The 124097-nt window shown below is 42.8% G+C and overlaps 1 protein-coding gene across 1 annotated transcript; it reads right to left on the bottom strand.

Moving 5' to 3' along the window:
* Positions 1 to 7379: 7379 nt before the first annotated feature.
* GHRHR (growth hormone releasing hormone receptor) lies at positions 7380 to 111000 on the bottom strand. Its single transcript, XM_030198219.1, has 15 exons — positions 110882 to 111000; positions 108454 to 108524; positions 77665 to 77700; positions 74996 to 75091; positions 74416 to 74523; positions 68417 to 68514; positions 52583 to 52680; positions 43945 to 44077; positions 41538 to 41691; positions 38989 to 39049; positions 30692 to 30761; positions 24466 to 24557; positions 20401 to 20530; positions 17855 to 17896; positions 7380 to 7619 (listed from the first exon to the last, which is right to left on the bottom strand). Exons 1-15 carry the CDS (start codon positions 110998 to 111000, stop codon positions 7494 to 7496), a joined length of 1434 nt encoding a protein of 477 aa, XP_030054079.1. The 3' UTR covers positions 7380 to 7493.
* Between the last annotated feature and the right edge of the window lie 13097 nt (positions 111001 to 124097).

Below are 124097 nucleotides of genomic sequence, written 5' to 3' on the forward strand. Positions count from 1 at the left end.
TGACATTTGAGGGTGAAAATAAAAAGTTGTGAAACATCATTTTTTTGTGGTGGGAGGGGGTTAGTGACCACTGGGGGAGTCAGGGGAGGTCATCCCCGACTCCCTCTGGGGGTCATCTGGTCATTTAGGGCACTTTTGGGGGCCTTATTCGTGAAAAAACAGGGTCCAGGAAAAGTGCCCTAAATTCTAGCTACAAACGCATCCATTATCGGCGAAAGGCGCCCATCTCTGTTCGGGTGATAACCACGCCCCAGTTCCGCCTTCACCACGCCTCCGACACGCCCCCGTCCACTTTGTCCGCATCCGCGACGGAGTGCAGTTGAAAGCGTCCAAAGTTCGGCTTTCGATTATACCGCTTTATTTGTTTTTGTGAGAAAGACGCCCATCTCCCGATTTAGGTCGGAACTTGGGCGTTTTTCTCGTTCGATTATAAGCAGGTTAGTTTCCCTTTTACTGAGCTGTAATATAGTAGATGACAGCAGAAAAAGACCTGCACAGTCCATCCAGTCTGCCCAACAAGATAAATTCATATGTGCTACTTTTTATTTGTACCTGTCCTCTTCAGGGCACAGACTGTATAAGTCTGGCCAGCACTATCCCCGCCTCCCAACCACCAGCCCCGCCTCCCACCACCAGCTTTGGCACAGACCGTATAAGTGTGCCCAGCACTATCCCAGCCTCCCAACTACCAACCCCGCCTCCCACCACCGGCTCTGGCACATAAGTCTGCCCAGCACTATCTGTCACGTTTGTGGCCGTGACCACCCTCATACTTACCCTGTTTCTGGGAGTCAGTGGCTGTGCTGGCTTCTGCTTGTCTCTGTCTTAGTTTCTCTCTGGCTCTGTGTGCTGATTGCCCTACTGAACCTCACCTGTGTGGGCTATGCCTCTTCCAAGATGGCTCCCGCTGTTCCTTCCTATGGAATGACTGCTTTGTGTGTCAAGCCTCTGTTTGGTTGCAAGGTGATTGCTGCAGCTGTGGCTCTGGTCTTGATGGGCTTTATTAGTCACCTGAAGACTACAGTCCTGGCCTTTGCATTGCCATTCCCTCCGCAGTGCTTTAGGTCCCGAGGTTAGTGTGCTGTTAGCACCGTTTGCTTTCCTTGTCTTTTGCTCTGTGGGTTTTCAGCCCTTCTGTGTTTATTGTTCTGTGGGCGTCCTACCCTTCTGTGTTATTTGCTCTGTGGGTCTCCTACCCTTCTGTGGGTTTTCAGCCCTTCTGTGTTTATCGCTTGTGGGTTTCCAGCCCTTCTGTGTTTATTGCTCTGTAGGTTCCCTGCCCTTCTGTGTTTATTGCGCTGTGGGTTTTCTGCCCTTCTGTGGTTATCGCTTTGTGGGTTTCCAGCCCTTCTGTATTTATTGCGCTGTGGGTTTTCTGCCCTTCTGTGTTTATCGCTTTGTGGGTTTCCAGCCCTTCTGTGTTTATTGCGCTGTGGGTTTTCAGCCCTTCTGTGTTTATCGCTTGTGGGTTTCCAGCCCTTCTGTGTTTTGCTCTGTAGGTTCCCTGCCCTTCTGTGTTTATTGCGCTGTGGGTGTTCAGCCCTTCTGTGGTTATCGCTTTGTGGGTTTCCAGCCCTTCTGTATTTATTGCGCTGTGGGTTTTCTGCCCTTCTGTGTTTATCGCTTTGTGGGTTTCCAGCCCTTCTGTGTTTATTGCGCTGTGGGTTTTCAGCCCTTCTGTGTTTATCGCTTGTGGGTTTCCAGCCCTTCTGTGTTTATTGCTCTGTAGGTTCCCTGCCCTTCTGTGTTCTTCCTCTGTGGGTTTCCAGCCCTTCTGTGACCATTGCTTTGAACCTACCTATTGCCAGAACCCGGACATTCCCTGCCTGTCTGCCTTGCCATCGCCTAGGGGCCAGGGGGCACTCCTGGACCTTCATTCCTGCGGTTCCTGTAAGTCCTACCGGCTGCCAGAACCTGAGGGCTCAACCCGAGGAGGAAGGCAGTCAAGTGTAGGTGAAGCCTAGGTCCAGTCCGGGTTCCAGTCCAGTGTGTTCCGGTCCGGTGTGTGTTCCAGTCTGGTGTGCTCCAGTCCAGTGTTCCAGTCCTGTGTCCTCCAGTCCGGGGGATTCCAGTCCAGGTGTTCCGGTTCGCTGGGCAGTGCCTGCAGTCCCTGCCGTTGTGCTTACCCAGTGTTGGTTGGTGGGTTTTGCCTGCTGCTGTCGCTCCTCGTCAGCAGCCCAAGGGCTCACGTTTGCTCCAGAGCCCGGTCCCGCGGGCTCAGAACCTGACAGAACCTGACACTATCCCCGCCTCCCAACCACCAGCCCCGCCTCCCACCACCAGCTCTGGCACAGACCGTATAAGTGTGCCCAGCACTATCCCAGCCTCCCAACTACCAACCCCGCCTCCCACCACCGGCTCTGGCACATAAGTCTGCCCAGCACTATCTCCGCCTCCCAACCACTAGCCCCGCCTCCCACCACTACCACATGCTTACTGCAGCGTAAAATGGGTTACTGTGGGACGTAGTAAAGCGTCCTGTGGTATTTTCCCAATCTGCGCACAAACTACATTCTGAATAGTTTTTTTTAATTTTTATTGTGGAGGGGGCATGTCTGGGGCAGAGAGTGGGCATTCCTGTGCTAATTAGTTAGCACATCTATATTACCACAGGCTAATTGATTGGCGCAGGATTACCACAATCTGTGTAAGGGCACACTAAGGCCACTTTTTACCACAGTTTATTAAAAGTACCCCTTAAAGAGTAATACCAAAAAAACTTACAATAAAGAATTCATCTGAAATGGTATGCTCACACTGTTACACAAAGGGAACAGCAAAGGTGACTCAAAAAGGAAGACTGGACAATACTCTTGAATGCAGTGTTTATTGAACAATCTACAGACCCGACACGGCCAATGGGCCTGCCTCAGGAGTCTAGATACAGGAAGCAATATAAAAACAATCACATAAAAAATATCTAAATGATAAATGCATAGAAACTGTTAAAATTAACCAATACGAAGTAAAAATGAAAAGATAACAAACATGACATTAGTAAAAACACTTAAACAAACACGGGTAAGACAACTAGTATGTCATATTAATAACTCAAGCATAAGTACTGTGAAACAAGAGCTGTTACTTGAAGATCACGGTGACTTAATCAGGACATAAATGAGGAAAAGGTGCACAAATATGATTACAATTAAATTTAAATAATTATATAAACACATAGAAGAAACAATAAAATACAAATTTTGGTACAATGATATGAGATAAATAACATATATAACAAAATGCAAATGTTGATTTTTTTTTTTTTTTATGTTTGTACCCTGCACTTTCCCACTCATGGCGGGCTCAATGTGGCTTACATGGGGCAATGGAAGGTTAAGTGACTTGCCCAGAGTCACAAGGAGCTGCCTGTGCCTGAAGTAGAAATTGAACTCAGTTCCTCAGGACCAAAGTCCACCACCCTAACCACTAGGCTACTCCTCCACTAGCAACATTCCATGTAGAAGCCTGCCCTTGCAGCCGCGCAGGCTTCTGCTTCTGTGAGTCTGATGTCCTGCACGTACGTGCAGGACGTCAGACTCACAGAAACAGAAGCCTGCGCGGCTGCAAGGGCAGGCTTCTACATGGAATGTTGCTAGTGGAATAGCAACATTAACATTCCATGTAGAATCTCAATAGTAGCAACATTCCATCTAGAATCTCCAATAGTAGCAACATTCCATGTAGAATCTCCAATAGTATCTATTTTATTTTTGTTACATTTGTACCCTGCGCTTTCCCACTCATGGCAGGCTCAATGTGGCTTACATGGGGCAATGGAGGGTTAAGTGACTTGCCCAGAGTCACAAGGAGCTGCCTGTGCCTGAAATGGGAATCGAACTCAGTTCCGAAGTTCACCACCCTAACCACTAGGCCACTCCTCCACTATAAGGATATACAAAAATGTACCTCTCAATGCTGTTATTGTGGCCATTTTTGATATGACGTCTAAGTCCGACTTTGGACGATTTGCAAAAACCATTCAAAATCTAAATAGGAAAGAAGGTCATTTTCGAAAAAGAACAACATCTATCTTATTTTTTTTTTTTTTAAATACTGTTTTGTGATTTAGATGTTTTCTTTTTTGGACGTTTTGTGATTTGAACTTTTTTTTTTGGTCCATTTTAGAAAAAAAGCGTCCAAGTGTAAAACTCACAAAATCAAGCTATTGGGATGTAGGAGGAGCCATCATTTTTAGTAGACTGGTCCCCCTGACATCCCAAGACAGCAATAGGGCACCCTAGGGGGCACTGCAGTGGACTTCATAGAAAGCTCCCAGGTACACATCTCACCATTGCTTCCTTGCCTTGGCTGCTGAGCCCCCCCAAAACCCACATAAAACCCACTACCCCCAACTGTACACCACTACTATAGCCCTTACAGGTGAAGGGGACACCTATATGTGGGTACAATGGGTTTCTGGTGAGTTTTGGCGAGCTCACAGTTTCTTCCACAAGTGTAACAGGTAAGGGGAGGTAGGAGCCTGGGCTACCTATCTGCAGTGCACTGCACCACTTTTAGACTACTCCAGGGACCTGCATGATATTCTAATGGACCTGAGTATAACATCTGAGGTTGGCATAGAGGCTGGCAAGTAATGTTTTTCATCACATTTTGGGGTGGGTGGGTGGGAGGGGGTTGGTGACCACTGGGGGAATTAGGGGAGGTCACCCCTGATTCCCTTCTGTGGTCATCTGGTTATTTAGAGCACCTTTTGTGCCTTATTCGTTATAAAGAAAAGAACACAGCAAAGGTGACAAGATGGATGACACCAAACAAACTTCTACTGGACTCAGAAAAAAGTTCACAGCAAGAGTTTATTCTTAAAAAACTGAACTCGACACGAGTCATGTTTCGGCCGTTCAGGCCTGCCTCAGGAATCCCTGTATGGCAAAGTGCTATTGGTTGTCATAAGGACAGTCTTGTGAGCGTCACTCTCATCAAGAAGCTCAGACGTTTTCTTTCTCCATTTTCCTAAGGTGTTGTTAGAGTAATCCAGTGTTTGCACAAGACTCTCCTTATGAGAGCCAATAGCACTTTGCCATACAGGGACTCCTGAGGCAGGCCTGAACGGCCGAAACACGACTCATGTCAAGTCCAGTTTTTTAAGAATAAACTCTTGCTGTGAACTTTTTTCTGACTCCAGTAGAAGTTTGTTTGGCGTCCTCCATCTTGTCACCTTTGCTGTGTTCTTTTCTTGGTTTTCCCATTGCGGACGTCCGCTTTCTTCTGTGTTTGCCGTTATTCGTTATAAAAACAGATCTAGCTCAAAACATCTTAGTTTTAGTCCTGGGTGTTTTTGTTTTGTTCCATTATGGTTGAAAAGCATCTGTCATAGGAACACCCAAGTCTAGCCCTGTACATGCCCCTGACATGCCCCCTTGAGATTTGGATGTACTTCTGATGGTCTTCTTAGAAAAACGTTTAAAAATAGGTTTAAAAAATACTGATTTGGATGTTTTTGTGTTAAAAATGTCCAAATGCTGCTTTATTCCACTTTTTAGATGTTTTTCTGTTTTGAAAATGAGCCCACTAACACGTGATACTTGACCAGTGAGGTGATACTTCTTTATTATTGTTTCTCTTCAACTATATAGCTTATTCATTGTGTATATTTTTTAATCATTGTGTATCTTATACAATAATAACTTATACACTGTCCATGAAAGTGAACCTCTAATAAAAGTCTCATTTACCTAATACGAATCCAAAAGAATCCAGAGTAATTATTGAGTAGTCTGTGTCAGTGAGGCAGGCTATAAAACTAGAGCAGAACACCACCTCAGGTGAGGACTTCAATGGAGAATAGAGCAGAAAACCGACATGACTACGCTTTAAAATTGTCTTCTGTGGTGAATGGAGATAGAAGGGAACCTGCAACAGGGAGACTAAGTAGGAATTTGGCTGCTAAGAATGGGCAGCTGAAAAAAAATCATTTTGTTTCATTTCCCATGTTTTGTGCAACATTATTTGTCTTGTTTAGTTTTAGTTAGACTTCATTTTCATTTTGGGAACAATAATTAATTCAAAGTGTACACTCTTTGGAATGAATGCTTATTATTTGTGAAGAGTGCATATTGTTTGCAGAGTGCACACTTTTTCCGTGTAGACACGATAGTTTACTCATGCACAGATGATTCACACATGCAGACACTATTGAGAAAGATATTATTGGCAATCAAAAAACACAATGGGGTCGATATTCAAAGTGATTTAACTGGCCAGGAACAACTCCTGGCTGGTCAAATTGCCTGTCTGGGGCTATCCACTAACTTTCAGCACAACTTAACTGGTTATTGCTGCTGAAAATTATTGGTTAGTGCCTAAAAGGCCCTTTTACTAAGCTGTGTAGGCATCTACGTGTGCCCAATGCATATTAATTTTGAGTTACCACCCGGCTACCACGTGGCCCTTGTGGTAATTTCATTTTTGACGTGCATCCGCTACGCGAGCCAGAAAATATTTTTATATGCTGGTGCATGGGCAGTAATTGGGCGGTAATCAGCATTTTACGCGCGTAGACCATTACTGCCCAGTTACCACATGAGACCTTACTGCTAGGTCAATGGCTGGCGGTGCATAGATTTAGGTGCACTGGGCCATATTCTATAAGTTGTTGCATAAATTTTGGAATGCCCATTTCCCCACCCATAACATGCCTCTTTTTACCTGCGCGTGTTAGACGTTTGGCGCACTTAGACATACCTGTTTGCACTTGCTATTGACATGGTACAAACAGGAGTGCCAAAATGTAGTTATGTTAATGAGGACTAAGCCTAGTATTCCATTATGGCATCATGGCACCCAGATGCTATCATAGAATAAGTACTCAGTTCATGACATCAAGGCGACTACATGGTAGCACTCAGTTATCGAATTGCCCCCATGTGTGCCTAGTTTCTGATATAGTTGATCCAAAAAAAGTCCTCTCACAAGTGGTGTCTCCTTAAACAAGGTCTTTATTTCAAATCAATATTGATTTGAAATAAAGACCTTGTTTAAGGAGACACCACTTGTAGGGTCGTTGTTTCATTGATTTGAAATAAAGACCTTGTTTAAGGAGACACCACTTGTGGGGGTCATTGTTTTATTGATTTGAAATAAAGACCTTGTTTAAGGAGACACCACTTGTAGGGTCGTTGTTTTATTGATTTGAAATAAAGATCTTGTTTAAGGAGACACCACTTGTGAGAGGACTTTTTTGGATCCACTGTTTCCTTTGCTTTGCGGTTTTCCTGTTGAGAGAACACCTTCTGTGTGTGTTGCCTAGTTTCTGATATGCCATACCCTACTTGGCTTGAATACACAGGCAGCCCATAAACTCAGGTAGGAAGAATTTGAGGATACATTTGTGAATAGGTATCTCTTGAACAGATGCACATTGTTCCACATTCACAATTTGTCTGCTGAGTTGTCCAGTAACATTTCCATCATATTTATTATAGCTGCTCGATTTATAGCTTTGGAGAAATAAATTGTCTGAATGAACTGTTTTATTAACACATGGATGTGGTAATCTTTGCTGCTGAGCTTGATGGAGGTATCCACCTGGTTCTTTTTGGCCATGTTGGTCTTAGTTCATAGCTATTAGTGTGCCACCTCCGACTAATCTCTGCCTGAACCTTAACAAAGAAGAAAAAATATATTATACCAAAGAACATGCCTCATAATTACCATCAGTGTTCCATAACATTGGGTTATGGCCTATATTTGAGGTAAATTCATAAACCCTTAATCAGGGATTTATTAAACTTGATGGCTATGCAGGTAGCATAGCTGGATTTGCCTTTTAGTCAGCTTTCATAACAAGCATACCAATAACCTTACTAAAAAGAGGTATTTACAAAGGCAAAATTTAGAGAAAAATGTGCATGTAAGGATTATTTTTCAAAAATGCATGTATATAATTAATTTATATACTATGTGATCACACTGCACTTCCTGGGGCTGTCTCCTTCACTAGGCTCCAGATGCTAATCTGCATCCCATGAACCGCCTCTCCTTCCTAGAGCTCCTGGTGCCAATCCACACCCTGTGAGCCGCTGCTCTGACCCCATTCCCAAGGGCCTTCTCTGCCACTGGACCTGGGATCCACCTGGACCCCCAGGCCTTCTACCTCACCCTGAGCAATTTCCAAGGACTGATTGCCCTGAGCACCTCCCAAGAGCTGCTGATCTTCCCAAGGTGCCTCTGGGGATCCTGTTGTGGCCCAGAATACCAGGTCTTAACAGAGCTCTGTGAGAAGGATTTCCCCATAGATATTAACCTCTTCCCCACAGGTCTTCAGGAGCCCATAGGGTACATTTCCCTGCTGTGGCCCAGAATATCAGCCCTTAGCAGGGCTCTGTGACCAGCAATAACAGGGTCTCCCCAATAGAGAGCAATTTTTGTCTACTTTGCTTTCATTTGTGTGTGGAGCTGGTAAGGTTTCAGCTACTCTTCAATTGCCTTGCAGTTGATATTAATTGCAGGGGGAAAGGGCCCTCTAGTGATTCCAAAAGAATTCACAGCTGATTTAAGTATGATTTTTATTAGGGTGACTATTGTAGGTTAGTGATAGGCAAAATAAAAACATAAAAAGCAAATTTTATCAACTATTCTTCATAGTATTTTCCACTTAGTTTTAAAAACTTTGTACCACAGCATTAACAGATAGAATCTAGCAGGCACTGCAGGTTCTAGTTTAGTTTCCCCACCCCTAGGACAACTCTTCATTTAAAGTCAGTTATTGTAATTAGTGTAACAAGAAAGGAGTGCTCTTACAGAGTTTTAAATACATTTCATTACCATCTAAGAAGGAAACACTAAATAAATCATATAATATATTATATAAACTAAAAGACATTTTTATATTAGACTAATATCCTTAATACTGTAGCAAGTTTTAAATTATTGAAAAACTGAAAAACACTAAGATGGAGTCAGCAGTCCAGCAGCGAGAGGGGTGGTATCCAGTCTTTTGCATTGAGTGTCACATGTATGATTATCTCCCAGTTGGTGAGATGTCATATGCAGGGCCGGTCTTAGCAAGGGCGGGGCCCTTTGCAGACCAATTTGATGGGGCCCCATCCTAGCCCTGCCCCCATCCTAGCCCTGCTCCCACCCTAGCTCCACCCCCACCCTAGCTCCAGGGCCAGCCACCCCTCCCTCTGAGTTCCAGAGCGGTCACCTCTCCCTCCCTCCGAGCTCCCAGGCCATCCCCCTCCCTCCGAGGCCCCCTCCCTCTGAGCTCCAGGGCCCGCCTCCATCCTTCCCAGCTCCAAGGCCACCCTCCCAACTCCAGGGCCCGGCTCCCCTCCGAGCTCCAGGGCCCCTCCCTCCTTCCCAACTCCAGGGCCCGGCCCCCCTCCGAGCTCCAAGGCCCTCCCTCCTTCCCAGCTCCAAGGCTCCCCTCCTTCCGAGGCCTCCCTCCCTCCGAGGCCTCCCTCCGAGCTCTAGTCCCCCTCCCTCTGGATTTTAAAAGTTACCTCGTCGGGTTACATGCAGCGGCAGGCGGCAGCAGTGAAAAGCATGCAAGCTGCTCGGCGCTTCAGGAGCCTTCCCTTCCCTCTCTCAGCTCTGGTCCCACCCTCGTGGAAACAGGAAATGAGGGCGGGACCAGAGCTGAGAAAGAGAAAGGAAGGCTCCTGAAGCGCCGAGCAGCTCGCACTCTTTTCACTGCTGCCGCCTGCCGCTGCCTGTAACCCGACGAGGTAACTTTTAAAATTCATAGGTAGGGGGACTGGAACTCGGGCGGTCAGGGCGGAGGCGAGGTGCACTGCGCGGGGCCCCATTGAGCGTGAGGCCCTATGCAGTCGCCTCGCCCCAAGACCAGCCCTGGTCATATTTGTATGCCCGATGCAAAGAGCTCCTAGCTCTCAGAGAGCGTGTCTGTTCTCTTGAGGCTAGAGTAGCAGACTTGGTGGAGCTGAGGGAGACAGAGAGGTACATAGAGGAGACCTACAGAGATGTTGTAGAGAAGTCCCACCTCCAGTTTGGTAGCCCCTGTGCTACCTTGAAGGAGGGAGGTCTCCTAGCAGGACAGCATCACCTTGGTGAAGTAGGAAGTACTCCTGTAGCCAGGACCTGCCCACCAGGGGATGTACTATCCTCTCGCACCAAGGATATGTCTCCAAGTGCTGCCCGGGAGGGAAAGGTTAGGACAGATGTTGTAGTTGGTGATTCGATCATTAGGCATAGAGATAGCTGGGTGGCTGGCAGATGTGAGGATCACCTGGTGACTTGTCTGTCTGGTGCGAAGGTGGCGAACCTCACACTTCACCTAGATAGGATTTTAGATAGTGCTGTGGAGGAGCCGGCTGTCTTGGTACATGAGGGTACTAATGCCATAGGAAAATGTGGGAGAGAGGTTCCGTAAGCCAAATTTAGGCTCCTAGGTAGAAAGCTCAAATCCAAATCCTCGAGGGTAGCATTTTCTGAAATGCTACCCATTCCACACACAGGGCCCAAGAGACAGGCAGAGCTCCGGAGTCTCAATGCATGGATGAGATGATCGTGCAGGGAGGAGGGTTTTAGATTTGTTAGGAACTGGGCAACATTCTGGGGAAGGGGGAGCCTATTCTAAAAGGAAGGGGTCCACCTTAACCAGGGTGGGACCAGGCTGCTGGCATTGGCGTTTAAAAAGGAGATAGAGCAGCTTTTAAACTAGAAACAGGGGGAAGGCTGACAGTCACTCAAATGCGCATGCTTCAGGATAAGGTGTCTTTCAAAGATATCACCAAAACAGGGAAGATAGGGTATCCTCATGGTGAGGTTGCAAAAGAGACCGTAGTAGATCAGGTGTCCTTAAATAAAAATAAAAATCAGACAAAAGATTGCAAATTAATACTGTCAAGTACTAAGCATGATGTAAATAGGAACAAAAAACATAGTTTGAAATGTCTATATGCGAATGCCAGGAGCCTAAGAAATAAGATGGGGGAGTTAGAATATATTGCACTAAATGAAAAATTAGATGTAATAGGCATCTCTGAGACCTGGTGGAAGGAGGATAACCAGTGGGACACTGTCATACCGGGGTACAAATTATATCGTAGTGATAAGGTAGATTCGAATTGGTGGAGGGGTAGCATTGTATATTAACGAGAGCCTTGAATCAAATAGATTGAACATTCTGCCGGAAACAAACACTTCTTGGAATCACTATGGATTGAAATTCCATGTGTAAAGGGGAAAAGATTAGTGATAGGAGTATACTACCGTCCGCCTGGCCAGGATGAACAGACGGATGCAGAAATGTTAAAGGAAATTAGGGACGCAAACAAACTGGGCAACACAATAATAATGGGTGATTTCAATTACCCCGATATTGACTGGGTAAATGTAGCATCGGGGTACGCTAATGAGGTAAAATTCCTAGATGAAATCAAGGACACCTTTATGGAGCAGCTGATACAGGAGACGACGAGAGAAGGAAAAATTCTAGACCTAGTTCTTAGTGGAGCACATGATCTCGTGCGGGAGGTAATAGTGTTGAGGCCGCTTGACAACAGTGATCATAATATGATCGGATTTGATATTAGCTTTGAAGTAAGTATACATAGGAAATCAAATACGTTAGCATTTAACTTTTTAAAAGGAGACTATGATAAAATGAGAAAAATGGTGAAAAAAAACCTTAGTGGGTCAAAAATTAACATCAGGCATGGATGCTGTTGAAAAACACCATTCTGAAAGCCCAGGCCAGATATATTCCGCGTATTAAAAAAGGAGGACGGAAGACCAAATGACAGCTGGCATGGTTAAAAAGTGAGGTGAAGGAAGCTATTAGAGCTAAAAGAAAATCCTTCAGAAAATGGAAAAAGGAACCGACTGAAAATAATAAGAAGCAGCATAAGGAATGTCAAGTCAAATGCAAAGCGCTGATAAGAAAGGCTAAGAGGGACTTCGAAAAAAAAAGATTGCGTTGGGGGCAGAAACACACAGTAACAATTTTTTTTAGGTATATTAAAAGCAGGAAGCTGGCAAAAGAATTGGTTGGACCGCAAGATAACCGAGGAGTAAAAGGGGCGATTAGGGAAGACAAAGCCTTAGCGGAGAGATTAAATGAATTCTTTGCTTCGGTCTTCACCAAGGAAGATTTGGGTGGGATACCGGTACCAGAAATGGTATTCGAAGTTGACGAGTCGGAGAAACTTAATGAATTCTCTGTAAACCTGGAGGATGTAATGGGGCAGTTCTACAAACTGAAGAGTAGCAAATCTCCTGGATCAGAAGGTATTCATCCCAGAGTACTGATAGAACTGGAAAATGAGCATGCAGAGCTATTGTTAGAAATATGTAATTTATCCTTAAAATCAAGCTTGGTACCGGAAGATTGGAGGGTGGCCAATGTAACGCCGATTTTTAAAAAAGGTTCCAGAGGACATCTGGGAAATTGTATACCGGTGAGTCTGACGTCAGTGCTGGGCAAAATGGTAGAAACTATTAAGAACAAAATTACAGAGCATATTCAAAAGCATGGATTAATGAGACAAAGTCAACATGGATTTAGTGAAGGGAAATCTTGCCTCACCAATCTACTACATTTCTTTGAAGGGGTGAACAAACATGTGGATAAAGGGGAGCCGGTTGATATTGTGTATCTGGATTTTCAGAAGGCATTTGACAAAGTACCTCATGAAAGACTCGAGGAAATTGAAGAGTCATGGGATAGGAGGTAGTGTTCTATTGTGGATTAAAAACTGGTTAAAAGACAGAAATCAGAGAGTAGGGTTAAATGGTCAGTATTCTCAATGGAGAAGAGTACTTAGAGGGGTTCCCCAGGGATCTGTGCTGGGACCGCTGCTTTTTAACATATTTATAAATGACCTAGAGATGGGAATAACTAGTGTGGTAATTAAATTTGCTGATGACACAAAGTTATTCAAAGTCGTTAAATCACTGGAGGATTGTGAAAAATTACAAGAGGACCTTACGAGACTTGGAGACTGGGTGTCTAAATGGCAGATGACGTTTAATGTGCACAAGTGCAAAGTGATGCATGTAGGAAAGAGGAACCTGAATTATAGCTACGTCATGCAAGGTTCCACGTTAGGAGTCACGGACCAAGAAAGGGATCTAGGTGTCGTTGTTGATGATACGTTGAAACCTTCTGCTCAGTGTGCTGCTGTGGCTAAGAAAGCAAATAGAATGTTAGGCATTATAAGGAAAGGAATGGAAAACAAAAATGAGGATGTTATAATGCCTTTGTATCGCTCCATGGTGCAGCTGCACCTCGAATATTGTGTTCAATTCTGGTTGCCATATCTCAAAAAACATATAGTGGAATTAGAAAAGGTGCAGAGAAGGGCGACAAAAATGATAAAGGGGATGGGACGACTTCCCTATGAGGAAAGGCTAAAGTGACTAGGGCTCTTCAACTTGGAGAAAAGGCGGCTGAGGGGAGATATGATAGAGGTCTATAAAATAATGAGTGGAGTGGAACGGGTAGATGTGAAGCATCTGTTTACGCTTTCCAAAAATACTAGGGCTAGGGGGCATGCGATAAAGCTACAATGTAGTAAATTTAAAACGAATCGGAGAAAACATTTCTTCACTCCACGTGTAATCAAACTCTGGAATTCATTGCCAGAGAATGTGGTAAAGGCGGTTAGCTTAGCGGAGTTTAACAAAAGGTTTGGATGGCTTCCTAAAGGAAAAGTCTATAGGGGTAAATTCACTATTTCTGGGATAAGCAGTATAAAATGTTTTGTACTTTTCTGGGATCTTGCGAGGTATTTGTGACCTGGATTGGCCACTGTTGGAAACAGAATGCTTAGCTTGATGGACCTTTGGTCTTTCCCAGTATGGCAATACTTACGTACTTATGTAATCCTCTGACCCCCTGATTAGCTTACATTTTTTTTTTTTTGTTACATTTGTACCCCACACTTTCCCACTCATAGCAGGTTCAATGTGGCTTACATATTATATGCAGGTACTTAGTTGTACCTGGGGCAATGGAGGATTAAGTGACTTGCCCAGAGTCACAAGGAGCTGCCCATGCCTGCAGTGGGAATTGAACCCAGTTCCCCCCAGGACCAACGTCCACCACGCTAACCACTAGGCCACTCCTCCATAACTATTACTATATTAAACCCATTTTACTGTTATCCCCTTTAGTGGATTATTTCCCCCAAGGTATGTAAATGTGGCTCCATCAGTCTGCCTGTCTGTCCTTCAGTAAAAAAATATACGGTGCTGCTCACCTCCCTCTCCGCTTAACTCAGCCATGTATCTACTACAGCTCTGCTGCTCAGGAAAGATGGGGGTTAGAAACCTCTCTTATTTTCTCAATGCAATACAGAGAAACCCTGCTTTCAAAACTCACTGTGACCAAAGATCCCCTCTCTCTCTCCAGTTTCTTATTAAACCTCTTCTTTGGGTGTTCACTTGTTTCAGTCATTAAACCAGTGCTTCCAAACTAATTTCTCAAGACCCTTCATCAGACCAAGTGTTCAGGATGTCCATAATGAATATTCATTCCTTAATTATACATATATTTGCTCAAGGACTCATTTTGATCCTCCTGAAAACAAAGCCTAGCTCGGGGTCCGGAAAACTGAGATCTGAAATTTTAAGATCAAATTACACATCGCAGAGAAAAAGCATACTTAAATCAGTTGTGAATTCTTTTGGAATCACTAGAGGGCCCTTTCCCCCTGCAATTAATATCAACTGCATGGCAACTGAAGAGTAGTTGAAACCTTACCAGCTCCACACACAAAGTAGACAAAAACTATTCTTCCACATGCATCTGACTGGAAGTTAAGGGATAAAAGCATGTTCTTAATTAGCTGTCTTTGTTTTTTACTTCTTTCCTCCTCTTCAGTTTTTCTTTGTGAAAGCTAAGCGCTCTGAGCCAGGGGACAGAGGAGTATATATTCTGTGGTGTGGCGTCTGGCCACCATTTAACTTAGACATCTAACTTAAAGGAGTAGCCTAATGGTCAGAGCAGCAGGCTGGTAGTCTTATCAAACAAATCCCACGGTGGTTCCTTGTGACCTTGGGGAAGTCATGTAGGGGGGAAGTTATCAACGTGCGCTACTCAGTGGCATAGCTAGATGGGGCCACGGGGGCCTGGGCTCCCCAAATTTGTTCCGGGCTCCTGGTTGGCTGGCACAGGTCCCCAACCCCCAACAGCTGAAGACTTCGTCCAGCACTGGTCTTTGGCAGTGCTGTCGCATTGCCTGCCCTGCTCTCTCTTCCCCTCATATTGGGCACTCTCCTTTTAGTGAAATAGAGCATGCTTAGTTTCACCAAAAGGAGTATGCCGGATGTGAGGGGGAAGAAAGAGCAGGACAGGCAATGCGGCGGCGTCGGAGACCAGCGCTGGACGAAGTCTTCAGCTGTTGGGGGGTTGGGGACCCCCACCAGCCAAGGTATTTGCGGCAGCGGTGCTTCAGCTGGCGGGGCTTGGGGACCAGAATGTCACCTTGGGCTCTGGCCCCCTCCCACCTCGAGATCTGGCTACGCTCCTGGGGCTACTGTTAGATAAAGTCATTTTACCACAAGTTGGGTTATTTTAGCAGAGGGTCTCATTGAATAAAATGGGACCCTGTACTAACATAATCCAACTTATGGTAAAAATAACCTGACTTAACGGTAGCTCATGTTGTTAACTCCCCCCCCTTAATTCTCCATTGCTTCAGCTACAAACATAGGCGCCCTTTTACTAAGCTGCATTAGGAAATGGGCTTGGCACATTTTAATGTGGGTCTTTCCCATGTCCTAAGCCCATTTCTAATGCTGCATTATTTATGGCATTGTTAAATTTCTTTTCAAGTCATGCGCTAATGTTCACATTAGTACAAGTTACCTTCAAAAAGTTAACACAGGAGCACTTACTGCCTCTTATTGAGGAGGTCCTAAATGCTGCTGCGTTACTCTGCATTAACCAGTCAGTGCGCAGTAATGCAAACGCAATAGCTGGATAATACTTCCACACCCACTCTTGAAAAATTAACAACAACAAAAAATGACACTAGCGCAAATTAAAGCGTTTTGTGGTAAGCCTTTTTTCCTGCATCATCTAATCTAATCTAATCTGTAGTTTATATACTGCACAAATCCCGACATGAGGTTCTAGACAGTTTACAATGCAAGAAGCTGCACAAAAGCAGGAAACAGCAAACTAACAAGTTTAACATTTATTAAATAAAAATGTCTTCAATTTCTGACTTAACCGCTCATAGCGGTCCTTTTACTAAGGTGCACCAAAAGGTGGACTGCGCTGGTGTAGATGCATGTATTGGGTGCATGCAGGTTCATTTTTCAGGGCAAAATGAAAATTGTCACGCATACATTTTGGGACAAGACCTTACCGCCACCCATTCACTTAGCAGTAAGGTCTCACATGTTAACCGGCTGGTAATCGTCAGCATGCATACAATGCCGATTACCGCACGATTAGCACCGTGAGTCAGAAATTTTCCGGCATGCATAGTGGGCACTCGTAAAAAAATGAAATTACCACCAAGGCCATGCAGTAGCCAGGGTGGGTAGTTCTGAATTTGTACATGGGTAGGCACCTACATGTTTTTTTTTTTTGTTACATTTGTACCCTGTGCTTTCCCACTCATGGCAGGCTCAATGCAGCTTACATGGGGCAATGGAGGGTTAAGTGACTTGCCCAGAGTCACAAGGAGCTGCCTGTGCTGGGAATTGAACTCAGTTCCTCAGGATCAAAGTCCACCACCCTAACCACTAGGCCACTCCTCCGTAAAAGGGCCCCATATTTGGGTTCTAAGCAAACTAAACCAGGCAGAGAATTCCACACAATAATAGCTCAGAAAGGAAACATGTAATCAAGCTGACGTTTGAACCTTATATAGTTCATAGGTGGGCCTCCAGAAAGGAGTTACTAAGGTCTGTTTGATTCCCATGGCTAGAGCCAACAACTTAGATTGTGAGCCCTCCTGGGACAGAGAAATACCCAGTGTACCTGAATGTAACTCACCTTGAGCTACTACTGAAAAAGGTGTGAGCAAAATATAAATAAATAAATGAAAGTAGGAGCTCTGCTCATCTGAATCGTGCATAGGTGAATGCATGACCAGTTGTTTTTAAAGCAATGCGATCACTCAATGACCTTCTGTCCTTCTGGAAATCACTAAAAACCCATCTGTTCAGGCAAGCCTACCCAAAGGACCCAGATTAATTCCTATGTACCTATCTATCCATCACATATCCAGTAGACAACGATAATGACCTAGACTACATCTCCCACCACATCTCCCCTGCCTATCCCCTTTCGCCTCACCGACCCCTCCCCTAATGCTCATCCACCCTTGTTCTCACCTCTCCTACTCCCTTCACTCTTGCCCATCCCCTTCTACTACTCCCCTCATCCTTGCATCTCTACATTCTTATCTCTTCATAACTCCGATAACACCCAACTTATTTCTCTTCATCAATACTTTGTAATCCCAATTACTATGTAAGCCGCATTGAACCTGCTTTGAGTGGGAAAGCGCGGGGTACAAATGTAATAATAAATAAATAAATTTGGAACAGGCTATGTGTGGAGGAGTGGCCTAGTGGTTAGGGTGGTGGACTTTGGTCCTGAGGAACTGAGTTCAATTCCCACTTCAGGCACAGGCAGCTCCTTGTGACTCTGGTCAAGTCACTTAACCCTCCATTGCCCCATGTAAGCCGCATTGAGCCTGCCATGAGTGGGAAAGCACAGGGTACAAATGTAAAAAAAATATATATAAAAATGTTTATGCATTTCTGAAACTTTGTTATCAGACAATTATGATCCATATTTTTGAAGCTAAGATAAAAAGGGTTTTGGTCTTCCATGTGCTTTGAATTATCATCAGTAGAAGGCTTTTAATTAAAAAATAAAGACAGCACTTTTTACCTATTACCTTACCTCTTGATTAAGAAAACAGTACAACACAGCTACTATAAACCCCTGAAAAAGACAAAAATCAATCAATGAATAACAAAGGAATGTGTTGTATCTAATTTATCTGAACTGCCATTATGTCATAATCCAATCATGTGACCTGTAAGCATGAAGACATGAGATACAAGCACATATCTGTCTAACAAGTACATATATGACCTCAGAGAAGCTGCTGCTAAAATCTAATATTTATAAATAATAAGAGGTTGTGATATTCAGCCAGGCACTGCAGGCTACCTGAAGTTATCTGAATCCAACTAATATTCAGTACCTGTACCCAGATAAAAGACTGAGCATAGTTATGACAGCGCTATGGACTGGATTCAATAAATGGCGCTCAAAATTCAGGCCCCCAAAAGATCAGTGCTACGCGCAATTCTTTAAAGGGTGTGCGCACTTTATAGAATCATGCTTAGTGCCAATTCCATGCCAAACCTTTAGGTGCTGGATTTACTCCTGGTAAAGCCAGGTGAAAATGCTGGTGCTGAATTGGGTGTGCTCAGGCCATATTCTGTAAATCCATGTGTAACTTTTTGCAACGCCCCCAATGCACTTGGCCACACCCCCTTTTCAAATAAATGCTAGAAGAGTTAGGCACTGAGCCCTATAGAATAGCACACAGCCAGATGTACATGCAAATCCTAACTGAAGCCATCAGCAAATTTAATTAACTCACTAGTTACTCCCATCTCCAGGTCATTTATAAATATGTTAAAAAGCAGCGGTCCCAGCACAGACCCCTAGAGAACCCCACTAACTACCCTTCTCCATTGAGAATACTGACCATTTAACCCTACTCTCTGTTTTCTATCTTTTAACCAGTTTTTAATCCACAATAGAACACTACCTCCTATCCCATGACTCTCCAATTTCCTCTGGAGTCTTTCATGAGGTACTTTGTCAAACGCCTTTTGAAAATCCAGATACACAATATCAATCAGCTCACCTTTATCCACATGTTTGTTCACCCCGTGCTTTTGAATATGTTCTGTAATTTTGTTCTTTATAATAGTCTCTACCATTTTGCCTGACGTCAGACTCACCAGTCTATAATTTCCCGGATCTCCTCTGGAACCTTTTTTAAAAATCGGTGTTACATTGGCCACCCTCCACGCTCGATTTTAAGGATAAATTACGTAACATAATGGCAGAAAAATACCTGTACGGTCCTACCAGTCTGCCCAACAAGTTAAACTCATATGTGCTACTTGATAGGTATACCTGACCTTGATTTGTATTTGCCATTTTCAGGGCACAGACCGTAGAAGTCTGCCCAGCACTAGCCCCGCATCCCAACCACTAGCCCCACCTCCTAACCACCGGTGCTGCCACCCAATCACTGCTAAGCTTCTGAGGATTAATTTCTTCTGAACAGGATTCCTTTATGTTTATCCCACGCATTTTTGAATTCCGTTACTGATTTTATCTCCACCACCTCCCTCGGGAGGGCATTCCACGTATCCACCTCTCTCTCAGTGAAAAAATACTTCCTGACATTTTTCTTGAGTCTGCTCTCCTTCAACCTCATTTCATGTCCTCTAGTTCTACCACCTTCCCATCTCCGGAAAAGGTTAGTTTGCGGATTAATACTAACAATAGCTCCGCAAGTTCATTTTTCAGTTCTATCAATACTCTGGGATGAATACCATCCGGACCAGGAGATTTGCTACTCTTCAGTTTGTAGAACTGCCCCATTACATCTGAACCATGCGCTTTTGAGCGACTGTCGGCCTTCCCCCCATTTCTAGTTTAAAAGCTGCTCTATCTCCTTTTTAAATGCCGATGCCAGCAGCCTGGTTCCACCCTGGTTAAGGTGGAGCCCATCCTTTCGGAATAGGCTCCCCCTTCCCCAGAATGTTGCCCAGTTCCTAACAAATCTAAAACCCTCCTCCCTGCACAATTGGTGCCTACGCACACCCAACACACATCAATTTGGAGTTACCGCCCGGCTACTGTGTGGCCCATGCGGTAATTTCATTTTTGACGGGTTCCACTACGCACGCCTGAAAATAATTTTTATTTTCTGGCACGCAGCGAAAATCGGGCGGAAACGCATAGGTGACTACTGCACGGTTAATGCGAGAGACCTTACCACTAAGTCAATGACTGGCGGTAAGGTCTCAGACCCAAAATGGATGTGCGCCAATTTTTATTTTGCCACACGTCCATTTTCGGCAAAAATTTTAAAAAGGTCTTTTTTACAGTCGCGCTGAAAAATAGATCTGCGCGTGCCCAAGACACGCACCTATACTAGCGCAGGCCATTTTTCAGCGCACCTTAGTAAAAGGACTCCTAAGTGATTTTGGTACGTACTTCATAAAATATTGCCTACCAATTATGCACCTAAATGCCATTTAATGCTATCTCTGACTACATGTGAACTTGATGCCCTATAGTAGACATCAAGTTATACAATGAGACGAAAAGTGTACGTGGCAAAATACCCACAGACTTTGAGTGCTTAAAAATAAAATACAGTATCAAATTTAGATATTAGCATCTTACAGCACCTGGAAAGATCCAATGCACAGCTCCAAATAGATCCTAACTTCCATTCTGTCATATTCTGGTAGAAAGTTGAAAACGACATAATGCGTCCCGAACAGTGGAATAAGAAGCAGAGTTGACTTGGTGAGACGTCTGTTAAAGGGCAAAAAGAAGAAACTAATTTTCTTAAAATGTCAAATAACTGATCTTGGAAGACAAGTATTTTTATTTAAAAGAAATGTGTCCCTATCCCCATTCTTTTTGGGACCCTTTTAAAGTCTAGTAACAATTTGCAATTATTACACTTTAAAGGTAAAAATTAACATGAGGTAAGTGCAAAAACTGTGTGGTAAACACAGGAAGTGTGCCCAGCATCTGCCCTGCATTTACGGCTCAGGGTAGAAACATACCATCCTGCTTATAATCGAACGAGAAAAACGCCCAAGTTCCGACCTAAATCGGGAGATGGACGTTTATCTCACAAAAACGAATAACGCGGTATAATCGAAAGCCGAACTTGGACGTTTTCAACTGCACTCCATCGCGGAAGCGTACAAAGTTGACGGGGGCGTGTCGGAGGCATGGTGAAGGCGGGACTGGGGCATGGTTATCACCCGAACAGAGATGGGCGCCTTTCGCCGATAATGGAAAAAAAGTATGCGTTTGTAGCTAGAATTTAGGGCACTTTTCCTGGACCCTGTTTTTTCACGAATAAGGCCCCAAAAAGTGCCCTAAATGACCAGATTACCCCCAAAGGGAATCGGGGATGACCTCCCCTGACTCCCCCAGTGGTCACTAACCCCCTCCCACCACAAAAAATGATGTTTCACAACTTTTTATTTTCACCCTCAAATGTCATACCCACCTCCCTGGCAGCAGTATGCAGGTCCCTGGAGCAGTTCTTAGGGGGTGCAGTGGACTTCAGGCAGATGAACCCAGGCCCACCCCCCCCTACCTGTTACAATTGTGCTGCTTAATGCTTAGTCGTCCAACCCCCCCCCAAACCCACTGTACCCACATGTAGGTGCCCCCCTTCACCCCTTAGGGCTATAGTAATGGTGTAGACTTGTGGGCAGTGGGTTTTGAGGGGGATTTGGGGGGGCTCAACACACAAGGGAAGGGTGCTATGCACCTGGGAGCTCTTGTACCTTTTTTTTTTGTAAAAGTGCCCCCTAGGGTGCCCGGTTGGTGTCCTGGCATGTGAGGGGGACCAGTGCACTATGAATCCTGGCCCCTCCCACGAACAAATGCCTTGGATTTATTCGTTTTTGAGCTGGGCGCTTTCATTTTCTATTATCGCTGAAAAACAAAAACGCCCAGCTCACAAATTGTCGAATAAAACATGGACATCTATTTTTTTCGAAAATACGATTCGCTCTGCCCCTTCACGGACCCGTTCTCGGAGATAAACGCCCATGGAGATAGACGTTTTCGTTCGATTATGCCCCTCCATATGCACTGGATTACATGCAATGCCAGATAGCTCGTGCTGTGTGAAACTGCAGCTAATGCACTGCAGCTCCAAATGAAATAAGAACTCTTATTTATAACCCCTCACCTGCATCTATGTGCCCACCCTGACACTTTCCTCACTCAAGGTCCCAACCATCCAAGCCCCCAACCTCCCTGATTATAATATTCAAACTTCCCAATGCATACCCCTCCGAGCCCCCTCTTTGATATTAATGATCAAGCAATACCACTTTAACCTTATGTTGAATAGGGTCTCTCTATAGTCGATGACCTTATGTATGTTACAATCCAATCTATTACTCAGGAACCTTCATGCACTACCTTAATTTATTCTTCTTCACCATGTATGTATGTATGCACATGATGTATATATATACCATGATCTGTTCCATTTATGTTATGTTCCATGGTTGTTACCATATATGTATGCACCTTAATGCAATGCCATTTGTAATTCTGTTACCCGGAAATGGCAACCGCTATTACAGCAAATGTAAGACACATTGAGCCAGCAAATTGGTGGGAAAATGTGGGATACAGATGCTACAAAATAAATAAAATAAATAAATAAATATCCCTCCCCTCCCCCACCAAACATCATGACTCAGTTGGTCCATCCCTGGACCTAATGTCCTGCACACATGTAGCGGACCTAATGTCCTGCACACATGTAGCTTTCAGAACTGCCCACCCACCCTCCTTGGCTTCCCAGCCCCCCCCCCCCCCCCCATTATTCCAGGTTTTACCTGGAGGGGATCATTAGTGATATTGTAGGTTAGGGCAGGAGCATTATGACCCCTAGCAGTACTCTTGCACTATCACTAGGGGTTAGATAAGGAGGTATATTCCTTATATGGAAGTCTGACTCTAGCAGTAGTAAGAACCAGGATTGATGGGGGGGGGGGGGTCTGGGGGGGTTGTAGATGGTGGGGGATGGATCAGAATGCTATCTAGAGAATTCTATATATGGCATTTAACATTATGCACCATTTCCATGCCAATGTTTCAATGCAGAAAAGTGTTATAATGAAGCAAGGTGTTGAAACGGGCCAAAAATGGCAGATCCATGCGGAACTACACTTATGCCCTCAGTTACAGAATAGCACCTAAGTGATTCCGTGCGGATCTAAAAAGGGGGCATAACGATGGAAGATGCATGGGAGGGTCAGGGGCATTCCTGTAAAATGCACACAGTGTTAAAGAATTAGGGGGATCCATGCCCAGTTTGCGTGCTGGGATTTACACTTGGTTTCAGTTGGTGTACATCCTTGCGCCTTAAATTGTGCGAGGATTCCGGTGCTACACACTATTCTATAAAGGGTAGCCATCTTTAGGCACCCTTTATAGAAAGATGTTTAGCATCAGTGTTTTTGGCTATGATTTTTTGGTGCCATATACCTAATCTAGCCCTATACATATGAGCATGGTTTTGGGTTGGGGGAAAGGGCCAATTGAGTCATGATTTTCAGTAGGGAAAGTTAGGGGGATCAGAAGGATATGCATTGGGGGCAGGGATGCTGAATATTATAATTGTGTGTGGGGGGCTTGGGTGATTGGAACTTTGAGTTGGAAGGATCACCCCTACAGTTACATATGGGAAGCTTTCAAATAACGCCCCCCCCCCCCCCACAAACAAACATAGGTAGTCATAAACCTCACAAGTTTGCTATTGTTTACAATAGTGTCTGCAAATGTTTGGGGTCACACAATATGTGGCAAGCTCCGCCCACTGGCTTCAGCCCACAGAATGGGTGAGATAGGCTCATGCAGTCTCCTGTCATAAAACCTCCTTGATTCAGACCAATGCCCAGATAGCAGGCCAGTTAAAGTGAGGATGGCCTTTTTTCTGTTCTCACTTTATCCAGGCACTTACCAGCTTAGCAGTCTGAAAATAGCCACTAGGGACCAATTTCTATAAATGGCGCAGAAAAAAAGTATGCTTAGCGCTATTATATAAACCTCGCCTAAAATTAGGCGCAGTTTATAGAATATGCATAGTGCCTGTCCCCCAGAACTAAAATTTAGTTGCGATCTTTTACACCAACTAAAACCTGGTGCAAATGCCCACGTCTAATTTAGGTGCAGATTGGGTTCATTCTATAACAGTATGCGTAATTCTCAGGAATACCCGCAACCCGCCTATGTCCCTCCCATGGCCATACCCCCTTTTGTGATCCATGCATTAGAAAGTTGCTTGTGTAAATTCTAATTAGTGCCGATAATGCTTGTTAGTGGCCAGTTATCAGCACTGATTAGCTTGTTAAGCAATTAAATTGCATGTGTTCATTTGCGAGTGCAACCTTAATTGCTGTTTATAGAATCCGGGGTCAGCTGGGTAAGTCCTGGCAATAAAAGAAATTTGTATTCACTTTTCACCCATGGTCTGCTGTGTTTTTGTGAAGGCAAGTGTTGCTGCCATGGCCACACTAATCACAGTACCCCTTTATAAAATTACCCTCCATATATGGAAAAAGATTTATAAGTTTACCCCCGTCATGTACTGCTGCCCTGTAACCTTGCTCACCTTCTCTTTTTCCTAAAGTAATGGTTCCTTATAAGTGTGTCACTGATTCACCATTCAATGGTATCATGGCAGCTTATTTTGGTTATAATACCTGTATTGAGATGAGTTATTGAAATTGATTTGCCTAGGATCCAACTTTTTCAGCAAAATCCTTATGATATTGATGAAAAGTAGAAAACTGACCTGTTTAAAACAAAAAAAGAAAGAAGAGGGAAAAAAGAGAGGGATACAAAATTAATGTTACTCTTGTTCAGGTTGGATATTTTTGGGCCCGTTAAGTGTTTTGATAATTCTTTGGGCTCTCAGCTGCATCAGAATTTACCTTTGATGGAGCTTAGTCACCATGGGGGAAATTTTTAACTGTTTCCATTGCGAAAAGTACCTGCATACTTCTTTCCGGATTTTCAAATGAAGTTATGTGCGTACTTCCACTTTTAAAATGACAACAGGAAAATATTGGGGTCTTTCACCAAGCCACACTTGGGTTTTAGCTCTTGGTAGAAATCAGCTGACGGTAAATGCCGAGATGCCCATAAGAATATAATAGGCATCTCGGCATTTAGCGCCAGCTGATTTCTACTGTGAGCTAAAAATGCTAGCGCAGCTTAGTAAAAAAAACTCTATGGGTCTAATATTCATTCTGCAGTTTTTACTTGCTGACAGCTATGGGCTGATTTAAACCTGGATATTCAATGCCGGTCCATGTCCAGATTTCAGCATTGAATAACTGGCTCAGTGTGGTTACCTGGAAGTTAACCGGGCACTGTCCAACAGTTAGATCCTTCGTCATCTCCAGACCTGGGAATGCCTTGGCCTGTGTGGGTTAAAGTGTGCACACACAGGCTTTAAACACCTACTTCATAGTAACATAGTAACATAGTAAATGACGGCAGAAAAAGACCTGCATGGTCCATCCAGTCTGCCCTACAAGATAAACTCATATGTGCTACTTTTTGTGTATACCTTACCTTGATTTGTACCTGTCCTTTTCAGGGCACAGACCGTGTAAGTCTGCCCAGCACTATCCCCGCCTCCCAACCACCAGCCCCGCCTCCCACCACCGGCTCTGGCACAGACCGTATAAGTCTGCCCAGCAGTATCCCCGCCTCCCGCCACCGGCTCTGCCACCCAATCTCGGCTAAGCTCCTTAGGATCCATTCCTTCTGAACAGGATTCCTTTATGTTTATCCCACGCGTGTTTGAATTCTGTTACCGTTTTCATTTCCACCACCTCCCGCGGGAGGGCATTCCAAGCATCCACTACTCTCTCCGTGAAAAAAATACTTCCTGACATTTTTCTTGAGTCTGCCCCCCTTCAATCTCATTTCATGTCCTCTCGTTCTACCGCCTTCGCACCTCCGGAAAAAGTTCGTTTGCGGATTAATACTTTTCAAATATTTGAACGTCTGTATCATATCACCCCTGTTTCTCCTTTCTTCCAGAGTATACATGTTCAGGTCATCAAGTCTCTCCTCATATTGGGCAGGCAATTTCATAGAAGTCCATTTCTGCAAGGGATTCAGTCTTCCTTTTTAACTCATTCCTCTCCTCCATCACAGCCATCCTTTGAAACAGGGTCCGCAGATTGTAACTTTCTCTGGAATTGCTTATGTCTGAAGTCTGAGTCTGGCCCCTTGGTGTTTCAGAATTTCTCTTCCTGTGAGCTGTGAGTACAGCCCCTTTAGGAATAGGAGTCCAGGAAATGAACCCAGTTTTATCCTATAGCAACTAGAGGTAGGGAAGCTCTTTAACTCTGGGAGGGGACACAGAGGAAAACACAAGACATATTTGTGTGGAAAGGAATAAGGAGCGAGTGAAGGCGAAAGCATATAGAGGAGAAAGCAGATTATATGAGAGTTCCCTGGAGGGAAGGGGGGGGGGGAAGGAAGAGAGAAAATCTCAGCAGCCTAAAGTCACCCCTAACACACACACACTTCCCCACTTTAGCCTAGCCAAACAATGGATTCACTTACCAGCTATGCTAGCCAGCTAGGCTGTACCTGAAGTTTTTTTTTTTTAAAATCTAGGAAGCTACAGTATAACGTATAATATAGCAGCTTAAATTAAACCAGCTTTGCTCGCTCGCATGGATAGATGCAGAATTCAGTTGACTAGTATTCCAAACCAGTGCTAACTTGTTAATTCTCCACCCCCATTACCACTTCTGAGCCACAGCCACACCTCCAGAAATGTCCATATTCTGAGTAAAAAAGGTAATTTTAGAAGGACTGGATGACATTTACATGTGTAAAAGCCTACATTACACATTTAAATTGGCATACATGTCGAAGTAGTGAATTTTGAAAAGACTCTATATGTATATATCTGCCTCGCACAAAGTCTTCAAGTGCTGGTGTGGGTTGATTTTTAAAATTTGGACGTCAATATTTAGCCTGTGGTGCTAGGTAGCTGGCAAACCGCTTCTAGTCACAGGCTGAACTGCCACGGATATTCAATGCCGGAGCATGTACAACTTCCAGCATTGAATATCCGGGTATGACTGCCAACCAGGAAAGTAACTGGGCTCCGTCCAATATTCGGACCAGTGCCTGGTTAATTTGGCACATAAAGGTGTCCTTTTACAGAGCTGTGGCAAACAGTGACCTTAGCATGCCCTTACGTCATTTTTGTCTGTGCACTAAGGCCATTTTTAATGAAGCAGTAAAAATGGCCTTTTTCTATTTTCTGTATTAACGGCCATGTGGTAATATTACTCAAAAAATGTTTTAGTCATATTGCTATAAACCTTTACAATTAAAATCCACTCTCAAACTAAGGAGATGAAATGAAGGAAACTGGTGTACTAAAGATAACAGAGGACAGATTTTGACCTGTGGATTTTATTGCTGATAAAAGAAGATTTGGAGAAATCTTTATTCTTCAGAGTGTGAAAGTGGAGAGGGTGAATTCCATTATGGGGTTTTTTCATATAGCCTGATCAAGGATGTTTGCTTCTGGATATCCCTGAACAAATGATAATATTTTGGCATGCTTTAAGCCACTTTAAGAAATTGAGGGGTCCTTTTACCAAGCTGTGGGGAAAAGGGCCCTGCCCTAGCGGCAAAGGCTGTTTTCCCTTGTGCCAGGGCCCTTTCAACTGCAGCGGGTAAAAAAGCCCCCAGCACACATGGCCATGCGGTAAGAGAACTCTTACCGCATGGCCATGTGCCAGGGATCCCTCACCACCACCCACTGAGGTGGCGATAAGGGCTCCTGCGCTAACCCGGCGGTAACCGGACAGTGCACAGCAATTCCCAATTATCGTTGTGTTATCACTGCACAAGCCATTTCTGGGGGGGGGGTTCTTTTTCCCCCAGAAATGATGCCTGCTCGAGGTGGGACTACTGCCGGCGGTAGTCCTGGAAGAGCGAGCAGTAAGCCCGCGTTGGGCTTACCGCCGCTCTGTAAAAGGGCCCCAGACTTTGGAAGCATTTAAAGCTTGATCTTCACTGATTTAGGATCATATTTGTAGACTATAACATCTACTGTGGTTAGGTTTCAGGGCTTGATTAATGGGCTTATCTTTAGTGCACCAGATTCCTTAATTTCATCTCCTTAGTTTGAGAGTGGATTTTAAATGTAAACGTTTATAGCAATATGAATAAAAGTTTGTATATTCTATATATGTATTACCAGTAACAACATTTTTTTTCTGAGTTACAGTGTATGGTTCTTGCATTTCTATTTTGATTTACCCCTGTATTTCTATTTGAAACCTAATCCACATGCAATAAAGTCAAATACTCAACCAAAGTTGATATATACTGTGATAAGTAAGAGGGTGTCCTATACGGTGTAGGCCACTAGAGGGCGCTAGAAGAAGATGGAGGTCGCTAAGACCAGGGAGAGCCCGGGGAGGTCCACAGGTGCAGGCGGTTATGGGCTGGGTCCTGTGTAGCTAATTAACCACTTTATACCCCACCTGAGTGTGAAAGGAAGGGAAGTGAGCTAGCAGCAGAAAAAGAGAGAGCCCCTGAAAGATACTGGCTAACCTTATGGACTTGGGGTGGACTGGGTGTCCAAAGGAGATCAGCAGGCTGAAAATCCTGGGGTAAGAAGTCCCTAAAGCATTAGTGTTTGACTGTGTGTCCTCAGTACTGATAGGAACTGTGTGTTCAGTGGAGGGACTGTGTGTCCAAAGAAGAAAAGACTGTGTGTCCGGAACTGTGTGTTCAAAGAGGGGACTGTGTGTCCAGGACTGTGTGTCCAAAGTACTGAGAGAAGCAGGCAGCAAAGCCTGGGGTTGAGAGTCCCCAAAATATTGGTGTAGTACTGAGCCCATGTATCTGTGTGGGGAGGCTCAGTGTGAAGATCTATGAAAGTATGAAGTATTAAGCTAGAAGAAGTGTGCCCAGGGGCTGGAATAAAGAGTTGCCTGAGAAATATGCAGTTGGTGAGACCTGTTTAATTTGCTGAGTGGGAACCAGGTCACCCTGAGTGAGAAGGGGTAGGACACTAATTTGCATATGATCTGCATATTGAGAACCAGGTCACCCTGAGTGAGAAGGGGGATATCACAAATGCATATGCTCTGCATATTGAGACTAAAACAAAAAGGAGGTATATCACAATATAGATAATGAGCTTAATAAATAAATAAATAAATAAAGGGAAAAGGTCTCAGAAAATCTGTGGTAATACAACACCCTACGGACTGGTCTGTGGTGTGCTCACTCTTCAGACCACATTCTATCATTGGCCAAAAAAAGAAACCCCTTAAACATGCCAATTTCAACTTTAATTACTTCAGTAATATCAGAAAATAAACATTGTGTTCAAACTCTCATAATTTGGGAATATAGCACACTTATCTTTTCCTGACCCATTTTACCACGAGGTTTCATCAGGGATACAGCGCTTTAGCTGACTTCCGCTATATTTTCTGCTGAAAATGTTGTCATTACTGCATGGCCATTTAAGAATAAGTTAGTACATGTGCACTTACCGACACCCATTTTGTAAGCAGTAAGGGCTCAGGCACTGTTCCTGTGCTAACCAGTTAGCGAGCGGTAATGTAGCTGCACTAACTGATTAGCGCACGAACACCCACTCTCTGCCCATCAAAAATGTTTTAAAATTTTTAGCAAATGAAAACGAAAAAGTGAGGATAGATGTTGAGGAAATCCAAAAAAACTTTATTAATCAGATGACGACCCGATACGGCCGTGTTTCGGCATCAAAGCCTGCATCAGGAGTCAAACAAATCTTTTTCGTCTGTCGTTCAATTATAGACAAACAGAAAGTATGGTAATGGGACTTCCTTCAAACTCAGAAATTTTTAGCAGCATGGTTAGCATGCATACATTTGGCAGATACTGCAGGACGTCTGAGTATATACCGCAAGATGCCATTTTAAGCTCCATTAGGTGGCATTAACGTCTAATGCAGCTTAGTACAAGGGTCCCAAAGTTAGAACAGCTGTTTTGCTGTCCTAACTTTACAAAGATACTTAGTTGGATAGTACACTGAAAACCACCCTAACACTGCCCTGAACCACCCACAAACTAGGCAGTTTTGGCATAGGCAGATACAGGGGATATTCTGTGACACTATGCAGTTAAGATCTGCTGAAAATCCCTAGGTAGCCCTGCACAAGTGATTTAGGGGCCCTTTTACAAAGGCAGGTAGGCGCCTATGTGCGTCCAACGTGTGTCAATTTTGAACTATCGCCCGGCTACTGCTTGCCCCAGGCGGTAATTCCATTTTTAGGCGCATCCAATACGCGCAGTGGAAACATTTTTTTTATTTTCTACTGCATGGCACTAACTGGGCGGTAATTGGCAGTGTACACACGCTGACAATTACCGACTGGTTAACGTGTGAGACCTTACCGCTAAGTCAATGGGTAGCAGTAAGGTTCTCAGGCCCAAAATGGACACGTACCAATTTTTATTTTGCCGTACGTACATTTTTGGCCAAAAAAAAGGCCTTTCTTACAGGCGAATTGAAAAATAGACCTGCGCGCATCCAAAGCATGTGCCTACACTAGCGCAGGCCATTTTTCAGTGCGCCTTAGTAAAAGGACCCTTAAATGGGGCTGTTGAAATTGCTTTGAATATCGAGCCCATGTGTTTTACAAAAGGCTCCAGGTTCTTCAATACCTGGAAAGTTGTGGACACCAGGGCTTGATTGTTCCTTTTCTGACCTAGATGCCCTTTGCAAAAAAATGGTGCTTTACATATAGCTCCCTAGTAAATGCCAAAGCCACTCAGAAGTGGACATTTTCCAAAACGTGGATCTGGCCATCTAGCTTTTAGGTGTCATTTTTTTTATGCCAAGGAAGAAACTAATGAATTCATAACAAGCATGTAACTTACCCCAATGGACAGAGTAATAGGACCCCTGATTATCCACCAATAGTGTGAGCCTTCATTGACATCCCAACATCTGGAAATATATAATTATCCTAATTTAATTAGGAGTTTATAATTTAATGATGTAGTGCAAGAAGATGATACTGCATATTGAAAAACTAAGCTTAGTAGGTCTATCAAAAGTGTTGTTTATCTTCATCTTGGGGAGAAGATGTTGATTATGGATCAGAACTGTACTTTGATGTTCTTCAAGTGAGATTTTGGCAGTGGTCTGGGGATGGGAGGTTTGGGTTGGAGTCTCCTCCCTGGAATGTTCCCCCCACCTCCATTCCCCTTACAGTCCTTCTTCCCTCTCAGTGGGGTAGCCAGATTATCCCTCAAAGAGAGAGAGAGTTGTTTGATGTTATTATGGTTATTTGTGTTGACTTAATAGTGTTTCAAACTACACACAATGACTATATCAGATACGGTGGTGAAACAATGTTATATACAAAGATGGTTTCATTGCTTTGCCGAAATCAACATTGATTTGTATGTTGCAGCTTTTATGGCCTTGTAAAATGGAAAGAATTCAATAAGGATTGTTACAATCCTCCTACTACATATGGAGACGGAGTCTATAAATGGCACTCCAATTGAGCATTGGAAGAAAGCTCTCTGTAAATCTCAATTAATTCCAATTAGTGCTGATAATTGCTTGTTGACATCCAATTATCAGCACTGATTAGGTTTTTAACTAAATTATGTGCATTGTTATGGAATACGCTTTTATTTCCGCAAGGAAATCTTGGCGCCATATATAGAATCCGGGGGTTAATGTCAATAATTGATTGTTAGCACCAAATTATTGCTGTTAATTAACCAATTAAATTGTGTGCATATCTCAGGATCACACCCAAAGTTTGGCATATAAATTTGGGTGACCTTTATATAATCCACGGGATGGTGTCTATTGCTCAGCTCAGTGCTCACTGCCTCGTGATACACAGGTACCCATGTGGACAGCATCTGGCAAACACCCAGACTGAATAGGTATAAACAAGGCAGGGCCAAACCTCAGTGAAATCCATATTGCAATAGTTCACATATTAGAAAATGATCAAAGTCCAAATCCATTGTGGAAAATATACATTAGATTAGATTTTTATTGGAAAGCACTTGCATGCACAGTGCTATTTCTTTTAGGGATGAACACCAGCAAATGTTTTCCCATTCCAGCTCTGAGCATGGTACCTAAGGGCATCTGTGGTTAATGTTAAGTGACTGTCCTCTAGCTATGATCAAGGTATGTCAAAGAGATAGACAGTTTCTCAATCTAAAGAGAGGGAGAAAAAAAATCAGTTTGAAGCCTCTAATTCAGAAATGACTGGGCACTGCAAATAGAAAAGTACCCCAAGATCACTGTTCCTCTAAACTGAGATGGAGTCCTCCACAAATAATCCTGCCACTGGGAGGTGCTGTTTCACTGGAACATTTTCAATAGTGAGGTACAGGCAAGCTCTGCAGGACTCCAGAGAACCTGCCTATATCTAGCATTGAATGCTCAATATTGAAGCACCATCTCCCACGTGCAACAGTGCAATTGCAGGTACTCCCGCTCAGCTTAGAAGGAACAGTGCCCATGACCTTCCTCTGCAAGAAAGGGTATCCTATGCCAAGTTTGGTTGCATTTACTCAAATGGTGATCAAATGCATAGAGAGCAAACAAACCTTCTAAACTATATATTCAGTCATTACAGGATTCTATCTTTATGTAAGGGTTAATATTCAATGGCAATAGTAATTATATTTTTTTAAATGCCAGCCGCAGCATTTAAAAATACTTATATTCACCGTTATCCAAATAAGCACTGCCATTGAATATACATGTGTATGGTGATTCTATAAAGGGTCATCTAGATTTGTCAAAAAGAGGAATGCCCTCCCGCGGGAGGTGGTGGAGAGGAAAACAGTAACGGAATTCAAACATGCGTGGGATAAACATAAAGCAATCCTGTTCAGAAGAAATGGATCCTCAGGAGCTTAGCCGAGATTAGGTGCCAGAGCCGATGGTGGGAGGCGGGGATAGTGCTGGGCAGACTTATACGGTCTGTGCCTTGAAAATGACAGTTACAAATCAAGGTAAGATATGCACAAAAAGTAGCACATACGAGTTTGTCTTGTTGGGCAGTCTGGATGGACCATGCAGGTTTTTTTCTGCCGTCATCTACTATGTTAGTATCCAGCTCATTTTCAAACGTGATCGCCGGCCATCTTCCGACACAAATCGGGTGATGGCCGGTGATCTCGCAACGGCGGCCAAATCGGTATAATCGAAAGCAGCTATTTTGACACCATCGCCACTTTCCCATCGCAGAGCCGGCGAAAGGTCAAGGGGACGTGTTGGCAGCGACGCAAAGGCGGGACATGGGCGGGGTTACAAAATGGCCGGCTTTAGCCCATAATGGAAAAAAAAGGCGGTGCTGAAGAGCATTTGGCCGCTTTTACTTGGTCCCTTTTTTTTCAGGTCCAAGCTTCAAAAAGGTGCTCGAACTGACTACATGACCACCGGAAGGAAGCGGAGATGACCTCCCCGTACTCCCCCAGTGGTCACTAACCCCCTCCCAGCATAAAAAAGCCACTTTAAACACTTTTTTTCCAGCCTGTATGCCAGCCTCAAATGCAGTACCCACCTCCATGACAGCAGAATGTGTTCTGTCCTCCGACAGCCTTTTCCTGCTTGTGATATGGCTCTGGGGTGAGTGTGACACCTTTTCTGTTATTTGCACTGCAGAGTCACATCAGCAATGCATTGTGGTGGGTGTAGGTATTGGTAGTTTGTAGGCTCTTCTCCCATGGTGCTTTTCCCCCTGCCTACTGGGTCAGAGTGTGCCCTGTTTTGTTTCCTGTTGTAGTCCAAGCGGTAGTGGCCATTTTTGTAAGCCAGTTTTAGTTCCCTTTCCTGTGTTACCCACGTTAGAGAACTTAGTTATTACCTTGAATGGTGCTGAAAGAGGGCATTGTACACCATTGTGCCAGCTCTGACCTACTGCTCATCTTAGTACCAGGGGACTCTTTGCCAGTGGGGCACAACCTCTGATCTGCAGTTAACTGTGAGTAAACTTGCTTATTTCAAGAAAGAACTTTTTCAGAGAGATTAGTCTTCAGGTGTGAACTGGTGTGCCAAAGTTATACAGCAGCAATAAGTCCTAGAAGCTGTATGCAGGTCCCTGGAGTAGTTTTAGTGGGTGCAGTACATTTGTGGGTAGTGGGGTTTTTTTTTGGGGGGGGGGGTTGGGGGCTCAGCTCCCAAAGTAAGGGAGCTATGCACGTGGGAGCTTTTCTGAAGTCCACCGCAGTGACCCCTAGGGAGCCCGGTTGCTGTCCTGGCATGTCAGGGGGGCCAGTGCACTAAAAATGCTGGCTCCTCCCACGGCCAAATGTCTTGAATTTGGCCGGGTTTGAGATGGCCGACATAACTTTCCATTATCGCTAAAAACTGAAGCCGGTCATCTCAAACCCTGGCCAAATCCACGGCATTTGGCTGGCCGGAACCGTATTGCATAGTAACATAGTAACATAGTAGATGACGGCAGAAAAAGACCTGCACGGTCCATCCAGTCTGCCCAACAAGATAACTCATATTTGCTGCTTTTTGTGTATACCTTACTTTGATTTGTATCTGTGCTCTTCAGGGCACAGACCGTATAAGTCTGCCCAGCACTATCCCCGCCTCCGAACCACCAGCTCCGCCTCCCAACCACCGGCTCTGGCACAGACCGTATAAGTCTGCCCAGCACTATCCTCACCTCCCAACCACCAGCCCTGCCTCCCAACCTCCGGCTCTGGCACAGACCGTACAAGTCTGTCCAGCACTATCCCCGCCTCCCAACCACCAGTCCCGCTTCCCATCTTTTTTGAATATAAGGGTCCGGCCAGCTGTTTGCGGCGCCGCCAAAATACATCGCCAGCCATGTATTTCGCAGGCGCAGTTCAATTATTCCCCTCTATGTTAATATATATGGAGCCTGTTTTATAAGCTGCGGTAAGCACTAGTGCATGCTTACTGCAGCTTAAAAGAGCTTACTGTGGGGACATGTTGAGGCATCCAGTGGTAATTTTGCAATCTGTGTGCACAATCCTCAGGCATATGGGTGGTGGTAAGGTCTCAGACCCAAAATGGACGTGCGCCAATTTTCATTTTGCTGCAAGCCCATTTTCAGCCAAAAAAAGGCCTTTTTTCAGGCGCATGAAAAATGGACCTGTGTGCATCTAATACACGCATCTACAACTGCACAGGCCATTTTTCAGGGCACCTTAGTAAAAGGATCCCTCACTCTCCATCCCCAGACATGCTTCTTCTGGATATATATATATATATATATATATACTGTATATATATATATATATATTGCCATTGACTTAGCAGTGTCTCACGTGCTAACTGGATGGTAATCGTCAGCGTGCACACAATGCTGATTACCGCCCAGTTAGCACTGCATGCCGGAAAATTTCTGGGGAGCATAGTGGGCGCTCATAAAAAATTAAATTACCACCCGGGCCACACGGTAGCCGGGCAGTAGTTCCGAATCTGCATGCACTGGGCGCACGTAGGTGCCTATCCTGCTTACTTTCAAAGGAGAAGGCCGGCCATCTTCTGACACAAATTGGGAGATGGCCGGCCTTCTCCTAATGCCGGCCAAATCGGTATAATCGAAAGCCGATTTTGGCCGGCTTCAACTGCTTTCCATCGCAGGGCCGGCCAAAGTTCAAGGGGGCATGTCGGCAGTGTACCGAAGACGGGATGGGGGCGTGGTTAACAGATGGCCAGCCTCGCCCGATAATTGAAAAAAGAAGGCTAGCCCTGACGAGCACTTGGCTGACTTTACTTGGTCCCTTTTTGTTCACGACCAAGCCTCAAAATGGTACCCAAACTGACCAGATGACCACCGGAGGGAATCGGGGATCACCTCCCCTTTCTCCCCAGTGTTCACCAACCCCCTCCCACCCAGAAAAAAATGTTTTTAAACATTTTTTGCCAGCCCCTATGCCAGCCTCAAAATGTCATACCCAGCTCCATGACAGCAGTATGCAAGTCCCTGGAGCAGTTTTTAGTGGGTGCAGTACACTTCAGGCAGGCGGACCCAGGCCCACCCCCCCCCCCCCCCCCACCTGTTACACTTGTGGTGGTAAATGTTGAGCCCTCCAAACCTCCCAAAACCCACTGTACCCACATGTAAGTGCCCCCCTTCACCCCTTAGGAATATGGTAGTGGTGTACAGTTGTGAGGAGTGGGTTGGGGGGGTTGGGGGGCTCAGCACACAAGTTAAGGGAGCTATGCACCTGGGAGCAATTTGTGATGTCCACTGCAGTGCCCCCTAGGGTGCCTGGTTGGTGTCCTGGCATGTGAGGGGGACCAGTGCACTACAAATGCTGGCTCCTCCCATGACCAAATGGCTTGGATTTGGCCGGGTTTGAGATGGCCGCCATTAGTTTCCATTATCAGTGAAAACCAATGGCGGCCATCTCTATCACCGTCGATCTCTAAGGGCGGCCCAAATGTTGAGATTTGGCCGGCCCCAACCATATTATCAAAACGAAAGATGGCCGGCCATCTTGTTTCAATAATACATTCGGGTACGCCGCTTTACGTGGCCGTCATTATAGATGGCCGGCCCCATTCGATTATGCCCCTCTATGCAGCTTAATAAATGGGCCCCTGAGTGGTTCTGTGCTAATCAGTTAGCGCATCTGCATTATCGCATGCTAACTGATTAGTACATGATCAGTGCATGACCATTAATTCGGAAAAAGGAAAATTGTCCATTGTTTGGCTGCGCTAAAAATGGCCTTAGCACAAGGGAAAGACCCCTAACTTAACAGGTTAGATACATGTGTATAATTTAGGCATGGTTATTTACACTAGCCGTAGATCTGGTATAAATGCTTGCACTACGATTGCTAAAAAAAGGCACATAAAATATAGTATTCCATAATATGCATACATAACTGTGCTGTATGCCCATTCTCCACCCAGAGTTCACCAGTGTGTGTGCTCACCTTCATATTATATGACTGCTGTTTACAGAATAGCACGTAGCTGGAATATTAGCATTTATGAGCGATGTGCACATATACATACATATATGTTAGTATTCTAGTCATTCATACACATTCTTGGTGCCTAAGAGTTTGTCCCCTCCATATAGCATTACTCCCTTAATGATTCACAACCATTGGCTATATGTACAGTGCCAATAGGACTAACTCTAGTTTAGGAAGCAGGTGAGGGATTGGTTCTTTTCCTAAGCCTTTAATGCAAGAAACAACTAGCTGCTAGTCTTTCTCACACACACATACACACGTATATACATACTGTAGCAGGACTTCAGCTGAAATCATTTTCATGCACCATTTCCGACTTCACATGCAATTTTCCTTAGTCCTCATGTGTTCTATCTGACTTCTGATACACTTATCTCAGTGTTTCCCAAATCCAGTCCTGAAGTAACCCTTGCCAGTCAAGTTTTCAGGATATCCGCAATGAAAGAATAAACTTGATTTGCGTGCACTGCGTTCATTATATGCAAATCTCTTTTATGCATCCTAAAAACTTGACTGGCAGGGGTTACTCCATCTTACCTGCCTATCCTGCTTATAATCGAAAGAGAAAAACGCCTATATTGTGACCCAAATCGGGAGATAGACGTTTATCTCCCAAAAACGAATAAAGCAGTATAATCAAAAGCCGAATTTGGACGTTTTCAACTGCACTCCGTCGCGGATGCGGACAACGTTGATGGGGGCATGTCGAAGGCGTGGTGAAGCCGGAACTGGGGCGTGGTTATCTGCCGATCAGAGATGGGCGCCTTTCGCCGATAATGGAAAAAAAATATGCGTTTTTAGCGAGAATTTAGGGCACTTTTCCTGGACCCTGTTTTTCCACGAATAAGGCCCCAAAAAGTGCCCTAAATGACCAGATGACCACTGGAGGGAATCGGGGATGACCTCCCCTGACTCCCCCAGTGGTCACAAACCCCCTCCCACCACAAAATATGCCGTTTCACAACTTTTTATTTTCACCCTCAAATGTCATACCCACCTCCCTGGCAGCAGTATGCAGGTCACTGGAGCAGTGGACTTCAGGCAGGTGGACCCAGGCTCATCCCCCCCCCCCCACCTATTACACTTGTGCTGGTAAATGGGAGCCCTCCAAACCGCCCCCCAAACCCACTGTACCCACGTGTAGGTGCCCCCCTTCACCCCTTAGGGCTATAGTAATGGTGTAGACTTGTGGGCAGTGGGTTTTGAGGGGGATTTGGGGGGCTCAACACCCAAGGGAAGGGTGCTATGTACCTGGGAGCTGTTTTACCTTTTTTTTTTTTTTTTTTTTTGTAAAAGTGCCCCCTAGGGTGCCCGGTTGGTATCCTGGCATGTGAGGTGGACCGGTGCAGTACGAATCCTGGCCCCTCCCACGAATAAATGTCTTGGAGTTATTCGTTTTTGAGCTGGGCGTTTTCGGTTTCCATTATCGCTGAAAAACAAAAACGCCCAGCTCAAAAAAAGATAAACGTCCATGTTTTTTCGAAAATACGATTCGGTCTGCCCCTTCACGGACCCGTTCTCGGAGATAAATGCCCATGGAGATAGGCGTTTCTGTTCGATTATGCCCCTCTATATGTTCCACCTCAACTTACCCCCTGCACTGTTTACTAAGATGTTTTAATGTGTATTGTGTTGATATTGTTAGTACCATACTATGCCACAAGGCAGTGCTTCTCAACTCAGTCCTCGGGGGGGGGGGGGGGGGGTTGAGGATATTCACAATGACTAGGCATGAGATAGATTTGCATACCATGGAGGCAATGCATGCAAATTTATCTCTTGCATTTTCATTCTGAGTAGCCTGAAAACTTGACTGGCTGGTTGTGCCCAGTAGCGTAGCTAAGGGGGGACCACTCCCCCAAATATATTTCTGAAAAAAAACGGCGCCTATGCGCATGCATGAGCCCCACCTTCCCACTTGCACCTATGAGTAGTGACCCAATGTGCTTATCATCTGGCTCTTATCAGATATTCATCATGCATTATTGTTTGTATTGTCCTGCTTCCTTTCACATCACCTGCTGTGTTGTAATCCAATTTTACCTTTGTCCTAGTGAGCAGGATGCAACTTGCTATTCTATTGTCTGTTAGATATCGCCATAAAAGCAAAATCATACTCGGCCCTTTCCCTGGACTGTCAGCAATGGATATCCCTGCACACACAATGCATTTGCTACTAAATGGAAGCTATTATTTTACACCTAATTGTTACTCACTCTTTGTCTTCAAAATATGCTTTTGATATTATCCAGACAATGATAAAAAATGTTGGAGAACCTGTGAAAACATTACAATACATGCTGGTGTTATTTCAAAACAACGTAAGCAGATATATTTGATCTTGATTTCTGTTGTTGCAGAATTAAAATGTGGAGTAATACAGAAAATGAGAGCATATACAGTAGGTCTTCTGTTTCAGCGAGACACAGTGCATTTCTGGAATTGGACACAGACAGGTGCATGTAGCATAGAGGGGCATAATCAAACATCGCCGGCGAAATAGATCGCCGGTGATGTATTTTGGCAGCGGCACAACAGCTGGGCGGAACTGTATTATCCAAAAAGATGGCTGGCCATCTTTTTTTTCGATAATACGGTTTAGCCCGGCCAAATGCCAGAGTTCGCTGGGTTTGAGATCACCGGTTTTGTTTTTCAGCGATAATGGAAAAAACTGCTAGCCATCTCAAACCCGGCGAAATCCAAGGCATTTGGTCATGGGGGGAGCCAGTATTTGTAGTGCACTGGTCCCCCTGACATGCCAGGACACCAACCGGGCACCCTAGGGGGCACTTCTAAAAATGTTCAAAAAATACCCAAATAGCTCCCAGGTGCATAGCTCCCTTCCCTTGGGTGCTGAGCCCCCCAAATCCCCCCAAAACCCACTCCCCACAACTCTACACCATTACCATAGCCCTTATGGGTGAAGGGGGGCACCTACATGTGGGTACAGTGGGTTTTGGGGGGGGGGTTGTAGGGCTAAACACTTAGCACCACAAGTGTAACAGGTAGGGGAGGGGATGGACCTGGGTCTGCCTGCCTGAAGTGCACTGCACCCATTAAAAACTGCTCCAGGGACTTGCATACTGCTGTCAGGGAGCTGGGTATGACATTTGAGGCTGGCATACAGGCTGGCAAAAAAGTGTTTTATTTTTATTCTTTAGTGTGGGAGGGGGTTGCTAACCACTGAGGGAGTATGGGGAGGTCATCCCTCATTCCCTCTGGTGGTCATCTGGTCAATTGGGGCACCTTTTTGAGGCTTGGTCATGAAAATAAAAAGACCAAGTAAACCCGGCGAAATACTGCTTAACACTGCTTTTTTTTCCATTATCCGCAAAAGTCGGCCATCTGGTAGCCACGCCCATGCCCGCCCATGTCCTACCTTCACTTCACCGCCAACACGCCCCCTTGCACTTTCGCCGGCGTGGTGACGGGAAAGCGGCGATGGTGTCAAAAACACCGCTTTCGATTATACCGCTTTCGCCACTTTTGCAAAATTGCCGGCCATCTCCCGGTTTATGTCGGAAGATGGCCAGCAATCACTTTCGAAAATAAGCCTGATAGTGATACTGTGAGTCCAATCATTTGCTATCATTTCAAGTCACCCCTTGACATCAACTTTAACTGCATAGAGGAGTAGCCTAATAGGGCAGTGGGCTGAGAACCCAAGGAACTGGGTTCAATTCCCAATGTGGCTCCTTGCGACTCTTAGCAAGTCTCTTACCTGTCTCTAGCCCCAGGTACAAACAGATTATACCCACTAGAGACAGAGAAAGCACCTGCATATAAGAAATGTAAACTGCTTTGACTGTACCACAGAAAGGCAGTATATCAAAAAATCCATGACTTCTGCCTCTAGAATATTCACTCTGTAGAATTCCAATCAAAGAAAAGACCATACAAAAAAAAACAACAACACATATTAAAAAAAAAAATTTACACAGAAAACACTAGGAAAGTACCATTCATGAGACGGCACTGTTGTATAGAAGGCTAGCGTTCAAAGCTATGACAACATTTTGGCCCTGTCTACACAATCAACCTCATCCTTAATTCACTGTGTTCTGTCTTTCCTATTAAGATACAGCACTGGTACCTCTGGGTGCAAAGGACGCCTTTCCCTTACACAGACTTGATGTCTACACACCTGACAACAGAGCAACAACACAGGTCATGAGGAGGGAGGGAAAAGCTGCCTCACAGGTTCACACCAGAACTCTTAATCAGCTGTTACAAATTTTGGCTCTGTAAAAGGATACAGGGCCAAATTCAATAAGCAGTACCCAAAGTTAGGAGCTAGGATGATCTACCCTAAGCTAGTATGCTCTGAAGAGTACTCTGCACAGAGTACTCTTTACAGAATAGTATCTTAGCACGTATGTCATGCCTAACTTTGGATGCGAGCAGAGGTGTAGCCAGGTTCTGATCTCAGGAGGAGCAGACTTTTATAAAATAGGCGCCGGTTGGTGTCAGCTAGACAGCAGTGTCTGTGTTGTTGCTCAGGTGCTATAGCGGGCACTGATTAATACAGGCTGTCTCTGTTGCATCCTGCCTACAAGGAAACGGTAAGTTACATCAGGAGGCAGGACGCAGAAGAGGTCCCTGGACTGGCCAGAGCAGGCAACCTGTCTTCTTCGATGCCAGCTGCCCCTTTTTGCCACAGCTTGGTAAAAGGGGCCCGTTATGAATAACAAAAAAGCAGAGAAAAGCACTGTTTGGTTCCATGATGTCCTTAACATACAGCACCAATCTCCACCCTATTACTTACCCCACCCAAACAGAACTAACCACCAAAAGTATCTTCTCCCATGTGGAAAGGACGAAATCAGCAAAGAGTTCAGGTACAGAGCTTCCACCAGTAGCCATTTGAAATTAGTCATTGTGAAGTAGTGTAAAAACACAACTGATACCTTACATCCAGTCTAAAAGGAAAAAAATGAGAGAAAAGTAGGTCACCACATGAGAGGTACCAAATTTTCATTTTTGGGGGGGGAGGGGGCAGATTTCACTAGTGCACATTGGTGCCAAATATCACCTGGTTTCTTTTTTCTTTTTTAAATTGCCTATTAGGTGTCCAATGCAACTGCTGTTTCTCCTTGTATCAGAAGATAGATAGATGAGAATGAAACCTAATCACAAAGTTTCCCTATCTTGATCTATCTCTGCCCCGGGTAGAGAGATACCTGCCTAATGAAATCAGGTGGATGAATTTGCTTTCTCCAAGAGACACATATTTCACAAAGCCTGGAAATTCAGCCAGTAAACTTCTTAGAAACTGCTATTCAGCTGGCCATACTGTTTTCTGTTGTTGTTTGTTCACATCTCTTTATTAAATTTCAAGTTATACAACCAGAGCAATACCCCAAACAAACCTTCAGTAGTGAAAAAATGAATCAAACGTTACTACATTTGCCATATAGTCATCAGAAGGCCAGTTCTATAATCGGCCATCTGCATTTACATGCCCTGTGGAGGTGATCAATAGAAGCAAAAATCACCAATGGTGTGCAACAATCTTTAGTCACATCTAAGAAGACTCGACACGGCCGTGTTTCGGCTGTATGGCCTGCGTCAGGAGTCTGTTGCGTAGTCTAGTTAGTCTATGAAAACGTTTGCACACTGCGGAATCAAAGCACCAGAAGTTTTCTACGCTATGTGGAAGCATCACCTGCTTCTCCATTGAGGTTGACACAGCTTACGCTGCCACATAGCACAGAGAACTACTGGTATTTTGATTCATCAGTGTGCAAACATTTTCATAGACTAACTGTTAGACTATGACAGTCTCTTGATGCAAGCCATACAGCCGAAACACAGCCGTGTCGAGTCTTCTTAGATGTGAATAAAGATCGTTGTATACTAATGGTGACTTTTGCTTTTATTGGTTGTCTCCACTGTTTTCTTTTTGTGTGCTTCGACCTGTGAAAGTTGGTTCTTCCCTTTCTGAGTATGGAATCTGGGTGCTCAGATGCGGTTATAGAAGAGGCTTTCACTGATTAAATGGATGTGCCTTGTTATAAAATTGACTCCTCCCATTGTTTGTTCCATTTGCCCAATCTTTCACAACATTTCTAAATCATAATATGCTCATATTTGCAAAACAATATTTCTGTCTTCCACCACATATGTATATCAGCTGCTAAAGTATTCTTCCAGTCGTTTGCAATCATTTTAACCACAACAGGAAAACAAAAAATTGAAAAGAGAAGCTTTTTCTTTTATTAGCCTTATGGTTATAACTAAGGATTTTCATACCACTATTTTTAGTTGAAAGAATTTCTGCTATATGAAAAATGTCCAAAGGTTTTGACCACACTGCATCCCAGTAGGTTTTGTCTTTTTTTTTAATCTTAGGACATTCATTTAGAATATGTATTAAAGGTACCAATATCCATCTGGCAGAACCATTGTAAGTTACTGTTGGCTCTGCTGGTTTTGACGCTTTCATTGGGGTCCATAAAGTCTGATGGAGTAAGAAATGCAAAGACTATGTTAAGGAGGCTGATAAAGATCCCCAGTGGTTACTCAACCAAAATTTTACCCAGGTATCATCTGTAAAGATATCATTTAATTCAGTCTCCCAAAGGTTTTCTTCTAATGCAGGGGGATGAAGCATCCTGGCTCACAATGTGGTTGAATGTGGAAATAGTTTTAGCGAATGAGGGAAGTTTACTAGAAATTACATTGAAATTTCACTCATCTACCTGCTCTTCTCCTTGATTCATTTTATGTTTAATTGAATGCTTGAGCTGGATCCATTCATAATATTAATGAACTGGAAGATCAAACTCTCATCTCATCTCCTCAAATCATGTAAATGATGCGTATAATTTTACATTGGTTAGTATTTCATGAGGTTAATTTACTCATGTACATTACCATTAATTGAATGGTAATGTAGGAGGAGTGGCCTAGTGGTTAGAGTGGTGGACTTTGGTCCTGAGGAACTGAGTTCAATTCCCGGCACAGGCAGCTCCTTGTGACTCTGGGCAAGTCACTTAACCCTCCATTGTCTGCCGCCATGAGTGGGAAAGCGTGCGGTACAAATGTAATTAAAAAAAAAATTTACATACATAAATGACTAACATAATTATATTTATATACATTGTTCATGCCTAAAATTAGATACTACCCAATATAATCACCCCTTTAAAAGTGTCTTTTCGCATACGTACTGTTGAAAGGCTGCAATGATCAGTTTCATCATTGTTGAAGAGGAAGGCATCCTTCACGAAAACTGCAAGTGCTTTGAGGATAAAGGTAATAAACAACTGGATATGAATATAGTTTCTCGGACAGCGAAGTCTCCTGTTAAAGAAAAAATAATTTTAAAACAAGAATATGACTGCTGAAATACCATGTCTGTCTAAAACACATCATGGGAAGTGAAATGAGATTATTTTAGCTGGGGCTTTCTCAAGATTTTAAAAGAAATAGGAGGAAATATTTTTTCACTCAATGAATAGTTAAACTTTGGAACTTGTTGCCAAAGGATGTGGTATCAGCGGTTTGCATATCTGGGTTTAAAAAAGGTTTGGACAAGTTCCTGGAGGAAAAGTCCAAAGTCTGTTATTGAGATAGACATGGGGATCAGTAGCATGGAATCTTGCAACTATTTGGGTTTCTGTGAGGTACTTGTGACCTGGATTGGTCACTGTTGGAAACAGGATACTAGGCTAGATGGACCATTGGTCTGATCCAGTATGGCTATTCTTATGTTGTTATGTAAGATTCAGTTTGACATAAACAGGGAGGGTCTCATCAATATCAGTTTAGATTCAGATTCCTGCTAAACTGTCATAAATCAACCAGTTCTAAGATTCATGAAAAATGTTATAAATCTCTGCAATTTTTTAAGAGGAGCTTTGATGAAACTGTTGAAGTAGAAATGAAAAATTAACAGAAATACCAAGTGATATGTATTTGGCTGCTCTCACACACCAAGCACCCCTCTTCACATGCATTCAGTACTGTGTCCCCCCATGTTTCAGTATCTCTGCCACTCTCTTCTACTCTTCCCTTCCCACCTGCAATCTAGCATCTTCCCCTCCACTATCCTCCCCTAGCCTCCATTTGGCATTTCTCCCTTTACTCCCCCTCCCATGTTCCAGCATCTCCCATTCTCACCCCCCCCCCCCCCCCCCGGTCTACCTTAAAACTTGTCTTAGAGGTCACAAGCATTAAACAACAGCAGCAATTTACACATACCATCCCTCTGCCATATTCCACTCCTTCTGATGCAACTTCTTGTTTCCAGTGGGATGGGACAAATCAGGGGGAAGGCTCTGGGACTGGCCACAAACAGCGTGTGTAGATCACTGCCACTGACGGGAGGGGGAGTGAAGGGGAGAGATGCTGAGCCTATATTCAGAGCAGAGGGAAACAGAGATGCTAGATAATGGGAAGAGATGTTGGAATCAGGGAAGAGGAGAGGGAAAAAAGAAAGAGAGGCAGAGATATTGGACCCAGGATTGAAGGGGAAGAAGGGAAGGAAAGATGGAGGGAAAGATGCTGGACCATGGGGGAGAAGATAGTAGGGAACAGAGAGAGAGAGAGAGATGCTGGACCATGGGAGGAGAGATACTGGGCCACACTAGGGGCAGGAGGGAAGGGAGTCAGGACATGGAGATAGTGGAGGTGGAGGGGAGGATACAGGAAGATGTCTGTCTACAGGGGTGGAGGAGAGAGAAGGAGGGAGAGAGAGGGAGAAGATTCTTGCCTACAAGAGTGGAGAGAGGGAGAGGGGAGATGCTGAGAATGCTGGAACCATGTGGGAGAGGCCAAGGGTGTGGATAAGTAAATGATTGAGAGGAATGGATAATGAGTACAGAGTACAGGACAAGTTTTAATAGGCTATATTTTGGGGATTTTTAACTTAAATCACATCTAGTTAGGGGGCCATTTCACTAAATGGTGTTAAGCACTAACATGGACTTAACATGGGGAAAATGCATACAGAAAATGTGTTAAAGCATTTTGCAGTTATTTGCCTATCAGCAAGCACTATTTTTTTGCTCTTTTTTCAGGAGGCTGCATGTCATGGGTGAGGCACGGAAGTGTTATCCAGCTAGATAATGCAGGGAACATGGAAGCAATTAGTGCCTCCTAAATAGGAGGCAGTACGTGATTAATATATTTTTTTAAGTATCTTGGGCTAATGGAAAAAATTTTGTGAGACCTGAAAAAGAAAAAAAGCAGTAAGGGGTCCTTTTATCAAACTGCAGTGAAAAGGGTCCTGTGGGGGCCATTTTTGCCACACGTTGTGGCCCTTTTTACCGCAGCAGGTTAAAAAGGCTGAAAATAGCCATGGCCATGCGGTGAGGGGCCCTTTTACTAAGCTGTGTAAGCATCTACGCGCACCCAATACATGCCAAAATGGAGTTACCGCGTGGCTGTTGCGGAAATTTCATTTTTGGCGCACGTCAGATACGCGCGTTCGGAAAATAATTTTTTTCAGATGCGCGTATTAGGCATACGCCAAGTGGCATTTGACATGCATAGATCATTATCGCCCGGTTACCGCGTGAGACCTTATTTCTAGGTCTCAGACTCAAAATGGACGTGCAGAAATTTTCATTTTGCTGCACATCCATTTTCAGAAATTTTTTTTTAAAAAGGCATTCTTTCCAGGGACGCTGAAAAATGATTCTGCACGTGCCCAGAACACACATCGACACTACCGCAGGCCATTTTTCAGCGCGCCTTTGTAAAAGGGCCCCTGAGATTGTTCTTACCACATGGCCATATCAGAGGAGCACTTACCGCTACCGAGGTGGCCATAAGGCCTTCTGCACTAACCCGACGGTAACTGTGTAGCACGCGGTGCTGCCCGATTAGCACAGAACTAAAAATTACAGCCCTATTTTCCCCAGCATGGGAAATGGTATGCACTGGGGCTGGAACAACCACCGGCACCTGGCTCATTTCTTAAAGCTTTTTAGTAAAAGGGCCTCTAGATTTGGCTGAAACTTTGGCTAAAGATAACTACTGTAGTTAACGTTAGCTAGTTAGCTTTATCATTCAGCAAATAATTTAACTATCTCTGTCCATGTGAAGGACGATTGATTTCTGTTAATCTTTTAGATCCTAGAAGCTCTCATGGAAGTTTGCTCCAGGTGTTCATTACCCTCGCAGTGAATAAGTATTGGTTCACATTCTTTTAAAGCTTTTCTGCCTTCGTTTTCGTATGATCTCTTTTATTCAACATTTCATTCTATGCAAAATGCTGCCTTCTACACTTTTAACAAAGATTGCTAGATATTTTAATGTTTTTATCAAAACTCTCTTTTCCCTCATTTCTTCTAGACAGTACATTTTTAGCTTTCTTCTGTGTATGTGTGGCTTATACTGCAGCTTATGTTCTATTTCAGTGGCTCACCTTTGAATCACCTTAACCTTATCAGTACTCTTTTTTTCAAGACACCAAGCAATATTCATCCAGCAACAGAATGTTCTTTTAAAGCAGTGGTGTAGCCAAGGGTGGGCCCAAGTGGGCCCAGGCCCACCCACTTTGAGCTCAGGCCCACTCAGTAGCAGCACACCTATGATGTGGCTGGCAGGGATCCCAAGCCCCACCAGCCGAAAACTCTGAACAACTGCATACCTTGTAAATAGCAGATTTTCACCTGCAACGAGCAGCAACTGATACATGCTGTGGGGCCAACATGAGCAGTGTGTACTAGTTGCTGCTCACTGCCAATGAAAATCTACCATTTAAAAGGTATGCGGGGGGGGGGGGGGGATGTTTGAGAGACCATCCAGCTTCATATGGCAAGCAGGAGAGAGAGGGCGAGACCATATCACTTGTGGGACAAGGCGGAGTTCTGCCCGCCCATCTTGGGCCCAGGCCCACCCAAAATTGGGTGTCTGGCTATGCCCCTGTTTTAAAGGCTGACTGTCACTGGCTATTTTAGACCCAATATTCGGGACCAAGCCATGTCTGGGCATGTGCTGGCTGCTGCCACTTTTAGAGGCCCTGACCAATATTCAGCTGGAAGCCAATAAAGTCACTTATCCCAGTTCTGACACTGAATATCAGTTGGGAATCCCAATAAGGAAAGTCACTAAGGGCCCCTTTTACTAAGCCACGTAGGTGCCTACGCACACCCAATGCTCGCCAGTTTGGAACTACTGCCCAGCTACCACGTAGCATGGGCGATAATTTCATTTTGTATTTGTGTCCAGTAGGTGTGCCGGAAATTTTCCAGCGTGTGGCGCTAACCAGGCGGTAATCAGCATTGTACACACACTGATGATTACCACCCGGTTAATGCGTGAGACCTTACCGCTAAGTCAATGGGTGGCGGTAAGGTCTCAGGCCCAAAATGGATGCACGCCAATTTTTATTTGGCCACACGTCCATTTTCGGCCAAAAAAAAAGCCTTTTTTTCAGGTGCACTGAAAAATGGACCTGTGCACGGCCAATACACGCGTCTACATCAGCACAGGCCATTTTTCAGCACATCTTAGTACAAGGACCTTTAAGCTGCTTTAAACATTGACCAAGATGGCCGCTGCAACATGAGATGTGTTTTGCAGTTTTCCGTGTTATTACCTTGACAGAAATGTCTTCTTTTTCAGATCCCAAAGTAGAAAGGGAAGATATTGGTGCCTGCCGCCAGGCCAATTTTCTTCATTTAAAACAAATGAAGATTACTGCCTGAGCCTCAGGAGCAAGATATTGCTTAGTCCTGCTGGCCCTGCTTCCCCCCCATGCCCCCGTGTTTCCCTATTGATGGATTCCTCAGCAATGACAAGTCAAACACCAGCGCAGGAGGCTTTGGGTGGAGAACCACTGGATTCACCTGAGGTATTAATTTCAACAAGGCAAAAAGAATTAGAAACTGCTTTTCCTCAACGAGATATAAAGGAAGGTCAGCACGGAAGATCTGCCTTCAGGCTACCACCTTTGGAAAAGCCTTCAGTGGTTATCTTAGATACCATTTGGCAAACTCTGGAGTCCCTGTATAAAGTTAATGCTGCAGCCCTGCCTTCAAACTGGAGACAAACTTTGCTTTATCATCTGCAAGGATGGAAGAACTTGAAAATCAACTTAAACAGGTTAAATCTATCTAATTACCTCTATGTATGATAAGATTATATATCATAAAAATGGAGAACTTTGAAAATTATACTAAATCCCCGAATTTGAGCCTGTTGAATTTTCCTAAAACTATGACTTTAACTCTAAACAAAATTGTTAAATAGATTACATAAAGAAATCTTTAAACATGAGGATTCAGTTCTTCCTCTGCTGGAGAAAATTTATTTTCTTCCAGTAACTGCTAAGAAGCAAAGTAGTTCTCCAAATTATCTGATTGCAACTTATTGGATAGTGAAATTTCTATATTTCCAGACAGCTCTAAATGGATGAAGACTAGACTATAAAAGGTTTTATCTTATTGACGAGTGGAGGCACTAGGAGCTACATTTCAGTTACACTATCCTGCTTATAATCGAACAAGAAAAACGCCCAAGTTCCGACCTAAATCGGGAGATGGACGTTTATCACACAAAAACGAATAACGCGGCATAATCGAAAGCCGAACTTGGACGTTTTCAACTGCACTCCATCGCGGAAACGTACAAAGTTGACGGGGGCGTGTCGGAGGCGTGGTGAAGGCGGGACTGGGGCATGGTTATCACCCGAACAGAGATGGGCGCCTTTCGCTGATAATGGAAAAAAAGTATGCGTTTGTAGCTAGAATTTAGGGCACTTTTCCTGGACCCTGTTTTTTCACAAATAAGACCCCAAAAAGTGCCCTAAATGACCAGATTACCCCCAGAGGGAATCAGGGATGACCTCCCCTGACTCCCCCAGTGGTCACTAACCCCCTCCCACCACAAAAAATGATGTTTCACAACTTTTTATTTTCACCCTCAAATGTCATACCCACCTCCCTGGCAGCAGTATGCAGGTCCCTGGAGCAGTTGTTAGGGGGTGCAGTGGACTTCAGGCAGGTGGACCCAGGCCCATCCCCCCTACCTGTTACAATTGTGCTGCTTAATGCTTAGTCGCCCAACCCCCCCAAACCCACTGTACCCACATGTAGGTGCCCACCTTCATCCCTTAGGGCTATAGTAATGGTGTAGACTTGTGGGCAGTGGGTTTTGAGGGGGGATTTGGGGGGCTCAACACATAAGGGAAGGGTGCTATTTACCTGGAGCTCTTTAACCTTTTTTTGTTTTTGTAAAAGTGCCCTCTAGGGTGCCCGGTTGGTGTCCTGGCATGTGAGGGGGACCAGTGCACTACGAATCCTGGCCCCTCCCACGAACAAATGCCTTGGATTTATTCGTTTTTGAGCTGGGCGCTTTCATTTTCCATTATCACTGAAAAACAAAAACGCCCAGCTCACAAATTGTCGAATAAAACATGGACGTCTATTTTTTACGAAAATACGGTTCGGTCCGCCCCTTCATGGACCCGTTCTCGGAGATAAACGCCCATGGAGATAGACATTTTCGTTCGATTATGCCCCTCCACCTATGCAAATGTTTGATTTCTTTGAATATTAGGAGGGTATTTAAAAAAAAGTCTAAGTCCAAAAAAATAAATACTGATCAAAACATACATAAAACATTCATCTCACAGTCATAATCAACCATGAAAAATGTCTAGATTTCCTGTTCAATTATGGTTGTGAGATGGACGTTTTTGCACTGAAAATGTCCAAAATGAATAGCCCATTTTCCAAAGTGGAATGTCCAACTTTTGAACAACAAAAAACAGGGACATGAACATCTCTCTGGTATCATTTTCAAAAATATGGCCACAGAGACAGCCCTGCAGAACAGAGGAGTAGCCTAATGTTTAGTGCAATAAATTGTAAACCAAGGGACATAGGTTCAAAGCCTACTATAACTTTTCTTGTTGTAAATGTGATCCCTCCAGGACCTGAAAAATACCAACTGTACCTGAATGTTAACCACTTCAGTAGTCTTCAGGCTTGCAGGTGTCTTATCTATTTAGGTACAATAGGTATTTTTCTGGTATATATATATATATATATATATATATATATATAAAACTAAAACTGTAACATAACTCCACTCTACCTTATATTCTGAATGATTTCTCACTATATCTGTCTGCTTAATTCAATTATGACATCCATGTTTCTATGTAATACCTACTGTATCCTTACCCTGGAATGGCGAATGCCATAATAGAATATTGTAAGCCACATTGAGCCTGCAAATAGGTGGGAAAATGTGGGATACAAATGCAATAAATAAAATAAAATATACAAAAAAAAAGAAAGAAAGCAGAATGAAGTGGGATTTGAACTTGACTCCCTTCATTCACAGTCTGCTACATTAACCACTAGGCTCCTCCTCTGACCTCCTTACTTCTTTTTTTTTCAGAATGTCCATGATACCTGCAGCCGATCTGGCTTTTCCTTTCCAGTTTTACTTTCAAGGAAGAGGGAAGGGGACATCAACTCCTGGGGGATTAATCCCTCCAGTGGCCAGCTGCTCAATTAGAGCAACTTTTTGTAACTTGGAGGTTTCTTCCCATTTTAAAATACATGTTGAATGTCCTACTTCTGGGCCCTCTCTAGTTCTGCCTAAAGCACACCCACAACATGCCCCCTTGCAATTTGGATGAACTGCAGTGTCAAACGTCCAAATTCCGAATTCCATAATTAGGATTTGGACTTTTTTTTAGGCATTTTAAGACGTTCATCTGCTTTGAAAATGGGCATATAGTTATGTTTTCTTTGAGCCTTCACAACTGCAATTGTTTTTGGAAGGGAAAGGAGTTAATTGGCTAACCCAGAAGTACAGGGATATATTAAAATGAACACAAATCTCATGCTATTCTGATATATTTTAATTTCCTTTTTATTATCTAACTTCTAGATTATACCACTTGTTTTCTTCTAATGTGGGTTAACATAACATAAAGAAATATATAATCTTAATATATTCTGTCATATTAATGTTTTTTTTCTTTATTGTGAAATGTATTTTTTTCAAAGATGTAATATCTTCGATTTATAAGCAGTTGAAAAAAAGCTGCCTTAAGCAGCTCCTGTGGCACCTGACCCCTCCATCCTGCTCCCTGATCAGAAGCTCTTCAATCTCTCCCCGCTTCAATCCCCCAACCATCCTGGATACAAACTCCACTCTAATATACTCCCTAAACTGGTCCTACCCCATTTGTCCCCATCACCCACAAGACTTATCCAGAGGTGATCCCCAGTGGTCTTGTGAGCTGGGGTAGAACAATCCCCTTTCTATGCTGCATTGTGCAGCTCTGGGTTCAAAAATAGCAGAGCTGGCCCCTAGTGGCAATCTCACAGTACTATTTCTAAGGGTCAGCCTTCCTTATAAAGGCAACGGCCTAATAGAGTTTGTGGACTCCATGTTTTTTGAACCTTCAGCTAGATGTGAAAACTTTAAATTGAGCATAAATTCTTAGAGAGCACTTCCATATCAATGGAAATTAGAGTAGAGAAGTAGCCTAGTGGTTAAAGCACTGGGCTGACAACCAGAGAAACCCAATTCAATCCCTGCTGCTACTCCTTGTGATCTTGGGTACGTCACTTAACCCTCTACTGACTCAGATACAAGACTGTAAAACCCCTGGGGATAGGAAAATACTGAGTGTTCCCAAATATAACTCTCCTTGAGCTTCTACTGAAAAAGGTGTGAAGTAAATCCAAAATAGTAAAATGTATTTTAGTTATAGTAAAAGAAAACTTCAAAAATATTTATGTAAGAAAGCCAGACTTTACTATTAATTCTTGCTATCATAAATTCCCTTGGCTTTATAATTTTGACAGTCAGTGGAACCGTTTACAAACTTACCTTAATATGATTAAAATGATGACTGCAATGCTGAGAGAAATGATAGACATGCTATATCCCACTGTGTAGATAATCTTCACAGTAGAAAAGTAAGGTAGCTGATAAATAAAGAAGTAGTTATTAATCAATAGTAGTGTGAATGCAGTTTAACACATATTTATAACCATCATATCATGTATGCATGTCATGTATGATAAGGTGTCAATCATCTACCCAAATGTTAAAGGTAGAGGCCGAGAAAGGCATGGCAGTTGGTTGGTAGAGGCTTGACAAGGAGAGGAACTGAAGCATGACATATCAACATAAGAAGGGTAATTATATAACAGGTCACCTAGGTCAAGAATGTAGGATGACATCTATTTTTAGCCTATTTTATAAAAGACACAAGCCTACTAGAAGTATATCATTTATTTATTTATTTATTTATTTATTTATTTATTTATTGCATTTGTATCCCACCTTTTCCCACCTATTTGTAGGCTCAAAGTGGCTTACAGAGTTTGGTTGTGACATAATCAATTCATGTTAACAGGAACATTTCTTATAGTTTGAATGTTGGTAAGAGAAGATAAGCATAGTCGTTTCATGATGACAAGTACAATTCTTGCTGTTTAAAGATTGGGTAGGGAGGATAGAAAGGGAGGTGTTAGGTAAGTTAGAGGTGAGCTGTGGTAATTGTGTGATTTGTTGATGTAATTTGTAGGCTATGTATTTTCCTTGTAGGCCTTTTGGAATAGATGAGTTTTCATCAGAAACTATGGCTAGATTGGACTCACAGACATTTATACCAGCTTGCTAGCTGATAGAAATACACTGCATACAATCTGTACATGTATTTTATAAAGAATGCACGCACTTTCCCCTGAATCTTATTCAGGTCGCCAAAATTTGAGCATGCAGGGCAGATGCACATTCAAATTAATTAATTAACAAGTCATTAACAATCAATAATTGGAGTCAATTGGCATCCATTTGTATTTGTGCACATGTGCCCTAGTCGCTGTTCTATAACATCAGCACCTAAATTGTCTAGCGTGCAACTCAAAATGGGAGTGGCTATGGAAGAGATGACAGGATCCTAGAAAGTAGATGCAATGTTATAGAATGCTGTCATTTGCATGCTGAGCTCCCGAAAACTGGGCACCAGCATTTACATCAAGTTTCAACAGGAATAAATTCTGGCAACATAGCCTTTACAGAATACTAGTTTAGCGCGGATTTTTCAGCGCCATTTACTGAATTGCACCCTTTGTGTTTCCACCCATGGTCTGCCTAAACTCCACCCAAGAACTTGCCTATACATTTTTTGCCATGGTGAGTGACCCCAAATAAAATCCCTCTAACATGCATTAAATAGGGTTTTACTCACAGTAAAAGTTTACACATAGTACATGTGTAGAATTGCTTTCTACATGTATAGACTCTTATTAAACTCTTCAGGGCTACACATGAACACATGTATGTGCTACCGTCCATGAATGTTCAATAATAAAGAGGATGAAAAAGTCTGTAAACTAATATTTTTTCAAAACACTCTCAAAGCCAAAAGTACTTTTTGAACTATGAAGTCACTTGTAAAGTACAATAAATTTAAAAGAGAAAAAGCCTCAGTCCCTCACCTCTACCCATTTCAAGAACTTTTAGGGTGAAAGGACTTAACAAGGATTAAACTTCATCAGAGGCATAAAATACCTTTCAAAAAATTGTTAAAACTTCACTTGTATTCAATGTCACTGGATCCACAACTCAAACATGATAAAATAAAGAGAAAGTCAAAAACTTAACTTTCAAGAAAACAAAGTGCTTTTCTCCTATAATCAGTCACACTACTACTACTACTACTACTACTATTTAGCATTTCTATAGCTCTACAAAGCGTACGCAGCACTACACAAACATAGAAGAAAGACAGTCCCTGCTCAAAGAGCTTACAATCTAATAGACAAAAATAAAGCAAGCAAATCAATTAATGTGTAGAGGAAAGAGGAGAGGAGGGTAGGTGGGGGCGAGTGGTTACAGTTTCACTGCAACATTTTCAGGCACAGATTTTTCATGTCACTCTGTGTATGTTGACTTTATGAAATAATACATTGTGGAGCCCTTTTACACATGGCATTAAGTCCTTAATGCATGGTTAGCACATGCAAACAGGCTGTTGCAGAAATGAACCAAACCATTTTGCGGTATATTGCCTGTTTGCATGTTATAACCCATGTGTTAATTGATTTTTTACAAATATTTTTGGAAGGCGGCATATCATGGGCAGACAGTGGACACAGAAGCATTAACCAGCTAGCATGCTATACCCCTGATTCTATAAAGGCTGTCAAAAGTTGTGCATGCAAATTTCGGTGTGTTCCCAATTTACACACTCAATTTAATAGAATAATGAGCCAATTAGTACCAATAAGCATTTATTGGCACTAATTAGATTTAATTGGAACCAACACACAAAGTTAGGTGTGGGATCTGTACCTAAAAATTATTTGTGGTCCAAAAAAAGGGGGCATGGAAATGGGAGGATAATGGGTATTTTGGAATAGAATAGGGGCGTGGTTTCGAGTTCTGTGCATAATTACAGAATAATAGTGCTCCACGTGTAAATTTAGACACCGGCATTTATACCATGTTTATGTTTGTGCAAATGGCCACACCTAGATTTATGCATGACTCTCCGCTTACGCATGTACTCTGTAAACCGTGCTGAACTTTAGGCATGGCTTATAGAATACCATTTAAGCGGGTATCATTCGGTGCTGATTTTTTTGGGTGCCATATATAGAATCTAGCCCTCTACTGGCTAACACAGAATTAGCGTGGGAGCACCTAGGGCCTCCTAAATAGGAGGTGGTAAGTACTCCCATGTTAACTCTATGAAGGTACTGTGCACTAATGACAACATTGTGCACAACCTGATTGGTGTAGAATGAGTAAAAGTGAATCGATTTTTTACTTGTTCCAAAAGTGCAAAGACTAGGGGACACTCAAGGAATTTACAAGGAAATACATTTAAAACAAATAGGAGGAAACTATTTTTTCACTCAACGAATAGTTAAGCTCTGGAACTCTTTGCCGGAGGATGTAGTAACAGCAGTTAGCGTATCTGGGTTTATAAAAGGTTTGGACAAATTCCTGGAGGAAAAATCCATAATCTGCTATTGAGGCAGACATGAGGGAAGCAACTGCTTGCCCTGGGATAGCATGGAATATTGCTATGATTTGGGTTTCTGCCAGGTACTTGTGACCTGGCTTGCCCACTGTTGGAAACAGGATACTGGGCTAGATGGACCATTGGTCTGACCCAGTTTGGCAATTCTTATGTTCTTATGTAAACTGAAATAAAATATACTTGAAAAATCCCAGGCTTACCGCATGGTAACGTCCCACATGGCTATCTGTTAAGCCCAGATTCTAGCACATTTTAGTAAAAGGGCCCCTATACTGTGGTAAAAATATGACTAATTGTGAAAATATCACAAATAATGCAGTAATAATAACGTTCACTCAGATCCTATCCTATATAATAATTCTCACCTCCAACGTTCTATGCGTCTTGTTGCCTGTGTCCGTGGCTTCTTCGGAGTTGGTCTGCTAGGCTCCATAGATCAGGCTGACATCACCGTAGCCATTGTGGCCACACCCCTGGGGGCGGGGCTGTCATGGGAGTGGGTGGGGCGCGTGACATGGGCTCACGGCGAGTTGAAGCGGACCAGGAAGAGCCTTGCGGACATTCTGTTCAACCGCCTCCTGCACCCTTCCCCCTCCCACAACAACTCATTCCTTACCGAGTCCGACCGGAGCCTAGGATTTCGTTGAACTGGTTCACCAGAGAGCACAGAACTCTGGCGGAAAAGTTGTTTTTCTTTTAAGCCAAGGAGAAAGCTTGGTGTTCAGGTTGTGAGAGTGATTTTTCGAGTGCATGTTAACTGAGGGAAATAAACTCCAGGTAAAGCACGGGTCACCGTTTTTTGTTTTTCCGGAGCAACACTAAACGGAGGACAAAGGATGACCGGGGGCACCCAGGACGCTGGTGTGTGTGACGGAGTATCAGCTCTCCGGTGTGTTGAGAGTAGAAGGGGCCCTTTTCGGTGGCTGCTGCCTCTGCTGTTCTTCGCGGCGGTTTTCTGGAGGTTTAGTGCCGCTGAAACGGACTTTTCCATCCTGGATGAAGCACAAATCTTGGCAGCTCAGATCAGGAAGCTGGCGGCGGAGGAACTGGGGGTACTCACTATGCAGGTCTGTGTGTTCCCGCACCCTGTCCTGGCCCTGGCGCTTTGGTGCCAGGGTGCAGTTAGAGGGGTGGGGGTGGAGAGAGAGAGAGGTGAGGGGTTCAGATGCCAGGGTGCAGTCAGTGGGGTGAGTGTCAAAAAGCAGAGGGACTACTGCCAAGGAGATTGTGGGATATTTGGTGGAGAGAGGAGAGACTATGGTAGGGTGAAATCAATGGGTTGGGGAGTAGGGAGGCTCTGGTGCTGAGCTTTAACAGGTAATGACCCTGGAACTGGGTGGGAGAGAGTGAGGGGGGCCCCACCCTGGAACTGGGAGGGGTGGTGGGGGCCCCACCCTGGAACTGGGAGGGAGGGAGGGGGGGCCCTGGTACACACTCTCTCTCTCACAGACACACTTGCACCCAGTCTCACTCTTTCTCTGTCACACACATACACTCGCACATTCACTCTCTTTCTCTCTCTCTCTCTCTCTCTCTCTCTCTCTCTCTCTCTCTCTCTCACAGAGTCACTCTCACACACACACTCTCGCAAACATACACACTCCGAGGAAAACCTTGCTAGCGCCCATTTCATTTGTGTCAGAAACGGGCCTTTTTTAATAGTTTAATATAAATCAGATCATCAGAAGGTGAATGCAGTGATATAATTTCACACTAAATTCTCACCAAAATTCCTCATTGATCTATTTTCAATGTTCTTTTTTTTTTTTTTTTTTTTTTACAAAATCACTGCAATTTATACATTTATACATTGAAGTTTATAAAACATACATATATTCAAACACTTATCTTGACAATGTGATCCAAAATAGTGCAAGATTATTGCTAGAGGTGCCCATTTTGGAAGAGACACTGACTGGGCAGGAATGAAGGGGTATTGCTCCTGGTTATCACCCACTAGACCACCAGGTTAGGGCCCTTAAGCTCTCGCTGAAAAGGTGGCCTTGGGGGGCTTGGATCAGGGGAAAGGTTGGGAGGACTTGAAGCAGGGGAGACTTTGGAGAGGCTTGGATTAGGGGTGCATGATAGAGGGGTTAACAGCAGCTCTACAGCCCCTTTAAGATTAGGCCCGAGAACATCAGGCTACGGCTTTGAGGCTCAATGCTCCCAGAACAGTAAAATAACCCCAGCTTTTGCCTGGGGTTAATTTACCATGATTTTTTGACCATAATGCAAGTTCAAGTGTCAACCTGGTGCACACTGCAAGTCACGTTATGGTTTTTACATAGTAATGAGCTGCTTTATATGCATTTGCACGTTTTGCATCTTATCACTATATAACCCACAGCAACCTAAATATTACCATGGTAAAAACAGTCAAGCTACATTAGGGCCCTTTAAGTCAAGTTAAGGGGCAAATAACACAACTGAAAGCCCTAACTCAGTTTGATAATTCTCCCTTAGTGTTAGGCTTTTCTTTAAATGTAAGGATTATTTGTTCTTTTAATACCAAAGTTAATCTAGATCCAGATGTTGCTAGGACTACCCAACTGACAAGGAAGCAATTTCTTATAACGCATCCTAAAGTGACGCAGATTGGAACAACATTCTTTTAAAACATTTCCTGCAAGTATGTAATGAGATACGAGAGGTTTGTTTGTTTTGGGGTTTTTATTATTTTATGCTGCTCAATTGTCACTTTTCCAATAAGTTAAAGCAGCCCTCACCAGAAATCCCTGAAGTCTCCAAGGTGATGTGTTTCAAGAACTGTCTAGACTTTCGGAGAGTTTAACTGATAGGATCTAGCTGCCTTGGGGACCCTTTTATTAAGGTGCAGTAGGCCTAATGTGGGCATACCACACGCTAAAAGAGCACTACCGTATGACTTGCTGAGGCGTCCCGTGGTAGTTTTCCATTCAGTGTACGCTAATTCCTTACTGGAAAATATTTTTTTTATTTTCCAGCACGGTATGCTGGCCCATGGGTGGAGAGTAGGGATGCCTACATTAATTGGGTAGCATGGGCACATTACTTCACACTACACGATTAATGAAGGAGTAGCGCAGGAGCCCTTACCGCCTCCTAAATAGGTGACGGTAAGGGCTCCCGCTGTAAGGGCCATGTGCTAATGGGAAAATTAGTGCATGGCCATTACAAAAAAATATGACAAGGCAGCCATTTTACCACTGCTCTAAAAGAGGCCACAGCTTGAAGAAAACCCACACGCTGACACCAGCACCGGCCACTCTTTCAGCACGGCTTGATAAAAGTATCCCTTGATGTTTCCTGAAAATATTGCTTTTCCCCTTATTCTTTATTCCTTGCACCTCCTTTTTCAGGGACTTTATGGAGTGTAATGCCCCAGTTGAGAAATAGGCCAATCCGATTAGGAGGGGCCGGACACAACTGGGCTGAAGGCCAACGAGGGGTAGGATTGGGGGAGGACTAATACGGTCTATGCCAGAGCCGGTGGTGGGAGGCAGGGATAGTGCTGGGCAGACTTATACGGTATGTGCCAGAGCCGGTGGTGGGAGGCGGGGCTGGTGGTTGGAAGGCGGGGATAGTGCTGGGCAGACTTATACGGTATGTGCCAGAGCCGGTGGTGGGAGGCGGGGCTGGTGGTTGGAAGGCGGGGATAGTGCTGGGCAGACTTATATGGTCTGTGCCAGAGCCGGTGGTTGGGAGGCGGGGCTGGTGGTTGGGAGGCGGGGATAGTGCTGGGCAGACTTGTACGGTCTGTGCCCTGAAGAGCACAGGTACAAATCAAAGTAGGGTATACACAAAAAGTAGCACATATGAGTTGTCTTGTTGGGCAGACTGGATGGACCACACAGGTCTTTTTCTGCCGTCATCTACTATGTTATGTTACTATATAATTTTCCTTTACTATCTTATAGGATTTCTTTGATTCACTTTTCTTTATATTGCAATTTTCTTTCACAACTCTAACTTGTAGAATGTTGTTTAAAATGTTTAAAAATAAAGTTAGAAAAATAATAAATAACCCCATGTGAATAACTTGAATTAGTGAGCATCAGCTCATTAATATAGGTTAGCAAATTAGACCCTTGGAACAGTAAAGTGTCTGCTGTGCTTGAATGTAACTCATCTTGAGCTACCAATGAAAAGGTGAGAGTTAAGTCCAAGTACCATAAAAATTAGACTCTTAAATGTTAGCCAAAAAATATATTAAAACAGCTCAATATAAATGTATGAACAGCTCACTATATATATATTTGTTGTTGTTTTATTTTGTTATTTCTATTAACCTTTATATTTAAGTGGAATAACACACTGCTTAAAAATTAAGCAATTTGAATAAATGAAAGACATTTACTGGCAACTAAAAGAGAGTCTGCAGTCCCATTTGGTTGACTACGTTTATTATCCAGATGAGTAGTTGGAAGAACTTTAAGGGTCAGAAGTAATGAGTGGTTTCCCTACTGGCACACAAATGGAAGAAATCCCATATTGTATTTGGATCCAGGTTTTACATGAGCGTAGGTGTCGAGTTCTTCCATATGAAAAATGACTTCCTCCAGTTGCAGGGCGCACACATCTTGTGCATTCAGCTGCCAAAACAAGCAATGTCTTCATCTTTTCCATTTCACTGGACAGACCAGCCAACACAGCTGCTCTTACTACTGTCTACACAAGATGGGTTCACATAGGTGCAGTCAGTCATTAATTAGACAGCACTTTAAGCTAATTCATACAGTTGGCTAGGCTGCCATATTTCCTGTACTGGTAGAGAACTGTAACAAGACAGTATACGTATTTGGAAGAACTGAGGAGTCGATATTCCAAGCCAATTAACCAGGTAAGAGAGCCTCTTGCTCGGTTAACTGGCACTGAGTGGGCCCTGAGGGAATATTCAGCCACGTTTTCCCACTTAGTGCTGCTGAATATCCCCTCAACCACAAAAGCCAAAATTAAGTCCGAGGATGGAGCTGGAGGCAGAGTTAGCACTTAACCAGATATAATTCCCTATTATATGGGGATTACTAAGAGATAGAAACCCTATTGAGAGTCACTGGGGGGGGGGGGGGGGGGGAGTAATTGGGAGGCCCCAGGATGGGTAGAAGCCCAGGCCACAGAGAGTGGGTTTGGAATAAAATGCCAAAAGATGGTGCCCTTGTTCTGTAGAGTGACAGTTCTAGGAAGAGTTAGGAAGAGATAAAGGAGGAGTGTTTGTCCTTTAGAGAGGTCTTTGGTTGTCTTCCAGCCAGTGGTGTAGCCAAGGGTGGGCTTGTGTGGGCGCAGGCCCACCCACTTTGAGCTCAGACCCACCAGTAGCAGCACACCTATGATGTAGCCGGCAGAGATTCCCGACTGAAAACTCCTAACAACTGTCCCTCCTGCATACCTTATAAATAGCAGACATTTGCCTGCAGGAAGCAGCAACTGATACATACTGCTTACACCGGCCCCACAGCCTTCTCTCTGACGTATTCCTGCCTATGCGGAAACAGGAAGCTGTATCAGTGGGAAGGATGTGGGGCCTACATGAGTAGTGTGTATTAGTTGCTCCTCACTGAAAATCTGAAATTTAAAAGGTGTGCAGGGGAGGAGGGATATTTGAGAGACCATATGGCATACAGGCGAGATGAGAGACCAAATCACCTATGGGATGGGGTGAGGTCCTTCTGCCCACTCATCTTGGGCCCAGGCCCACCCAAAATTGGGTGTCTGGCTATGCCTCTGCTTCAAGCCCCTGCCAAGTGACCCGAAGAAGGAGAAGGGGGATCTGAAGTGTATCTTAAGCTTAGGCTGGAATTAAGGAGAAGTTACTGCCACACTCACAATAGCTGTTCAAGGAGCCAGAGCTTCAGGCGGATTGGGGAGTCCGGCCTGCAAGCAGGGTTTAGGGCAAAAAGAAGCCTGCTCACGGCCAGGGTGTAGCCCTGTGAGGTGCACCCGTGGAAGAAGGACAGAAATAAAGGACTGTGCCTGGTGGTATCATAGTGACGCAGAGAAGGAAAAGAACAGTCTTGAGGGTTACATCTGGCTAGCAGGATAGTAAATAACCCTGACAAGAAAAATCCCCTGTAAATATACCTTGGAGGAAACAGTAACGGTGTTCCCCATGGAACAGCAGAAGTATGAGATTGATTTAAATAGGAGAGTTTACATAACTGACTGTGGTGAAGAATTATTGAAGTTGCAATCTGCCTGTTGCAGAAGTTACCATAAAGTTGAGTTTGTTATTAAATCCGCTGGAATTCTGCGTGGTTCCTGAACTGAAGACCTGAGTGGAACCCAGAACTGGAAAAGTGTCTCCCAAACCCCTGGATTGCTATTCCGGACCATTGACCCACTCCCAGCAAGTGGACTGGAACTGATGAGTGTGGTAAGAGTGGCCTGAGAAGAACTGCATGTATGGATTTGATTGTGGCCCAGCGCCAGAACTAGTGCATGGGTGAGACCCAGGTTATACAGATAATTGCCAATATTCAGCCCTTACCCAATTAACTGGCCAAATAGGAGAAGGGAAAGACTGGATGAGCCTTGTGGTCTTTATCAGCTGGCACATTTGATGTTTCTTTGGCATCAGTCCCATGAACATTTTCAAAATGAAGACAAAAACAGTATCACTTCTCAGTTCTAGAGATCCTAACTTGAAATTCAAAATGGAATACAGTGAAGATTCTGTACATTTTTTGAACTTAAATATCACAAAAGGGCCATACTTTTTCAAGACTTCAGTTTACCAGAAGTCTACTGACAGAAATGTTTTCTTACATTATTCGAGTCATCACAATCCATCCCTCAAAAGTAACTTACCGTTAAGCCAGTTTCTACGGTTACGCAGAATCTGCTCAGATTTTGAAGACTTCAATACACAATCAGAAACGTTAAGTAAAAGATTCCTCAACAGAGGTTATCCGACCAGATGCATTCAAGATGGATACAAAAAAGCTTTGTCAAGAGATAGATCTACATTATTACAATCTACAGATCATCGTGAAATGCCAGACATTGTGTGCACGCTCAGGTATTCACATCTTGCCAAAGACATACAAAAAACGAGCAGACAGCATTGGCACATCTTAAACGGCCATGAGTGTTTTAGGGAGAAGAAACTAGTAGTGGCATACTCCAGGGATAAGAATCTTAAAGAACGTTTAGTACCCTCTTTTCTACCAGAATTAAGAATGTGCCAAAATAACCTGAGTCTACAATAAAGTTTATTCTACTTTATATTATTTTAGTCTCGGCGTCCTGAAGTCATTGGTCCACTTCCCACTTTGTTTTTCTGTACCTAAAAAATTTGCACCGTAAACCTTTCTACCTAAGTGTATTCTATAAGTGGTGCCTAAATTTACACGCAGTATATAGAATATGCTTAGTTGGTATCCCAGTGCCTACAACTATGCTTGTCCATTTACCCCAACAAAAACATGGCATAAATCCCCATGTATAGATTTACTCGCACTAGGCCACATGCGTAAATTTAGGAAAATGCCCATTTCTCCATCCATAGCCATGCCCCTTTTGAACTGTGCACATTAGAATTTAGGTGCAGTTTATTACAGAATACACTTAGCGAGTTGTGCATGTAAATTCTAATTATTGCCAATTAGTGCTCATTATTGCTTGTTAAGTGCTGTTAACAATGCTGATTGGCTTGTTAAGCCAATTAAGTTACGCGTGCTGTTTTACAATACGCCTGGGGGGGCGTGTCAAGATGGCGGCCGTGCATGTTTGTTAACGGTCAGAGTTTGTCTATTGGTGTTACCTTTACTGATTTCTTCCAGACAATGCCGCACACTAAAAGAAAAGGGACGGTGAAAGCCCGACTGTCATCAGACAGGACCTGAAGCTAGACCGTTATACAACAGCTTGTTCTCTTATTGGAGCGGAGACTCCTGCTGAAGGACCCGAGAAAGGAGAATTGGCCCTTCTCAGAAATGAAACATCATTGTCACCCTTAATCCTCCACCACATCCCGCGTTCTCTAGGGATGAGGCAGGAAGCACAGTGGCGTCGGAAGTCGATGTTAACCGAGCTTTTGTTGGCAGTGCCTCTCCCCTGGGCGCGGAGGGAAAGAAAATGGAAGCAACTAATGCTCCCATGGTGATAACCTTGGAATCCATCTGGGGAGCTCTACAATGGTTAACAACAATGGTTACCACTTCAGTTCAAGAAACCACTCATTTGGTCAATAAAGTTGACACTTTAACATTATTGATTGAAGAAATTAAACAAGAAACAATGCATCAAGTTACACAACTACAATCGAAGGTAAAAACTTTAAAATCTGTTTCTAATACTATTATAACTGATGTGACTATGATACGCCATAAATTGGAACAGATTGAAAATTATAATCGATGTTTAAATTTAAGGATTTTAAATTTCCCGATAGCTATGGGCATAAACTCAACAGATTTTTTTCAAGAAATATTTGCTAGAGATTCTACCAATATCTAATCTAAGCCGAGTAGAGCAAGATGGCCCTGGGAATGTGATAGAAAATCATGAAACTGAACAAGGATTACAAGATATTTCAGCTCTATTAGAGGAATCACTGAGTGAAATAACTTTGACGTACTTTAATAGTTTCATTCGTATTTGAACAGGATTTAAATTCTGTGTTAAAGATGTATTTTAAGAATTCTTTAAAAACTTTTTGTGGTCACAGAATTTGGATCTATCCAGATGTAACAAAATCCACACAAGATAGAAGGCGGAAGTTTTTAGTGCTCAGAGAAGACACAAGGTTGATAGGAGCAAAATTTCTGCTAGCCTATCCGTGTAAATTTATAATAAGAAATTTGGATAATAAGTATGTATTTTGGGAACCAGGACAACTTCGATCATTTCTGGACCCAAGTCTGACCCAAGGTCTGAGAAAACTGAGACAACTGAGATCAAGATAATTGGAGAGAACACGGTCAGGCCAATTTCTGGACATATATTGTTTTTCCTTTTTGGTTCTCCTTACCTTTAAACACGCTCCCCCTACACCTTTCCCTTTTTTCTTTTTTTTTTTGTTCTAAGAAAGAGATACTTAATTTCTTGAGTATTTAATTTTTCCTATTTATTTAATCTCTCTATATTACAACTTGCAAGTGAATCTTGAATAACTTGTAAAGTATAAATAAAATTGTTGAAAAAAAAAGAATATGCCTGGATTTTGGCACTGATCTCTAGGTGCGCTATATAAAATCCGGGAGAATATATATTCCTGCTACATTATTGACTGGTACCCATCCTTACTTGTGTTGGAGCACAGAGCTGAGGTTGTGTATGGAGTAAATCATAGGCTGAAAATCTTCAATACTCTGTCTAATAAAGCAAGCCTCATTTGATTCAGAATTTTAGTAATACCATGGAATTTGCTTATAGAAACATGCTTGAAAGTAATATAATCATAAAGATCTGAAAATGTATGAAGGATAGTTAACAGTTCTTAGACATCAATAACATTCTCTCTGAGACCTTAAAATTGTGTCATCCTGATTTTGTAATGCATAAAGTCAAATATATCTTATTGTGCTGTCATTTAGCTTCCATAGCGAATGCAGCAGACAATTTCACAACATGTTGCAAATAGAAAACGCAATACATTTTGTAGAAGGCAAAACAAGTTGCTTTTGTCAAGCTATGCCTTGGAGTTATTGCTAGAGCTTTCACTTCTGCATGAAAATCTTACATTTGGAGATATCTTCCACTGTCACATTACCCAGTAATGCATAGCCATAGTTTGTTTGTTAGCATTTGGTGTTGGGGGGAGAGGTGAACGTAGGGAAGTCATTATAGGTAGTCGGGGAAGAGACCAAAGGAGCATTAGTGCCTGAAGCATTAGGGGGCTTCACCTGCCATGTCAATACCCCCCCCCCCCCCAATCCATTTGTATGTTTAGTAACTCAAAGGATGCCAGGACTGGATTCAGTAAATGGCACCAAAAACAGGCAACAGGAAAAATCAGTGCTCAGTACTATTCTATAAAGGGCGTACTGGGATGAGTGCCCTTTAAAGAACAGCGCCTAGTGGAGATTCCTGCATCTAACTTTGGGTGCAATGACTTATGCCAACAGAAATCCGGTATAAATCCTGGCGTGCAAGTTGGGCGCAGCTCCCCAGAATTCTGTAACAGCGCATGCATCTTTTGAGAACGCCCCTGACATGCCTATGCCCCTCCCATGGCCACACCCCCTCTTGGGTTGCACACTATAGAATGTGGGCACACAGGGTTATAGAATAGTGTGCAGTTAGGTGCACGTGCGACCCCTAATAGGCAACCAATGAACATCAATAATTGATTGTTAGAACCTAATTATTGGTGTTAATTGGCTTGTTAAACAATTTGGTTGCTTGTGCATGCAAGGATCGCATGTAAATTTGGGCGCTCAAATTTGAGCAACCTTTATCAAATCCAGGGTTCAGCAACTGTCAGTTAAAATGAGAAGAAGAGTGTTTCCATTAAGAAAATTTGCAGAGAAGGCCTTAGAATGGGCATGAAGTTTATATTTCAGTATACATGCATAGAAGGCTTCATAAAATTACCAAATGCGTAAAAGTCTAGTGCAGTAAAATTAAATGTGTTCTTGGCTGTGAATTTAGAGTATGTGTGCTCAGGGGAGGATTTGGGGCAAAGCATGGCTGGAGTAGCAATTTACACCCTGATTTTATAAAATATGCTTGTACACACATACCTTTACATGCTAACATTTAAGCCTGATCCTGAGCAGACGTAAATGTTCATGGCTTCGATCTAGCCACTATTTCTGCAAGATTTGTGCTAGTATTTAATAAAGACACAAAGATGCCTTTGACACTTATTTTCGAAGCCTATGGACATCCCAAAATGCTGAAACAGACATCTGTGTGCTTGAAATGTCTAAATCCCAATTTTACAACAGCAGGATTTGGACATCCAACACTGCCATATGACCAAATACCAAAGAGTGCTGTGTTCTTTTTTGGGCAGGACTAGGGATGGCCCAAAATCAGGATGGTCATCAGCAATAACCAAAAAGAAAGAAACATCCAAATCTAAAAAGATCAAGTCCTTAGTTAGGCCTGTTTCAATCACATCTAGGGTACAAAGAGGTGCTCTAATTGAGCTGCTGGCCACTGGGGGGATTAAGGCATGGCCCTTCCTTAATCTCCCAGTGGTTGCTGTCTCCCTCCCTCCACTGAAAGTGAAACTGGAAATGAATACCAGGCTCTGTGATAGCTTCAAGTATTATGGGCATTCTGAACAAAGCAGGGTACAGCTTTGAGGAGTAGCCTAGTGGTTAGTGCAGTAGACTGTAAATTGTGTACCCTGCAGGAACAGAAAAGTAGTTATTGTACCTAATATATATAAGCCACCTGCAAGCCTGAAGGCTATTGAAGTGGTGCACATTTGGGTACAGTAGATTTTTTTCCTGTTCCTGCAGTAGGCAGGCCAGTTAAGTCCCGTGATCAGTTCTGAGCCTGGATATTCAATGCTGGGCCGTTTCCAGGGACTGGCATTGAATACCCGTTTTTGTTTTTCGGATGACTTAAACTTCACCGGCCAGGTCAATATTCAGAGCTGGCCAGTTTGGTTTATAATGGCCAAAGATAGGCCAACTATTTAGGCGGTCCAATTTGGCCTCCAAACTTAGCCAGCGATGTGCTGAATATTCATGGCTAGCTAGTTATATAACGTGATATAGCTGGTTAGCCACTATGTGATAAGCGGTAACATTCAGCGGGGACAACCAGTTCTCTCAAGTTGAATATCAGCACTTAACCAGTTAAGTGCTATTGAACCAACCAGTAGCCATTCCTAAAAGAAATGACTATCGGCCGTAAAGAGTTAGAATGGGATTTGAATCTGCATCCCTTGGTTTACAGTTCACTACACTAACCACTAGGCTGACCATCTGCTCTGCATGGATTTCTGTGTGGCCATTTTCTAAGAATGCTGCCATATAGATGTTTGTAAAATGGCTTTTCATGGTGGACATCTCCAGCACAAGAATGCCCATACTACTACTACTTATCACTTCTAAAGCGCTACAAGGCATACGCAGCGCTGTACACCATACATGAAAAGACAGTCCCTTCTCAAAGAGCTCACAATCTAAATAGGACAGACAGACAGAACAATTAAGAGGTAAGGGAATTAAAGAGGTGGGGATAAAAGGGTACAGGGCAAGTGAGTAGTGGTTAGGAGTCAAAAGCAGCGTTAAAGAGGTGGGCTTTTAGCCTGGATTTGAAAACAGCCAAAGACGGGGCTAGACGTACAAGCCTAGTGGTTAGTGTAGTGAACTTTAAACCAAGGGATCCAGATTCAAATCCCATTCTAACTCTTTACGGCCGATAATCAGTGCTTTTAGGAATGGCTGCTGATTGGTTCAATAGCACTTAACTGGTTAAGTGCTGATATTCAACTTGAGAGATAACTGGTTGTCTCCGATGAATATTACTGCTTATTACATAATGCCCATCTCACATATTTTCAAACAGAAAATCTTGACATATTTCTAGTTCAAAAATACCTGTGAAATTATGTTCTGACATGGACATCTCTCTTCGGACTTGGACATCCCTTCAAAAATGCCAGGTATCTTCGTGGCCTTCATACATAGGCGACCTGTTATATAATTACCTTCTACTGGTTTATAAACACTGGACTTTTATTTTCACTTCCATATTGCAAGGTGTATTTTATTTTTCCTGCTTACCTCTTCAACTGGGATCTCATCATCCACTGGACAGGCAATGTGATATGGTGGAAAAGGCTCAGACCAGCCTCTACTTGTGCAGTTTCTTCTCACTGTTCCTACGAAAAGCATTATTCTCTGATAAAACTAAGTTAAATTAATCTGACCATTTAGCAGGTCTTCATGAATATTTCAAATGTACATATTTCAATTGCTAAAGGCATATTTCAAATGTACATATTTCAATTGCTAAAGGCAAATAGTATGTACATGGAAAAACGAAAATGAAACATAGAAAAACATCCTCTAAGAAGATTGTTCTAGTTGAAAACACTAACTCCTGAGAGGCTGATATTCAATATTAGCAGGAAGATCCCAAGGCACAAAAGGCCAGTGGTCAATCAAAATCAGACTTATGTTGGTTATTAATAGAGAGACTGGCACTTTTACCCATATGCAATTCGACTGCTGTAACCTTTGCCTTTTTTGGATTGAAATAGGGAACAAAATGGAGATATTTTTCATCTAAAAATCAGTATCTTCATTGAATTCATCATTTGGAAATCCTTAGCTTTCCCTGACCTATTAGAAGACAACAAAAAAATTTTATTTGACTTTCTGATCTCCATTGTCATTAAGCTTATTGTCAACCATTGGGGAGACAAATCACAAATTTCTTTCCACATGTGGTGGAACTGGGTTATTCTTTCCAAAACCTATGAAACCACCCTGGGTTCTTTCAACTCCAAGAGAATTCATGTATTGAAAAAAAATGGAAAACATTGGATGTTTACCTTTCCACCTGATTTTTTTATTTTCTACCTATATACTATTGAGGACAGTTTCCATTCTTATTACTACCCTTAACTCGTTGCTTTTTATTGCACTTATCTGCTCATGTTAATGTTATCTCATTGTTGATCTGTTACTGTTATTTAATTCATGGGCTATTTAATGTCTCCTGCATGTATCATTATGTCTGAAAATTCAATAAAATATTTTTGGAAAAAAAAAACGGAAGATCCCAAGACAGAAGAAGAGGAACAAAGCACCACCAGCATTGGTAGAACACACCCTAAAACACTGGCTAGAAAGGTAAGGAGGGGTGACAAAAATTTCTTCAGGTATATTAGTGAAAGGAGGAAGACTAAAAAGGGAATTGTGAGACTGAAAGATGCTGCGAAACGCTATGTAGATAATGATGAAGAAAAAGCAAATTTGCTAAACAGATACTTTTGTTCTGTTTTCACAGAAGAAAATCCTGGAGAAGGACCACGATTGACTGGCAAAAGTACGTATGAGAATGCAGTGGATATAGCACCATTCATGGAAGAGAGTGTGTATGAACAACTTGAAAATCTAAAGGTGGACAAAGCCATGGGACCGGATGGGATCCACCCCAGGATATTGAGGGAGCTCAGAGAGGTTCTGGCGGGTCCTCTTAAAGATTTGTTTAATAAATCCTTGGAGACGGGAGAGGTTCTGTGGCAGTGGAGAACAGCAGATGTGGTCCCTCTTCACAAAAGTGGTGATAGGGAAGAAGCTGGAAACTACAGGCCGGTAAGCCTCACTTCGGTTATTGGAAAAGTAATAGAAGTGATGCTGAAAGAAAGGATAGTGAATTTCCTGGAAGCCAATAAGTTGCAAGATCCGAGACAACATGGTTTTACCAAAGGTAAATCGTGCCAAACGAATCTCATTGAATTCTTTGACTGGGACGGGTGACCGTAGAATTGAATCATGGACGTGCTATAGACGTAATCTACTTAGATTTCAGCAAAGCTTTTGACACGGTTCCCCACAGGAGGCTGTTGAATAAACTTGACAGGCTGAAAATAGGACCCTATGTGGTGAACTGGAATAGGAACTGGTTGACGGACAGACGCCAGAGGGTGGTGGTAAATGGAATTCGATCAGATGAGGGAAAGGTGAGCAGTGGAGTGCCTCAGGGATCGGTGCTGGGGCCGATTCTGTTCAATATATTTGTGAGTGACATTGCAGAAGGGTTAGAAGGTAAAGTTTGCCTTTTTACGGACAATACTAATGGACAATACTAAGATTTGTAACAGAGTGGACACCCAGGAGGGAGTGGAAAACATGAAAAAGGATCTGCAGAAGCTAGAAGAATGGTTTAAGGTTTGGCAGTTAAAATTCAATGCGAAGAAATGCAAAGTGATGCACTTAGGGAGTAGAACACCACAGGAGATGTATGTGTTAGGCGGTGAGAGTCTGATATGTACAGACGGGGAGAGGGATCTTGGGATGATAATATCAGAGGATCTGAAGGCGACAAAACAGTGTGACAAGGCGGTGGCCGGAACTAGAAGATTGCTAGGCTGTATAGAGAGAGAGGTGTGACCAGCAGAAGAAAGGAGGTGTTGATGCCCCTGTATAAGTCATTGGTGATGCCCCACCTGGAGTATTGTGTTCAGTTTTGGAGGTCGTATCTTGCTAAGGATGTAAAAAGAATTGAAGCAGTGCAAAGAAAAGCTACAAGAATGGTATGGGATTTACGTTACAAGACGTATGAGGAGAGACTTGCTTACCTGAACATTTATACCCTGGAGGAAAGGAGAAACAGGGGTGATATGATACAGACGTTCAAATATTTGAAAGGTATTAATCCGCAAATGAAATTTTTCCGTAGATGGGAAGGCGGTAGAACTAGAGGACATGAAATGAGATTGAAGGGAGGCAGACTCAAGAAAAATGTCAGGAAGTATTTTTTCACTGAGAGAGTGGTGGATACTTGGAATGCCCTCTGGAGGTGGTGGAGATGAAAACGGTAACGGAATTAAAAAATACGTGGGATAAACATAAAGGAATCCTGTTTACTACTACTACTATAAATCACTTCTATAGCGCTACCAGTCATATGCAGCGCTTTACAATTGAACATGAAGAAAGACAGTCCCTGCTCAAAAGAGCTTACAATCTAAATCAGGACAAACAGACAGGATTAATAAGGATAAGGGAAGGACAGACAGGAGGACACAAGGATAAGATAAAAGTGATAAGTCAGGAGTCGAAAGCAGCATCAAACAGGTAGGCCTTTAGCCCGAATTTGAAGGCAGCCAGGGATGGAGCTAGACGTAATGGCTCAGGAAGCCTATTCCAGGCATAAGGTGCGGCAAGATAGAAGGAAGGAAGAAGAATAGGATGATCCTTTACACACCGCCAAGGACACTAAGGTCCTCTCAAGGACTATCACTAACCACACCCTGTCCAAAAGACATTACACAGTGTAATACCTGCAAGCGAGCCTTCTGCAGAGTAGCCCCCACACTCTGGAATGCACTGCCTGAAAGGCTCCGCTTAATACAAGCAGGTGAAAGCTTGGCTCTTCAACCAGGCCTTTAAATGGAAGAAATAACTAACTTGTTAGTCTCACTCACACACACAAGGAGTGACTCGGGCTGCACATACTGCAGCAGGACATGTATACCCACTCCTACCCTAGCTGAGATAATATTTAACCATCTCTCTGACCTCATGTGCAAATTTCTTTAAATCAGTCACCTTACTTTCTAACTCTTCTTAGTCTCTTACCTATCTATCTATCTATCTGTTCCATCTTTGCTTTACCCTTCACTATCAATTAAAATGTTCTATTATGTATTGTGCTGACATTGTAAGTAGTATATTATCGGGCTCATTTTCAAAAGAGAAAGACACCCATCTTTCAACACAAATCGGAAGATGGGCGTCCTTCTCACAGGGTCGTCCAAATCGGTATAATCGAAAGACAGTTTTGGACGTCCCCAACTGCTTTCCGTCACAGGGACTGCCAAACTTCAAGGGGGTGTATCGGAGATGTAATGAAGGCGGGACTTGGGCATGCCTAACACTAGGACGTCCTCAACTCATAAAGGAAAAAAAAGGACGTCCCTGATGAGCACTTGGACGACTTTACCTGGTCGTGTTTTTCTCACGACCAAGGCACAAAAAGGTGCCCGAAATGACCAGATGACCACCGGAGGGAATATGGGATGACCTCCCCTAACTCCGCTAGTGGTCACTAACCCCCTCCCACCCTCAAAAAATATCATACCCAGCTCCATCACAGCAGTATGCAGGTCCCTGGAGCAGTTTTAGTAGGTGCAGTGCACTTCAGGCAGGCAGACCCAGGCCCATCCCCCCTACCTGTTACATTTGTGGAGAAACAGCAAGCCCTCCAAAACCCACCACACCCACATCTAGGTGCCCCCCCTTCACCTGTAAGGGCTATGGTAGTGGTGTACAGTTATGGGTAGTGGGTTTTAGGGTGGTTTGGGGGGGCTCAGCACACAAGGTAAGGGAGCTATGTTCCTGGAAGCATTTTATGAAGTCCACTGCAGTGCCTCCTAGGGTGCCCAGTTGGTGTCCTGGCATGACAGGGGGACCAGGGCACTACAAATGCTGGCTCCTCCCACGACCAAAGGGCTTGCTCTTGGTTGTTTCTGAGATGGATGTCCTTGGTTTCCGTTATCGCCGAAAATCAGAAACGACCAAGTCTATGGACGACCATCTCTAGGGATGACCAAAATTTCAAGATTTGGACGTCCCTGAATGTATTATCGAAACGAAAAATGGACGTCCATCTTGTTTCGATAATACGGGTTTTCCCGCCCCTCCATCGGGATGTTTTGCAAGGACATCCTCAAGAAAACTTGGACGTCCCTTTCGATTATGCCCCTCCATGCCATACTTTGTATTGTTATTGTTTTTACTGCTGTAATTGCCTATTGCTCATGTTTGATCTATTCTTACTGTACACCGCCTTGAGTGAACTCCTTCAAAAAGGCGGTAAATAAATCCTAATAAATAAATCAAATAAACCAGGACAGTGTGGTTCAGCCAGGGGAAATAAAAGCCCAGGGCTAGGGAAAGACAGGGAGGGCCCGAGCAGGAAGCAGACTTCCAGAATATACTCATAAGATACACATTTGAAGGACCAGAGGGGCAGCAATAAGGCAGGAAAAGCTTTTACCTTGCAAATTTTGTGCACACTGACTCTTCTGTGGTCTGGTAGGAATCAGACCCCTTTTCGTTTCCTGTTGAACTCCAGGCTATTTTATATGTACTCCTGAGCTAACAGCCTGTGAGAGGAGCAGGTTTCTATATGTTTTCCCTTGTTCAACCACACAATTTGAGTTTTGTTCACTTATTAAAGGGGGAAAGGGAAATGGGACTTGATATACTGCCTTTCTGAGGTTTTTGCAACTACATTCAAATCAGCTTACATATATTCAGGTACTTATTTTGTACCAGGGGCAATGGAGGGTTAAGTGACTTGCCCAGAGTCACAAGGAGCTGCAGTGGGAATCAAACTCAGTTCCCCAGGATCAAAGGCCACTGCACTAACCACTAGGCTACTCCCATGGCCACATATGTAAAGGCTTGTTGCCTTATAACCATTCAGTCTGAAGTAGATTTACAGTTGCATATCATGCAAATCTTCCCTTCCCTTTCTAAAAGGACCCTTACTCTTATATCCTGAGGTATATTCCAATTCTTATCTCCTGATTTCTTGGTGGCCTTAATGATTATGTGACAGTGCCTTCTGGACAATTTATTGTGCTATGCACACCAAACCTACAGTTTTCTACATTTTTTTGTAACTATGTCTTGTCTTGTGTTTGATTATCTGATTTATTCATTGTGTGTAGACGACCTTAACGCTATAGTGATAGTGTAGTCTATCAAAATCCTCAAAATACATAAATAAATATTCATTGTGGCTATCTTAAAAATACCTCAGGCAAATCCATTTTGAATATCCTGAAAACCAGACCATGATCCTCTTTAGAGCTGACCTTTAATGGCAATCCTCATCCGGAGACAAGCTTGCACTTAAAAGTCCCAGCAGATGGCATCACAAAGAATCAGGATCTTTATACAATTTTTCATTGTTTTCATATTTCTTTAATACACATTTGATTTATTAAGAATTATTGGAAGTCTTGTGTTTTTCCAAGCTTACGGTTACTCATACTACACTCTGTATGTGTTATTCTGGTATTTTCTGTACAGATCCTCACCTGGTTCCTTCATGAAATATAAGAAGACCTCTGGACAGGGCAAAGTCACCGCTTCTCCAAAGTCAGCCTCATGCCAGCATAGCAGCCTGTCCCATTCCTTCTTACATCCTCAAAACATAAAGAAATGTCATCTTGAACATCTTTCTCTTTGCAAAACCAAACTCAAGAGTTGTGAACAACAACGTGCAGGGCAGGTCCTAGATACTACTAAATTTCATGGAAAGATAGCTTAAAGTCAACAGTGATGCAACCTGTTTTCCAATTATTTGAACTATACTTTACATATGAACCCATTGCTCTATTTTAAATCACTATTCCCCGTAAACTCAAGAACAAAGATAGGCATCTCTTGTCTTCAAGTGCTGCAAGCTGGGTATTCAAGATGTCAACATTAAATATTTTTCAGCATGGAATTAGCACGCGCTGATGGACACACTACTGTGAGATGTCTCAGTGCGTCCCGTGGCAGTGCGTCCCATGGCAGTGCTTTTTGCTGCGCAGTAGGTACACACTAGTACCTATTGCGGCTTAGTAAAATGGCCCCTAAGTGAGGGCTCGTTAAAATGATAACTCCACCTACCTTTGGTTTTGTTGAATTGTTCTTCATTATCATTCAGACATTTGTGTTCATCTTTCTTTAATTTGATGACAAAAACACATTCTGGATGCAGGTATCCTGCCCCCTAAATCCAGAACAGAAGAAAACATTTACTGCCATAGCCATTTTGATACCTGCCTCCCACTCTACCCCACCCTGCCCCTATGCAGAAAGAATCATAAACTCATATCACTGTTGCTGAAATAGATCAGCAACCTTCATGGCTGAAAAAAAAAACAGTATTTCAAATGGCATTAATAATGAGTGGCATCAGCATGATGCACTTTGAGCACCACTGGGAGGTACTATTTGAGGTCAGCAATAATGCTTGCAGAAGGTATCTGGAGCGCCAGTGAAAACATAGGGGTAGGACAGAGGGATTAGTGTTCATTTCTGAGGCACAGAAGTGGGTAAGAAGAGATGGGGGGGTGGGGCTAGAGACCAAGTGTGAGAGAGAGGGGGAGATCAGGAGGCAGCAAAAGGGCCTTTACATTTGTTAGGGTTGCTCTTTGTTTGGGGGAGGGTGGGAAGTCACAAAGACATCTCCCTCTTATGTTAAATGTTAGTATTTTGGACCTAGCATTGAGCTGGTTCTATGCTTACCAGGGTCCAGTGACCTCAGTAAAGTTATTGGTACATAAAAAATAGGGTGGCTATAGGCAATGAACCACATTATCAATGAATCTGAATATTTTGTCCATATGTAAACAATAGTTTTTAGTGTATACATTCAAGAACGGTCTAGCATACACAATTGGGGATTAAATTCATAAGAAACTTGACTTTGTAGGACAATATTTTATGCCTTCAAGCAGCAAATTATAAAACTGCACTGGAAACACATGGGACCCTATTTTATAAAGGACATGAAGAGGAGAATTCAGACATCCACACAGTACATGGAGAATTTCCAAGAGGGTCAGCCAAATGTAGAGTTTCAGGAAATAAATGCAGGATTGCACTTGTATGGCTCCCCATCTCCAGTGAGAGCAGAAATTTTAAAAAGCTGCATGTGGGAAAAATGTATGTGCAACCCCCCCCCCCCCCCCCACACACACACACACACACGTGACAGCAACTTTAAAATTAATGCTCCTGCAGCAACAGTTTACTCTCCATCCCATATAGCATCAGAACCTTCCAATCCCTCACCCACATGGCATCTGATCCCCCACCCCCCCACCCCTCAAGCATCCAATCTCCCTCTCCCCATTTTGCACCCACAAAATATCCAATCTCACCTAATTCCTGAAGTATCCTACCCCCTCTCCCAAGATTTACCCCCCCCCCCAAAAGAAGATTAGAAACAAGGAATTTACTCACCCCCCCCCCACACACACACACACTAAAGTTTCCCCCATAAGACCCCTCTACTCCTCCACCTCCCAATTCCACCCCAGTTTAAGCCATGGGTTGAAAATGGCTGCTGCAATCCCCTAGCAGTAATCTCATGGTACTACCACTAGGGGGTCAGGATGTCAAGGGATAACAATCCTTATTTGGCAGCTTGTCACCCAAGTGGTACTACTATGAGATTATGATGTAAGGTTGCACCAACCATTTTGAAATCATGCCCTAAGAACAGGAGCAAAGAAGGCTCATTCCTGCTCCCACTACACCATAAGGAACCCCCAGTAAGAGCCGTGGATAAGACTGAGGAGTGGGAGGGGAGTATGGAGTGTGATGTAGGGACCCTCAGGGAGTTCCTTGTTGCCAGTCTCCTTTCTGGTGGTGGACCTTGGGGGGAATAGGATGCTTTGGAGAGGTGGGGACTCAAATGCTTTGAGGAGCTCCTGGTGAAGGAAGATTAGATGCTTGAATGATGGGGAGTAGGAGATTTAATATCATGGGGAGGATCAAGGGTTCTAATGCCATGAGGGTTATTATGATCAGGAAAGCCAGACCTTGGTATCGATTCCTGCTCCTTACAGTAGGCACTTATTCATGCCTGGGTTTTTTTTTAATCAAATGCTGATTCCCTTGTGAAATGGAAATCCACATCAATATAGTAAGCCCTGCAAAATAAATCGTTTCCCCATCTCTACCACACCACCTGGAAATTATGATGGCTTTTAAATGTACTTACCAATCTGCATGAGAAATTGCTATTTACACATGAGGATGCTTCTAAGATAAAGGCCATAGTATCTAGTTCTGCATGAAATATCAGTGATATTAACAAAGGAGTTGAATGGACAAAGAAGAGAGTACTATGTGTATTTTTTTGCAATCGTTTTTATTGGTGGTAAAAGTAAAGTACATCTAATACATAACAAGGCCACACAACACACGTCACAAACCATGTATGACTTCAACAGATTCAGCACAATCTTAACATTGTTTCCCCCAAATTTTTTGTCTCCCCCCACCCCTCCCCATCCCCCTAATCAACTATTAACATGTAAAACATCTTCTAGACAGGTCCTTGCAATTATACAACGCTCAACCTCCTAAATGTGTGAAACTACCAGTCACGGTCTGACCGCACACCAAATGCCCACTGAGCCCATACAAGTGAAAAGTTACTCCTACCTAAGGTCAGGTGTAGCTTTGTGACAGTTTTACAGAGGAACATAAGTATATATGTCCCCTTTATCAAACAGGAGTAACATACGCGCCTATGTGCCTTTTCCACTCATTTATAATATTACCTACCACAGAGGCGGGGAGGGGGGGGGATTTTAAAACTGACCACAATAGTGAAAAGGACACACATAGGATTTTCAAAGTAAAATGATACACAGGTGCAGTCACTTTGAAAAGTATCCCCACACATTTTCATCTACTTTTTTCTGAGTTAAAAAAAAAACCCATGTATACATTTAAAAATTGAAAAAATATATATGCGGTTCCAAAATCCACCTGAACCCCAGACTGAGGAGCACCTCCTCTTATTACAAGTAAACATATTCGTGAAATGATACTTTTCCCTATGAAAGGCACTTTTTTTAATCCAGCAACTGGGTTTGAATAATACCCTTTAGATGTTAGCAACCTTTAGTGATTTGGCCCCTCTAATGCATGCAATATTAATTCCTGCTTGTAAATGAATCACAACAATTTTACCACCTGTTCACAGTAATATTCATTGCCTTCAGGACACCTACAGTACATGATCAAATGACAGGAAAACACTTGCTTTCTGTTGTAATGTGTATATTAATATATCATGTATCTTTTAAAAGAAAATAAAATTTGAACTGAATGTTGCAAACTAAACTGATAAGAACATAAGAATTGCCGTACTGGGTCAGGCCAATGGACCATCTAGCCCAGTATCCTCTTTCCGACAGTGGCCAATCCAAGTTACAAGTACCTGGCAGAAACTCAAATAGTATCGACATTTCATGCTACCAATCCCAGGGCAAGCAGTGGCTTCCCTCATGTCTATCTCAATAACAGACTATGGACATTACCTTCTATCCCATGACTTTCTAATTTTCTGAGGAGTCGTCATAAGAACATAAGAGTAGTCATACTAGTTCAGACCAAAAGTCCATTTAGCCCAGTATCCTGTTTTCCAAACAGTGGCCAAGCCAGGTCAGAAGTACCTAGCAGAAACCCAAATCGTGGCAACACTTCATTCTACAAATCCTAGGACAAGCAGTTGCTTCCCATGTCTGTCTCAATTGCAGACTATGGATTTTTACTCCAGGAATTTGTCCAACCCTTTTTTAAACCCAGATACACTAACTGCTGTTACTACATCCTCTGGCAAAGAGTTCCAGAGCTTAACTATTCGTATTTCCATGTAACTTCCTCAAGTCTTTGTATTTTTGGAACGAGTAAAAAATCGATTTGCTTCTTGTTCTACACCACTCAGGATTTTGTAGACCTCAATTATATCTTCCCTCATCCATCTCTTTTCCAAGCTGTAGATCCCTAACCTCTTTACCCTTTCCTCATATGAGACGATTTCCATCCCTTTTATCATTTTGGCTGCTCTTTTTTGAACCTTTTCTAATTCCGCTATATCGATTTTGAGATACAGCGAGCAGAACTGAACGCAATACTCAAGGCGCAGACGCACCATGGAGCGAGAGTCCAGGGCTTTAGCGATGGCCAATAAAGCCTGTTCCTGGGGTATTGAAATTTACAATGATTTGATGTCTAGGGTAACCATTAGAAAGGTCTCATTCTGAGAGTTGAAATCCGATAAAATTTTTCAAAAAATGAGTCACGTCCTTGATGTAAGAAGGGATTTCATAGACCAAAGGTTTAAAAAAAATAATCTACAAACACAGCCGTGGCCACCATTTTATTATTTCTTTAGCGGTTAGATCACACGACCGCCGACACTGAGGTACTGTTCAGTTAAGTTCCTTGGCTGTTATATTATGTCTTTCTCTGTATTTCATGAGCTGTTGTGATTTCCATTTTTTGTGGCATTCTCGTTTCTTTCAGTTGGACTGGCAGCACTCTAAAGAAGACATGGCAGTACTAAGAAGCCGAATAGTGAAATGGATCCCCGTAGGGATGATGTTTCTACTGCCCTGCACTGCCATATAAGCTAAGTTCAACTTTAAGTTTATGGATTTGCTACATCATTTTCACAGTAGAGGATGTTTTTGCATTAATAAAATTGTTTTTTTGATATGGTTGGGGGTTTTTATGACCAATGATAGAGGCTGGCACTGTGGCTCAGATGCTGGATCTGATATTATAACAACACAGAAGTTGTCACAGGCATCTGAGGTCTTTCCCCCCACTATTCCTTTATAGTGCCAATTTACAGAGAATTCTTGATTAGAATGTTGAACAATTATGCTTTCTGTGCCATTTGAGAGTTTTGTGATTGGAAAAATCATTTTCTAAACACTGATGTAAAAGGAGTCAAGATGGCGGCTCGAGCTTGAGGCTCTGTGGAGGCTAACGCTGAGCTCTGTTCAATTATTACCTTCTTCCAATATGCCGCATACAAAGCGAAAAGGTGCAGTGAAGGGTGTCTTACCGTCGGCCCAATCACTCCCTCCGGGCCAGCGAACGCTCCTACAGTTTGCCACGAGCACCCCTGTGGATACTGGCATGAGGAAACCCGCTGTTGGATCCGCCGAAGGAGCGGCGTTTCCACTAGGGTCGGAGACATCATTATCCCCACCAGACCTTAATCTGCCGCTTTGCCCTGCAGCCCTTCGGATGAGCGATGAGGACTCGATGGGACCGGAAGTCGGTAACCAAAGGGCCTCAGACGGTAGAACTCTTTCCCAGGACGCAGATGGTTCGAACATAGAGCTTCAAGCTCCCCAAGCGGTGACTCTACACTCTATTTGGGCAGCAATTCAACAACTAACAACTACGGTCACAAAAACTTCTCGAGATACAGCATTGCTGGTAAATAAGCTTGATTCTTTAACATTAACCTTAGAAACTGTTAAGACTGAACAATTTACTCAAAAAACTGAAATAACATTGCTAAAATCTGACACGGACGCTTTGATAAAAGACAAAATGAAAACTTCTTTAAAATTGGAACATTTAGAGAACTATAATAGAAGACTAAATTTGAGGTTACTGAATTTTCCTTTTCAAATTGGAGTTACTCCAGTGGATTTCCTTAAAAAATACTTAATGGAAGTTTTGGCTTACCCTCAATCAGCAATACCACCTATTAACAGAGTTTACTATTTGCCAGATAAAATCTCCAATGCGAATCCATGTGATAATAATCAAGGTCCAGAAATAAATTTGAAAGACTTATCAGCATTTCTGGAAGAATCTATCTCAGAGATAACTTGTCGAAGGACTCTATTGATATCTTTTGTTTTCGAGCAAGACCTAAATGCATTATTAAGACTTTACTTCAAGAATGCTACTAAACTTTTTCATGGTCAAAAAATCTGGATTGTTCCAGACGTGATAAAAACTACTCAGGATCGTAGGAGAGCGTTTCTAGCTTACAGAGAAGAGGTTAAAACTATGGGCGCTACCTTTTTGCTGGCTTATCCCTGCAAATGCTGTATCAAGTATTTAGGGAATAAATATATATTTTTTGAACCAGACCAGCTAAAAAAGTTTATAGATGCTAAAAAGCTATCCAAGTAAATGTGTAGAAGACATTAAGAAAATGGAAAATTGACGGGGGGAATATGAGCCAGGCTATTTACTTTTGTCTATCTTGTTTTATCTCCTTAATTGCTTTACCTCCTCTCCCTCCTTCTGATTGTTGTGGTCTAAGAAAGTATACTATGTTTCATAGTTAATATCTGTTAGGTATATTGAAATACTTATTAGTTTGAGATCATGTTGAATTTTTCATGGTAATGTTAACCTATGACAATTTTACCGCTGTATTTCCATTTATAAGTTTATCTTGTAAAAATGAAAAATTCAATAAAGAAAAATTTAAAAAAAAACCACTGATGTAAAGAAAAATATTTGTTTTATATCGGCTGCGTGCGTCTGGTAGCACTATATAAATGCTAATAGTAGTAGAAGTAGATTGGACGCTTTCCAAAAATACTAGGACTAGGGGACATGCGATGAAACTACAATGTAGTAAATTTAAAACGAATCAGAGAAAAGTTTTCTTCACTCAATGTGTAATTAAACTCTGGAATTCGTTGCCAGAGAATGTGGTAAAGGCGGTTAGCTTAGCAGAGTTTTAAAAAAGGTTTGGACGGCTTCCTAAAGGAAAAGTCCATAGTCCATGATTGAATGGACTTGGGGAAAATCCACTATTTCTGGGATAAGCAGTATAAAATGTTTTGTACTTTTTGGGGGATTTTGCCAGGTATATTGTGACCTGGATTGGCCACTGTTGGAAACAGGATGCTGGGCTTGATGGACCTTTGGTCTTTCCCAGTATGGCAATACTTATGTACTGGTTGTTCATAAGGAACCAACTCAAAAGTATCAACAGCAAACACCATATATAGTCTGTCTACCTCATTACAAAGTACACATAGTTAGAGCTGCTGCATAATTTGTACATGCAAACATGTTGCAACTGTTAGACTGCTGCACATACATTTAGGGCTATATTCAGTAAATGGCGCTCAAAAATCGACTCCAAAAAAGTCAACACTCAGTGCTAGAGGAGTGCTGATGGGCAAAGATGAGTGCCCATTGTAGCATAGCACTGAGTGCTGATTTCAGCACCAGGACTTATGCCTGCTCAAACAAGGTGTAATTCCCAGTGCCCAATTTGGGTGCACATCCCCGGTATCCCACAACACTGCACACAAATTTTAGGAAAGCCCCTGTCCCACCCATGCACCTCTCATAGCCTCGCCCTCTTTTGGGTTGCACGCTATGGGATTTGGGTGCACATAGCAAGATGTGTGCCCAAATCCAAATTGGCATCAATTAGTGCCAATTAGCACCCACTTATTGCCATTAATTGGCTCAGCCAGTTTAGTTGGGTGCACATCTTATATCGGCACCACTCAGTTTTGGGCACCATATATAGAATCCAGGGGTTAATTTCAAACTATGCTGTATATCCTTAGATTCACTGCAGGTCTTCATATCTCTCATTGATCCACTTTAAGAATACTGATGTGGGAAGAACACAGATCCTTTCTTCAGATTTCAGAAGCTCTGGTTCTCCTTCATCTTTGATCATTCTTATGTTGGATCAAAGGCTTCACAATCAGTTTTCTTGAGGTGCAAAATAGCTACTAGAAATATATATGCTTACACATTTTGTTCTACCAAAGACAAAAAAAGTTACTCTATGTATTTTCTGAGAAAATAAATTGTAAAAGCACAAAGACGTTTTTTAAAAATCTTAAATGTACAGTATAAGCGTGCCTTCATCTGAAAATACACTACAATGCAATTTTGTTTCTAGTTCTAGGTGTATGACTTTACATAATATAACACATCTCAGAAAGCATTAAAAAGAAGTAGGAAAGCCTCATACTCACCAATGCTGAAAGATGTAAAGTGTAAAAAGCAAACCACAGGACAATAAGATTCATTTCCAAAAACAAGCAAAGTAGTGAGCTTTCCTGTTCCACCTCAGAGCACTTTATGTACTTATGTACCTTCTTTCCTCCTCCTGTTTTCTGTCCGTTGCTGATGCACAGTATTTGTCTTTTTGAACAGGGATGACGTACTATGAGCTAAATATTAATAATGCCATAACGTAAGTGGAGTGGAGGAGTGGGCCAGTGGTTAGAGCACTGGTCTTGCAATCCAGAAGTGGCCAGGTCAAATCCCACTGCTGCTCCTTGTGATCTTGGGCAAGTCACCTAACTCTCCATTGCCTCAGGTACAAACTTAGATTGTGAGCCCTCCTGGGACAGAGAAATATCCAGTGTACCTGAATGTAGCTCACCTTGAGCTACTACTGAAAAAGGCATGAGCAAAATCTGAATAATTAAATTCTTTTGACTTTGTCATATCTTTTAACATATGTCCACAAATGATACTGCAAATTCTGAAGGGACTGTTTTGGCTTTATTTGTGCATCTGAGAATAATGATTAACATTCAAAAGCTTGGAAAAGTTGGTAATATGGGGGCCAATGTGCTAGCTATGTTAAAATCAGTCACCAAAATGCTGCATTAAGGACCCATCCCCTAATTCTATATGGTGTGCCACAAGTTAAGCGCTTAAATGGAAGTTAGGCACCCAAATGGGGGGTTAATGGCAGTTAGGTGCTTAACTGCACTTAAGCATTATTCTATAACTATTGTGTAAGTGCTTTAGCTCATAACTGGGAAGGGGGTGGGCATGTGGGTGGGGCATGGGCAGGTCACACACCAAACAGAAAAAAAGAAGGAAGATCACCCCTACGTAAATGGCACCTTGGAGAGAAAAGTAGGGGTGGGCCAAAGAATTTCCAGCTGCCAAGAATGGATAAACAATATATTATTGACAAAGCACCCACAAAAGATCCAACACAGGGCCATGTTCTGGCGGAAAACCACCTGCCTCAGGGGTCAAAATTTTGTGTCAGCTGCAGTTTGAAGTGGAAAGATGATACTGAAGCAATGTTCAAATCCAACGATAAAAAACAGCCCACAACTGAGTACTGTAGAAGGGATAAAGCAGCTTCTAGCGGCAAAGCGTAGGTCACATACTTAGACACCAAACTTACAGAATACTGTAAGTTGCGTGCTCAGGTGCCAACATTTAGGTGCCCACACTTACACCTGCCTTTTACATGCTGTAAATGTTTTTGCCTAAATGTTGGTATCCAAATACCAACTTAAGATCTATTCTATAACTGAATCCGGGTGCCCAGATGGCTCAATCTTTACAGAATTGCATCCCCCCCCCCCCCCCCTCCATGTACTAAGATGTTTTGTATATTGGCATTCTAAGGGGAAGTAGCATGAGATCTAAAGAGAACCACCATCTCATCCCTGCCATCTGCTACCTGAATAAAATACCTGGAAATCCCCACTCCATCATAGCACTAAAGTAGAGTGCCATACCTCCCACCCTCCTCCTCTTCGCCCACCCTGGTAACGTAAGTCCTCTCCAATCACGCGCAGGATAAAGACCATCTAAAGCAACAGATAGTCATCATTTCTATTGCCCCTGTCAATCATGGCCCACTTTGAATACAATAGGATGGGGGAAACATAAGGGGGTGGAGGGAGGAGTTGAACAATAGCATCAGGATAAATGGAGAACTGGAGTGGGGGCTGTATTTTGGAATCTTGGGTGAGGTTTGGACCCACAAGGCACTTTACCTTTTTCAGGTGGGGATTGAGAAAGATCACAACCTACATCAGGTCACTAGCAATTGTGTTACATTACATTATATTGTACTTAGTCTTACATTCTGCAACATCTTCTACAGTTCCGTGCGGATCACAAAGCAACAAGAAGACCAGCATATTTAACTGGGAATATGCATCAATCAGCCTAACAAAACTAAACTGCAAGGCAACCCACAGTTTTCCTAAACAATACAGCTTCAAGGAGTCCTTTTACTAAGGTGCGCTGAAAAATGGCCTGCGATAGTCTAGGCGCATGTTTTGGGCGCGTGCAGAATTATTTTTTAGCATACCTACAAAAAATGCCTTTCTTTTGCCAAAAACTGACATGCAGCAAAATGAAAATTGCCACGCGTCCATTTTAGGTCTGAGACCTTACCACAAGCCATTGACCTAGCAGTAAGGTCTCACACGGTAACTGGGCAGTAATTGTCTACGCACGTCAAACTCCACTTGACACGCGTAGCTGCCGCGTGTCAGAAAAGAAATAATATTTTTCAGACTTGCATAGCGGACATGCGCCAAAATTGAAATTACCGCACGGGTCACGAGATAACTGGGTGGTAACTCCAATTTGGCATGTGTTGGGCGCACCTAGGTGCCTACGCAGCTTAGTAAAAGGGCCCATGAGTTGTTTGCAAGACGACAAATAGTTGGTTATCGAACGAACAGTTATCGGAAGAGAATTCCATAATGAAGCTGAGAGCTGTCCAAAATATTTAACCTCTCATTTGCCGCATCAGGAATCACTAGCATGGCTTAGTAAAAGAGGCCCTAAACATTTGCAGCCTACATACACGATGTTATAATAATCTATCCTTGAAAGCAACAACTGCTCTATTAATTGAAAAACAGACAATTCAAACAATTTTTGTACAGATCTTAACTTTTTCAATAACAGAAAAGAATGTTTTAACACCTTATTCACCTGATTAATCATAGTCAGTTGACTATCCGCCTCTACTTCTAAAAACTCAAGTAGAGAAATCTAATTTAAACCGCATGTTTCCAATGGTGAAACTTTCTTTTCCCTGAACTTCTTTAGGAGAACCCAACCATAGAAATTTGTTTTATTCTTGACTACGTTTTAAACGGAAAACTGTAGCCCAACATTCTATGGCACTAATACATTCCTGAATTTAATAAATTGGCAATAAAATAGTGATATCTGCGTAAATGTAAAAAATACTTTAAATTGTTTAAGCACTGTTCCTAATGGCTGTAACAAAACATTAAATATTAGCAGCGAAAGGGGAGACCCCTGCAGTACCCCACACTCCAGAACCTAAGCATCCGATAAAATGCCCTGCATCTTAACTCTGCAATTTATATCCATCAGGAAAACCAATTAATCACCACACCCATAATTCCAACTTTTGACTTTTCCTCCAACCTCATGCCAACTTTCTAACAGCCCATTTTAACAGCTTCAGCTATTCATCAAACCACTTGATAATTTGCTCGAAATACTCCGCCCATGAATTAAAATTTCCTCCTCTAATTCTACTGAGGATTAGTTCATCCATTCTATTCCAAAACTTTTCCTGCTCTATCTTTCCCCTAGTAAAATTCACACAATTGAAAGTATTATTACATCTAGTTTTCCCAACCTCCCTCCATCTGATAGTAAGATGAATTAAATAATGATCTGGCCATGGGTGTTGCGTTCTCGAGGGCCTTGGCATTCTGTCAGGTTCTCGAGGCAGGACTGGAGTTTGTGAGCCCTTGGGCCACTGCCGAGGAGCGGCAGCCGCAGGCAAGACCACCTCGGGACTGGAAACACAGAAGAGCAGTACTGGAACTCTGGACTGGAGTAGTACAAGGCAGGCAACTAGAACAGATGAAACAGGAACAGCTTCACCTGCACTTAGCCACCGTTCCTCCGGAGTTGAGCTCCGAAGTGCAGGTGGCCGGCAGGACTTGTGGGGTAAGGCAGGAACTGAAGATCCAGAGGACCCACCCTGGGTCTGAGATACACGAGGGCGACAGGGCACGGAACTAGACTCAGTGTGCTGCTGCACCACTGCACAGGGATAACAGAAAGGCTAGAAGCCCACAGAGAATAATAAACACAGAAAGGCTGAAAGCCTGCAGGTCAGAGAGATACACCCAGAAAGGCTAGAAGCCCACAGGTAAAAGGGATATACGCAGATAGACTGGAGGCCTTCAGAGCAATGGGCACAGAAGGGATGGAAGCCCACAGAGCAATAGACACAGAAGAGCTGGAAGCCCACAGCGCAATAGACACAGAAGAGCTGGAAGCCCACAGGGCAATAGACACAGAAGAGCTGGGAGACCACAGAGCAATAGACACAGAAGAGCTGGAAGCCCACAGTGCAATAGACACAGAAGAGCTGGAAGCCCACAGGGCAATAGACACAGAAGGGCTGGGAGCCCACAGAGCAATAGACACAGAAGGGATGGAATCCCACAGAGCAATAAACACAGAAGGGGTGAAAGCCCACAGAGCAATAATACCCTGAGCCAGAAGGCAAGGCCCACAGGTGATAGTAACTCGCAAAGCAGAAGAGATGGAAGCCCACAAGAAAAGACAAGGAAAGCTAACTGTGCAAACAGAACACTAACCTCGGGACCTAAGGCACTGCGGAGGCATTGGCAATGCAAAGGCAAAGGCTGCAGTCTCTAAGTGCTTAATAAAGCCCTTCAACACCAAAGGCACAGCTGCAGCAATCTCTAAGCAACTACGGAGGCTGTTCAGGCACAAACCACAGAGCAGGCAGAAAGCACAGTGAAACACAGAGAGGCTTCCCACACCCAGGTGTAGTGTAGTGAAGCAATTAGAGTCATGCTGGAAGCAGCCAGCACACACAGAGAGAGCTAACCCAGGCAATACACACAGGTGCAGTATAGTGAGGCAATTAGTGTCATGCTGCTGGATGCAGCCAGCACAGAGAGCCAGAGCTAGTTCAGAAAGGACAGACAGAAGAAACAGGAGCCAGCTAGGAAGCTGACCCCCAGGAATAAGGTAAGTTTGAGGGTGGTCACGGCCACAGACGTGACAATGGGTCAGGATGACAATGAAACAAATTGAAAATTACAATCCTGAGAATTAAAAAAAAAACTTTAAAAAATCCAACAAATGACTCTTCTCATGTGATTTTGTCATTTCTGGTAATTCAAAACTATATCAATCTAGAAAATTTTATTTTATTTGTTACATTTGTATCTCACATTTTCCCACCTATTTGCAGGCTCAATGTGGCTTACATAGTACTGGAAATGGTGTTCGCCAGTTCCGGTATGAACAAATTCAAGGTATTATTGTGGTAGAATAAGGTTCATGTGTGGTAGATATATCGGGAAACTTAGAGAGGAAGAGAGAAGTTGGGTGTGTCCGTTACAATCTATGGTTTTGTTGTGTTGCAGGTACTCAGGCTTTTATGTTTGGTCGGTGGGATATGCATTCCTGAACAGGTTTGTTTTTAGTTCTTTCCAGAAATTTAGGTGGTCGTACGTTGTTTTTACTACTTTTGGCAGAACGTTCCATAGGTGTGTGCTTAAGTAGGAGAAGCTGGATGCATATGTTGATTTGTATTTGAGTCCTTTGCTGCTTGGGTAGTGAAGATTTAGGCATGTTCGTGCTGATCTTGTTGTGTTTCTGGTTGGCAGGCCTATGAGGTCTGTCATGTATGCCGGGGCTTCACCGTAGATTATTTTACGAACCGAGATGCACATTTTGGAAGCAATACGTTCTTTGATTGGGCGCCAATGCAGTTTTTCTCGGAGGGGTTTGGCTCTTTCAAAACGCATTTTTCCAAATATAAGCCTGGCTGCTGGGTTTTGAGCAGTCTGAAGTTTCTTTATAATTTGTTCTTTGCAACCCGCATAGATTCCGTAGTGAAACATTTTCTTTATGATAGATTTTGCTTGGTTCTCTAGTGAGATGTTCCGGTCGATTGTTACTCCGAGAATTTTCAGGCTGTCTGCGATAGGGAGGGTATAACCTGGGGTGTTGTTGTTTGTGGGTTTATATATGTTGTATTGGGATGATATGATGAGGCAGTGTGTTTTTTCTGTGTTGAATTTTAGTTGGAATGCGTTTGCCCATATTGAAAAGATTGTCTGTTTTTGAATCATTAGTTAAATCTAAATGCAAATTTATATACCCTAACATTAAAACAGAATCATAGGTCACCATATTTCTAGATAGAAAATCTATAAAATGGTCCCTCAAAGCTGACCATTTTCCGGGGAGGGGGGCGCAATATACTAGAATATAATAGAGCTTATTCTTAAAAATTTCATCCTTAATTTCATATGCAAAAATGTCCAATTCAGGGGAACTTAGTGTATCCTGCACCATCAGGTAATTAATAAACCCCCTCCACATTTTTCAGATGTAAACTGGCTATATTATAGCTGGGGTGGGGGGAATCAATCATTCAACATGGGGTCATCGATTAATATTAACCATGATTCAGTTATGAAAAAATAAATAAACCTATTTGATCTTCAACTATCATATCCTTGACAATTTCTACCTTATTCAACAATTATTTCATGTTAATATAAAAACAAGGAATATAGATGTGTAGGAAGGAAACTCAGACGCATGATAGAATATCTTTCTCAGAGAAGACCCTCGATACTTAAATTGTTTTTTGTCTTTGAAAGAGTCATATTTCTTATTCTTCCTAACTATTGTAGTAATTTCATGCGATACATTCTGAGTGCAATCTATCAGATTAGAGTAATTAACAAAGCTACCTAAATTTCCCCTCACCACTCTAGGATAAGAGACCTGGAGGGTCATAATCGAACATGGGCGCCCATCTATAAAGGCGCCTATCTCTAATGACAGCCCCGTGAAGCGGCATACCCGACCGTATTATCGAAAAAAGATAGGTGGCCATCTTTCGTTTCAATAATACGGTCGGGGCTGGCCAAATCTCAACATTTGGGCCGCCCTTAGAGATGGCCACCATTGGTTTTCGCTGATAATGGAAACTAATGGTGGCCATCTCAAAACCGGTCAAATCCAAGCCACTACCCACAATTGTACACCACTACCATAGCCTTTAAAAGGTAACGGGGGGCACCTAGATGTGGGTACATTGGGCTTTGGAGGGCTCCCATTTACCACCACAAGTGTAAGAGGTAGGGGGGATGGGCCTGGGTCCGCCTGCCTGCAGTGCACTTCACTACCCACTAAAAACTGCTCCAGGGACCTGCATAGTGCTGTGATGGAGCGCAGTATGACATTTGAGGCTGGCATAGAGGCTGGCAAAAACAATGGTGTTTAATTTTATTTTTTGGGTGGGGAGGGGGTTGGTGACCACTGAGGGAGTAAGGGGAGGTGATCCCCGATTCCCTCTGGTGGTCATCTGGTCAGTTCAGGCACCTTTTCAAGGCTTGGTCGTGAACAAAAAGGGACCAAGTAAAGTTGGCCAAATGCTCGTCAGGGCCGGCCTTCTTTTTTCCATTATTGGCCGAGGATGGCAATCTCTTAACCATGCCCCCATCCCACCTTCGGTACACTGCCGACACACCGCCATGAACTTTGGCCAGTCCTGCGATGGAAAGCAGTTGAAGCCAGCCAAAATCGGCTTTCGATTATACCAATTTGGCCGGCCTTAGGAGAAGGCTGGCCATCTCCCGATTTGTGTCGGAAGATGGCCGCCCTTCTCCTTTGAAAATAAGCTGGATAGGGACCCTTTTATTAAGCCATGTAAGAGTTTACGCATGCCCAATGTGTGTCAAAATAGAGTTACCACCCAACTATCGCGTGGCTCTTGCAGTAATTTCATTTTTGGTGTGCGTCCTGTGCAACCAAAACCCGCGCCTACACTACCGCAAGTCATTTTTCAGCGTGCCTTTGTAAAAAGGACCCCATAAACAGGAAGAAACAGCTCAGCAACTCCCCCAATTCTCTGTACCCAAAGACATCCACTATAAATAACCCTAAACATAACACGGTAAGATTATTCATTTTCAAAGATAGTGTCCTTCCAACCATTAAAAAAATACCAGCCACTGCGCAAGTCACTGCATAAAGAAGCACGCTATACAACACACCTTCGGCTGGTGCCTTAGGCGATGCACTGTGTGGCAGCACACCACTGAGCACCAAGATTAAATCTTGGCGGCATCTGATGTCACTCTCTGAGGTGGTTTGTTCCCACACCCCCGAACTGCACAGTAAGCAAAGTAACAGCTGATAATAAAAAGCAACTCACAGTCTAGTGAAGTCAGATGGAAAAGGGCTTAGACTGGAAGAGATTAAGCTTAGTGGCATCTGTTGTCACTATCTGACGCGGAGCTTGCTCCCATGCTCCCAAACTGCACAGCAAGCAAAGAAAGAGCTGATAATAATTACCAATAGCAGTAACACATCACATTATTTTCTCAAAATACAGAGGGTCTGATATTCAACTGGTGGTGGATATTCAATGCCGGATCATGTCCGAACACCAGCTACGATGAACTGCATAATGACAGGACTGTGTTGCATGTGGTCCTATCTGGTTAAGGGGTCCTTTTACTAAGCTGCGGTAAAAAGCTGCCTGCGGTATTGTAGACGCATGTATTGGATGTGCATCAGGCCAGTTTTTACCACACCTACAAAAAATGTTTTTTTTTAATGGGATGGGAAAAGGGACCGCAGTAAAAATGAAACCAGCACGTGCCCAAAACCGGCCTGAGCCCTAATGTCACCCATTGATCTAGCAGTAAAGGCTCATGCGCTACACACACGGTGACCGGTTGACGCGCCAGGTGCCGATTACCACCGGAGTTGGAGCACATAGGAGGAAATAAATAAATAATTCACGAAGGCATTATGAGCGTGTGCCAAATCTGAAATTACCACCAGGAGGGCACGCTGGCCTGGTGGTAGTCTCATTTTGGCACATGCTGCACATGCGCAGAGCCTACCGTGGGTTAGTAAAAAGGCCCCTAAGTGCTGAATATCGACCATTAAATAACAGCCGACTTCACCCCCAAAATGCCCACAAAGTAGCCAGTTTCAGTATAGGTGCCACCAGGCATTTTCAATGACACTATCTGGTTTAGTGCCACTGAATGTGCCAAATTAGCCTCGGACAGGGATTTAAATGGCCAGGAGCAATTTAGCAACCCAGAGTTTAATTTGTTTTAGCATATTGGATATTTAAATCTGTTTAAGACGAGATAACATTGACATTCAAATTGACCATTAACTTTGTGTTAATAGCCAATGTAATACCTTTCTGCCTAAGTTTCAGCACAAGAAAGTTAAATGGCTTAAGGCAAACTGGAATGTTCCGGTGTCCACTGCAGTGCCACATTTTAATATGCTACAAAATCAGAGCTATGCAGGAAAAATGATGACTATTCAATTCATCAATAAGCATATATATCATACCGTAATCAGAATATTTACAATTTACAACCTGTTTCCAAATGAATCCAACTTTCCAATTCTTCCATTCAAAACACAGTCCACATGCTGTGTTTGAGAACTTTGCTTAAGGACATGGGGGGAGGGGGTTATTTTAGAAGGAACTTGAGCACAAAGGACAGTGCTTTTATACTATAACTCAACTAAACTCATATAAATTTCAAGGGGTTTATGTGCATAAAAAGTATATACAAAGAAACAGTACCTACTTTTTACTCATTGCACTTTTGGTGTACAAAGGTAGGACTGACAGATATAATGTTCTGATCATTTGTCTGAGTATTAATCTAAAGTTCACTGGTTGCCTGTAGCTGCAAGGGTCATGTTCAGATTATCTTGTTTGATGTATAACGTTTCTTATGGTCTGGCTCCAGTTTATCTGATTTGGGGTCCTGTTTACTAAGCCGCACTGTAGGCGCATAAACTTTTTAGTGCGCACTAAAAATTAGCATGCCCTAACAATACAGATACCCATGATATTCCTATGGGTGTCTCTAGCATTAGATTAGCACACAGTCAAACGTTTGCACGCCTATAGCGCGGCTTAGTAAACAGGGCCCTCGATGTTTTGCTTTCTCAAATCTTGTTCGTGCTTTCAGGTCTATAAATGTATTTTCCTTTCCATCTATGAAGGGTAAAGATAGAAGGAAACGTATAGATTCTCTGCTTTCTTATCAGGCAGCTAAATTAGGCAGAGAAGTTTCCCCTTTGATAATTCAGGAGTTGAATTATGTACATTTTCAACAATTTTATTTATTATTTTATTGGGAATTATTTACCGCCTTTTTGAAGGAATTCACTCAAGGCGGTGTACAGTAAGAATAGATCAAACATGAGCAATAGGCAATTACAGCAGTAAAAATATTCAAAAACAATACAAAGTATGGCATTACAATGTCAACACAATACGTACTAGAACATTATAGGTGATAGCAAAGGGTAAAGCAAAGATGTAACATATAGAAGGGTAAGAAAGTAGGAAGAGTTAGAAAGTAAGGTGATTGATTTAAAGAAAGTTGCACATGAGGTCAGAGAAATGGTTAAATGTTATCTCAACTAGGGTAGGAGTGGATAAACATGTCCTGTCAAAAAACAACTTGGTGAGCATTATACTGGCTCATGGATCACATTAGAAACTATTCAAAATAGATTGATGCGCCTTTCAAAGCGTTCAGAGGTACTGTGCACTGCTTGTAGGCATCGAGTGGATAGCAAGTTTCAAAAGTTCTCAAATCTTCAGAATATTTTATTTATTTATTTATTTATTTATTGCATTTGTATCTCACATTTTCCCACCTTTTTGCGGGTTCAGTTTGGCTTACAATAGGAGTTAAATGTTGGAAATACAATTTGTTACATATTGGTTATGGATTATATTTTGCATAATAGAATAGAATGTTGAGATGTTGTTATGGATTGTCTAAACAAAAATGCTGGGAAAATTAAACATTTATGCTCCGACAAAGCTGATAAATACTTAAAACAAAGTTGGAACGCTATTCTCTCCACTTTATGCGTTCCACGTTGGATCTTGTCAGCTGGTTGCCTTGCTGTTTTTTGGAATAACAATGGGAGGGACATGGGCGGATCAGGGGCATTCCCTTAAAATGTGTGCAGTGTTATAGAATAGTGCCAATCTACTTCCAATTTTCACACCGGGATTTATACCTGGTCTCAGTTGGTTTAACTCCTCGCACTCAAACTGGAATGTGCATCCCAGCGCTATGTGCTATTCTAGAAACGGAGTCCATCCTGGAATGCCCATTATAGAGTACCGTTCAGTGCTGATTTTTTTCTGTGCCAAAGTTTGAGTACCATTTACTGAATCCAACCGTAAACATAAAAATGTGTGTGCAAATGTATATAATTAAGAGGTAGTTGGGTAATTCTATAAAGAAAAACCTATTTCAGGCACCTGTTGGAGCCTATTCTACACAGACCACAATAGCGATGGTTAAGCGACTCATTTTCAAATAAGAAAAACGTCCAAAAGGCGGCACAAAAGCGGCAGATGGACTTTTTTGTCCAAAGCATCCATTCACTATTTTCTAATCCCATTTTAAAGATGTTTTTCTGTGCAGTTCATCTACAGTGTTTCCAAATCACAAGGGGGCATGTTGGAGGTAGGATTTGGGCATTTCCAAAACTTGGACTTTCTGCCATAATGGAACAAAGCAAAAACGTCCAGGGCTAAAAGTCAGACATTTTGGTCTAGACCTGTTTCAGTCATGACTAAATCAGAAATAGGTGCCCTAAATGGCCAAATGATCACTGGAGGGATTAAGACATGGACCCCTTACTTCCCCAGTGGTTAATTATCCCCTTCCACCCACACCCACACCCTAATATGTGAAAGAAACAGTACATTCCAGCCTGTATGACAGCCTCAGATGCTATGGCCAGGCTTAGAGCAGCAAGCAGGTCCCTGGAGTGGTCTAGTGGTCAGTGCAGTGCACTGTACAGAAGGGGACCCAGACCCATATACCACTCTAACTGTTACACTTGAGGTGGAAAGTGTGAGCCCCTCCCCACACACCCACCAAAAACCGACTGTACCCACATATAGGTGACACCTGTAGACATAAGGGCTATTGTAGCAGTATATAATTGGGTACAGTAGGTGTACCATACGTAACCAGAATATTGGCATCTAAATGTCTGCACCCTCCTTAGAGAATCACCCACTAAGTTCCATGTTAAATCCTTAACATGAATTATTAAATACACCCCAAAATTCTGTGACTTTTTGAACAAGATACACTAAAATAACAACTACATAGATGTTTATATCATTTTGGATGGGAAATGATTCAAAAGGTCCCGTTATGTTTTTTGTTACGTCCTTGTAAAATGAGAAAAAATTCCTAATATATAATTGATTGAAAATTTTTTAAAATAGGTCACAGCTTGCTGTAATTTGGAAGAGACAATATAGCAAAACAGCATTTTAATAGTAAAATAATTTGTCCTTAGTCGAGTCATCATGGTTTGTTTTTTGGCATCAGTTTACATGCACTCGGCACTCATCAGTATTCATCAGTGTAGTTCACTGAGGATACATATTTATTATATCACCATGAGGGTTTTAGTCCCCCAGTAATAAGAAGAGCTCACCATGGCAGGTTTAAATGCCTCAAAATACACAGGTACTATAAATACATAAGAAATATGTAAAGGGGAAAAGAATAATGATAGGAGTGTACTACCGTCCGCCTGGCCAGGATGAACAGACAGATGCAGAAATGATAAAGGAAATTAGGGACACAAACAAACTGGGCAACACAATAATAATGGGTGATTTCAATTACCCCGATATTGACTGGGTAAATGTAACATCGGGACACGCTAGGGAGGTAAAATTCCTTGATGAAATCAAGGACAGTTTTATGGAGCAGCTGGTACAGGAACCGACGAGAGAAGGAAAAATTCTAGACCTACTCCTTAGTGGAGCACATGATCTGGTTTGGGAGGTAATGGTGCTGGGGCCGCTTGACAACAGTGATCATAATATGATCGGATTTGATATTAGCTTTGAAGTAAGTATACACAGGAAATCAAATACGTTAGCATTTAACTTTAAAAAAGGAGACTATGATAAAATGAGAAGAACGGTGAAAAGAAAACTTAGAGGAGCGACTGCGAGGGTCAAAAATTTACATCAGGTGTGGATGCTGTTCAAAAACACCATCCTGGAAGCCCAGGCCAAATATATTCCGCGCATTAAAAAAGGAGGACGGAAGATCAAACGACAGCCGGCGTGGTTAAATAATGAGGTGAAGGAAGCTATTAGAGCTAAAAGAAAATCCTTCAGAAAATGGAAGAAGGAACTGACTGAAAATAATAAAAAATGGAATAAGGAATGTCAAATGCAAAGCGCTGATAAGGAAAGCTAAGAGGGACTTCGAAAAAAAGATTGCGTTGGAGGCAAAAACACATAGTAAAACTTTTTTTAGGTATATTAAAAGCAGGATGCCGGCAAAAGAATCGATTGGACCGCTAGAGGAGTAAAAGGGGTGATCAGGGAAGACAAAGCCATAGCGGAGAGATTAAATGAATTCTTTGCTTCGGTCTTCACCGAGGAAGATTTGGGTGGGATACCGGTGCCGGAAATGGTATTCAAAGCTGACGAGTTGGAGAAACTTCATGAATTCTCTGTAAACCTGGAGGATGTAATGGGGCTGTTGTACAAACTGAAGAGTAGCAAATCTCCTGGACCAGATGGTATTCATCCCAGAGTACTGATAGAACTGAAAAATGAGCTTGCGGAGCTATTCTTAGAAATATGTAATTTATCCTTAAAATCGAGTGTGGTACCAGAAGATTGGAGGGTGGCCAATGTAACACTGATTTTTTAAAAAGGTTCCAGAGGAGATCCGGGAAATTATAGACCGGTGAGTCTGACGTCAGTGCCAGGCAAAATGGTAGAGACTATTATTAAGAACAAAATTACAGAGCATATTCAAAAGCATGGATTAATGAGACAAAGTCAACATGGATTTGGTGAAGGGAAATCTTGCCTCACCAATCTACTACATTTCTTTGAAGGGGTGAACAAACATGTGGATAAAGGGGAGCCAGTTGATATTGTGTATCTGGATTTTCAGAAGGTGTTTGACAAAGTACCTCATGAAAGACTCCAGAGGAAATTGGAGAGTCATGGGATAGGAAGTAGTGTTCTCTTGTGGATTAAAAACTGGTTAAAAGATAGAAAACAGAGTAGGGTTAAAAGGTCAGTATTCTCAATGGAGAAGGGTAGTTAGTGGAGTTTCCCAGGGCTCTGTGCTAGGACTGCTGCTTTTTAACATATTTATAAATGACCTAGAGATGGGAGTAACTAGTGAGGTAACTAAATTTGCTGATGACACAAAGTTATTCAAAGTCGTTAAATCGCGGGAGGATTGTGAAAAATTACAAGAGGACCTTACGAGACTGAGAGACTGGGCGTCTAAATGGCAGATGACATTTAATGTGAGTAAGTGCAAAGTGATGCATGTGGGAAAGAGGAATCCGAATTATAGCTATATCATGCAAGGTTCCACATTAGGAGTCACGGACCAAGAAAGGGATCTAGGTGTCGTCAATGATACGTTGAAACCTTCTGCTCAGTGTGTTGCAGCGGCTAAGAAAGCAAATAGAACATTAGGTATTATTAGGAAAGGAATGGAAAACAAAAATGAGGATGTTATAATGCCTTTGTATTGCTTCATGGTGCGACCGCACCTCGAATATTGTGTTCAATTCTGGTCGCCGTATCTCAAAAAAGATATAGTGGAATTAGAAAAGGTGCAGAGAAGGGGGACGAAAATGATAAAGGGGATGGGACGAGTTCATTATGAGGAAAGGCTAAAGCAGCTAGGGCTCTTCAGCTTGGAGAAAAGGCGGCTGAGGGGAGATATGATAGAGGTCTATAAAATAATGAGTGGAGTTGAACGGGTAGATGTGAAGCGTCTGTTCACGCTTTCCAAAAATACTAGGACTAGGGGGCATGCGATGAAGGTACAATGTAGTAAATTTAACATGAATCGGAGAAAAAAAATTTTCACTCAACATGTAATTAAACTCTGGAATTCGTTGCCAGAGAATGTGGTAAAGGCAGTTAGCTTAGCGTAGTTTAAAAAACGTTTGGACGGCTTCCTACAGGAAAAGTCCATAGACCGTTATTAATTGGACTTAGGGAAAATCCACTATTTCTGGGATAAGCAGTATAAAATGTTTTGTACATTTTTTGGATCTTGCCGGGTACTTGTGATCTGGATTGGCCACTGTTGGAAACAGGATGCTGGGCTCGATGGACCTTTGGTCTTTCCCAGTATGGCAATACTTATGTACAATGGGACTTTGTCACCTGTTTTTAGGAGTCCATATCTCTACTTTACCATGGACAGACCTTAAGGAAGATAACCAGGAAACTTTGTCTGTGGCTTTTACATTGGGATCTCAATTAAGTGTGCCCCATAGGTTTCACCATAGCTATCTGAAAGATACAACTCCAGATCTTAACTATACTGACTTGGTAAGGAAATGGTCATTTGGCCTGGATTGCAAGCTTACAGTGGACCAGTTTAAAACCTTCTCCTGCACTTGCCAAAGTGCTACAGCCAAGCAAAAAATTATACCTCAGTTCCTCCACTTGCCAAAGTGTTGCAGCCAAGTACTTCATAAGGAACTAAGGTATAAATTTTTGCTATGGCTTCATATTTCTCAAGACATATGTCCCAAATGTGAGGTAGGCACTGTATTATCGGGTCACATGTTTTGGCACTGTTCGTACATGGCACAGTTTTGGAATACCTTGCTGTGCTCCTTGGATAGTTTCTGGAATTGCACTGTGCGCTCTGACCCCTTATTACTGTTTGGAATCTATACCTATACGACTCTGGTGCCTAGGGGTTTTAAGAAATTCTTAAGCTTCACAGTGCTTTTTAGACTGAAATCAAGTTTGCTTTGTTGGCTTCAACCTCGGGGACCTATCCTTCAGAGATGGTGCAGGTTATTAATTATGCACATGCAACTGGAACGACAAAGTGTTCCTGATCTGGACAGCCTGGTGGGTTGCCGATTTCAAGAGTCATGGGAGGCCTTTTGGAACACTCTACCTACTTGAGCTCGGAGTTCTCTTGAACATCTGATACTATTACTTAATGGACATTGAAAATATGCTTACCTGTTTGCCAAGTGTGGGTTTTTTTTGGAGGGGGGGAATTGGGGTAGGAGGGAGAGGAATTTTAAATTTGGCATAAAACTTGGTTCTCTTGGTCTTACCACATTTTGTATGGCACCTATTATGCTTTCATCAGAACAATAAAAATGATTTAAATATAAAATACTAACATAACCGGGTATATACAAACCTAGAAGTCAGCATGAGCATGTACTCCAACCATAGAACTGGTATAAGTGTTCACACCTAAATGCCATAGATACACATATAACTTATGGTGTTCTATAAGTTATGAGTGTAAGTGTGAGCCTGCCTATGCTCCACTCCAATGTATACCCGCCAAGGAGGTTTAAATTAACAGGAGACAGCAGGAGCATGCTTGGCCTATTATCTGGCCTGAAGCCAGTCGGCGGAGCTTGCCACCATATTGAGTCACCCAAAACAATAACAAATGTTTATTATAAATAAGGACCGCCTATGCGTAGTGTGGCATGGACCAATAATTTGCTGTGTTTTGAGTGTATCAAGATAGAGGCTATAGCTTCAGCCGTTTCATGTGAAGTTGTATCCTGTCAATTAAATCTCCTTGATACCAACTGTACAAATATGCATAGGTAGCATATTGGCATATAAGCGCATATATGCTAGTATTTTAAACATTTATGGACATACCATGTGCATCTGGCTGACCCGAACACTAATTATCAGCAGCACTTAACTAGATAGTACCACTGAATACTAGCTCTAATTGCCATGACACTCTGGTTAATATCTAACATATATAAAAGCAATACTTCCTCAAATCTGTGTTCAAGCTTAAAAAAGCAGTTTTTTCAGAAGGAAAAGCCTCAGATGTGAGCACAATCAGAAATGCCTGATTGTACATCACAATCTATCCTCAGCATAAAAACCTTCTGTGTAGTTTTAACAATTAAAGTGCAAATACTTTTCAAATAAACTTTTAACAAAACTATTGGAACATATTTTATTTATTGCATTTGTATCCCACATTATCCCACCTCTTTGCAGGCTCAATGTGGCTTACAATTCATCATGGATACTGGAAATAGAAGAGAATATACATTTGGTTTTACAGAGGGTTTGGGGTTACATGGTGGTGAAATACATGATAGTGTTAAAGCAAAAGACATTATAAGACATTTCTGGATATTTTAAAGATTATACAGTTACACGTGTTGATCTTTGTGATATATCTTGTCGAAGAGATAGGTTTTCAATAGTTTACGGAAATTGGTCAATTCATAGACCGTTTTCAGGTTACGTGGCAACGCGTTCCAGAGCTGCGTACTCATATAGGAAAAGGTAGATGCGTGCATTAATTTGTATTTCAGACCTTTACACTTGGGAGGATGAAGATTAAGGAATGTGCGAGAAGCTTTTTTTGCGTTCCTGGGTGGTAGTTCTATCTCAGTGTTCAGGCAATTTAGAAAAATGATCCTCCCAACGGTGGCCAGTGTTTTGCAGTGTGAACACTGCTTCCTCAGGGGATCAATAGAGCCTCAGCATAATTTTGCATAGAACACAAGAAACATTAGTTCCATCTCATAAAATCCTCAAAAACTTTACAATCTTGCTCTTACTCACTGTGTGCACACAACTCAATGTGCTTCCCTGAACACCCAATATGGCATCTTGGAGGTCTTCCAGCTATTTCGTAGTTCTTCTTGCCAATCATAGCACACTGGCATTCTGATTGGTTAAACCAACTCAATCTTTTAGGATAGTTAAATATCCTATGCCGAGGTAGGCTACTAAGATTTTAGAACGGAAGCTTTATAAATCTCTTTAAGAAAAAAATAGAACAACTCGATGGAGAAATTTCAACCCTTTGGATGAATGGCATTAAGCTAAAATACCCAATACTGTTGTCTCTGCTGCAATTGTCTCTGCCAACTAACTCGCCTTACATTAGATGAAATATAATCAGTAGTAAAGCATTATGGGGCCCTTTTACTAAGGCGCACCAAAAAATGGCCTGTGCTGGTGTAAGTGCGTGTATTGAATGCGTTCAGGTCCATTTTTCAGCGCGCCTGCAAAAAAGGCCTTTTTGTTTTGGCCAAAAATGAATGTGTGGCAAAATAAAAATTGGCATGCATCCATTTTGGGCCTGAGACCTTACTGCCACCCATTGACTTAGTGGTAACGTCTCACACATTAACCGGGCAGTAATTGTCAGCGCGCATACACTGCCAATTACTGCCTGGTTAGCACCGAGCGCCAGAAAATAAAAAATATTTTCCAACGCGTGTATCGGATGCATGTAAAAAAATGGAAATACTGACCGAGCCACGCGGTAACCAGGCAGTAGTTCCAAATTGACACACAATAGACACATATAGGCGCCTACGTGTCTTTGTAAAAGGGCCCCTTAAAGACTTCAAATGAGTGATTACTTAGCATGCAGTGTTCTACTAAAGGTGTATCTCGCTTCTTCCTATTTACTGCATTATGCTGTTCTGACATCCTCGTCTTCAGTTTCCTTATAGTTTGTCCAATATATCTAAACCTTTGGACACAGAAAGTGAATGTAGTACACAATGAAATCAGTATCACAGGTAGTATTGAATCTGAGATCAAAACTTCTGTCATCTATTGGGTTAGTGAAAACTGATAAGGTCAATTTATTTTCATATATTAAGCAGTTATTACAGGGAGCATGACCTGCTGGAATTTTTCGTATTCTTAAAGCTATATTATAGATTGATGGACTTATCTGTTCTTTTAAATTCCTACCCTATCGATTTGCCATCCATACTTTTTTCTCTGCAAACACTGGAAGTTCCATCAATATTTTCCTGCATCACAGTGGCCATTCCAAGTCACAAGTACCTGGCAGAAACCCAATTAATAGCAAAATTCCATGCAACCAATCCTGGGGCTAGTAGTGGCTTCCCCCTTGTCCATCTCAATAAGATACTATGGACTTTTCCTCCAGGAACTTGTCAAAACCTTTTTCAAACGTAAATAAACTAACCACTGTTACTACATCCTCTGGCAGTGAGTTCCAGAGCTTAACTATTATTTGAGTGAAGAAATGTTTCCTCTTATTTGTTTTTAAAGCATTTCCACATAATTTCAATGAGTGTTCCTTGGTCTTTGTACTTTTTGAAAGAGTAAAAAATTGATTCACTTCTACCCGTTCTACACCACTCAGGATTTTATAGACCTCAATCATATTCCCCCTCAGCCATCTTTTTTTTCCGAGCTGAAGAGTTCTAACCTCGGTAGCCTTTCCTCATATGGGAGGAGTTCCATCCCCTTTACCTCTTTAGCCTTTCCTCATACAGGAGGAGTTCCATCCCCTTTACCATTTTTGATTGCTCTTCTTTGAACCTTTTCTAATTCCACTATATCTGTTAGTGTATCCGGGTTTACAAAAGATTTGGACAAGTTCCTGGAGGAAAAGTCCATAGTCTTCTATTAAAATAGATATGGGGAAAACCACTACTTGCTCCTGGGATCAGTAGTATGAATGCTGTTACTATTTGGGATTCTGTCAGGTACTTGTGACCTGAATTGGACACTGTTGGAAGCAGGATTCTGGCTATTTCTATGTTCTTATGTACACACACCAAAATCCTGAAGTCTTATTATGTTAAATCAAACAACATTCAGGGCTGGTTCCTGCAATAGATGAGGACTAAAATGTGGGGGATGGGAAGGTAGAAAAGCTTCACTAATTAAGATATTAAGGTGTAGTTCCAGAATGAAGAAATGTATCTGGCAGGGATACTCAAGCCCCAGCAGCCAAAGACAAGGAGGAGCCACCAAGTACGGTAGTACAAATATAGGAACCTCACCAGATCCCTCAAGCCAAAGAAATGAAAAAGGAAGACATAATAATACTGTACTAGTACATCAATGCAAAATCAAATAGTAATGAAAATTAAATAATCAGATTGCAAGCTTACTCAAAGCAAGTGACAGTAGACTTCCATGGAGTCAGCTCAATACCTTCTTTTTTTCTCCAGTGGCCCTGCATGAAGCTGACTCTGCTCCTGCTCCATCATCCCTTCTTTTCATCTATGTGGGTGTGACTGCTGCAGGATCCCTCCAGTCGCAGAGCCTGGTTTGGTCGCAATGTTGCTGTGGCACAAAGACAGCCTTGTATCCTGGTTAGGGGACCACTGTAAATGAAGTGGCTCCCAGAACAGGTTTCTGTTTGCAGTGTTTGTTGATTAAGACCTCTGTTGAAAATTATATTTAATCTGTCTTTAGGTTTAGTGCCGTTTATTAAAATTTGATGTACCAGCTACCATGTGAGTATAGTTTCCAGGATGATGAGCCTGGTAGGATGGGAAAGTCAAACTTGGATCAGTGGTTAGGGATGAGACAAACAAGGCCACACATTGAAAGCCATGGCTGGCCCTTTGACCTCAGTAGTATAGGAGTCAATACTGTAGAGGGAGCTAAAAGTTAAGCACCAAAAATCTGAACACTAAGCTAGTATTCTATAATGACATATTTGAACACCATATCCATTATGGAATACTAGAGTAAGTTGGCAATGACGTACCTAAATTTAGGCATGAACACTTATCCACAGATTACATATGTCACCCAACTTTGGGTGTGCAGCCCAAAACCATGCACAAACTAGTTAATGAGCCATTAATCAAGAATTGGTGTTAATTAGCACTGTGATTGTGTGAGAGGTGGCAAGGCATGAAGTACTCATAAAATACAGACTGAGTCTAATGCAGTGTCAAAAGGAAAGGCTTTATTCTGTACAAAAAGGGGAATAAACATGCCTGTTTCCGCACAGGCTTTTCACTCTCAAGGAAGTCTGCTAAACATAATCCTGGAACGTTGTCCCTGCTACAGGCTTCACAGGGTAAATATACAGTCACTTGAAGTTCAAGGAAACTTCTCCTACCTCACTGAGGCTTGAGCTGCTAATAATTACAGGATTCTGGAAGTCCCCTGTGCTCAAGTTCATGCTCGCTGTCTCTTGGAAACCTCTGTATCGGGGTCTCCCTGATCTATTCAGCCTCGGGGCTTTTTAGCTCCAGCCTGATCTGAGCACCGCCCCTCTGACTCAGCATCAGCAGACTAGCGCCACCTGCCAAAAGGTGGCTGAACTGTACCAGTGAGGGAGTGTTTCTACGGAAACCCTGCCTCGTACCACCCACTTCCTCATAGGCACTCATTTGGAGTTCCACGCAGATCAGGGCTGCACCCAAAGTATAACATGCATGATTAATTTTATGACTCACAACTCAAAAGAGGGCATGGCTATGGGAGGAGCCTGAGCGGGTCAGGGGCATTACTGGAATTTAGGCAGGATGTTATAGAATAGTGTCATTTCTGCAGGATTACACCAGGTTTTAGTAAAGGACTCTGTGCTTAGAGCGCCCTTTGCAACTAGTTTAGTGTGGCTCTTCCCGGCACCTAACTTTGGACACCAATTACTGAATTCCTGCTTTCATTTATTTTTTATTTATTTAGATTTTGCTCACACCTTTTTCAGTAGTAGCTCAAGGTGACTTACATTCAGGTACACTGGATATTTCTCTGTCCCAGGAGGGCTCACAATCTAAGCTTGTACCTGAGGCAATGGAGGGTTAAGTGACTTGCCCAAGATCACAAGGAGCAGCAGTAGGACTTGAACTGGCCACCTCTGGATTGCAAGACTGGTGCTCCAACCACTAGGCCAGTCCTCCACTCCTGCTCTATGGCAGGAAGTGTAAATGTTTGTGCCTAAATGTGGCACCTTGTGTATACAACTGATCAGAAAATCATGACCTGCCCATGCCACTCCCATGTCAGCACTCCCTTGCAGAAACACACTAGAGCAGTTAGCCATAAAGTTATAGAATAGCATTTAAGTGCACTTGCATACGTAACTATCATTTTGCCGCCATTTTGGTAAATAAATGCCATTGTGGTACAAAAGTTGTATGCTGAATTGAAATCTATCTTCTGCAATTAGGGCAGGAGTTCTTTTTTTTTTTTAATGTATGTTTTACTGCTTTTATAACATCAAGTATAGGGGCACGAGTTCTAAACTGTTTTTGATTCCCACACTCCTTTAACTGATCAATGAAACCCTACCTAAACCAAAATAAACCTTATGTTCAATACTGACTACTGACATACTAACTACATGTTTTGCTCTTAGCCGCTAACAGTGCTAACTGCTAACACCACTAAAATTACAGTACTACGCATTCATATTACCACTAACTGTTCTACCAACTGCTGTCACTCTGTCTACAAAGTTTCAATAAATTGTCTCAGATTTCAGGACCCTTCTCCGCACCTTGTTTGATCTCTTCAGTACCACTAGCAGTGGCGTGGCTACGTGGGGCCTGAGGGAGCCTGGACCCCCCTCCCGACGACCCTCTCGACCTCCCCCCCGCAAACCCTCCCCCGCTGCCGCCTACCTTTGCTTTTGCTGGCGGGGGACCCCAATCCCCACCAGCCAACGTCCTCGTCATCCTGCAGTCAAAACGTCTTCGTTCAGTTGCATGCTGACGTCCTGCACATACAACGTGCAGGACATCAGCATGCAACAGAACGAAGACTTTTTTGACTGCAAGATGAAGAGTCGGCTGGCGGGGATTGGGGTCCCCCGCCAGCAAAACCAAAGGTAGACGACGGCGGGAGAGGGTTCACGGCGGGAGGTCGTGAAAAGTGGCAGCGGGTCGACAATGGGGGGGTCGTCAGCGGTGCCGGGGGGGGGGCTAAAATGTGCCCCTCACCTCGGGCTCTGGACCCCCTCCCACCAAAGTCTGGCTACGCCGCTGACCACTAGTTAAGAACCCCCAAATCAAAGCCAAATATCCAAGTTTTGAGGCCCACTTTAAAACATAAGAAGGAAGATTCAAGCCGTAAGAGCAGTGGCATTGTATTCCACTGCTTATAAACACAAGAAATGTATCTTTGTAGAGAGGTGGCTGCCAATCGTATCCTATTGATCCCACATTTGGTTTTCAGAACAGCCATAATACATATGGATTAAATGTATCTGTGTATATTGAAGCCCAGTCTATGGAAATTTACCCACGCCTATTGAATGTGGATAAAACCAAACTGGCTGTGGTGCATAAGTACATAAGTAATGCCATACTGGGAAAAGACCAAGGGTCCATCGAGCCCAGCATCTTGTCCACGACAGCGGCCAATCCAGGCCAAGGGCACCTGGCAAGCTTCCCAAACATACAAACATTCTATACATGTTATTCCTGGAATTGTGGATTTTTCCCAAGTCCAATTAGTAGCGGTTTATGGACTTGTCCTTCAGGAAACCGTCCAACCCCTTTTTAAACTCTGCCAAGCTAACCGCCTTCACCACATTCTCTGGCAACAGATTCCAGAGTTTAATTACGCGTTGGGTGAAGAAACATTTTCTCCGATTTGTTTTAAATTTACTACACTGTAGTTTCATCGCATGCCCCCTAGTCCTAGTATTTTTGGAAAGCGTGAATAGATGCTTCACATCCACCTGTTCCACTCCACTCATTATTTTGTATACCACTATCATGTCTCCCCTCAGCCGTCTCTTCTCCAAGCTGTATAGCCCTAGCCTCCTTAATCTTTCTTCATAGGGAAGTCGTCCCATCCCCGCTATCACTGTTCCCTGTAAGCTGAGCAGGAATCCTCCAACTGCATTTCTGCCAGTAGGGGATGGTGCTTCAATATTTTGTTTTCAATTTCTAGGCACAGGCAGTTTCCCTGAAGTCCTATAGAGCTTTCCTGTCCCTCACAATTGAAAATGTGATAATGAAACAGCATCCCCTCCCCCCACTAGCTAGGCTATAGGCAGAGGAGACTCACACTCAGAGCAGTGGTTCCCAATCCTGGTCCTTGGAGGCACATTCGAGCCAGTCAAGTTTTCAGGATATCCACAATGAATATTCATGAGAGATTTGGATGCAGTGGAGGCAGCGCATGCAAATCTCTTTCATAGATATTGATTGTGGATATCCTGAAAACCTGACCGGCTGGACTACCTCCAGGACTGGGAACCCCTGACTTAGAGGGAACAGTGGTGGGGTCTGCCTAATGGGTATAATAGCAATTATACTAGTGATGCTGTGGAAATTCCAGAAACAGAATATTCTTAGAGCCACTGCTCCCTTTACTGCTACTTAAGATTAAAGATTGCCAAGAGCAGCACAACTTCACCACTAGATACTGGCACTGATCGCCAGTTCACAAAAATATATGTTAAAAGTACTTCCTTTTATGGAAGCAATGACCAGGCCTAAATTAATTCAAGATGTTATTTTGTGTGGAAGAGTCATCTCCCACAAGCTTCTGGAGCTTAAACCTGCCAGATCAACAAGAAAATAATGTCTAATTTCCTACTGTACCAGCACAACTGCATCCATGGTAACAGCCTTGCCAACCCATGAGAGTGATATAGCACAACCAGCCAAAGAACACACAAGAGAGATGAAATGGCCTACCAGGCAGATGGCGAGCAGGCTTTAACGGGACTGCAAACTGGAGACACATTTAAAAAGTTGGAGAAAGCAGGTCAGAGCAGGAGGCATAAATTATTTCAGCTGTCTGCCACACTCATTTCTGAACCAGGTTCTTTGGGGTCAGGTTTGTTTGACCAAGCATATGGTTTGTGGCTTGTACAGTGATTGATGAGCTGAGTGAAATGCTTCTGCATTAAAATCTTGCTATCCGGTGAGGCCTGCACCTTATTTTGACACTTCCAGAGGAGGGTTCTGAGGAAAGTAACATCAAATGGATACTTCCTTCCTTCTCTTGTGGAAACTGTGCTGTCAAAGGGAGTTCCCCATAAAAGGCCTCTCTCAGCAGCATAAGAAACCACTCCTAATGCTGTGAGGCTTTTTCTCCATAGTGGGACAAGAATAGCATTACTTTTTTTTTTACTTAGTAGCAGTGCATTATTTCTAGCAAAAAAGGTGCCGGTACTCAAAATATTTTTTTTTTGTTACATTTGTACCTCGCGCTTTCCCACTCATGGCAGGCTCAATGCGGCGTACATGGGGCAATGGAGGGTTAAGTGACTTGCCCAGAGTCACAAGGAGCCGCCTGTGCCTGAAGTGGGAATCAAACTCAGTTCCCCAGGACCAAAGTTCACCACCCTAACCGCTAGGCCACTCTATGCCAGACCATCCTTCAGGGATGGGGGTGATCACTGAGGGACCCACCCCCACAATAGCCAGGCTCCCTGCAACCAGTCACAGAATTTATGACAAGGCAGAACTGGTGTGTAGAGCCTGAGTTCTTTCATTAAAACTTAAGGACCATGGGTCAATTTTAGTAGACAATGGAAAAGGTGCCGGTACTCAGTACCCCCAAGTACCTCCTCAAAAAAAAGCCCTGCTTAGTAGTACTGCTAAATTTCTCCTTGTTTAGGCTTTGGACATGAAACCTGGCAGTCCATGACACTTGGAGATATGACAACAGATAAGACTGACACTGAAACAGGCACATTTTTAACCTCTTTTGAATTTGTTGGGCTTCAAAGCAATATTCTCAGATTCAAGTAGCTTCGATGTAGATGTAGAATCTATTGGATCTGTTAGTTGCTGATGCTCAGAATTAGCTGAATCCAATCAAGCTTCAATGTGTGTTTGCCTGTTTTGAGGGATCTATAGAAGATTTGGCCTAGTGACAGAGGCAGAGTTTCTGTGACTTGAAAGCAGAGGAGATGATCCACAGTCAAGGATCTGACCAGTTGTGACAAGATCACTCATACCAATTGTGGCATTCACCATCCCAGCTGCACTCCTCCACATGGTGAGACTTGGAGTTTTGGGGGAAGGATAACTGCAACAGAACATGAGAATCAACAGGGTTAGTGTCCTACAGTAATGCTTTGCAGGGATTAGCACTGCTAATATATTGAAAACTTTATATAAGTACATAAGTAATGCCACACTGGCCACATCGAGCCCAGCATCCTGTCCATGACAGCGGCCAATCCAGGCCACGGGCACCTGGCGAGCTTCCCAAACATACAAATATTCTATACATGTTATTCCTGGAATTGTGGATTTTTCCCAAGTCCATTTAGTAGTGGTTTATGGACTTGTTCTTTAGGAAACCGTCTAACCCCTTTTTAAACTCTGCTAAGCTAACCGCCTTCACTACGTTCTCCGGCAACGAATTCCAGAGTTTAATTACACGTTGGGTGAAGAAATATTTTCTCCGATGTACATTTGATGTACATTTGAGGCCGTTAATTCATATCTGGCACTGTTAATCATCGGTATATCAGACAGAATGGAATCAGCGGCCATCGAGCAGGGTTTAGATGAATTCTAAGTATTGGGTCAAGTAATATTTAGATGACATTTTTATGAAGATGAGCAGAAGAATGTGAAAGTTTTCTGCATTTGCTCTGTGGATATATGTCTCACAGACCTACTGCTCGCAGTGAGCTTGGGAGATGTGCCCTCGCTCTTGACAAAGTAAGGGGTCCTTTTACTAAGGTGCCCTGAAAAATGGCTTGCGGTAGTGTAGGTGTGTGTTTTGGCAGCACGCAGGATCATTTTTCAGCACATCTGTAAAAAAATGCCTTTGGGGGGGGGGGGGGGGCGAAAATGGATGTGCGGCAAAATGAAAATTGGTGCGTGCCCATTTTGGGTCTGAGACATTACCGCCAGCTATTGTCTTAGCGATAAAGTCTCACATGTTAACCGGGCAGTAACAGTCAACGTGCGTCAAAATGCCAATTACCGCCTGCACGCCAGAAAATAAAAATCTTTTCCCGACACATGTATCGGACCTGCGTCAGAAATGAAATTTCTGCCCGGGCCACGTGGTAGCCGGGAGGTAACTCGGAATTGGCGTGCATTGGGCGCACATAGGTGCTTACTCAGCTTAGTAAAAGGACCCCTATGTTTTCTGTCCTCTGTAGGATGTAGAAACTATGAGGGGGGAAGGAGAGCCAGACAACTCTCCTGAAACTCTAACTGGCACCACAGAAAAGGTATTAAAATTGTCTACAACCTCATTATGATACTAGTCTATATTACAAGTTTAGAGTGTTCTAAGGAATTAAACTTGGCCCACCACAGGAGGAAGATTTTGAACACTGGATGGTTCTGGTCCTCCAATGCCACAAGAGTGACAATGAACTGAGGGAGAGGAGAAGAGGAGGGTGATATAAAGTTTGTAAGCCCCTGCACTTGCAGTATTCTCTCTGACCCTTTTCAACTTGTGTCTATTATCCAGTCATTTTTATATGTGTTGCAGGGTATGCATTGCATGGTAGTACAGAAGACAAAGAGGATTGTTTCATAGAGACCTCCGTAGACAAAGTTCATGTTTGTAATTTTCAGAAATGTTCTCAATTTTCATATAATTCTTTTTTGTTCATTTCAAACACTTGATTTGATCAAATTTTGATACTTATTAGAAGTTTTTACAACATAAAAATTGACAACACACTTTTAATTCATGGGTTCACACACATTAAACTGATTTTGTGTGCATTGATATTTTTAAGGCATGCCTATTCCTTTTATCAACTTCAAGGCTACCATGCACAGTTCTGCAGTAGCCTGTCTAGAATGTGTTCTACTGTAAGCTATTAGGAAAGACAGAGGTAGGGCTGGAACTGAACGGACAGCCATGGTGCCCAATATTCAAACATAACTGCTGTATTTAAGATGAGAGATCAAGAAAATAGAGAGGAACTCTCTATGACTGCCCAGCATTGAAGGATCCTATCCTAGGCTGGGAGACAAGTATACATAAGATAGTTAAAGTCCTCCAGGATCCACCAAACCCCACTGTGGTTCCAGCTCCGCAAGAAGAATGGGGATGGAGAGGATGCCTTGAGCCAGCCAAAACAGAGACCAAGAATTCCATGCTATGTTTCATGACCTTTCTTCAGAGGTTGTGACAACAAAATGGCGACGGAATTAAAAAATGGGTGGGATAAACACAGAAGAACACTATATAGAAAAAGCATAGGTGCTAAAGATGGCCGACAGGTAAGGAGCTCAGCAAACGAGCTCCAGAGGTCCCGAGTGAATAGACTCACCAGAACCATCCCTAACCGGACCGGAACAGTCCAGGAAAGAACTAAACCGAAGCCGGAGATTTTCGGCGAACGCGTCCACACCACGCAACCCATCCACCCGCTGATGACCGAGGCCTAAAGAGAACAGACTCACCTGGGCCATTTGGGTATAAGCGGACATCCCTGACCGGGCCGGAGGGGATCGGACAGGAGCGGACTAGAGGCCGAGTTGCTGCTGGAGCAACTGATCCAGACGGCTTTGCTCAAGCCCATCACCCTATCCTGGGGGCACTCACCTGTACTTGCTAGGCACGGTGCAGAGTGGCCCAAGTCGAGCGAATTAACTGCGGGAGATCGACTACATGAGGGTGGAGAAAGCCGGCGGAGCTCCTCAAGTGCTAGGAGTGACTGGGGGACGGTAAGCGGAGACGGAGACAGAGACGGAGCCGAGGATCAGCGAATCTGCGCTCTGGCTGAATCAATCGGCACTGCGAGCCCGACGTGCTTCCCGGCAGGATCAGCCGGAAGAGAAGCGGGTCGAAGAAACGAAAAGATCCCAGCACAGACCGACGAGCCCCGGTCCCTCGAAACGCTGTGGAACAGCCTTTCCAGGAACAAACTGACAGAAAAGAGAGAATACAATCACGAACTTCGGTACTAGCTTCTGAGACTGATAAGCACCGGATGCGAACCGATGAACTAACTCCACGAGGAAGGGACGGTGTTCCTCCAACTGTAATGCTTTAACTGCTTAGTAGTCTTATTAAGTATTATTAAGTTATATGATGATTTTTATCTATCCAGTGTTGAACAATTGGAGCAGACATGATTTTGTTGTTAATACGAGATTTATGTTCATTAAGCCTGGTTTTAATAGGGCGACTAGATTGCCCTATATAAATCATTTGGCAAGGACAGACAATGGCATACAACTGATATCATATAACTGATATCAAATGGAGAATTATAGATCATATCCAGTTGGGCTGGGAGGGTGGTAACGCTGGAGCTTTTTTGAATTATAAAGAACAAAAAATGATTTTTCAATTACATTCTTTGCAACCTTATAGATTGAATTCCGAATTGGATTGGTGGTCTCTTATCTGATTGGTGGTTAACAGAAGTAAAGAATCCAATCAGAATAGAGTATTTAGAATCAGCTGAGGTCTATTTAAATTGTAGTAGCGTTAGAGAACGCCGCAGCCATTTTCTTTGGGACACGGAAGTGAACACATAATGGTAAATAGTTTATGGTAAATAAGAATGAGTTAAATAAGAATGTGGTGATACGAATAAGATTGGACAAAATTTTAATGTTATTGTTTTTATTGTAGCAAACCTCTTCCCTGACGAAGTATACACGAAACCTGGCCAAGTCGGCGGAGGTTTGATTTGAAAGAAACTTTGCTGCTCTACTGCTAATTAATTGAAGCTAAGTAATGTTAAATATTAGATAAGATAATAATTATAAGAATAAAAGTATAAAAATCATAAGATCGGGTTGATCCATGAAGATATGAAAAACACCATTAAGAATTGGGGAAGATTCCCCGTATGGTGGAAATGAGCTTGATATCTGAAGATCCCCGAAAGTATACATACCAAAGTATACATATAAAAAATATATAAAAAATACAATGTCTGATAATATTTACATGATATCACTACTCTGAATGGTATAATACTGGATATAAGATATATGTGTTTGGGATTGTATGGAAACAAATTAACTGCTTAGTAGGCATCTATTATCATAATATTAAATCTAAAACTGTAAGTTAAACGCCTCTAAATGTTTGCTAGTTCTTCCATAGCATTTTAATGAAGCAAGATCTGTAATGCTTATTAACTGCTTATTAAGTATCTCATACCATTTCACTGCATCAAAAACTGTAATTTAAATATCAGTTTAATATCATAATATTGCATCGAAAATTGTAATTTAAATGCCTTTAAATGTCTGCTAGGCTTTCCACAGCATTTTTTTTTCTTCTTCTACTAGAGCAAGATATGTCATGCTTTTAACTGCTTAATAGGCGTCTCATATCTCATTGTAATTTAAATGCCTTTAAATGTCTGCTAGGTTTTCCACAGCATTTTTTACCGAAGCAAGATATGTCAAGCTTTTAACTGCTTAATAGGCGTCTCATAGTCACATACTGCATCTGAACTGTAATTTGCTAAACGCTCCCTAAATAACTAACACTGATATGAACACCAGCAAATTATTATTCATAATTACCTACTATCTCTCCCTAATCCACCACACAAACCCTAACATAGGCATCACTACTCCCACAACTCTCAAACCTTCCACACAACACATACACAGCATGCCTCTCCAGAAAATTAGATCATGGCATGAAAAATCTACTAGCCACGGTCACCATCAACAGGAAGGAATGAAAGGACATAACAAACTCATACATAAAGAAGACAGACAACTGATAAAAATTAGTACTACCTCAAACCTAACTGAACACCACTAACAAATACAAATAGGATACATCAATGCCAGATCGGCAGTCAATAAAACCATGACACTAACCGACTGGATTACAACTGACCATCTTGACTTCCTACTAATTAGTGAAACTTGGATCCATGATCCCAAAGATCCAATAATTTTAGAGCTCTGTCCCCCAGGATACAAAATTACCCACTGGACAAGAGAAGAAAAAGAGGAGGAGGCATAGCAATAATCTATAAATCTCAATTCAAAGTCACAACAACAGCGGAATCTATTCTCCCCCAACTCGAAATAGCCTCAGTCAGAATCAACCACTCCAACTTACATGATCACCTAAACCTAATCCTATTTTACAGACCCCCAGGCAACTGGCAAAACGCACAAACGCACTTTCTAGATTTCATATCGAATACTTGCGTTTCCACCCAGAACCTTCTCATAGCAGGTGATATCAACCTTCACCTTGAAGATACTAACTCAAGCAATGTACGCGAATGCAAAGACTTCCTCCAACTATGGGAACTCCACTGGCCAAACTTACAACCCACCCATAACAAAGGACATACACTAGATATCATCACCCACAAATTCTCACCAGAACCAAATCTCACAAAATGGACAGCCAGGCCATGGTCCGATCACTACAGTGCAAACATTTCCCTCCACTGGAGAACAAAAAAGACACAACAAAAACAAAAACAACAAACCTACACTACGAGAGGCAAAATAGACCCACTACTATTCTGGCAACAATTATATACCGACGAATGGACAACATCTACAGACTCACCCCAATTTCTTCAAGAATGGGATAACAGATGCAGAACAATACTAGACAACATAGCACCACTTCAAATCAGAACCTCACATAGAAAAAACTCAATACCATGGTTTAACGAAGAACTGAAAGAACTAAAAACACAGGTCAGAAGATTAGAAAGAGCATGGAGCAAGAAAAAAGACGAAAACACACTCAAAAACTGGAAACAACTACAAAGAAAATACAAATACTCTATCAGACAAACTAAAAGAACGTATTACAAAACCAAAATAGGACCAAACTACGAGGATACACACAAACTCTTCTCACTCGTAAACAATCTCCTAAATACTAATACGGTTACCTCCAACAATACAGATACCCCATCAGCAACCAATTTTGCAAATTACTTCAAGGAGAAGATCAAAAAGCTCCGATCCATGATACCTACCAACATAACGGACTACACAAATATCCTTGAATGTCTAGACCCAAAACCCGGGGAATACCCAGCAGATCGATCTTGGACCAACTTTGACATGCTTTCATCAAATGAAGTCTCACATTGGCTTGGAAAATACACCAAATCGCAATGCAAACTAGACATCTGCCCTAATAGTCTAATAAGATCCGCACCCAAACAATTCAAAACAGACCTCACGAACCAAGTAAATTACAGACTCCAAAATGGGCTCTTTCCCGCGGATAAAGGAAACATCCTACTTACCCCGCTACCAAAAGATGCTAAGAAAAGCACAATGGACCTAACCAACTATCGCCCAGTAGCATCAATCCCACTCATAACCAAACTCATGGAAGGCATAGCGATGAAAAAACTTACTGAATACCTAAATAAACACTCAATCCTGCACGAGTCCCAATCAGGATTTTGATCAAATCACAGCACTGAAACTGTTCTAGTGTCCGCAATGAACTCATTTAAACAAGCAATTGCAACTGGTAACAACATACTCCTCCTACAAATCGACATGTCCAGCGCCTTTGACATGGTTAATCATGAAATACTCTTACATAGACTAGAATACTACGGAGTAGGAGGAACAGTTCTCAAATGGTTCAAAGGATTCCTGACCACAAGATCATACCAAGTAACAATGAACACGAACAGATCACCCCCATGGACACCTGAAAGTGGAGTTCCCCAAGGATCCCCCCTCTCACCAACTCTATTCAACCTAATGATGATACCTTTAGCCAAACTTCTAGCCAATCAAAACCTCAACCCCTACATATATGCAGATGACATCACAATCTACATCCCATTCAAACATGATCTAAATGAAATTACCAACGAGATCAACCAAAGCCTCCAAATAATGCACACATGGGCAGATGCATTCCAACTAAAACTTAATGCAGAAAAAACACAATGTCTTGTACTTACCTCATAATATAACACAAAAAACTTCTCCTCCATAACCACACCATTCTGTTCTCTACCTGTCTCACAAAACTTGAACATTTTTGGAGTCACCATTGATCAAAACCTCACTCTTGATGCCCACGTGAAAAAACACTACGAAAAAGATGTTCTACTCCATGTGGAAACTCAAAAGAGTAAAACCATTCTTCCCGAGATACATCTTCCGTACCTTGGTACAGTCAATGGTAATAAGTCATCTGGACTACTGCAATGCACTGTACGCCGGCTGCAAAGAACAGACTATCAAAAAACTCCAGACTGCCCAGAATACAGCCGCCAGACTCATATTTGGAAAAACTAAATATGAAAGTGCAAAACCCTTAAGAAATAAACTGCACTGGCTCCCACTTAAGGAACGCATTGCATTCAAGATCTGCACGATTGTGCACAAAATCATTCACGCAGACGCCCCAACCTACATGCTAAACCTTGTGGACCTACCTCCCAGAAATGCCACAAGATCATCTCGCAGATTTCTCAACCTGCACTTCCCCAGCTGTAAAGGACTAAAATACAAGCTGATGCACACCACCACCTTCTCCTACATGAGCACGCAGATATGGAACGCACTACCCAGAGACCTGAAAACAATCAACGAAACAAATATCTATCACAAATCTCTGAAGACTTATTTCTTCAACAAGGCCTACAATGAGAACCTACAACCCCACTAATCCACTTCACCAACCCATTCAGTTACGAAAGACCACCTCCTATAATTACCCTAATAAATCCCTTCCTCCTCCTTTCTTCCCTTAATTAATCTCTTCACAATACTAACTGTACCTGACAAGTTGGAATAACTATGTTAACAATACTATGTAAGCCACATTGAGCCTGCAAATAGGTGGGAAAATGTGGGATACAAATGCAATAAATAAATAAATAAAATAATTAAAGCAAAACTTAAAAGGAGTGGAGGCGTGGCCTAGTGGTTAGGGTGGTGGACTTTTGTCCTGGGGAACTGAGGAACTGAGTTCAATTCCTGGCACAGGCAGCTCCTTATGACTCTGGGCAAGTCACTTAGCCCTCCATTGCCTGCCGCATTGAGCCTGCCATGAGTGGGAAAGTGCGGGGTACAAATGTAACCAAAAAAAAATGACTTTATAGCTTTGATGACAACTTCAGTGGTTGGGAAGTAAGACCAATGCTGGGCAGAATTCTACAATTTGGGTCCCGTAAATGGCAAAAACAGATCAGGATAAAGGATGGAGGGAGCTTTGATAAATCCAGTAGTTGGGAAGTAGGACCATTGATGGGCAGACTTCTACAGTCTGTGCACCATAATTGGCAGGAAGAGACCAAGATTAATGAAGAAGTGAAACCTGTGCAGAGTGCCAGATTCAAATCTGTCCACCTTGTTAGGCAGACTGGATGGACCATGCAGATCTTTACCTGCCAAAATTTGTTATAATTTGCTAGCTATTTAAAGTTTCTTTTACTTATAGCCCTAACCAGTGGAGGACCGGGTCTGATTCTATAAATGGTGCTTGTCATGCTGCCTGTCCATGGGTGTAGGCTAAGTTAACTCTCACTCCTCTGCCCACCCGTCCATGTGGGCCGAGTTTCCAGCTTGGGTATAAGCAAAGGAAATGCAATCTGCTAGCCAATTGTAAATGGTGCGTTTACCGATGGCGACTCCACTCCTGTTGGGATCAAAAGAAACAAACAACTAGGCGGACTGTCTGAACGGCTTCCTCTGCTGAATATGTAATGTGGCAAGAATTTATGTAGTTGGATTATAAGTGTGTAATATAGTGGGTTGCTATTATATACTGTTCACCTGTAAGCGTGGACCGAATGTCCTGTTGTTTACACTGTTCACCGATGGACCCTATCCACAACTTGGGGTAACTTCATCTGGGTCCTTGCAGATCCCAAACAAGTCCAAATCAAACCTCCTTCTCCTCTATCAGCCTAAGTCCAAACAGTTAGTGGGTTGAACATCAACAATAAAAAGAAAAGTGTTCACAGCAATGGCATCATTAGCTCAAACAAATAATCAATACAACAAGGTCTCAGATTAGGGCTAGGCCTGTCTTTGGCTTCGCCACTTGCCACCATCCATGTAGCTCCACTTGCAGCTACAACCTCCTACCAGCAGGGGGAAAATACCACAATTTAGCTTCTCAAAAAAAAAAAAACCACATCCAAAACAAGGAAGTGATGTTAGCAACCTTGATAGCAGCCTAGACCAGCAGGCACTCCATCTCAGCAATTATAACAGCCATTGGAGCACAGACAGCACCTGTGGATACAGTTCAATTCAGAAATTGTTGGTAACCTGTTCGGGTGCTTTGTGAGTTCATTAATGTTGAAGAAGTGGTTCGAGCTTGTGCCAAGTGGTGTGCAGCGTGGTCTGTTTTCAAAGATGACGCTGATTCTGTCCAAGGAACTAGAGGAAGATTACAGCAAGGACGCTGAGAAGCCTAAAATATTGGAGCCAGCATGGAAATTACAGAAATGGATGGAAGATCTTAGGACTGATTTTGGCTTGGTGAGATGGTGTGCAGCGTGGCCTTTTCTCAAAGATGGTGCCAATTCTGTCCAAGGAATTGGAGGATGATTGCAGCAAGGATGCTGAGAGGCATAAAATATGGGAGTTGCATGGCAATTTCAGAAACGGATGGAAGATCTTAAGACTGATTTTGGCTTGGTGAGAAAGGAGATAGAAGTGGCCTTGAAGGATATCAAAGGGGATATCCGTCAATTACGTGATCATCAGGAGGACATGGAACAGAGGTTCGATGGATGCTAGGAATGGCTGGAGATGTTTTGGGATGCCTCTGACTTGATGTTAACAGATATTCAGGCTCTTTGGGAGAATGGAGGACTTGGAGAATAGGTCCCACCACAATAATCTTAGGGTCAGAGGTGTCCCAGAAACTGCTAAGTTTGCGGATTGTGGAGTTATTATACAGCAGCTGGCACAGGCAATTTTGGAGAAGGACAGTGCACCATAGGATGCTTGTGCGATTACAGTGGAAAGAGCACATAGGGTGTATGATGCGCATCGAGAGGGCCAATGCCAGGACACTGTTACTTGCTTCCAGGATTATCCCATTAAGGAGCAGATCTTAGCTGCTGCTGGTGCTCAGGGAGTGGTTCGCTGGAAGGATCTGCAACTGGAGAGTTTCCCGGATTTGTCCCTGATGACATTGCTGAAGAGAAGGGAGTTCCGAGGGGTCACTGCGTATCTTCGTGAAGCTGACTCTTTCCTGTGGGCTTATTAATCATTTTGAAGGAGAGTACTATAAAGTACTTTCACTGGATGCTGCTTGGAAAAAAACTTGTGGACTTGCAACTCCCTAATCTACCCAATGACATGTGTGATGCAGCGGGTGAAGCAAAAGTGAGCGGAGGGCCCTCGAGGGGGAGGCAGCTGGACAAAGGCCGAAGGTTTTCTCATTTATCTGATGCTCAAAATATTCTTCAACCCTCCGTTAAGGAAGGTCGGTGGAAAGGATTGGGTCCAAGTGGTCTTATCTGAATGATCTGATATATTAAGATGTGTTGGGTCCTGGATGTTTGTTAAACTGTTAGTATGAACAGTGTTCTGCTACTTCTAATGATGGGCTTCTTTGTCAGTGTTTATTAATCTAGTGCCTTTCTTTCTCTTCATGTCTGTAAAGTTGAAACGAGTTATCTTTCTGTGCATGTGGGCAAGCTTGCTTTGGCTAACCTTTGTGTGTTTGCTGTATATGTGTATGTTGGAGTTTTGCATTTGGATGTCTGTGTTCCTTTGGGGGGGGGGGGGAGGGAGAGCGTGGTGTGTGCATGTTTGTTTGTTTTTTAATTGTTCTGGGCCATTGATAGGTACTCACTCCTCAGACTCGTGTGTGGCTGGAGGGTATAGGGAAGGGGAGGAGGGAAGGAGGGATGGGCAGCAGGGGTGGGGTGTTAATAGGGTTGGGTTCTCAAGGTGTAGGGAAAGAGTGGGGATGATGGAGGGAAGAGGGTTATAGCTTAATTTCAAGGAAGAATGGGGAGGAAGTTGGATGGGTGCTTCTGGGGGGATTATGGGTAACTGCTTTAGTGGGTGGGTACTTTTAATATTAGGGGGTTGAGCACACCTAGAAAGCATTCTTTATTATTTAAGGAGATCTCACAGTTGCAATTTGATATTTTTGCTCTTTAGGGGGAGATAAGAAGAAAAGTGGCATGGCAATATTAGTTCATAAAAGTGTCCTTTTTTCACTGGTGGAGTAGGTGAAGGGAGGTGATGGTAGGATCTTATTATTCGTTGGTGATTTGGGGGGGGGGGTACAGGTGTCGTTTTTGAATATTTATGCTCCTAATGATTGGCAGCATATTTTTTGGCAGAGTGTCTATGATTTTTTAGATAATAAAGTGCAAGGAGGGCTGTTGATGGGGGAGGATTTCAATTTTTCAATACATCCTGCGCTAGATCGGTTGCTGGTTTGGCAGGGGATTGCTGTAGAAGCCCATCCTCATTTCAGAAATTACTGAAAGATTTTCAGTTGCTTGATTTATGGCAAGCTAAACATCCAAAGGCGAAGCAGTTCTATTCTGTGATATATATTAGTTATGTGCGTTTAGACTACCTTATGGTTGACACATCTTGGGCTGATCGTTTGCAAAATAGTCACATTGAGGTTGCAACCTGGTCTGATCACGTCCCAGTGTTTTGGGGGGTTTTTTTTCATATGTGAGTCTGTGGAAGGGTAAGGTACTGTATGTTGGAGGCTGAATGAGACTTTATTATGAGACAACAGTGTTAGAAAGGATCTTGGGAGGGAATTTGCTTGGTACTTGGGAGTTCAATGACATATATGACATTCAGCCTGCTATCCTGTGGGAAGGATTGAAACCAGTTCTCATTAAATGGGAAGTTTGGAAGAAACAGGAGCGGGTGCAAAACGAAAATTATTTATTACTTCAGCTTCAGGACTTGGAATTGCGATAACAACAGTCTATGTGGCGTGTGGACAAGAGAAGGTTAGAGGCTGTGAGGGTTGAACTTCAATCTCTGGTTGGCTGACATTGACTTTAAATTGAGACTTAGCAAAGCTTTTATGAAATTCAGACTTACTCAGCAAAGCTTTTATGAAATGGGGGATAAGACTGGTAGACTGCTTGTATGGAAGCTTAGAAAGCAACTAACTCAATCTCATATTTTAAAGCTTCAAGGTGCTTTATAAATCTAATCTGATCAAATTATGCAGTGTTTTGTTGAATTTTATCAGCTAAGGATGTGTATATTTCAGAAGAGGCTATTAATCGATACTTAAATACATAGGAGCCAACTTTTCAAAATTATTGGGGGTGCTAAGCCCAGTGGAAATAACCACTCCCTGGACACATACAAGGAATTTTCTCAATATTGGGGGTGCTCAAGCACCCACAGAGTCGGCTCCTATGCTTGAATAGGGTTTCTTTGCCTACTTTTTCGCCTGAGGCTCAGGCACACCTGGATACAAATATTACTCCGGGGGAAGTAGAGGCCACCTGGATTGGATGGATTTACTAATTCTTTTTATAAGATCTTTGCCACGTTTTTTGGCTCCGGTATTAGTGTGCTATTTTAACGCACTTCAGTCAGGAGTGGCTGTCCCACCTCATGCTAATGTTGCAGGTTACTGTTCTCTGTAAACATAAGTACCATTATTAAATTGACTTGGGGAAAATCCACTGCTATTTCTGGGATACGCAGCACAAAATGTATTGAACTTTTTTGGGATCTTGCCAGGTATTTGTGACCTGGATTTGCCACTGTTGGAAACAGCATTCTGGGCTTGATGGACCTTGGTCTGTCCCAGTGTGGCAATACTTATGTACTTATGACTAATCCTTCCCACCAGTGTGGACTGTTGAATTGACTGAGAACTCATCCCCCAAACATTGAATTTAATCTCCTTAATCTGAAGACATGCCTATGAGAGGGTTACAATTGTAACAGTACTTTATTTACTGCTTATTGATGGTAGAAGTTGCATGTGCTCACACTGCACACTGGTAACTGAAGAGTGCTTTTTTAAATATAAACCACATTTGTATCACTCTGTGCTGTATTAGCTGATGGAGTGTTTGGGGGGGCTCACTGGGCTTCTATGCACTCTTCATTTAAGGAAGTGTTTTCTTAATGCTTATGTCGTCATGTCTTTCTAGCAGTTAACTTTTTCACAGTATTGTAATCAGATACATGTCCACAATGCGCATGCCCCTCCACCTTACAAAAGTGCTGCTATCTCCCCCATTTATTACCAGACTCCAAACTTTTTTTAACTGTTAAATTAGTTTCCTCCCCTGCTAACCTAATGACTGGCTGCCCATGTTGTCCACCTTAGCGGCAGAACCTGAATACCCCCCCCCCCCCTTCCTTCAGGTATATTAGTGAAAGGAGAAAGACTAAAAACGGAATTGTGAGACTAAAAGATACAACAAAACGCTATGTAGAAAATGATGAAGAAAAAGCCAATTTGCTAAATAGATACTTTTGCTCTGTTTTCACAGAAGAAAATCCTGGAGAAGGACCGCTAGGGACTGGCAAAAGTACACCTGAGAATGGAGCGGATAGAGCACCGTTCACGGAAGAGAGTGTTTATCAACAACTTGGAAAGCTAAAGGTGGACAAAGCCATGGGACCGGACGGGATCCACCCCAGGATATTGAGGGAGCTCAGAGAGGTTCTGGCGGGTCCTCTTAAAGATTTGTTTAATAAATCCTTGGAGACGGGAGAGGTTCCGAGAGACCGGAGAACGGCGGAGGTGGTCCCTCTTCACAAAAGTGGTGATAGGGAAGAGGCTGGAAACTACAGGCCGGTAAGCCTCACTTCGGTTATTGGTAAAGTAATGGAAGCGATGCTGAAGGAAAGGATAGTGAATTTCCTGGAAGCAAATAAGTTGCAAGATCCGAGACAACATGGTTTCACCAAAGGGAAATCGTGCCAAACGAATCTCATTGAATTCTTTGACTGGGTGACGGGAGAATTAAATCAAGGACGTGCTATGGACGTAATCTATTTAGATTTCAGCAAAGCTTTCGACACGGTTCCCCACAGGAGGCTCTTGAATAAACTAGATGGGCTGAAGATAGGACCCGAAGTGGTGAACTGGATTAGGAACTGGTTGACGGGCAGACGCCAGAGGGTGGTGGTGAATGGAGTTTGTGGTAGTGGAGTGCCTCAGGGATCGGTGCTGGGGCCGATTCTGTTCAATATATTTGTGAGTGACATTGCTGAAGGGTTACGAGGTAAAGTTTGCCTTTTTGCGGATGACACCAAGATTTACAACAGAGTGGACACCCCGGAGGGAGTGCAAAACATGAAAAAAGATCTGAAGAAGCTAGAAGAATGGTCTAACGTTTGGCAATTAAAATTCAATGCGAAGAAATGCAAAGTGATGCACTTAGGGAGTAGAAATCCAAGGGAGGCGTATGTGTTAGGCGGGGAGAGCCTGATAGACACGGACGGGGAGAGGGATCTTGGGGTGATAGTATCTGAGGACCTGAAGGCGACGAAACAGTGCGACAAGGCGGTGGCCGTAGCGAGAAGGTTGCTAGGCTGTATAGGGAGAGGTGTGACCAGCAGAAGAAGGGAGGTTTTAATGCCCCTGTATAAGACGTTGGTGAGGCCCCACCTGGAGTATTGTGTTCAGTTTTGGAGGCCGTACCTTGCGAAGGATGTCAAAAAAATGGAAGTGGTGCAAAAAAAAGCTACGAGGATGGTATGGGATTTGCGTTCCAAAACGTATGAAGAGAGACTTGCTGACCTGAACATGATACCCTGGAGGAAAGGAGGAACAGGGGCGATATGATACAGACGTTCAAATATTTGAAAGGTATTAATCCGCAAACAAATCTTTTCCGGAGATGGGAAGGCGGTAGAACGAGAGGACATGAAATGAGATTGAAGGGGGGCAGACTCAGAAAAGATGTCAGGAAGTATTTTTTCACGGAGAGGGTGGTGGATGCTTGGAATGCCCTCCCGCGGGAGGTGGTGGCGATGAAAACAGTAACCGAATTCAAACATGCATGGGATGTGCATAAAGGAATCCTATGCAGAAGGAATGGATCCTCAGAAGCTTAGCTACAATTGGGTGGCAGAGCAGGTGGGGGGAAGAGGGGTTGGTGGTTGGGAGGCGAGGATAGGGGAGGGCAGACTTTTTTATACGGTCTGTGCCAGAGCCGGTGATGGAAGGCAGGACAGGTGGTTGGGAGGCAGGAAAAACTGCTGGGCAGACTTATACGGTCTGTGCCCTGAGAAAGACAGGTACAAATCAAGGTAAGGTATACACATGAGTTTATCTTGGGCAGACTGGATGGACCGTGCAGGTCTTTTTCTGCCGTCATCTACTATGTTACTATGTTCCTGTTAGAAGTGACCAATTCCAACAGCCACCCAGAGATGCCTCTATTTATGCTGTTCTCCTACGTAGATCCCTGTGAATATTGCTTACAGGTTCCACAGCAATTGCCATCTTTTTAAAGGTTAGCTCAGTACATCTGGTGAAAGCAGAAGTCATATTTAGACTTATTCTCTAGCATATGTAAACACTAGAAGCCTGAAGAACTCTGTTTTATTTTTATTTTTTTCATTGTAAGTCCCAATTTAGAAACGGAATGACTCAGACTTCCCTCACATCTGAAATAGAGATATCCTGCAATGAAGGGTGGGAGGGTACCATATCCAGACAGTGAAAAAAAAAACCCATGGAAAAAAGCAGGAATGACCCTTA

Source organism: Microcaecilia unicolor, chromosome 1, assembly GCF_901765095.1.
Source record: "Microcaecilia unicolor chromosome 1, aMicUni1.1, whole genome shotgun sequence".
NCBI classification, from domain to species: Eukaryota; Metazoa; Chordata; class Amphibia; order Gymnophiona; family Siphonopidae; genus Microcaecilia; species Microcaecilia unicolor.

Coding starts and splice junctions, on each gene's coding strand:
- GHRHR (XM_030198219.1), bottom strand. CDS start 111,000: ATGGGCTTGAGCAAAGCCGTCTGGATCAGTTGCTCCAGCAGCAACTCG. Junction 68,515..74,415: donor ATATTTCATGAAGGAACCAG/GTGAGGATCTGT, acceptor TGCTTTTCGTAG/GAACAGTGAGAAGAAACTGC. Junction 44,078..52,582: donor ATCATTTTAATCATATTAAG/GTAAGTTTGTAA, acceptor TTTCTTTAACAG/GAGACTTCGCTGTCCGAGAA.